Raw genomic sequence first — 115000 nt, 5'->3', positions numbered from 1 at the left:
GTAAGACAGAATTTTTTAATTTAGAGCTGATTTTTCCAACTTCTCGATAAGTTTTACCTAGCAGGTAGCATATTTTCGTCTCTTTTCAAATAAGTTCTAAAAAAAGAGACAAAGATATGCTACTTGTCAGGTAAAACTTACCAAGAGTTGGAACAACCGACCCTTAAAAAAACAATTACCAGCAACATCCATATATTTCTTAGCAGCTTCCACCAATAATCGATCAACTGTTAGAACTTCATCTGTTAAAAGCTTGCCATAATTAATTTTGTTTCCTTCAAGATATTTCATCAAGTCCACTTTGGGTTCCTCCTCATTTTGCTTGCATGGTCTAGCCTGGAACGAATATAATTAATAATACATAATAGAAAATATTCATGTAAAAATTTTTTTGTCTATTTGCAATTTTGATTTCTCTTTACAAAACCAATATGAATTTTTTTATAGTGCAAAAAATTAAAAATATTTTATTTAATTATATATAACAATATACAATTTATAAAACTTAAAAATAAATTCATAAAGATAATTCTATATAAAAGACAATGAATTAAAATGAAATAATCATCAAAGAATATTTAAATGTATTTATAAGATATACATATTATAAATAATTAAATATACAATAGTTATGTTTACAATACACTTATACAATATATACAAAAATTTTTTATATTAATATTTTGTAACTCAAAATAGGGTTATTGTCCATTTCCTTCAAAAATGTTCTTGACTATCACAGTTTTCAGTGGTTCAGTGTCTTCTGGTCTTAAGCTGCGGATCAGACTACATCTCACAATGCATCAAGTTGGGTGCATCTATTGATATACTTTCAAAAAGAAGAGATTTGCACATTCCTCTGGCAATGATGAGAGCAGCGGAGATACTTGTCAAGTGTGTAAGTTGTTTTATTCTCATCTTTCACGAGACAAAGAGCTCCCTTAATGGACTTGTGACCTTGAAGAGAAGCTAACTTGACGAGAAACACATCAGAAACAGCACGAGAACTTCAAACGTATCTTTGGCTCACATTTCTTCTTTTTCATTTTAGCCATTCTATTTTTTAGAAAAGTCTGAAAAAACCATATTTTTTTCTTTCACGTAATGGTTGGTATTCTACACAATTAATACACTTAAACTCTATTTCACCTTTTTTAATTTAATTATTATCCACATATATTTATAATAGCGCTAATACTTCATCCAACAATCTTCAGGTCCTTCTTCGGTTGTAGAATTGTGTAGAATCAACACTTATGCGTAACACACCATAGATAACGAGGTACAGAGACTCATCAAATGTATAATTTAATTTGGACTGTGTCAAAGAATGGCCACTTTATGTCGTAGGCAATTAATTATTTCGCAGGCGCCGAATGTTGCCGCTTGCCGTACTTTCACAGACTGTCACAAGGAGTATGAAATACAAGTGAATTAAATATATAATAAACTACACAAAGATCGTTAATAACTTATGTTTAAGTTAGAAAATTTTTTAGCCATCTTCACAATTAATGCAAATCTGTATATATGTTGTCAGTATTTATGTTCATGTAAATATATTGAGGATAAAATATATTTAAAATATATTTTATATATTTTATTTAATATATTAAATATATTTTAAATATATATAAGATATATATTACATATATTAAATATATTTTAAAATATATTTAATATATGTAATATATATCTTAGACCTATATTTATATGTATAAGATATATATTACATATATGTAATTATATATGTGTAATGTTATACATATATTTAAAATATATTTTAAATATATGTATAACATCACACATATATAATTGTTAAAAAATCTCATTTATACATTATACTCTACCTTTCTTGTAATCGGTGTTATGTTCTGCAATTTGTTGAGTAATTCTGAATCAGTCACTTCGATAGCTTCTTTCATGCAATCATCCGTCAAAGAAGTACTCGCAACTTTACGAAAAGATTTTCTTCGTTCCGACAATTTTTCATCGGTCTTATTGTCGCTTTTCTTTTCTTCTGGTTTATTCACACTCGGCTGATCATGATAAATAAGCGTGTTGCCAGCCAGCATATTTTTCAATTCAATAATCTTTTTGTTAATATTGGAGATGAGTTTATCACGAGCATAGTTGGCTGCAAACTGAAAAAAATAACAAAAATTAAATTATACTTTTTTAAAATATTTTGGTTTAAAAGAGTGACTTTAGAATTTTTATTTTTTTTTTTAGATACTGATAAAAACTATATTTCTAATTAAAAATTTTTTCATAATACAAAATTTGTTCCTAAGAATTATTATTTTAAAAAATCAATAAAAGTCGCTTATAAGAGAGAATATCCTCCTTCAATAAGCGTCGCTTATCTCCTTAGCACTCAGACAAGCATTAAAGGCTTTCGAGAAATTTAAAAGAAAAAACCTCAGGTAGTAAGCATATGTCATTTTGACGTCAAAATGACGTCAGTTTGTTATTTAGATAATATTACACTGATTGTATGTCAAAAATTGTTAACTTTCGAACCTTCATAACTCAAAAAGTACTTAATTAAAAAATACTTTATTATAGAGTTTTTGAAAGCTCTTAAGATATGCTACAAAATATGTAATGAAAAATAGGTGATTCCATATAAGAAATTGAAGGTGACTTTTACGTGACCTTCAAGCAAGGTCAAACTAACGGCACCATCTTATGTCTCCCTCGAAGCCAAAAAACTTTTGTTGAAAAATTTTCTTCTACAATCAAAAATAAAAAAGTTATTTGAGGTATGACATTAAAATGGGACACCTTCGAATCCTTAATGAATTTTTATTACATTCTTATATTTTATCCTCTTATTTATAAATATCTTATAATATTTCAAAAAATGCAATATTAAAATAATATTAAAAAATTATAAATCTAAGTGAAATTAATACCTCCCCACCATGGCCATCGAACACTGCAAACAAAGAAACTCCAGTATTATTTATGTCTTCATTCACCACAAAACGATCTTCCATCCGAGCTCTGTGTCCTTGCACAGCATATGCTGCAATATGATTTTGTTTTAATTCCCAACTAAGTTTTACCGCATTATCCACTGAATCATTAACTAAGAATTTCAGCTTGGACGCCTGCGTAAAGGGATATATAATATAGAAAAAGAAGAGAAAATATATACATATATATATATATATATACATAAGCAGTGAATAATATATTTATTTATTTATTGTAGTAAATAATATATTTTTATAATGCACATTTGGGGCATTATTTATAAAGTGATCCATTCAAATTTTCAAAGTTCTCCAATCACGCTAAAATTTATAGAAAGTGTAGTCCTATCAACAGTAAAATTATTTTTCAAGTTTATTTGGCCCACGTACTACGGGTTCTTTATTAACAGGAATTTGAATTTTTATCATTTGGGCCGTTACGTCCAACTTCAAACGTTGATAAATTTCAGAAAACTACTCCGATTTTAAAAAATAAAGTGTGATTTCGAAAAGTCTTTTTACATACTTTAATCCTGTAAAATTAGTTTTTTCTTTCAATAGCAATTTAGATAAGATTTTCAAAAAATAAAGTAAAAATCAATTTTTTTTCAAATTTAGACATCTTCGATTTTTTTCAAAAAAATCTTTAAAAAAGTATAAATCTTCCCCTTTAAAACGCTTCCAGGACCAAGATGGGCAGACTTTTAGTTTTCAAGATGTAATCCATTTTAGAACCAAGCGCGTCATTTACGATACAGTTCAGGCGCTGTTACTGCAGAAAGATATCTGGCCAGTTCTATTGCTTGTGGTCAGGCGTGGTGACTTCTCATATATTATATATATATATATATGTATGTATATATGTATATAAAAAAATTTTATATATGTATTTTATATTATATATATTTTATATATGTATATTAAAAAAATTTTTCATTAAACTGCAGTGTGTCAAACATATGCAATTTTAAAGAACAAATCATTATTTTTAGATGTAGCACCAAATGAGGAAGATAGAAAAATTTTTTATAATCACCGATAGCGCGTTAAAGTTAACATTTCGAGCTTTAAAATACTTTTTTAATCTTTTGTCTACGATGATTTTTCACCGAGTTACGACATAATCTCTAAAAAATATAGGATTTGCTTCAAAATCGTCTAAGTCAATCAAAAAAATCGTAGGAAACTTTTTAAAAAAGCGTCTTGTAGGAAAAATGTACTTTCTAAAACGTTAGTTGAATTTTTCGAAAGAAACTTTTTTTATCGAGTTTCAAGTTGTTAAAGATACATAATTTTAATAAACAAAACAGTATGTTCGTTTCTAAAGCATACAATAAGGAAGATTAACAAAATTTAAAAATACATCGACTGTGCGTTAAAGTTGAAACTTCGAGCTTTAAAACGGTTTTTTAATATTTGTCTTCCGATGATTTTTCGCCGAGTTTTAACAGTTTGAAAATGGCCTAATTTTTAAGGTTTAAAAAGTGTTCCCTATTTTTTTTACTAGTCTATATGTACATGTGTATATATATATATATATATATATATAGATATATATATATATATATATATATATATATATATATATATATATATGAGAAGTCATCACGCCTGGCCACAAGCAAAAGAACTGACCAGATATCTTTCTGTATTTGTAACAGCGCCCTACTATATCGTAAATGACGCGTTTGGTTCTACAATGGATTATATCTTAAAAGCTAAAAGCCTGCCCATCTTGGTCCTGGAAACGTTTTAAAGGGGAATATTTCTACTTCTTTAAAGATTTTTTTTTTTTTTAAGAAAATCAATGTCTAAATTTGAGAAAAAATTGATTTTTACTTTGTTTTTTGCAAATCTTATCTAAAATATTATTATTAAAAGAAAAAACTAATTTTACAGGATTAAAGTACGTAAAAAGACCTTTCGAAACCACACCTTACTTTTTAAAATCGAAGTAATTTTCTGAAATTTATCAACGTTTGAAATTGGACATAACGGCCCAAATGATGAAAATTCAAGTCCCTGTTAACAAAAAACCCGTAGGACATGGACCAAACAACTTGAGGAATAATTTTACTTTTGATAAGGCTACACTTTTTGCAAATTTCAGCGTGATTGGAAAACTTTGAAAATTTAGGTGAATCACTTCATAAATAATGCCCCATTTATATACCTTGGTGGTACGTCCCAGAGTGTATTGAATTTTTCCTAGAACTCCTTTAGCCCAGATATCCAAAGCTTGTATATAAAACAAAATTATTGCCAGAATTATACCACAAACAAGTACTTCTGGTTTCAAATAGATTCGCATATTTCTATAGAGGTAACTTAAAGGATTGCAAATTCCAGCATTTAATCCAGCGGGAATGCTCACAGCAAACTTGGACACAAGCTTCATATGTGATATATAAGTCTGTGAAAATGATAAACAACTTAGATTTTTTTAGTAGCTTAAATAAATAATTTAATATTGAAAAGAACCACACTTTTTCTTTTATAGAATAGATCTAAAAATTGATAATATAGATATATGTATTTGTTTATATAAATAAAATCTACTATATAATAAATAAATCTACTATATATATATATATATATATATATATATATATATATATATAGGATATTTCTTAAATAAACACAACTTTCTAAGATGTCTACAAACGTACTAGTAAAGATTTCAGTAAAATCGATCGTCGTTGTTTTTACATTAAATTAGAATATAAAAAGTGAAAGACGTATTTTTTTACGACGCGCACGTTCTTTTTTATTGCCCGATTTGTAGATGTTGCAACATGATGGCATGTTCAGGAAAATTTAAGTTATCTACCAGTGAGATTTTTTCAAATCGGTTCAGTAGGCTCTGAGATTACTCCAAACAATGGAACAAACTTTATCTTTTTATATGTATATATTAAAATATTAAATATTAAATATTATAGATAATAATCCTTAAAGTTCACCAGTAATAATTAATAAAAATCTTTCTTCAATGGTAAAAGTCGACCAAACTGGCAATCATTTATTATAAATAATTAGTTAAAATACAACGTTTCGGCTGTCATTGCAGCCCTTTTCAAGTAAATCTATAAAAAGTTACATAAAAATAATTATAATTTTAATACATTTCATCGCAACAAATAATTATAAATTCATATACAAAAATATGTTATATACCAAACGTAAATGCATAATAAATTAATACAGTAAATCAAATTCACTGCATACCACCGACAATATTCACCATTGTTTTAATAATAAACAATGTAGAATTGACAGAAGTAAGCAAGAAATAAATAGATGTTAACAGTTAGCAAGAACTTAGTCACTACGCGTTAAGAAAATTGAGACAAAACTAATGTGTCTTTCGCAATCTAAAACCTCATAACAAAGTCAAATAAAAATAAATAAGTAGGTAAAAATAAAGATAATTTAAATAGCGTCAAGAACACGATCATAAATCTCAATAAAATTCTCCGTATCTTTCTGTAAATTAATGCCTTTACTTTGTTTTTTTATATAAAACATTTCTGCAATTTCTCTTTTTCTTGTTTGTTTTTCTTGATGCAAGCTGCAAGATCATCGGAGAATCCCAACGGAACTCATGATCGTTGCAAGTCCGATGCAAACTAACGACTGAATGCAATGTAGTGTCTTTTTTTATATTATTTCTATGTTCTTTGATGCGCGTTTCTAAATGTCTCTTTGTCTATCCAATATACGTAGAATCACAATTCGCACATTCAATTTTATACACGACATCAGTTCTTTTTAAGTTGTCTATCCTATCTTTTCCTCTTTTTATCAGTGTCTAATTTTTTTGGAAGAGTTATTGTATATAATTGAAATTCGGCTAATTAAAATTAAGTACACTCGCGGAGCGAATATCAAATATCATATACGAGTATCATATGCGTGTATCAAATTTAAATAAAATATTTTTACACGTTTTCGAGACTTTCAAAATTTTCATTTTTTCACAATTTTGACACATTTTTTTTGAAAACGAAACAATTTAAGACATATAACATATGTTTATATGACCTCTTTTTCACAAAATAAGCCAAGGAATATCCCCTTCAATTTTTTGCACTTAGAAAACATCCTGTATATATATCATTTTATCAATTTTCATATTACTAATTTAAATCGAATAAAACTTTAATAATAATAATACATTTGATTTATTAAAGTATTATTTATATCAACATGTTTTTATTAAAAACATGTTGATACATCATCTCTTATTATTAGAGCCTATTTTAATTTAAAAAATAATTATTGACTTCTGTTATTCACATTTTGTTATTCACTGTCAATACTGGAAATCTATAGTTCACGTTAAATAATACAGTAAGAATCTGCGTATAAATAGAAAAAATATTAGAAATATGGAAATATATTAAATATTAAATATTCTACAAATATTAATAATATATGAGCATGAATATAAAAGAGAAAATGATTTCTTATATAAAATTATATTATTCATAAATAATTTAATTTTTATGAAATACACTAGTTTACAAAAAAACATTCTTAAAAGAGAACTTAAAAAATTAATTAATTAATTTTGAAGTTTAAAAGTATTTTCTATTTATCTTTGTAAAGACTACTGTAACCGAAAAAATGTTTTAAAACTTAAATACTTAAATAAATATCTTAACATTATTAATAAACGCTATTCTCAAATTAAAAATTTTCTTAAATTGTTTCTTAATTAAAAATAGAAAATTTTTTTCTAAAAGATTATTATTTCTGATTGATCATTTTGATATAACGAAAAGAAAGATCTGCATTTTAACTCTTGACCTCTCAAATAACAAACTGACATCATTAAACGATGTCGTCATTTTGACGTTTAATGACGTTTGCTACCTGGAATAAGTTGAAAATTATCTAAATTATCTCTTTGTAAATTCAGAAGGATTTCTGTGTCTATTTCTCTAAAATTTATATTTATTCTTTAATAAAAGTAAACTTACTAAACATTGAAAAATTAAATATGATAATAAAAATGTTCTAAAAATTAAATATGATCATAAAAATGGTGAGATTAGAGATTTTCTTAGCCTGTACTTGATTGGCAACGTCTAAATTCATATGTTTAAATTTGTAAGCTAAATATAACATATTTAACATAAATATTTTTAGTTACACGATTGCATAATATTTATATTTATATTTTATTTTTATTGTGAATTTAATAATCTTTTTAATTTTTAATTCTTAGTCTTAATATTTAATAAATATATATATTTCTAATTTTTTTTCTATTGTGTGCAACACCTAATTATAAATTTCCAATATTGACAATGAATAATGAAACGCAGCCTTGAAGCAACATAACCTTAAAAACAAATAATTTTAAACGCATAACTAAGATAATTAATAAAACAGAATTTAGAATAATTAAAATATAATTTTATTTTTTATAAAATTTTAGTTAAACTAAAAAAAACAACGTACTATGTAGCATAAAAATCGATAAAATTTTTAACTAAAAATATTTAAATTTTTTTTAAACTTATTTTTATGTAATATATTAGAGTTCTTCACCTGATATAAAATTAGATCTTCGAGCTCGTCGTCCATAATATTTTGATGAATTCTAAATGATTATTGTATTACTATGTTACCTCTATATCATGTATATCGAATACTTTGCACGATTTGCTTCCCCGTTTTGATATTGATATCAGAGCCGGATTAGTGATATAAAGGTCTATTCACATCGTCATAAGCAAGTCAGGGTTTGTGCACAATAAAGAGAAAATATTAGAAATAAAATTAAATTTTTAATATTAAGTATAAAAATGAGTTTTTATAAAAAATCAAATTATTTATTATTTAATAATTAATATTATATAATATTATTTAATAATTTTATTTTTTACAAAAACTTATTCCTAATAATATATATATAATTTTATATTAATATAAATATATATATAAATATATAAAATTATATAAATATATATTTTAGACAACTTTTTTTATTTCTAATTAAAAAAAATTTTTTTTAATCTTTCCAAATCATTCCAGATCATTTTTATTAATGATGCTATATATTTTCTTTTTAATTCATATTACAATAATCTTTATAAAAAAAACTAGAGAATACTTGTTAGACTTTCAAAATTAAATATTGTTTTTTTAATTTTCTCTTTTTTTTTTTTTTTTAATAAACTAGTTTTTGTAAATTATTTATTGAATAATATATATATTTCATAAGAAATATTTTTCTTCTTTTATATTTTCATGTTTATGTCGTTCTTCACTGTAATATATTAATATTTCTTATATGGACTTAATTTTCTTATATTTTAATTATATTTAAAATTATTAATCTTATATTTAACATATTCCTTTTATCTTTTCCACTTATTTGAGATTATAACCTTAAGCTATGGAAAAAACTGAATTCTACAAATTCCAGAATGAAGGATTTCTATGTCTTATATAAAAAGTTTTATTATAAACTCACATCCATTGCTTTAATTACAATCGATTAAAATATTTAATATTTTTTTGTAAATTAATTATTTATTACATACTTCTTTTGCTGATGCAAAAGAATCGAAGCTGATAATTCGAGATTTTCTCATCTTATTTTTGTTTTAATACATGCATACAGAATTTATAGAAATTTAGCTAGATAATTTTATCGATTATAGCATATATATTTTTATTGTTTGCAAAATTGTCCAAATTTAATCGATGTTAATGATTTAATGTATAAAGGCTTGAATATCAACCAATTATGCAAACATGTTACAAAATACTATTTTAGATATTTCATTAAAAAAGAAAGATATTTATATATACATGCAAATATGTACGTATAGCAAGAATTTTCATGTAATCACAAAGTTTCATAACAAAATAAACATACATTCGAAAGAAATAGATTCACTTAATATTCTATATGTGACATAATATATCAAGTAAAATATGTGCTTCCATCACAAACCAAAACTGCATAAATGAAAATTGTAACTTATTTCTTATATTTATACCTTATTTTTCTTGCCATAAAAACAATTCATATTTATCTACATGTTGCAATAAAACTTTATTTCTAATTGTCCTATGTCCCTTAAGTTTTAATCAATAGATGGTTTTGTCCGTCTACGATGATGATTTCGTGCTAGTGCATGAATAATCGTCACCAAGAAGTAACAAACCATTACTGTAACAAATTTATCGAACAGCCATGATATTGTAGTTGTTCCATCCTGCAAAAATATGTTTATTTATAGATTGGTCTCAACAACAAATATTGCTTATTAAGGTTCCTGGTTCCTTGTCTTTGATATCACAATCTAACATGAGGATCCAGAAACCATAATTTATTTAAAGCTGACTTACCATAGACGATTTAACATGTAGCTTTTGTTTCTGCTCAACAAAATATCTTTTTAATGGTTCTTGGAATTTTCTACCAACAAATGGTATGACCGCTAATAAGCTAATAAATTTATCTAAAAGTTCCTCATTGAACGTAATTATTACTGCTAATTGTTGTATATGCATTTTGATGACAGCTTTTCCTATCAATGTCGCACCAAAAAACGTCCAGAATGGAATGAGATAATGTCCACACGTCAAACCAGCCAAGTCAAACAGTGGATTAGGAATCTGTAAAAATTTTTCTTGTGACAAACGCAATATAAAAAAAATAAATCATATTACATGACTTTGGATTGGCAAATTGGACTGAATAAAGAATAAATCTTGTCAAAAATTAAACAAAAAATGGATACTCACCGATGCACAAGCTAATATGCCCCAGAACCCAGCCTTCTCGACAAAGTGCTTCATAGATAACTTGATACGCATTACAAGAGATACATTTTCCTCATTTTCAAACTCCTCCAAAGCTTCCAATTCTTTTAGATCTTGGTTTTTATTTTTACTGTTTTGTCCACTTATCCTTGCAGCTCTAGCCATAAAGTATGGCGGTAACTCGCCTAGTGCGGTACCAGCTCCCCATAACATGGCTTCCACACGTACTTTTTTCATAATATTTAAAATACCTACTGCCCACACTGGGTCAATTTTCGTTGGACACACTATTTGGTCAGGATATGGTGGTTCAGGAAAATTCAGAGCACCACATTCGTATGCTGCCATAGTGACAGCCGCTATATGTGGCCCTAAGTATAACACAAAGGTATGCAAACCCGTTCCAAGACCTACACTTGATAATACACCTAGCCCTACCCAATACAACCACCACAAAATCTTGGCCTCCCATAACTTGAAAATCTGGAAATAAAACAAAAAATTATTTTATAGCAAGATAAAATTTTTTACACATGCTTATACATTATACATATACATAATTTCATTTAAAATGTTACAAAATCTTTTCTTGGAAACTTAAAATGACAAAAAAATTCTCCTTTTGGTATTTCAGTTTTGACTAAAATCTACTAAATGATAAAGTATATTATATCTCAAAAATCACGATTTATATATATTTATATATATTTTATATATTTTATTATTTATTTTATAATTTTATATATTTTTTAACCTTAATTTAATTATAAATAAATTATAATTATGAGAAATAAAATTTCCATAGTTAACTACAACTTTTGTTTAGATACAAAAAAAAAACTGAAAAATTCAATTCTCTAAAAAAATTGGATTTTAATTTGTGAAGCTTAATTATGAAAGTATATTAAAAATATTAATAAAGGACACATATATTGAAGTTTGAGAAAAAAGGGAGATGATTAATAATGATCTCTCTTTTAATACTTCATTAAGTCTTCAAATGGATTAAAAAAAAATATACTTAAAAAAACATATCTAATAGTTCAACGTACCTCTTGTTGCGGGCCAGATAATCGGGCTGACAGAAGAAATAGTATTACAATGGAAATTATAGTAAATACAGTTCGTTTGTACAGCAATGTTTTCTTCACTAAAGTAAGTAGATTAATGAACACTTCGCTAAAGAAATAATGTAATGTAGTAATTGGATGTTGCCAGAGCGTTAAATGATCTGGATCCAGATTCTGGAGCAAAACATTATCTGGATGACTCGAACTGCGTTCCATCAGAGTGGATACGTCCTTTCTACCTTTCTGAGCACCATTGATAGGAGCTTGATCCTTTGGACGTTGAATGGCAGTAGAATTACCCAACATGATATTTCATAAACAATTATCTGTAAATAAAATTGAAAGTAAAAGATTAGAATATAATATAATATATTATAATACACATAAGTTACTGATTATTTTTCTTAAAATTATCAAATTTATATTACTTTTCAGCAAAGTAATCTAATGTAATCTAGTTAATAATCTAATTAATAGCAAATATATATATATATATATATATATATATATATAATATTTAAAATTACAAAATATATAAATTTTTTTAATATAAAACTAAGTGTAAATATTGCAATGCATTAAAAAATATTCAGATCTGTGTTTTATTAAAATCTAAACATATTGACTTATGATATTCACATAAAGCACATCATAAGGCTTTCTTTACAAATATTATAAACACTATCTTTTAATCTTATTCCACTACAAATACAAAAAATTATATATATAATAACCTGTAAGAAAGTTAATATTTAGTCTATTATTTCTTTCAATATAATTCATATAAATTCATTATTCTTTATCATAATTATTGCTGCTAGAATAAAATAAAAAGTTCATCAAATAACTAAAAATATAAAAAATAAAATTTTTTTATTAAATTTTGCTATAAATAATATTTTTTGATATCATGCATCAACCGTTAAGTGATATTGTTTACGACAAATATAAATGTATTAATAAAGTACTTACGACATCTTTTTATAATACTTAATTTAATACTTACTCCATAAGATAAAAATTACAAATAATATAAGCTTCTGCTAATGTATATACAAAATAAAAAATAAAACATTTGAATTAAAAAAATATCTAAATATTTCTCAATATAAATAAATCCTTATTTAGGTTATACGTTCTTTTCATAAATATGATAAATTATTCAAAATTAGTTTCTCTTTTTAAATGTATCAGTTAATATGCTAAAACAAAAGATTTATGTAAATTTCATCAATTAATATTCATATAACAAACAAATATTGCAAGACATTTAATACAAACAGCCTAAAATAGTTCAATACAAAATTTCATAACAATATATTAATGGAAAGAATATTTTAGCAGTAATTTTCTTCATTAAAATGTCTATGTATCCATGTATTTTTAATTTCCATTTTTATTTACCTACTACATATAAGTTATTTTGCTATGTTCATGCTAACCAAAAATCATAGATATAAAAAATCACACTTAGAAGTGCTCAAACTCAATATATATATATATATATATATATATTCTAATATTGTTAATTAACTATCTTTAATTAACTATAAAATAATTGTGCTAAATCGAAAAATATTTTTCAAAGAAATGTTTATAAGAAAAAAATTGGAGATGTAGGTGTCGAATTTTTTTAATTATGCTCCCAAAATTTCACCTGTTCTTTTTTTTGCAATTATTTTTTATCATGAAAGACGTATAACAAATATATTATTATATAAAAAGATATATTTTATATAAATGCATTACCTCTTCAATCTTAGTTCTATTTTAATTTTGATATATAGATATATCATGAAAGATGTAAAATTTTTTCCCTATATCATCGTGGCATAAACAATAATTTTTTTTACAAAATTCTGAAAAATTGTTATAACCTTTCCATACGCTGCTTGGTATCGTGGCACGATTAATTAAACTGTCAATTCACTCGTGACGTATCACTGCTTATCATGCACACATACACTTGTATATACATATTATATATATATGTATAATATGTATGTGTGTATGTATGTAAGTGTGTGTGTATGCGTGTGTGAAGATATATATATATAAAATACATATATGAGATATCTCTCTATATATATATGGAGATATCTCATATATATATATATATATATATATATATATATATATATATATAATAAATGTTTGTATATAGATATTTCGCGTGGAAATAATATTAAAATATATTATAAGAGAAATATATCCATTAGTCTTATTTTCAATACGAATTTCTGTTTATTTTTTTATTTTTTTATTTTTTTTTAAATAATATCACATTATCGTTAGTCTTCCTTTCTGTATTCATTTTTTCTTTTTTTTTTTTTTAAGCGGGGAGCACACACTCTTGCATAAGCGCATAGGCATATATGCATAAGAAATTCGATTGGTTGAATTTCTTATGCATACGTTTATAGACCAATCAAGATTCTCATGTTTACGCTTATGCGCCTATGCAAAAGTGTGTGCTTCCCGCTTTATTGCTAAAAACGCGGTCCGATATGCGCTACCAAATGCTCTGACCGCTACACTTCAAGTACCAAAACATACGGTCACGGTCCACAAACGCTATAGATGCTGCAGTTACTAAGCAATTGGACCACAGGGCACCAGGGAGTCGATTGTGTATCTCAAAACCTAGTGAAAATGACAAAAGTGAGCATTCACTTGATTGGCTAATTTTAACTATAGTGAAAACACGAAATATTTCACGTGAGATTATTCGACAAGAAATATTGTGTCAAATAATGTCAAAATGTGTCGAATATTCTACTGCATTATACGTTATGTAGAGTAGAGCGCGATTAAAATACGGTTAAAATTTAAACAATAAAAATTAAAATAGACATTATTGTTATATTGTTACGTTTTGTTATATTGTTACTTTTGTTTCTCTATGCCTAATTCCAAAAAAACACGGGTTTCTTGTTCTCCCCAAGTTTGATCTTTTTTTGATATTTTCACAAACTTTGGAATACGTAAAATTTCTAATTTTTAATACACCAGCGTTTACAGCACTACATGTGTATTTAATACACGTACTAATTTGATACGATACGCTTTCTTGAGGGTGCCGTTACATGAGGCGCAACTTGCGTTAAGCGTAACCTGCGGTAATTTACGCCGACCAATCACATCGTTTCATTTCAGTATCAACTTCTGTCTAGTTATTTTATGCTTTGTACGCTATTATCGTTACGCCGAATTCAATTTCTGGCGGAAGAAACGCTGATGCGTATTTGTAAAAAAAAACACAACTCCATTTGTGCGTTCTTCTGCCAAAGACTAAAGACAAAGAAGAAGTTAATTTTAATCCATCCATACCTATACATTAATAAGATGAACAAGAATAATCAAATAAGGATAAGTTAACAAAAATCTAATTTATTATATAAGCTTTAATAGCGTTCGATTAAAAACAGTCTACTGCTCACGACATGTGATACAAAATTTCAAGTTTAAATTGTATATTAGTAGGTCTTCGTACTTTTTGCATATGAAATCTGTTTTCTCTTTCTCTAATATTTAACATATATTGATTTCTTGTTTTACATGCATGAATTTTTGAGAATTTTTAGCAATATGAACATCATAATGCATTATTTTCTACATTGCATGTTTGAATCTTTTCAGCACAAATGCGGGTATTGTGGATGGCTGTTCCAATTTTCTACTAATTTTGTCGAGCATGAATGCTTCAAGCATTATGTGGAAGATAAGGATCGCATCGTTGTATATAAAAATTTTGTCGTGACAATATGTCATAACATATGTTTACTACATTTTTTACATATATTTTGTTGTATCATTTTATTGTATTATAGTAATTAAATATATTTATTTATTTAATAATCCAAGAGAATGCAAAGACTGCGGAAGGTTCTACAGATACTTTGGATGAACTCTTGATCGAAGCAGTGAGGGCTCTCGTCTTCTACATATTTCGTTTATCTTGTCACTTTGCCAGCCATTTTAAATATGCGCGTTTTACGGAACCCAAAACATCGGTTCCCCATGAAGTGTATTATTCGGGACGCGTAGGTTACGAAAACCAATCACAAGTCCTATTTAGCATTTCTGTTAAAGCATACAACGGAAACTCTAATCTACGATTGGTTGTATTAGTTACACGTTCCGCGCAATACGCCCTATGTGAATGCCGTCCTTCAGAATAGCGTAACCACTGCGTATCTTTTATTAAATTACTAGATTACATTAGAATACGCAGATTACGCTTAACGCAAGTTACGCCTCATGCTTGCTACTCCTGTTATAGATCTGGCCTTAGTTCTTTATATCCGCATTTATATTTTTAATTAGAATTTTTTTGATTTTATTATTTTAAAATAATTTAATTCTTATTTAATATTTATTTATATAATTTTTATATTTAATATTATAATTTATAATTTATAATTTATATTTAATATTTATTTATATAATTTATATTTATTTATATAATTTATATATTTAATATTTATTTATATAAATTATATTTTATATTTATTTATATAATTTATATTTAATATTTATTTATATAATTTATATTTAATATTTATTTATATAATGTAATTCTTATTTAATATATTCGTGTATTCGCTTGTCTATTGATTAAAACAAAATTTAGTATTATATATAAAAAGACTAACTAATCGAGCATTATTTAGATGATAGAAACTAAGTATTTATTTTATATAATACAGTACAAACGTTTCGACCGCACGCGGTCTTCTTCAGTATAAGAATTAAAAGTAGATGATCATAAGTGATTGTAAGTCGCAATTTTATTGCCAAATTAGTGCATGTCGTGTTAAGTCAAATTACAAAACGTCAGTATATTTCTTACGGATTGATCGCTTTATTGAGATGTTTGGCCGATCTCATAGATTTCAACGTTAGTATGCGAGAAATTATTGTTGTCATAACGCACTGTGAGTAGTGAGATATAATAAATTGATAATGTGTCAAAATATAAAAATTGGTCTTACGTGATCTGTGCGCTTACTTGTAATGTTTGTTGCCCTCCAACTAGACCGTACCAACGTAACATGCCCTCTTATTTCCAAATGTACTCATTTTGTAATTATGTGTGTTTATATAGTTTAAGTGTGTTTAGGATTTTAACGAACTATTTTTTTGTGTGTTTTTTTATTATTATATGTTTGCTAGTTTTTCCAATATATCAAAATAAGATTCGCTAAGCAACTCGGTATCTCTATTTAGGTTTAACCCTTTTTTTGTTCCTTAATGTGTAACATCTCGGAAATGAATCTTTTATGATAATTAGTTTCACTGTCTAAAATTTTAACGTTGTCCCAATCAAAAGAATGATGTTCATTTGATATGTGATCAGAGATCTCTAAAGAGAAATTGGTTATTATAAATTACGGTCTAGTGATTCTCTTTTGCCAAAAGCTTACGGATTACCTAAGATTCACAAAGAAAACACTTCTTTTAGAATCATTGTCTCATCAATTGATACTGCGTTATATGCGTTTGCCTCGTTTATGCATAAAATTTTTTTAACTAGCATCCCTAGAGTTAAGAGTTATATTAACAATAGCTTTGATTTGTACAGCTTGCTTTTTGGCAAAAGGATTAATAACAACGAGTTATTGTTCTCGTTAGATGTGGTCTCACTCTTTACTAACGTGCTTCTTAATCTCGCAATTAAGGGTCGACAGGCGACATGGTGGAGACGCCTATCGGCCGGCCGGGAATTACGGATTCGTTCATCCCATATATTAGCCAAAATACTTAATGAATCTTATTAAATTTACGATATTCTTAATCAGTAGGATTGTCCGCAGGGAGACAAAGATCGATTTTTTGGAAAAAAGATAAATATAAAATTCATAATATAACTTGGGGAGATGCGCAGCTAGCAGCGGGTAAGGTTGGGTTAGCCACGAGATCGTATTTAATTTATTATAAATTTTTAAGAGCAATAATGCAAAATTTGACTCTTTGTCTCCCTGCTTTATTATATAAAGAATATATTAAAAAATATTTCACGAAGCTACGTAACTTCTTTTTATGTAATATTTGGGATGAACAAATCTCACTAGATCTATACTCATGGGGAAATTTTCGTGGTAACATACTGACAGCTTGACAAGGAGAGAGTATCATTCTATCTTTGTCTCTCTTGCATTTGATATGTGTAAAATCAGTATAAATACAAAAACCAATATATTACGCACACGAATGAGAAATATTTTACATCTGCTCATTATATATAAAAATATAAAAGTAATGCAAATTAAATTTCACATTTATTTATAATAGTATTGTGAGGTAGTAACACATATGGAAATCTTATAAGATAAATGCTGTACATCGATTAGCGTAATATTATGATTACAAGTCGCAATAAATGATTTTGCTAATATATTATTTTGAATAAAAATTTTATAAAAACAAATAAAAATAAAATGAATAAATTTTATTCATTCTTTGTTTTTTTCTATTATTTTTTCTATTATTTGAATAAAAGGCGTATCGTATGTAATAGATAAATAATAATTTAATATATGTATATATTGAAATTAATATATATATATATATATATATATATATATAAATTTCAAAACGTATAATTATATATTTATATAAATTATCTATCTATTTAATCTATTACACATGATACATCTTTTATTCAAATAATAGAAAAAATAATTAATAGAAGAAGAAAACAAAGAATGAAGAAAATTTATTAATTTCATTCTTTTTGTTTTTATATTTTTTTAATTTTTATTCAAAATAATATATTAGCAAAATCATTTATTGACTTGTGATCATATTATGCTAATCGATGTACAGAATTCATCTTATATGATTTTCATGTATTAACTACCTCATAATACTAGTATAAATTAATGTAAAATTTAATTTCCATTACTTTTATATTTTTATATGGGATGAGCAAATGTAAAATATTTCTTATCCGTGTGCGTAATTTATATTAAAATATAATTATTATATAAATAATTAAATAAAAATATATATAATAAATAATTTATTATATTTATAAAAAAATTTATGTAATAAATTGTCTGTATAATATTTTACTTATTTATAAAATGTATTTTATAAATAAATAAAAAAATTAATGAATTAGATAAATATGATAAATTAGTGAATGTGGTAGGAAATGTCATATTTATTTTTTAGTCAATATATAAATTAAATGTTTATTAAATTTAATATTAATTTAAATTATATATTGATTAAAAAATAAATGAATTAGATAAATATGATAAATTAGTGAATAAGGTAGGGAAATAATTTTTTTTCTATAAATTAATTATAAAATTTGAATATAAATAAATTTTTATAAAAAAATTTTTAAAAATTTAAATAATTTTTAATGATTAATTAATATTTAAAATAATTATTTTAATAAAAATTATAATAGATAATTTTATTTATATTATTAATAAATTTAGGTGCCAGCAATTGCGGTTAAACTGATGATAAGAATAAATAATTTTAATAATTTAAAGAATATAAAAAGGAGATTTAAATATTTTTTTTTTAATTTTATTTATAGTGAAATGTAATAATTTTAGTTAATAAAAAAAATTTATTTTGGAAAATTTATTTCTAATTAAGTTTAAAAAGAAATTAGGATTAGATACCCTATTATTTAAATAAAAATAAAATTAATTAAATATTAAATGTAAAGCATTAAAAATAAAAAAATTTGGCGGTAATTTATTATATTAGAAAAACTTGTTGATTAATTTGATAATCCACAAATGGATTAACTTAATATAAATATTTTATATATTGTTGAAAATTAAATTAAGAGATTTTAATTATAAATTTATATTATAAATTAAATTCAAATCAAAATGTAGAATTATTAAGATTTAGATGAGTTATATTGAAAAATATTTTTTTTGTAAATTATATTTAAATTTATTATTTAAAAAGGATTTAAATGTAAATTTATAAAAATTTATAAGTTGAATTATATTTAAATTATGTACAAATTGCCCGCCGTTCTTATTAATTATGATTTGTAAGAAAAGTCGTAACAAAGTAAATATATTGGAAAATGTATTTAAAATAAAAAAAATTTTAGTTTATTTAAAAATATTTTATTTACATTGAAAAGATTAATGATTTAATATGATTTATTAAAATTAAAAAAAAATTAAATTTAAATATTTATGAAAAATTTAATATGATTTGTGTGTGTGATTATTTTAATTAAATAAAATTATAATAAAAAATTAAATAGAGTTAGTTTTTGAATTGTTGAAGTATTAAAAAAAAATTAAATAAATATTATAGATATAAGTAATGTAAATGAAAATTTAAAATAAATTAATTAATTAAATAAAATTAAGAAAATTTTGTACGAAAGGACTTTTTTTCAAATTATATTTTTTTTAATGAATAAATTTAATTGATTAAATATATGTAAATAAATAAAATTACTTTAGCAGAATTTAAGTGTATTAAATTTAGAATTTAAATGATGTATAATAGAAAAAAATTATACAAGTAATAATTTGTCAAAATTTAAGATTATATTTTTATAGTGCGTTAAATATATTAAGATTGTTAATTTTGTTATTAATTATATTAGTTGGGGTAGCTTTTTTAACTTTATTGGAACGAAAAATTTTAAGATATGTACAAATTCGTAAAGAACCTAATAAGGTGGGATTTATAAGATTATTTCAATCTTTTAGTGATGCTATTAAATTACTTAATAAAGAATTATTTTATGTATATAAATCTAATTATAATTTTTTTATGTCCTATAATTAGATTTGTTTTAATAATAATATGATTAGTATTTCCTTACATTACTAATATTTATTTTTTAAATTATTCTATTTTATTAATAATTGTTTTATAACTATTAGAGGGTATGTTATAATTTTTATGGGATGATCAGCTAATTCGATTTATTCAAAAATAGGGGCAATACGATCAGTTTCACAAATATTATCATTTAAAGTAAGATTTATTTTAATTGTTTTAGTTATTATATTAATAAGAGAGAGATATTCTTTTTTTGATTTTATTAATTATCAATTTTATTTATGATATATAGTAGTTTTATATCCTTTGTTTATTATATTTTTTATTAGGATTTTAGCTGAATTAAATCGAAGTCCTATAGATTTTATCGAAGGTGAGTCAGAATTAGTTTCAGGGTTTAATATTGAATATTTTAGGGGTGGGTTTACATTAATTTTTTTATCTGAATATCGAATAATTATTTTTTTTAGATTAATTAGAATTTATATATTTAGAAATTTATTAAAATATTCAATAATTTTAACTTTTATTTTAATTAATATTTTATGTAGAATAGTAATTTTTATACATGGAATACTTCTTCGAATACGATATGATGAATTAATATATTTATGTTGGAAAATTATTTTACCAATAATTTTAGTTTATATTTTATTAATTTTTGGATTTAAATTTATATTATAAATAATAATTTAGTAAAAAAAATTAAATGTTTAAAAGTTAATAAAAAATTAAAATTTCTTTAATATGTTTTCAAAACATAAACTTAAATTCAAGATCATTACCTTAATTTAATAGTAATTTATAAAAAATTTAAGTATTAAATATAATTATTTTTAATATTTTAAATTTATTTATAATGATAAATTTTTTAATATTTATTTAAAAATAATTAAATCTCAAATTTTTATTAGGAAAGGTAATAAGATAAAATAAAGAAAGTAACATAATGATAAAATTTGTCTAATAATGATAAAAGGTATTTCAATAGGTTGAGCTCCTGCTCATGTTAATAGAATAAAAATATTAATGAAAATTCAAAATAAATATTGATTTAAAGGATAAAATGATAATGAATTAAATTTTATAGAAATTAGAGGTAAAAAGTATAAGATAATAATTGATGATAATAATGCAATTACACCTCTTAATTTGTTAGGGATAGATCGGAGGATAGCATAAGCATATAGAAAATATCACTCAGGTTTAATATGAATTGAAAATGTATTTTATAAATAAATGAAATATTATATATATATATATAATATATAAGTTTATATATATATATATATATATATATATATATATATATATATATACACAGATATGACAACCGTTATCTTGATTTTTTCCGATTATTGATGTTACATTGCGTATAACTCTCATTTCTTTCTCTCTGCTACATAAGTACTTATGACGTGAAAAAACTTACGAGTAACGTATGATGGCTCAATGCAAGAATATTTAATCACGTAAAAAACTTGAGTTCAAATATATCAATATCAATTTTTTTATAATATATTGAAATATAGAAAATCATAGAAATATATTTTTTATATAGGCGATAAACTTAAAAATTTGATATTGAAAATATTTTAATTATTTTACAACTACACACACTATAAATATATAAATGCAAAATAATTTCGTAAATAAATTTCAAGTAATAAATCAATTGCACACATGCACACAGCTGGTATGTAGATTTTTATTAAATTTATTTTCTGAATTATTTTACACTTATATATAGTGTATGTAGTAAAAATATTTTCAATATATTAAAAAATTTTTAAATCGCCGAAATATATCTTTTATCAATTTTCTATATTCCAATATATATATTATATATATATATATATATATATATTATAAAAAAATTAATATTGATATATTTGAACTCTAATTTACTGGATGATATATACTGAACATTCTTGCATTGATTATACATTACTCAACGTTCTTTCACGTTATAAGTATTTGGAGCAAATTATACAATAGCATCAATAATCAAAAAGAAATCAAGAATAATCAACATATTCCTTATATAATATATATACATATATATGTATATATATATATATATATATATATATATATATATATATATACGCACATATGTGCATAAGCATATATAAAATTTACAAAAAGTAGGTACTTATTAGCCTTGCTACGCTACTGCCTTCTGCTACGGAAGGCCATTTTCAGGCGGCATCTCGCGTATACCGGCACGGTAGAGGAACAAGGAGAACACGTGATTATCGGTCCTTGTCTCTCTACGGTGCGTTCGCGTGAGCAATGCAATGGTGTATGTACGTGTACAGACATGCACCACTACATAAAACCTGAGAATTGGTTTCTCGGCGTTGGCAACACTGAAATCGGAGTTTCGCGTTGTCACCGCGCGAGGTCTCCAACATCAATTCGGAGTTTGGCTGACCGACCTGTCGACCCTTAATGGTATTAATGATAGATGGGAACACATCACAAAGATCACAAAAATACCTAAAAAAGAATCCATAGAAAGGATTAATTTTATTTTAACATCCACCTATTTTACCTTCAAAGATAAGATTTATAAACAAACTTATGGGACTCCCATGGGCTCTCTATTGTCTCCGATTATTGCTGACATGGTGATGCAGGATTTAGAAGACACAGTTTTGAATTCGTTAAACACGAAATGCATTATATTTCCGATACGTCGATGACATTTTGTTAACGATTTCTAATGAGAACATGACTCGGATTGTTGATAGTTTTAATAAATACCACGACAGATTAAAATTCACTGTAGAACAGGAGGTTGGCCGCTGCTTAAGCTTTTTAGATTTGTCTATTATAATAACAAACAACATGATACATATAGATTGGTATCAAAAAGATACTTTTTCAGGAAGAACCTTATTTTTCTTTTCACACCATGCACTTTGCCATATATAAGATCGGCATAATTTATAACTTAGTTAATAAATGTCTACTATTATCACATCCACAATTTTTTAATAAAAACTTGATATTAATTATTGACATATTAAAAAGCAATGGTTACCCCCTGGATCTCATTTTTAATAAAATCAACCATCAGATAGGGCATCTTATTTCCAAAAAAAGTATCTTAAATAGACACAGTAAAAGACAAATAGGCAACTCAAAAGAAGAATCAGTGCCAAAAAAATTCTTTGTTATCCCATATATCAATAAAATTTCAGAAATGATTGTCTCTTCGGTAAAAAATACGGAACTCATAACAGGATACAGATGTATCAATAAACTCGATAAAATTATTAAAACGCAAAAAGATAAAAATAAACACCCATGTACGTCAAATGTAGTCTATAAAATCAATTGTAAAGATTGCAACGCTTCTTATGTGAGCCAAACAAAGAGACAATTGCAGACTAGAATGAAAGAACACGTTAACAACATAAAGTTAGATTCGACAAGATATTCGGTAATCTCTGATCATATATTAAATGAACATATCATTCTTTTGATTGGGACAACGTTAAAATTTTAGACAGTGAAACTAATTATAAAAGACTCATTTCCGAGATGTTACACATTAAGGAACAAAAAAATGGGTTAAACCTAAATAGAGATACCGAGTTGCTTAGCGAATCTTATTTTGATATATTGGAAAAACTAGCAAACATATAATAATAAAAAAACACACAAAAAAAATAGTTCGTTAAAATCCTAAACACACTTAAACTATATAATAACACACATAATTACAAAATGAGTACATTTGGAAATAAGAGGGCATGTTACGTTGGTACGGTCTAGTTGGAGGGCAACAAACATTACAAGTAAGCGCACAGATCACGTAAGACCAATTTTTATATTTTGACACATTATCAATTTATTATATCTCACTACTCACAGTGCGTTATGACAACAATAATTTCTCGCATACTAACGATGAAATCTATGAGATCGGCCAAACATCTCAATAAAGCGATCAATCCGTAAGAAATATACTGACGTTTTGTAATTTGACTTAACACGACATGCACTAATTTGGCAATAAAATTGCGACTTACAATCACTTATGATCATCTACTTTTAATTCCTATACTGAAGAAGACCGCGTGCGGTTGAAACGTTTGTACTGTATTATCTTATATAGAATAAATACTTAGTTTCTATCATCTAATAATGCTCGATTAGTTAGCCTTTTTATATACTAAATCTTATTTAATAATTATTCCTAATAATTTCCCTATTGTGCACAAGGCTTAAGCTTTAAAAAATTAACCAATCACAGTCAAGCGAGAAAAATATTCAACGGAACTCCAGATGGCGTTTAAAACGCTATTTTAAAGCGAAATATAGAAGTTTACTATCTATTTTCTTTTATTATCTGTGCAATCCTGAAGCCATTTTTGTGTGTAAAAGTAAAATCACAAATAAGTTAGATTATGTAGAATTATGTGAATGAACAAAAGTGCGAAAAGTTCTTAAGAAGCTAATTGTAAGCAATTGATTACATCGTAATTTTCATATAAGAATTGATGAATGGAAAAAGTCACGTGTAACTTTATTATTCAAGTACCCCGGCTAATTGTGCAACACGCTACTTTTGCGCTTTGCTGCATAAACATTACAGAGTAACATTAAAAATTTACGTTAGACAAAATAATTTGTGTTACCGAGTTTTTGAAGTTTTAAGAATTAATCGGATATACCATAAAATTATTTTTTATTAATTTTATAATTTATTATTAAATTTATTATAAAATTAATTAATTTTACTAAAATTATATAAAAAAATTTTTTATCTGAAATAATACAATGGATTGTTGCGATCTGAAGAATCATCACGAACTATATTAATACCATTCACTATCATTATGCTACATTATTACTTTGTATTTCAGCTGAAAGACATTTGACATTATGTCAATCCCACCATATTTGCTGGGTCCAAACCCCTGGGCCACAATGATGGCCCAGCAACAGGCTCAGCTGGCAGCTGCTCAAGCACATGCTCAGGCTGCGGCTCATGCGCAAGCTGCGCATCATGCCCATATACAAGTTATGCAAGCTGGACCACCACTGCCTCAAATTCCTAAACAACCGGAAGTCCTGTCCGAGGATAAACTTCAAGAGAAAGGTAAAATTTTGCGTAATATTCTTGATTATAAACCCTTTTTTTTTATTGCATATTCTTGTAGCTTATCTCAAGAGCTTTCCAAAATACTATAATAAAGTATATTTTTATTAAGCACTTTTTGAGTTATAAAGTTTGAAGTATGAATAATGTTAATAATGTTAATAATGTTTGAATAATTTTTTAACATAAAATGTAAAATTTCTTGTAAAATATTTAACTTTTGGTATTTTTACCTTAATACTTTTATGCATGAAATAATAAGACTAATTAATTGATATAAAGAAAACACAGTTGCTTTTAAAAAATTTTTTTTTTAACTTTTTTTATCTGTAAATTCGAAAAGTACTTAATGAAAATATAACTTATAATATTTTAGAAAGCTCTTGAAATAAGCTACAAGAATATGTAATATGTAATAATATGTAATAAAAAATGGAGGTTAATAATAAAGAAATTGAAAGTGACTTTTAAACTTTGTGACCTTTTGACTATTCAAGGTCAAATTAATGGTACTATTATTTTATGTCTCCTTTCAAACCAAACAACTTTTGTTCGAAATGTTTTTCTTAATTGTTGAGCTTAATTGTTTCAGCGCAAAAGTGGCAGCAGTTGCAGTCAAAGCGATTCGCAGAGAAGAGGAAGTTCGGTTTTGTGGATGCTCAAAAGGAAGACATGCCGGCTGAACATATAAGGAAGATTATTAGAGATCATGGTGATATGAGCAGCAGAAAATACAGACATGATAAACGTGTTTATTTGGGGTAAATTGTAAAAACAAAAAAAGAACCATAATTGGGGATTTTTCTACAAATGTGTGTCTGTTCCAGGGCTTTAAAGTATATGCCGCATGCTGTGATGAAATTATTGGAAAATATGCCTATGCCGTGGGAACAAATAAGAGATGTAAAGGTCCTATATCATATTACTGGCGCCATTACATTCGTCAATGAAATTCCTTGGGTTATAGAGCCTGTGTATATAGCTCAATGGGGGTAATCTAGGCAAAATAATACTCTTTTATCTTCATATTGGTACAAATTATATTAAAAAAGTTCCATTTTTCCTCCAGCACAATGTGGATTATGATGAGACGAGAGAAAAGGGATCGCAGACATTTTAAAAGAATGAGATTTCCACCTTTTGATGATGAAGAGCCTCCTTTGGATTATGCGGATAACGTTTTGGATGTTGAACCTTTAGAAGCTATACAAATCGAACTTGACTCAGAAGAAGATGAATCTGTCGCGTCATGGTTCTATGAACACAAACCATTAGTTGGGACAAAGTAAGTTGATGTGTATACAGGATGTTCTATAGAAAATTGCTAAAACTAATCAGCTGTCATTTTTTTAATGTATGCAGTTATTGAGAAAACAAAAATTGTTGAAAAGAGGAAAGTCTACAGTTTTTAATGGATATAAATGAAATATTTATATACCAGTTTATTTTATTTTAAAAAAAGTAATAAAAAAAGAGCTAATAATTACATATAGTAAATTAATGATAACTATTTTTGAAGCGTGCACCATTCGAATTTGTACAAAATTCTGTTCTTTTATGAAAATTTGTAAAAACTTTTTCTAACATGTCATTTTTAATGTTATCGACGATCCTTTTAACAAACATTATTTATATCTATTAAAAACTGCAGACTTTCCTTCTTCCAACAAAATTTTTGTTTTCTCAATAATTGCTTGCATTAAAAAATAACAGCTGATTAGTTTCAGCAATTTCTTATGGGACACTATATATGCAAAATTAATCATACAAAGTTGAATTACTTACAAAAATAATAAAAAAATGATCATTTTAATATTTATTGTTATTAATACATAAAAAATCCATTTCTTAATGATGAAAAGCGTAGGGGTCCTGAAATCAACTAGACATGTGAGTTGACAGCTTGAATTGCTGGGTGTCAAAGTTGATACTAGTTATTCAGTTGGACAAACTGCTACTCTGAAAGAATTCTTCAAAATATTATTATTCACTGTATATACATGTAATAAAATATAAATGAGAAAATATATATTCCAGACACGTCAATGGATCCACATATCGGAGATGGAACTTAACATTGCCACAAATGGCCACTTTGTACCGTTTGGCTAATCAATTGTTGACTGACTTGGTCGATCAAAATTTTTTTTATCTATTTGATCCCAAGTCATTTTTTACTGCAAAAGCCTTAAACATGGCTATACCTGGAGGACCAAAATTCGAACCACTGGTGAAGGATTCAAATGCTGCTGATGAAGATTGGAATGAATTCAATGACATAAATAAGATCATCATCAGGCAACCAATTAGGACAGAATATAGGATTGCATTCCCTTATTTGTACAATAACATGCCACATTTTGTTCATCTTTCATGGTAAGTTGCGCGATTTTCTAATTAAATTTTTTTATTATTAAATTTATTTCCACACTAAGTTTTAAGATCTGCTTAGCATTATAAAATGATCTTCCTAGCAGTGTGGCAAAGCAAATTTAGTGTGATCGTTATTCGTATCTTTTATAAAGACTTAAAAAGAAACTGCTGATATCACATACAACAATTTTTTTATCTTTATATATATATATATATATATATATATATATATATATATGATGTATTTTATATAAAATGTATTTTAATTTATACATGTACGTTTTATAGGTATCATGCACCAAATGTTGTTTACATAAAGACCGAAGATCCAGATTTGCCTGCATTTTATTTTGATCCATTAATCAACCCAATTTCTCATAGAAATTCGTTAAAGGTAAATTTGTTTGAAATATTCAAATATATAACAAGGATATGTCTGTTTTAACATCGACTGGCGTCATTACATGTCATTATGACGTCATTTTGACATTTAATGACGTCATTTTTTTATTTAATGGCATTTTGACGTTTAATGGCGTCATAGATGTCAAAATGATGTCATTTTGACATTAAATAAAGCTATAGACGTCAAAATGGCATCACTTTGACATTTAATGAAGCTGTAGATGTCAAAATGGTGTTATTTTGATGTTTAATGAAGTCATAGATGTCAAAATAATGTTATTTTAGCATTTACTGACATTATGATGTTATTTTGACATTTAATGATGTCAGTTTGATACTTCAGATTGTATTAAATTTAAAGAAGTCAGTATGATTATACTAAATATTATTCACAATTATCATCAGACAATGGAGCCACAAATCGAGGACGACGAGGACTTTATTCTATCTGGCGATGTGCAACCGTTCCTTCAGGAGATACCTCTTTACACCGACAACACGGCGAATGGAATAGCCCTTTTGTGGGCGCCGAGGCCGTTTAACACGCGCTCCGGCAGAACGAGGAGAGCCATCGACATTCCATTAGTCAAGTCGTGGTACCGAGAGCACTGTCCACCTGGACAGCCTGTCAAAGTCCGAGTCAGTTATCAGAAATTGCTGAAGTACTTTGTCCTGAACGCTCTTAAGCACAGACCGCCTAAGCCGCAGAAGAAGCGCTACCTGTTTCGCTCCTTCAAGTCGACCAAGTTCTTCCAAACGACGACGATAGACTGGGTGGAGGCCGGCCTGCAGGTCTGTCGTCAGGGCTACAACATGCTGAATCTGCTGATCCACCGGAAGAACTTAAATTACCTTCACCTGGACTACAACTTCAACCTGAAACCCGTGAAGACGCTCACGACCAAAGAGAGGAAGAAGTCTCGGTTCGGCAACGCCTTTCATCTTTGCCGTGAGATCCTCCGTCTGACCAAACTCATCATCGACTCTCATGTTCAGTACAGACTGAACAACGTGGATGCGTTCCAACTGGCGGACGGGCTGCAATACATCTTCGCCCACGTCGGCCAGCTGACTGGCATGTACCGCTATAAGTACAAACTGATGCGGCAGATCAGGATGTGCAAAGACCTGAAGCATCTGATTTATTATCGCTTCAACACCGGTCCAGTCGGGAAGGGACCCGGTTGCGGGTTCTGGGCGCCCGGCTGGCGCGTCTGGTTGTTCTTCATGAGGGGCATCACCCCGCTACTGGAGAGGTGGCTGGGCAACCTACTGTCACGACAGTTCGAGGGCCGTCACTCAAAGGGGGTGGCGAAGACGGTGACGAAGCAGCGAGTGGAGTCTCACTTCGATCTCGAGTTACGTGCCTCGGTCATGCACGACATAGTTGACATGATGCCCGAGGGGATCAAGCAGAACAAGGCGCGGACGATTCTTCAGCATCTGAGCGAGGCCTGGCGCTGCTGGAAAGCGAACATCCCGTGGAAGGTGCCGGGGCTACCGATTCCCATCGAAAACATGATTCTGCGTTACGTGAAGATGAAGGCGGACTGGTGGACCAACACGGCGCATTACAACCGGGAGAGGATCCGACGCGGCGCCACGGTGGACAAGACCGTGTGCAAGAAGAACTTGGGCCGCCTGACGCGGCTCTATCTGAAGGCCGAGCAGGAGCGGCAGCACAATTACCTAAAGGACGGGCCGTACATCTCGCCGGAGGAGGCCGTAGCTATATTCACGACCTCGGTACACTGGCTGGAGTCGCGGAGGTTCGCGCCGATACCCTTCCCGCCGTTGTCCTACAAGCACGACACAAAATTGTTGATCTTAGCTCTGGAACGCTTGAAGGAGGCCTACAGTGTCAAGTCCAGGCTAAATCAAAGTCAACGGGAAGAATTGGGTCTCATAGAACAGGCTTACGACAATCCACACGAGGCTTTGTCCAGAATCAAGCGACATCTGCTAACGCAGAGGGCCTTTAAGGAGGTCGGCATCGAGTTCATGGATCTCTATAGTCACCTAATCCCGGTCTACGACGTGGAGCCGCTGGAGAAGATCACGGACGCCTATTTGGATCAGTATTTATGGTACGAGGCGGACAAGAGGCGGCTGTTTCCGCCCTGGGTAAAGCCAGCCGACACGGAGCCGCCGCCCCTTCTCGTCTACAAGTGGTGCCAGGGTATCAACAACCTCCAGGACGTGTGGGACGTGAGCGAGGGCGAATGCAACGTGCTGCTGGAGTCGAAGTTCGAGAAGCTGTACGAGAAGATCGATCTCACGTTGCTCAATAGGCTGTTGCGCCTGATAGTCGACCACAACATCGCCGATTACATGACGGCGAAGAACAACGTGGTGATCAACTACAAGGATATGAACCACACCAACAGCTACGGCATTATCCGGGGTCTGCAATTTGCCTCCTTCATTGCTCAATATTACGGACTGGTCCTGGATCTCCTGGTGCTGGGTCTTCAGCGCGCCAGTGAGATGGCCGGTCCGCCGCAGATGCCAAACGACTTCCTCACCTTCCAGGACGTCGCCTCAGAGACAGCTCATCCCATCCGGCTCTACTGCCGCTACGTCGATAGGATACACCTGTTCCTGCGCTTCTCCGCCGATGAGGCGAGAGACCTGATTCAACGCTACCTCACCGAACACCCGGATCCGAACAACGAGAACATTGTCGGATACAATAACAAGAAGTGCTGGCCGCGGGACGCCCGGATGAGGCTGATGAAGCACGACGTGAACCTGGGTCGCGCCGTGTTCTGGGATATCAAGAATCGCCTGCCGCGCTCAACCACCACCATCCAGTGGGAGAACAGCTTTGTAAGCGTCTACAGCAAGGACAATCCGAACCTGCTGTTCAACATGAGCGGCTTCGAGTGCAGGATCCTGCCCAAGTGCAGGACGACCCACGAAGAGTTCACCCACCGGGACGGGGTCTGGAATCTCCAAAATGAGATCACGAAGGAGAGGACCGCGCAGTGTTTCCTCAGGGTCGACGACGAGAGCCTGCAGCGCTTCCACAATCGGGTCCGGCAGATCCTGATGGCCTCGGGCTCGACCACGTTCACCAAGATCGTGAACAAGTGGAATACCGCCCTGATCGGCCTGATGACGTATTTCCGGGAGGCAGTGGTAAACACCCAGGAGCTACTGGATCTGCTGGTGAAGTGCGAGAACAAGATCCAAACGCGTATCAAGATCGGCTTGAACTCCAAGATGCCGTCGCGTTTTCCACCCGTGGTCTTTTACACGCCGAAGGAGCTGGGCGGTCTGGGGATGCTGTCGATGGGCCACGTGTTGATACCCCAATCGGATCTGAGATGGTCGAAGCAGACCGACGTCGGCATCACGCATTTTCGGTCCGGCATGAGTCACGATGAAGACCAACTGATCCCGAACTTGTACCGCTACATCCAACCCTGGGAGTCAGAATTCATCGACTCCCAACGCGTCTGGGCGGAGTACGCCCTGAAGCGGCAGGAGGCCAACGCGCAGAATCGCAGGTTAACCTTGGAGGACCTTGAAGATAGCTGGGATCGTGGTATCCCCAGGATAAACACGCTATTCCAGAAGGACCGGCACACTCTGGCCTACGACAAGGGCTGGCGCATCCGCACCGAGTTCAAGCAGTACCAGGTGCTGAAGCAGAACCCATTCTGGTGGACTCATCAGCGTCACGACGGCAAACTCTGGAATCTGAACAACTACCGTACCGACATGATCCAGGCGCTCGGCGGTGTTGAGGGTATTCTAGAGCACACCCTCTTCAAAGGCACCTACTTCCCGACCTGGGAGGGTCTCTTCTGGGAGAAGGCGTCCGGCTTCGAGGAGTCGATGAAGTACAAGAAGCTGACGAACGCGCAGCGCTCCGGTCTCAATCAGATTCCGAATCGTCGCTTCACCCTCTGGTGGTCACCTACGATCAACCGCGCGAACGTCTATGTCGGCTTCCAGGTGCAACTTGACCTGACCGGGATCTTCATGCACGGCAAGATCCCGACCCTGAAGATCTCGCTAATCCAGATCTTCCGCGCCCACTTGTGGCAGAAGGTCCACGAGTCCATCGTGATGGACCTTTGCCAAGTGTTCGACCAGGAGCTGGACGCCCTGGAGATCGAGACCGTGCAGAAGGAGACGATACATCCGCGGAAATCCTACAAGATGAACTCCTCGTGCGCGGACATTCTACTCTTCTCCGCGTACAAATGGACCGTCTCGCGACCGTCGCTCCTCGCCGACTCCAAGGACGTAATGGATAACACCACCACGCAGAAATACTGGATCGACGTTCAGCTTAGGTGGGGCGACTACGACTCCCATGACATCGAGCGATACGCTCGCGCCAAGTTTCTGGATTACACCACCGACAACATGTCGATCTACCCGTCGCCTACCGGCCTCCTGATCGCCATCGACCTGGCCTACAACCTGCACAGCGCCTACGGGAACTGGTTCCCCGGCTGCAAGCCGCTCATCCAGCAGGCCATGGCGAAGATCATGAAGGCAAATCCCGCTCTGTACGTTTTGCGCGAGCGCATTCGCAAGGCCTTGCAACTGTACTCGTCCGAGCCCACGGAGCCCTACCTGTCTTCGCAGAACTACGGCGAGCTCTTCTCCAACCAGATCATTTGGTTCGTGGACGACACGAACGTCTACCGCGTGACAATCCACAAGACCTTCGAGGGTAATCTGACCACGAAGCCCATTAACGGGGCGATCTTTATTTTCAACCCGCGAACGGGCCAGCTGTTCCTGAAGATTATCCATACCTCCGTCTGGGCGGGCCAGAAACGTCTAGGTCAGTTGGCCAAGTGGAAGACTGCTGAAGAAGTCGCCGCGTTGATTCGTTCCTTACCGGTGGAGGAGCAGCCGAAACAGATCATCGTCACTAGGAAAGGGATGTTAGATCCGCTGGAGGTGCATCTGCTGGACTTTCCCAATATAGTCATCAAGGGATCCGAGCTGCAGCTGCCGTTCCAGGCGTGTCTCAAGGTCGAGAAGTTCGGGGATCTGATCCTAAAGGCGACCGAACCGCAGATGGTACTCTTCAACCTCTACGACGACTGGCTGAAGACCATCTCGTCCTACACCGCGTTCTCGCGACTGATCCTGATCCTAAGGGCTCTTCACGTCAACACCGAGCGGACGAAGGTCGTGCTGAAGCCCGACAAGACCACGATCACTGAGCCCCATCACATCTGGCCTTCGCTGACCGATGACGAGTGGATCAAGGTCGAGGTGCAGCTGAAGGACCTCATCCTGGCGGATTACGGCAAGAAGAACAACGTGAACGTTGCGTCCCTCACACAGTCCGAGATCCGGGACATCATTCTGGGTATGGAGATCAGCGCGCCCTCGGCGCAGCGTCAGCAGATCGCCGAGATCGAGAAGCAGACCAAGGAGCAGAGCCAACTGACCGCCACCACTACGCGGACGGTGAACAAGCACGGCGACGAGATCATCACTGCGACCACGTCCAACTACGAGACCCAGACCTTCAGCTCCAAGACCGAGTGGCGCGTAAGAGCCATCTCCGCAACGAATCTTCATCTACGGACCAATCATATTTACGTTTCGTCGGATGATATCAAGGAGACCGGGTACACCTACATCCTGCCGAAGAACGTGCTGAAGAAGTTTGTCACGATTTCCGATCTACGAGCGCAGATCGCTGGCTACCTGTACGGTATCAGCCCTCCCGATAATCCTCAGGTGAATAATTATCAATATATCCAGATAGGAAACGTACGTCGATACAATTTTGAATAGTTTTGTTTATTGAAATTATTAATCCCTCAGATAGCAAGCATACGTCATTTTGATGTTTAATGACATCAGTTTGCTATTTGGATAGTTTTATTTTTGGGAATTACTACTCCCCCAGATAGCAAGCATATGTCATTTTTACGTCGAATGACGTCATTTTGATGTTTAATGACGTCAGTTTGCAACTTTGGTAGTTTTGTTTATTGGAATTATTTACCCCTCAGATGTCAGGCGTACGTCATTTTGACGTTGAATGACGTAATTAGACGTCAAAATAAGATTATTTTAACGTCTAATGAGAGAGGGGGGGAGGGGGAGGGAGAAAGAGAGGGGGGAGGAAGGGAGAAAGAGAGAGACTTTTTAATTCTATTGAAAGTATTCTTAATCAAAAAGTATTTTTTCACGAAATCGTCAAAGAAGGGACCCAAGTAGCAAACTGACATCATTAAATGTCAAAATGACAAGTAGCATACTGACGTAATTAGACGTCAAAATAAGATTATTTTAACGTCTAATAACGTCAGTATGCTACTTGTCATTTTGACATTTAATGATATCAGTTTGCTACTTGGGTCCCTTCTTTGACGATTTCGTGAAAAAATACTTTTTGATTAAGAATACTTTCAATAGAATTAAAAAGTCTCTCTTTCTCCCTTCCTCCCTCCTCTCTCTCTCCCCCTTCCCCCCTCTCTAATTACCTTAGAACTGCTACATTGGATCCGCCATATTGGATTTGTTATTTTAAGTTTTGAAATTTTGATAATTTTGAAGTTTTTAAAATTTTTAGATTAGTAGATTCAATTTTTCATCAAAAACAAAAATAAACCCGTTTTAATTGCTATAGTAGAAGTACTTTCTTTAATTTGCAGATAAAAACAATATATTTAATAATCAAATGGTTAAATGATTGCTCTTATTTTAAAAAATATATTTAATACTATTTCTTTTAAACTTTTTTATTCTATATCTCTCTCTGATAATAGATAATTTAATTATCTCTATTTTTAAAGAGCATATGTATATATTATGTTGACATCGAATGAAGTTTTTTAGATGAATTTTTTATTTGTTATCTTAGAACTGCTATATTAAATCCGCTATATTGGATTTGCTATTTTAAATTTCCAAATTTTGATTTCAGATTTTTAGATTTATATAGATTCAATTTTTCACCAAAAACAAAAATATACCCGTTTTAATTGCTACCGTAGAAATACTTTTTTTTAATGTGCAGATAATAAACAATATATTTAATATTGTTTCTTTTAAACTTTTATTTTATCTCTCTATGATAGATTATTTAATTAACTCTATTTTTAAGGGGCATATTTTTGTATGTAATTTATATATTATAGGTGAAAGAAATTAGGATGCATCGTGATGGCGCCGCAATGGGGCACTCATCAGACCGTTCATATGCCAAACACATTACCCAATCATCAGTACCTGAAGGAGATGGAACCGCTGGGTTGGATACACACACAGCCCAACGAACTGCCCCAACTGTCGCCTCAGGACATATCCACCCACGCCCGGATCATGGCGGAGAACTCCATCTGGGATGGCGAGAAAACCATCGTCATCACCTGCAGCTTCACACCCGGTTCCTGCTCCCTCACAGCGTACAAGTTGACCCCGAGCGGCTTCGAGTGGGGCAAACAGAACACCGATAAGGGAAATAACCCCAAGGGTTACCTACCCAGCCATTACGAGAAAGTACAGATGCTGCTGTCCGATCGGTTCCTCGGCTTCTTCATGGTGCCAAGCCAGGGCTCGTGGAACTACAACTTTATGGGTGTAAGGCACGACCCCAACATGAAATACGAGCTTCAGCTGGCGAATCCGAAGGAGTTCTATCACGAGGTGCACAGGCCGGCTCATTTCCTCAACTTTTCGAGCTTGGAAGACGGTGAAGGTGTCGGAGCCGATCGGGAGGACATGTTTGCATAAGTTGAATTCTTTCTGTAATAGGTTTTTATTTAACAGTGAAAGTACAGGATTTGTTGCTGAAAGAACTACAGGATATAAACATAGTGTGTAAAAGTCTTATACTTGTAATACTTATTTTATATTTTCTTGTCTAATGATGTATTTAAATACGTAGGCGATTATTAATTATTAATTACAATTATAAATATATGTAATGATAATAAATAGTGTGTAAAAGTTTGTTGAATAATATTAATAGATATGTACCATTATGGAGGCAAACGATAGTGAGGTCATATTCTACATCATTCCTATGATGTCAACTCATCTTAACATTCAAATATCCAAATATTTTTTAAATATTTTAGAAATTATTTTATAAATCTATATATTTAGCAGTTTTATAGTAAAATATTTTCGGTATAACTGTAATTATTTGGTGGATAAATATGTAATTTGCAACATCTAAACACTTTCAACCACCATTCCTCATTGATTTGTGCATAAAAATATTCAGGTGAATTAATCAAAAAATAAATGTGGTATTTTATGATTTATGTAAAATTATGTCACATTAAAGTCACATTAACATTAAAGTATTAAATATCTTGTAAACTATTTTTCAACCATCTTATATAGCCTTCTATGTTAAATATTGCGAGAAATCGATTTACATGTAAAAAATTAAAATAGTTTTGTTTTAAAAAAAACTAGATTGACCTTCAAATAACCCTAAATATTATTTTAAGTAAAATTATAGTTAATTACTTAATAAAATTAACTCAATTAAAATAACTAAAATTAAATCAAAAGTTAATTTTTAAAAACATTTATATTAAATTAGAATTTTATTTGTTAATTCTTTTAAAATTTATAATAAAAATAATAAATTTTGATTTTTATATAGAAATATATTTTTTGATCATTACAATTGACAAATGAACATAAAAAATAATAATACTTTAACGTAGACTACTTTTACGTAGACTAGCATTTATCCGTAAACTACAATAGTTTACGTCTACGCGTAAAGAATGTAAACTATGTATGCCATGTAATCTATGTCAATTTGAGTGCAGAGCCATCTACAATAGATGCAATAAGCATTAAGCCGCACGAAATATAATTTATCCAATCGAAAATATCGAAATAACATATTTGCTCTACACTTAAAGGAGGCTATATTTATGTTATTTTGTATTACACGTGCAGGCAATGTGGCACTTTCGGTGCATGTTTTCTGTGCCGAAAGCGGCCGATTTCCCCCGCTGCCATCTAGCGGCGACACGGTGAGTGAATAAGCCGGTTTCAAAGCCATTATCTACGGCTGAGCCGCGTTAAAAGTCATTGTATACGGCTCAAGCCGTAGGAAATGTATTGAAACCGGCTATTCTCCCACCTTGCCGCGGCAAGATGGCGGCGTGCGATCGGCCGCCTCGCGCACAGAAAACGCGCCGAAACAGCCACTTTGTCTGCACTTGCAATACAAAATAGTATGTGTATCAAGTGCGGATTGACAATTGTTCACTCGTGTGGGGTGGTCGCACTCGCCTTCGGCTCGTGCGTCCATCCCCCGCACTCGTGACCAATTGTCAACTTTCCGCACTTGATACACAATATACTATTGTGTGCAACAATGCCTCGAAAAATAAACAAAGGTTTTAATAATGAATTAGATTTTATACCAGTGAAAAAGGAAAATAAATATTATGCCTATTGTACATACTGTAAAAGTGAATTAAGCAATACTACCTTTTGCCGTTTACAAGCTCACAGGTAATTATAATATTTCTGAATTAATTTCCTTATTCTAGTCTGCATATGTCTTTTATATTATTATATAATTAAAATAATTATAAAAAGTATATTACACAATATATTTATAACCTAACTTAACACATTCATATAATTTAACCTAAGTTAACACTTTATTTTATTCTAAATATATCCTGCTGAAAAATTGTACTTTTATTTTTGTAGAACAATATGTAAAAAACACAAGAAAATCTATTTTCTGGCACTGCTACATGTAGTAATATCGACATTGAAAATACTGAAATTGTATTTGAGAAATTAATCTAATTTATAAAATTTGCATAGTTTACATTAGTATAAAACAGTCCATGTAAACATCACGTAAACAATACGTAAACAATGGATGTAGACGTAATTTTGAAATCTACGGCACAACCCTGCTTTAGACAGGCTTTTGGCGATCTGTCTATTAATCTGTGGTATGGTCGTCGGCCAATTCATGAACTACGACGTGCTGAACTTTGCTTGTCAACCTTTTTTATCAAAAAAAAAAAGGTTTCTTATGTGAACTTCGTCATTCCTAAGTATTATATATTATTTATTAATACTTACGACATCAAAATTTACATTCTGCCAAGATGCCAAGCCTTAGAACATATATTACTGGAAGGGGAATTGCTATTGTTCTCCATGTAAAAATCTGTGTCCAAGTTGGGTGCGAGAGAGAAAGGTTGCTTTTAATCTATGCTCGCAATGCGCAAACGTAGATGACGTCACGGTGACGTCACGCTCACCGCGCCATTTGAAACTGGAAATGTAATTGGTGCTTTTGCTAATTCGCGTTTGCGCATTGCGAACGGAGGTAACAATCTACCCTTCTCTTTCCTTAAAAACGTGGTTCTCTCTCGCACCCAACTTGGACACAGGCTCGATCCTTTATTCCCCTTCCAGTAATATATGTTCTAAGTGCCAAGCTTATGTTCTTGGTTATATTGCATGAAACTTCGAAGTCCAGCACGCCATAGTTCATGAATTGGCCGGCGATTTTACTGTAAACAGCGCCCATGAAATGAGACTATATTTTGACTGAAGCGGAGAGCACACACTTTTGCATAAGCGCATAAGCGTAAGCATAAGAATCTTAATTGGTTTATAAATGTATGCATAAAAAATTCAACCAATCAAATTTCTTATGCATATGCTTATGCGCTTATGCAAGAGTGTGTGCTCCCCGCTTTACCCCCACCACTGAAATTCTAAGGAGTTCGGTCTTCTGGTCTCTTGTCTTCTTATACACAAGGTCCGTAGATGAACGACGGGAGGGGAAGTAAGGTCGTCGCATCATTGTTTTAGCATTTTGTCTCAATATGGCGCCGCCAATCCAGCCACCGGACCGCTGTTCAACTATAGTTTTTTTTCACTAACACTTTGTATGTCGCACACACCGACATACAACACACGTAACTTTGTGGTCCCAAAATGGCGGCTCATGCGAAGACCTTCCTTCCCCTCCCGTCGTTCATCTACGGACCTTGTCTCTTACAATAATCATGCTTTTTATTAACATTTCAAATTTGTCGCCCAAGGTAGCAGCAGTAGCTCAGTATAAAATTCAACAAAAAATAGGGATACCTGTGAGGATCTAGAAATCCCTAGAGATTTCTAGACCCAACCAGTGTTCCAGATTAATGTTTCTCTCTGAATACGTTTACACGGCACCCTTAATCGATTTTAATAACATCTGTAGTTGTAAGACTGGCCAATCACAGCCGTTCCATTCTTCAGGGGAATAGCTGTGATTGGCCAGTTTTACAACTATGGATGTTCTTAAACCCGATTAAAGGTGCGTGTAAACGTACTCAATGACAGCAGGAGTACAGAGTACAAGGGTGCATTCGTTTATGCAGCGATTAGCGCATCCACTGCGTCTATTATCTGCGAGTCACGTGACATCATTTATCGAACGATCACCTGCGTGAATTGACTGCTCAGATTGTAATTGGAGTGCGTAAGTAAAGAAATTTTAAATAAATATGAATTATTATTTGAATAAATATAATAAAATTTTTAAATAGGTTGAAGGTTCTGACATATGACGTGTGCACATAACATTTTCAGACAGTGATGACGGTAGGATTGAAATGTTGCTGAATGTAGACTTCTCAGATTTTTCCAAACTAACTGGGGACGAAGTAGCTTGATAGCTAGGAATGACTGTAACAGAATTGCATCTTTATACAAAGCACATTTTTTTTAAACAGATTACTTTAAATTTATATTCTTGATAAAAATGCATTTTTAAGTTAATTGGATCGTAAATATAAATTAACAGACTTCATAATTTTATTGTATTACTTACCTTGCATTACTTTTAGTTTTGTAGGACCTATTTGGAGGAGTTATTCTCCACCTTCTTTGTTCTGAACTTTCATAACATAACTCATAATTGAAATAATTTTCAGGCAACGTTTCCAAGTTCAATTGGCTTAACAATGGAGAAGACTACATTCGTTTACGCAGTAGTCCGCAGTACTGCGAGCAAAGCATCCTGAGCAGGACCTCCGAGATGGCTGCGCAGATAGGCAGCAGCTCTGCTTAAACGAACAACAAACTGCGCTGCAGTCGGTTGCGCAGGTGGAGTAAACGAACGACATCTGCGGCATTCTGCGGCAGTCACTGCATAAACGAATGCACCCCAAGAGTAAGGCCGGCGTCCTATGGAGCGGATTACGCGGAAGCGGAACCAGCGGATCGCCAATCACGGAATCGTTCCAATGGAGCTCATCGATAAGTTCTATCGGAACGATTCCGTGATTGGCGATCCGCTGGTTCCGCTTCCGCATAATCCGCTCCATGGGACGCCGGCCTAAGCAGTAAGCAGTACGAAATAGGATTCCGTTACTCCCGACGAAATGAGCGAATTGCATTTCGTACTGCTTACTGCTTACTCTTGCACTCTGTACTTCTGCTGCCATTGTAGACTCCGCTTACAGAATAGGCCTGCAGAAATATCCCTGTAATCTTTAGTAACGTCTAGGAACTTTCACTCAGCAATCATCGCAGCGCTACACGTATGTACTAGATAGAACTACAGTTACAAATTTTTACACAAAAGTGACGTCATGTGACACTGGCATGTACAACGAATTCGACCGAATCAATTGCAAAGAATTATTTTCGGTTATCAATACTATCAGAGAGAAAGATGAGAGCGGCAGGCCGGCGTTTTGGCTGTTACCGTTTTTACGGGACTGCTTGAAGCGCCCCTCGCACCCGTTTTTAATATCGGAACTAACTGCACACCCATTTTCTGGCAGGGTCGATAAAGTTTGTATTTGGTGCGAGTCCGTGCTACGCCCATAATTTTCGTGTTAACACAGTATCACGTATTCATTCTGTATATGTGCGATCTTTTCTCTTTATTTATATATATATATATATATATATATATATGTATTTATATAATTTGTATAAAAACTAAAATATAATTATTAAAATATATATATATATGTATATGTGTAATGAAATATATAAATCTTATTTTAATTAAAATAAAAAGAACGATTAATTGTTCGACCACCTGGATTTTGGAATGTAATTTTTAATATATATTATATTATATTTAATATTTATCGCCGCTTCTATTAATATGAAGTGCAATGTCAACGTGCAATAATGTACAATTATTTAAAGTTTCCATGCCTAATGTATCATGCCGGTATAAAAGAACGTCAAGTAGCATGCGTAGCCGAGCAACTAAGATGACGAGCTGAAATCGTGGACATTTCAAGTTCAAACCCCTACCTTTTTCAGATTTTTTTTTCACTTTTTTCAAATAAGTTATTATGTGTATAAATGTGTAATAATCAATATATCATTATTTGATAATTTTTTTTGTAATGGAACAAAATAAATTATTTTTTAATTCTGCAAGGAATTTAATTATTAATGCAAACGCCCACACACATAATTTAGATATTCAATTTTTTTTAGTTCAAATGTTTCTTGCAATCTGTATACGACAATCAGTCCACTCGCTGTGCCACAGATTGCATCGCATAATACGCTCAGAGTTATAATACGATAGAGATCGCTTTACGCTGTTTTTCCTTGAAATAAATAAATTTTACGTGTTGTGTACGCGTGTTTAGTATATTTGTTTCTTTCATATTAATTTTAACTATAATTAGTTTTTTAATTAAGATTATTTTAGTGTTAGTTGTTTATTTGTTAGTGTCCTGTTTTCTTTAATTTCGCATTTTTTAATTTTCTTTTTTTTTTTTTGGTGTTGGTGCTAATTATTATTTTTATTTTACAATGTCGAGTAAACACCGGTTTTACGATAAATGTGTGTATTTAAATTGCACAAATATTAGGACAAAAGATGGAAAACGTTTATTTCGATTTCCATTACAAACGGGTGCGAGACATGATTTATGGTTACGCAATAGTGGTGAGTTTATAAAATTGATTTACTTATTTATATCAATATATAATATATATTGATATGATATATGAAACAAATATATATATATATTCTTTGTTTTTTTTAATAAAATATGGCGACGATGCCGGTGACGACCGTCGTCGAGATCGTTTTCATAACGGTTATTAATATAACGTTTTCTAGACAAAAAAAATAATATAAAATCGTTCTAATGTGTTATACAAAAATATGTTTTTATAAACTTACAGCAGTTCGGGACCTCTTCTCTCGTCAAGCGTTGAAGACGAACTGAAACTGATCATCACAATCGCACGCACACACACACGCGCATCGTTTTTTATTCGCACAGGATTCGCGAACCGTTCGGCGAGATCAGAAAAACGCGGCAAAGAAACACTTCAACGTAATCCATACGTAAACATACATAATATCTGACATATTTTATTAAAAAAAACAAAGAATATATATATATATTTGTTTCATATATCATATCAATATATATTATATATTGATATAAATAAGTAAATCAATTTTATAAACTCACCACTATTGCGTAACCATAAATCATGTCTCGCACCCGTTTGTAATGGAAATCGAAATAAACGTTTTCCATCTTTTGTCCTAATATTTGTGCAATTTAAATACACACATTTATCGTAAAACCGGTGTTTACTCGACATTGTAAAATAAAAATAATAATTAGCACCAACACCAAAAAAAAAAGAAAATTAAAAAATGCGAAATTAAAGAAAACAGGACACTAACAAATAAACAACTAACACTAAAATAATCTTAATTAAAAAACTAATTATAGTTAAAATTAATATGAAAGAAACAAATATACTAAACACGCGTACACAACACGTAAAATTTATTTATTTCAAGGAAAAACAGCGTAAAGCGATCTCTATCGTATTATAACTCTGAGCGTATTATGCGATGCAATCTGTGGCACAGCGAGTGGACTGATTGTCGTATACAGATTGCAAGAAACATTTGAACTAAAAAAAATTGAATATCTAAATTATGTGTGTGGGCGTTTGCATTAATAATTAAATTCCTTGCAGAATTAAAAAATAATTTATTTTGTTCCATTACAAAAAAAATTATCAAATAATGATATATTGATTATTACACATTTATACACATAATAACTTATTTGAAAAAAGTGAAAAAAAAATCTGAAAAAGGTAGGGGTTTGAACTTGAAATGTCCACGATTTCAGCTCGTCATCTTAGTTGCTCGGCTACGCATGCTACTTGACGTTCTTTTATACCGGCATGATACATTAGGCATGGAAACTTTAAATAATGGTACATTATTGCACGTTGACATTGCACTTCATATTAATAGAAGCGGCGATAAATATTAAATATAATATAATATATATTAAAAATTACATTCCAAAATCCAGGTGGTCGAACAATTAATCGTTCTTTTTATTTTAATTAAAATAAGATTTATATATTTCATTACACATATACATATATATATATATATTTTAATAATTATATTTTAGTTTTTATACAAATTATATAAATACATATATATATATATATATATATATAAAAATAAAGAGAAAAGATCGCACATATACAGAATGAATACGTGATACCACAGATTAATAGACAGATCGCCAAAGGTCTGGATGAAGGAGAGACCAGCATTTCTCACTGATTTCAGCGCCATATCGTAGTAGTAGTCAATGCAGTAACTATTAATACGTTCCCAAGATAAGAGCGTCTCATGCTCATGAACTCGTCCGGCGGCATGTACGAAATTTATCTTTTCGTAGCGTTCGCGTATTTCGGAAAGGACAGAATTTTATGATGTTATAAATAAATAAAATATTAACCTGACCTATTATAATTATTTTTTAATAAATGTTTCATTATTATTATCATCTAAGTCTAAGTCGTTTAATTAATTTTTAGTTTTTTAATAATTAATTTAATTTATTCTAATCATTTTAATATGTGAAAAATACTAATACGTATACGTTTTATAATGAATTAATATATTTCGAGAGTCGAATTATATATTTTTAATAATATAAAAGTGTTCAAAAATTATATTTGACTTTTAATTTTAATTATTTTAGCAAAGAGTTCCGAAATCTCTTACACACATAATAGGGATTTTGTTCATCCATATAATTCGCAATTAAGTATATATGTTAATTATTAATTTTAATAAAATACAAAATTAAAATTAAAGGTCAAATATAATTTTTGAACATAAATATATTTAATTCGTTATAAAACGTATACCCGTGATAGTATTTTTCTCGTACAAAAATAACTAGAATAAATTAAATTACTCATAAAAAAATAAAAAAATAATTAAATAATTTATATTATATATGATAATAATAAAACATTTTATAAAAAAAACAGATTCAATAAATATAAGTATATATATAACATGTACTTATATTTATTGAATCTATTTTTTAATAAAATGTTTTATAAGCTTAGAAAACTTGACTTTGACGTAACTAGCAAATTTTATTTAATTATTTCACGACGGTTTGACGTAATAAAATGTTTTATTATTATTATATAAAATATAAGTTTAAATTCTTTAATTAATTTTTAATCTTTTATGATCGATTTAATACTCTAATATGTTGTAAGACTGGCAACAATCATTCTTCAGGGTATGACGTTTTAAATATATTTTAAACCGATTAGGTGGTGTAAACTACTCAATGACCAGTAATACATTTCTTTAATTGATCATTTATTATTAGTCAGTAATATTACACATCATCGTGAATTGCGCAATTGTATGGATGCGAAAAAAACATTTAATTAAGAATTGAAATTTTGCATAAAAAATAATTTTAAATAGTTGAAGTCACATATGAGTGTGCACTTTTAATTTTCAGAATATATAATTGGTTCTGAATATAATTCTCATTTTTAAAACTATACGTGAATTAGTTATAGTAGAATGACTTAAAAATTGAACTTTATAAAAGACAATTTTATTTAAACAGATTAAACTTAATATATAATAATGATAAAACATTTTTAAGTAAAGGATCGTAAAATATGTCAGCTTCATAATTTTTGTATACTTACTTGATATTTATAGACCTATGAGCATTATCTCACATTCTGTTCGCTTCATACTACTCTTTGAAATAATTTCAGGCAAGTCCAAGTTAATGCTATAACATGAGGTCTACATTCGACCTATCGAGTAATGCGACAAACAACTGATGTCAGACCTCAATGGCTGTCGCGTACTAACAGCTCTGCATTAGAACACAAATGGCTGCTGTTGGCAGGTGGGTAACGGATTTTCTCCTCACGCAAAATGTACCCCAAGAAAGCGCGTCATGAGCGATTTTACCAAGCCCACGGTCCATATGTATCTTATACATAGCTAAATCGATAAGTTCATATCGTAAACGATCCTGACACCGTTCTCCGATAATGTCCATGGAGTTAACTTTAAGCTCGAAAAGGTTCGTTTTCACAAAGACGAATTTTTCGTACGCTTACTCGTACTTTGACTCTGAACTTTGCTCAATGTAAAATCGTCTACAAATAGGCCTGCAGAATATCCCTGTAATCATTGGTCCGTGTAGGACCACCAGCAATATCAGCGCTAAGATTCTAATACTACAGTCAAATTTTTCACAAAATCGTCATACATTTTGGCAACAACGAATTGACAGAATCAATGAAGTTATTTGGTTATCAAATGAGGGAAAATGAGAGCGGCAGGCGGGTTTTGCTTGTAGCCGATTTAATTACGGACTGGTGAAGTCCCCCTCCACCTTTTTAAATGGAACAACTACAATTTTTCTGCATCGATAATTTTTGTATGTTCGAGTCCTTCCCACGACCAATAATTTTTGTTAACAAGTATCAGTATTATGCTGTAATTGCGATTTTGCATTAAATACAAATATTATTTGAAATATTATTTTTGTATCAAACCCTTAAACTTTTATAAAAATAAATAGTAATTGTAAGAAAAAAACATATTTACTTAAAAAAAAGAGAAATTGCGAATCACCGGTTGAGATAATTTTTTATTTTAAGACAATATCGGTTTTATTATCAATTCAACCAATTGTATTTTAGTTTCCATGCTATTCTGCGATAAAAAGAATAAAGGGTAGATGGATAGCGAAAAAAAATGAATTTCCCAAATACTTTTGTTTTTTATTTTTTCAAAAAGTTATTGGTATAAATGTGTACTATATATACTTTAGATAATTTTTTGTATGAAAAAATAATTATTTGTAATTTGCAAGATTCGAAGTCAGCACCCACACACAAATTTAGTTCAATTTTTTAGTCAATGTTTGCAATGTTGCAATCGTTGGCCAATGCACATATACGACTCAGAGTTAATACAAAATTCGCACCTTGTTCCAGAAATGACATAAATTTTACGTGTGGTACGGTTTAGATATTGTATCTTTCATATAATTTATAAAATTGTTTTTAATTAAGATTATAGTTATTTTCATTAATGATTTAGTGTCATTTTTCTTTAATTGCAACTTATTTTTGGTTGGCTAATTATATTTTATTGTACAACTCATAACAGTTTGCAATATGTGTGTAATTTATTGCCAATTTAGAAAAGCGGAAATGTTATTGATGCCATTACAAAGCAGGTGCAGCATATTTTGGTGACGCAATATGGTGATTGCTATGAAAATTGTTTAGTTTTTATATCATATTATCTATATGGATACGATGTTTTTTAATTTAAGAAATTGAAGTTGCCCTTTACCTAACCTTCAAATGGCTATTCAAGGTCCAATCAATGACACCATCTCATGTCCCCCTTGAAACCATACAACTTTTATCTGAAACATTTTTGTCTTAAATTTTTGGATTTTGAGAAATTTTAGTGGAAAGATTAAAATGGCCTACCCTGTATTATATAAAAGTGTATAGCACGTCAGAAGCTTGTGAGCTTACAGCGATAAGTAAAAACAATTGCGTATCTATTTCATTGCGTTTAAACGCGCGCTTTAATTTTTCCAACGTTTTTGCCTGTTTATATTTTAAAGGTCCTCTCTTCTAAAAATCTTGTTTTAAAGATCCTCTCCACGAGCAAAATTCGAAAACATAAATTATTTAATATTTTTACTTTATTATTTGTAAATCCTCGGTAATTTCAAAATTTTTCTATTTGAAGATTATTAATTTTCTATTGCCAATTAATTTTATCACAGACTTTACTCTTACTCCCATTGCACTTTCGTTTGCGGTTTTCAGTATACGATTTTTTATCGTAGTTACTGAAAATTATTATTGTGAATTATACTTGTGCAATGATATGAAGAATTTACAATTTCGTTGAAATTGTTGATTTTTCAAAAAATCAACAATTTCAACGAAATTGTTGATTTTTCAAAAAAATTACGAGATTCGCGGAAATTGCGTGCTTTCTTGGCATTTTCCGTTCGCGGCAGGCGGTTTATTTTTGATTGTTGCAAGTGTTTTTTTTTTTTTTTTATTAAAATAGATAATAATAATGTGAAATAAATCACGATATTTGACAGATGTGCATATATATAGAAATTGTAATAATAATAATATTATATCATAAAATTGTAAATTGTTTCAATTTTTTATAGACTGCGATAAAAGATTTTACATTTGGATAAGAAACTGCGGTAAGTAAAAATATAAAATTCTTGAAAACGTACCAAAAATATTTGATAACGTAAAAAGGTGAACTTTGAAAAATAAGGAACTTAAAAATTGCACTAATAAATGGGCTATATGTGAGCCGTGCGCGGATGTAAGGTGTGTTATATCGAAATTTAATTAATAGAATTGAGAATTAATCCCAATTTTAAGTCTTACAAATGTCCAAGCTAATTTTTTGTACCTCGTGTACATTTTTGAAAGTTATATCGAAAAATTAAATTTTAATATGCGTCTTACATCTCACATTTCGCATACGGCTCACATATAGCCTATTTATCTCTTATACTTTATTTCAACCCTTATAGAAATTTATTACTAGTAACGCCAATTTATCACTTATTTCGAGTAATTAATCACTTTTATTTCGAATACTTAAATTACTGTATATTATAGTATTTTAAATACTCGAAATAAGTGATTAATTGGCGTAGTGATAAATTTCTACAAGAGAATAAGGAGCCTTTAAATTCTTAATGTAAAAAATTTCAAGTAATTTTCTTTAATAAAATTTAATTAAAAAATTTAATTAAAAAATTTTTGAACACTGTGTTAAATCACATTTAAAATCGTGATTATTTCAATAAAAAAACATTTTATGTGTAAAAAATATATTTTTTATATTTAATAAATTTTATATATATATATATGCATATGTAAAATATTCTCTCTCTCTCTCTCTCTCTCTCTCTCTCTCTCTCACACACACACACACACACAACGGGGGCCAAATCTTTCAAATTGGTCTCATGATCAATTAGCCTGGATTCGCACCAGGGGCAAAGTCTGTTGGTAATGTCAAACAAATTTAGCCTAGACTTGCACCAGGGGCAAAGTCTTTTGGTCGAGTCTACGAAATTTAGCACGGACTCGAACCAGGGGCAAAGTCTTTTGGTTCAAGTCTACGAAATTTAGCACGGACTCGAACCAGAGGCAAAGTGTGTCGGTAAGGGGCAAAGTCTATCGCACGAAGATGGCGGTCTCTTCTTTAGGCAGGCCTTTGGCGATCTGTCTATTAATCTGTGGTGATACTGTGTTAACACGAAAATTATGGGCGTAGCACGGACTCGCACCAAATACAAACTTTATCGACCCTGCCAGAAAATGGGTGTGCAGTTAGTTCCGATATTAAAAACGGGTGCGAGGGGCGCTTCAAGCAGTCCCGTAAAAACGGTAACAGCCAAAACGCCGGCCTGGCCGCTCTCATCTTTCTCTCTGATACTATTATGTAACAGAAAATATATGTTAACGATAAAAATTATGTTAACATATAAAAAAGTAAGCGCAAAATTATAATTATTAGTTAAATATTCGTATGAACGCAAGTCCTTGCACATATATTTAAGAGTTGTGCTAAAGCTATAGGTTATGATAAGTTTGTATGTAGATTATAAGGTTATTTTTTACTTGTTAATTATTTTATTTTTCAATTAGTTAAAATGAAAATAAGTAATTAATAAGCTTTTAGTTTTAGGTTTATCATGTTATTTGTTCTTCGTCCAATAAAAATATGTCGGTACATATCCTGCAACTTTATACCAAAATGTTCCATTACCACGGTTTGTAGCATTAAATTGATTTAAAAATTATATTATACCACTCTATATTTTTTAAGGAAATTTTAATTTTAGTGTTCCGGCTTCCAAAGACTAAAGTCGATAAAAGCATTACCTATAGAGGATCCAGTGCAAACAATAGAATATGATCAAATGCAAATTGGTGCGGTGACTTCAAGAATTTCTCATCCTATTGAAAAAAATATTGCATGTGAAGTGAAGAAGGATGTATATAAAGTAGAAAAGCCAGAATGGAGGTCTATAGCAATCGATTATGCTATGCTTCAGAAGCACTACCTCAAATTATCAAAGATCAAGTTGACATGTATGTATAACAAACTTAAATTGTATTTTTTAAAATATTAAATTATATAATTGTAAAGAAAAAACTTCAATTAAAACAGTATGTGATATAAATGAATTATATAATTACAATAATTATGTATTATTTATCTATATTTTATATATATAATTTTATTATATTTAATATATATATTATATATAAAATTTTATTAAAATATATATATATATATATATATATATATATATATATTATATTTATATATTATAATTACTTTACTTGCAGCTCTTGTTGTCCTAACAACTATGGCAGGATATGCATTAGCCCCTGCGCCATTTGATCTTTACACATTTACAATGTGTTCCCTTGGCACAGGTTTAGTCTCCTCTGCAGCAAATGCGATTAATCAATTTTTTGAGGTTCCATTTGATGCGCAAATGTCGCGGACGAAAAATCGAGTATTAGTATGTGGTCATTTGACGTGAGTTGTGTTTAGATACGATTTTTCAAGACTTAAAAAATCTATACTAAATTGTATAACACAATTCATTAATATTGTTAGGCCTGCTCATGCAGTAGCATTTGCAGCGGTGTCTGGTATTGTTGGATTATCGATACTCCACTTTGAAGTGAACAGTGTGACGTCAATGCTAGGTGCTGCTAATATTGTTTTATATACATGTTTCTACACTCCTATGAAACGCATCAGTATTGTCAACACATGGATTGGTTCCGTTGGTGAGTATGCTTTCTACATATACAGGAAAAAAAGGATAAAATATTTTAAAGAGATTTAGTATATCCAAAAACAAGTTGAAGAATCTTAATGAATATTGAGTCTACAAATAAACCAGTTTTGAGACATTTTTATTTTTTTATAAAATATATATTTTTATATATATTTTATGTATATTTTATATATTTTTATATAGTTTATTTTTACAATTTTTTATTTATTTTATCTTTTATTATTTTATTTATTGTGAATATAGGTAAGTTGAATCAAATTATAAGTAAGTTACATGAAATATTGCAAATATCTCAAAAATGAGCCCATGTTTATTAAAACTTTTTAATTTATTTTGAGACATACTAAATACTCTTCAATTTTTTTTTACCTTCAACATTTTTTCATTGTTGAAACAGTTGTAACTTACTTTTTTTTGCAGTAGGAGCAATACCTCCTCTCATGGGCTGGGCAGGTTGTGCTAGTGATATACTCGTACCAGGTGCTTGGATTTTACCTGGTATTCTGTACATGTGGCAATTTCCACACTTTAATGCTCTTTCATGGAACTTGAGACCGGATTACTCACGAGCTGGCTATCGAATGATGGCTGTTACAGACCCAAATTTATGTCGTAGAACGACTGTAAGATATACAATAGCACTAATGACTCTGTGTTACTTAGTTCCTATATTGGATTTAACTCATTGGTGGTTCGCATTGGCTTCAACACCAGTCAACGCAGCTTTTCTTTATCTAGGTAACATTATGCTTTGGATAAATTTTTTATAAAAAAAAATTCTTACTTTATTACAATTATATAAACAATTTTAATAATATTTAATTATTTATACATAGTATATATAATTAAAAATATAAATATACTTAATTATATATAATTTAAAATATAAATATGAAATATTTAAATATATATTTAAAATATAAATAAAAATTTAAATATAAATAAATAATTATTTATATATAGTATATATAAATAATCAAAAAGTTTATGAATTCAATCTTTTTACAAAAAGCTCTAGTTTTTTCTTTTATAAAACACCAACAAAAAATTAAAAAATTTTATAATTGAGCTTATTTTATAAAATATGTATCTAAGTATATGTATATGTATATACACTCATGTATGTATACTCGAGATATTTTTAATGCTTAAATAATACTTTTAACTTTTAGCTTGGAAGTTCAATAATCACTCGGACAGTGCTAGTTCTAGAAGATTATTTCGATTTTCGTTACTTCATCTACCTTTATTGATGCTGCTGATACTCTTAAGCAAGAAATATTCGGCCAGCATCGAAAAAGAAAGAGAAAAATGTATCTCTTTATGATGAGACAAAGAAAAGTGACTTATTGATTATTTTTATTATCTATTGCTTCAGCAACGTCGTCTGTCTAATGGTTATTTTACATTAACAGACTTGTCAGCAATAGTACAAATTATCATATTGTAAATCATGTGATTTTTACAATATTTCTCATCTCTTTCTCTCAATAGTTCTGGAAAATACGATTGTACAAAACAGATAGATATAGATAGATATCTAATCAAAAAACCAGATTACTTTAAGTTTAATATTAATTTATTGTTAGAGTTAATAAATGCGTGCGAAAAAATCCCAATAAATAAATTTACGAAAAATTGTCTTCGTATAATTTTAGGAAGATGACATTTTCACAGAGAGAGGAATAAAAATTAAAATTATAACAGCCCATTAGTCAATTAGATATAAAATATAGTTTTTTATTTAAAATATTTTAACATAGCGTCATCATATTTTCAATGCCCTTACGTTTCGCTTCAAATTCCTTCGCCATTTGCCTCCTCGTCTTAGTTAGATTTCTGTGACCAGCACAGTCTAAATTTTCTATATAACATTTGTTTCTACAGCACTGTCGACATAATTTATACTCGCATTTAAAACCCTACAATTTAAATTACGCATTAGAAATTTTTTCTCGAAAATTAATTTAATTAAAATAAAAAATAAATTTATAAAAAATTAAATTATTATTTAATACTATATAATTATTAATATTAATTGTTATTAATTATTATTATTAAACATTAATTAATTTTTTTCAAAAATGTATATTCAAAATGAAGAAAAGTTATGACAGTTTTAACAAACCAGAGGATTTGGACAAGCATGGCACCGATCTGAGCTTCTCTTAGGGAGAGATGTTGCTCTATTCGGTCTGCGCGCTATTCGTTTCAGCTTTTTTGAACGTTTTCGCGATATTTCGTTTCCATCCTCGTCTTTATACTCCCGTTTTCGAAGTGCATCTTCCTGAAAACTCTTATTGTTATTTTCGAGAAATATTGAGTTGTTTTTTTTGTTGCACTAATGCAGCAAAAGTGAATTAGTGCAGACTGTTGCAGTAAATTAGAGTAAAACAGTGGCGTAGCCAGGGGGGAGGGCTGCAGCCCCCCCCCCCAAAATCTTAATAGTTTCAATAATTTCGTAGTTTAATTTTAATATTTAAAAAAATATAATTTTTTTAAACGTTTAAATTATTGCCAAAAACAGATGTGCCATGTGCGTAATTAATAGTTACTAATTATAACAAATTTAAAGCTACAGCTCCCCCCGAAACTTTTTCCTGGCTACGCCACTGGAGTAAAACAAAATATATTTGTCTTACACTAACTTATTGTACTAGTTCATCAGTGCAGCAATAACGAACAAACCCATTGAATCACAAGAGACGCAATTTCAAAAAATACACTGTATAAAAATATACAAGGTGTCCCATAAGCAATTACTGAAACTAATCAGCCGTCATTTTTTAATGCATGCAGTTATTAAAAAAACAGAAATTATGTTGGAAAGTCTGCAATTTTTAGTGAATATAAATAAAATGTTTGTATACCAGTTTATTTGATTGAAAAAAAGCAATGAAAAAAGTGCTAATAATCATATAGCTAAACTAATGATAATATTTTCGAAGTGCGCACAATTTGAATTTATACAAAATTCTGTTCTTTTAAAAAACTCGTAAAAACTTTTTCTAACATGTCATTTTTAATGTTATTGATCTTTTTGATAGCTGCTATTAAAGCTGGCACTGTTAAAAATATTTATTATTAGTTTATGTGATTATTAACATTTTTTTCATTACTTTTTTTCAATAAAATAAAATGCCATACAAACATTTTATTTATATCTATTGAAAACTGTAGACTTTTCTCTTTTCAACATAATTTTTGTTTTCTCAATAACTCCATGCATTAAAACATGACAGCTGATTAGTTTCAGCAATTTCTTATGAAACACCCTGTACATTTGTTTTACCTGTGACTTTTGTGTATGTTCTCGTGGAGGCTCACGTACATAAGGTTGACACAACCATGGTGGTAACTCCAAATTGTAATCTGAAAACATTAGAAGGGACACATAAGTGTGTAAATATGAATAAAATATAAAGAATATTTTTTTTCTTTAAATTATTATAATTATTTCTTTAAGTTATTAAATCAAATTATTACTTTAATGCTCCTGACCAACCATGTTCGAATTGTGACATCAGAGGCAAGAAAATAATTTGAAATATCCTTTCATTTAAAAATGGCATCTAAGAATTTTCAGTCTGTACTTTCTCGCCTCTGACGTCACAATCTAACATGACCACGGTGAGGATGCATTTATTTTGGCTCAAAATAAACTTTTTTAATCTAAATAAGAACTATTATAATTTACACTTTTGCCAACAAGAAACAAGTTTGTTTATTCAAATAAAAAAATCTGGAGTTCTAGAATTAATGACTTCTTCAAAGACGCTTTCAGCTACTGCTTGTTAAAGATTTTCCCCTACAAGAAGCTATCAAGATGTTTAAATAAGTGTTAGTTTTAATTTTAGTTTTAATGTTTAAATAAGTATTAATTAATACAAAAGAATTACTCCAATTTTTCCGTTTTCCCATTTCTGTTTCACTAGTTTAAACTGGTCACAATTTGGCATTAATAATATAACCAATGTTATAAATAAATAGAGCAAAGTTTGTGTATAAAAAAAACATGGTGTCTCAAGTAGCAAACTGACATCATTAAACGTCAAAATAACGTCATAAATGTAAAAATGACATCATTAAACGTCAAAATGACGTCATGTTGACGTCTAATGATATTATTGACGTCAAAATGGCGTATGCTTGCTACCTGCCCAAAAAACACACTAAAGTCAAGAAAAAGTCAAAATAATTTTATTTTGATTCGAAATAGTCATGATTTTTCATGTGACGAAAATTTGATTTTTTTTTATCATGATATCATTACATATGCTGCTCAGTGACAAAAAAATGATCGATTTTACGCTGGCCCTGCAATTTCATGTTTTATTAGATAATAAATAATGTAAAAACAGTTAATCTCGGCTCGAATTATTGTGTTACAATAAAAATAAAATCTCAACGGCAATCGGAGCCTGTGCGGACGACATGCACAAAATTAATAAATTAAAATGAGATCTCAAATCAAACTCATTTATTAAATTCTAAACGTTTCGACCCACTTCGGGTCTTCTTCAGTAGCTGCAAAATACAAAGAAACAAAAATAAAAGATAATCGGTACAAACAGAAAATTATAAAACTCATATACATACAATCCGCAAATAAATTAAATATCATTCTCCTCCCTATTCAAACCGTCCGGCCGTCGGAGCGTCTCCCTAACGGTGACCATCGTCAGGAAGGAAGCAGAGCAGTGACTCCCTTACCAACACTAATCAACATAGTATAGATTAAACGTAGAAAAATCCACAAAAATTAAAAATTAAAAACCGGGAAGTACACTCACCCCGACAGTAAAAACAGAGAGAAGACGATGCTACACGTGACACATCACTCTAACGACTGTGCGGTATTCTACCTCGACACAGTCGATACATATATACGCAAAAAACAAATATAAAAATATAAAATAAAATATGAAAATAAAAATAAAAACAACTAAAACTTATCGGCACTCATGTCAAAGGTCTAATAAAAAAACCCGGCTATGTATAATCACAAAGCTAGATTTTGGTAAATTTTTCTATTAACAGATCAAAATTCTCGTTTAATTTATTAGTGTCGCTATGTAAATTTAAACTATTCCTCTGCCGTTTTTTGTGGATCATTTCGGATATCAAACGTTTACCTAAAAAAGGCTCCTCGTCTAAGACTTTTACATCCTCCCAATTAAATTCATGGTTCAATAATCTATGTTCCGATATGACTGATAATTGTGACGCGTTTCTTTTTATGTTGTTGCGATGTTCTTTCATCTTAGTTTTCAACAATCTACCCGTCTGCCCTACGTACGACGCATCACAATCCATACAATCAATTTTATAAACTACATTGTTATGGAGTTCCCTTGGTAACTTATCCTTGTGTACTTTAATGAATTTACGGAGACTGTTAATTGCTGTATAGGATGGAATGACATCCAAATCACGTGTAATGTCCTCAATTCTCTTCGATACATTATTAATATACGGAATATTAAAGTACGAAACTTTTTTCTGCGTAAGGATCTTGTCATTGCATATATTTGCTCTATTGTTATGCAACTTATTATTGTAGCGGAAGAACAATTTTTTTAACCGCGCTTGTAATGTTTGAAATATCAAATTGAGAGGATAATTATTAGACAAAAGAACTCCAATCATAGACTCAAAGTTACCTTTATGGAATTTCGGATGAGATAGCCAAAAAACTCTATCAATGAGGCTGATAATGGTGCCTTTTTTATGACAGAGAGTTTTTCTGATTTCTGATAGTTTCCAATTAGTGAACAAATTAAATGGTTTATGTGTGGATAGTGATGTGAAGCTAGTTTCACTAGATGTTGCATCATTGTTCACCAATGTACCATTGGATATGGCTATTGATAGTTTAATTAACAGATGGGGGTATATTGAAAAAGAGTGTATTATTCCACGAGATGAATTTTTATTGGCAATTCGTTTTATTATGAATTCGACTTATTTTATGTTTAATAATGTATGTTATCAACAGACTTTTGGCACGCCTATGGGTTCCCCCCTCTCACCGATCATTGCGGATATCACGTTGCAAGATTTGGAGAGTAGAGCGATTGCTGCGATTCCAATGTCATTTCCATTTTATTTTAGATTTATTGACGATATCGCGTTGGCGGCCCCACCCTCCATGCTTAAAATTGTTTTAAACACTTTCAATTCTTTCCATCCTAGATTGCAGTTCACCATGGAGGAGGGGGTTGACAACCGATTGAATTTTTTAGACGTCACCATTATTATAAATAATGGGAGCATTGAGTTTGATTTGTTTCATAAGCCGACGTATTCAGGCAGATATTTAAATTTTGAATCGCAGCATCCTCTCTGTCATAAAAAAGGCACCATTATCAGCCTCATTGATAGAGTTTTTTGGCTATCTCATCCGAAATTCCATAAAGGTAACTTTGAGTCTATGATTGGAGTTCTTTTGTCTAATAATTATCCTCTCAATTTGATATTTCAAACATTACAAGCGCGGTTAAAAAAGTTGTTCTTCCGCTACAATAATAAGTTGCATAACAATAGAGCAAATATATGCAATGACAAGATCCTTACGCAGAAAAAAGTTTCGTACTTTAATATTCCGTATATTAATAATGTATCGAAGAGAATTGAGGACATTACACGTGATTTGGATGTCATTCCATCCTATACAGCAATTAACAGTCTCCGTAAATTCATTAAAGTACACAAGGATAAGTTACCAAGGGAACTCCATAACAATGTAGTTTATAAAATTGATTGTATGGATTGTGATGCGTCGTACGTAGGGCAGACGGGTAGATTGTTGAAAACTAGGATGAAAGAACATCGCAACAACATAAAAAGAAACGCGTCACAATTATCAGTCATATCGGAACATAGATTATTGAACCATGAATTTAATTGGGAGGATGTAAAAGTCTTAGACGAGGAGCCTTTTTTAGGTAAACGTTTGATATCCGAAATGATCCACATAAAACGGCAGAGGAATAGTTTAAATTTACATAGCGACACTGATAAATTAAACGAGAATTTTGATCTGTTAATAGAAAAATTTACCAAAATCTAGCTTTGTGATTATACATAGCCGGGTTTTTTTATTAGACCTTTGACATGAGTGCCGATAAGTTTTAGTTGTTTTTATTTTTATTTTCATATTTTATTTTATATTTTATATTTGTTTTTTGCGTATATATGTATCGACTGTGTCGAGGTAGAATACCGCACAGTCGTTAGAGTGATGTGTCACGTGTAGCATCGTCTTCTCTCTGTTTTTACTGTCGGGGTGAGTGTACTTCCCGGTTTTTAATTTTTAATTTTTGTGGATTTTTCTACGTTTAATCTATACTATGTTGATTAGTGTTGGTAAGGGAGTCACTGCTCTGCTTCCTTCCTGACGATGGTCACCGTTAGGGAGACGCTCCGACGGCCGGACGGTTTGAATAGGGAGGAGAATGATATTTAATTTATTTGCGGATTGTATGTATATGAGTTTTATAATTTTCTGTTTGTACCGATTATCTTTTATTTTTGTTTCTTTGTATTTTGCAGCTACTGAAGAAGACCCGAAGTGGGTCGAAACGTTTAGAATTTAATAAATGAGTTTGATTTGAGATCTCATTTTAATTTATTAATTTTGTGCATGTCGTCCGCACAGGCTCCGATTGCCGTTGAGATTTTAATAAATAATGTGTTATATTTTCATCAATCTTCTTATATATTATAAAAAAGAAAACTCGTATAGGACCGCGAAGCACAGACAATTACATAATATAAATAATCATCAATCAGAATCCTTCATTTTCTAAATTTTCAGGATTTTCATCCTAAAGATAGAAATAAAGGACTCTAATAGTTGATTCTCTTATGCATTATGCAAAGTCTGTGCTCCGGCTCTTAGACCGCTTTGGTTCCTATATTACTACAATAAAATGCCTTTTTGATGTTTTCTTAACGTCAACAAATCATCAAATTTTGAAACCAAAAATCATCATATTGACTTTCTATCGTGATATAATTATGACGTCAAAGTGATGTCATTTTGACTGCGTTGTGTTCCTTGGGTGGGATAATATAAACATAGTTGAATGAAATTTTGACGAACTAAAGTGCTAAAATTAAAAATGAGAAAAAACGACATTATTTTTGCACCAACCTAATAATATTAATACATCCCAAGTAGAACAGAAAATCAAAATAATATCATTTTGACGTCATTGTTCAAATTTGGAGTTCAAATTTGGTCAAGATGACGTCAAAATAATGTCAATTTGACGTCATTGATCAGGTTAAAAGAGGAACAAAAGGAATTTTGAGATCTCAACCATAAGATACGAATTCTTAAGTTTCTTAATTTTCGCAATAACATCGCGTTTGGCTCTATTGGTCGAGATGGAGGTGTATATTATCCCAAGTAGAACAGAAAATCAAAATGATATTATTTTGATTTTCTGTTCTACTTGGGATAATATACACCTCCATCTCGACCAATAGAGCCAAACGCGATGTTATTGCGAAAATTAAGAAACTTAAGAATTCGTATCTTATGGTTGAGATCTCAAAATTCCTTTTGTTCCTCTTTTAACCTCCCTGTAAAGAAATATGCTAATAATATTAATTACCTGTCTTTTCTGTCTGCCATATCAACTGTCCTTCGTGATACGGTAAGTAACGATCCCTCAAGGAATATACAACACTCTTGAAGGCTTCCATGCTAGAGTTGGTAGCCAAATTATCCCTTTCCCTTTCATTTTCTGTTAAGCAAAATCTACTCTCTAATTAAAAGCAGTGCTGTTCACACGCTTTTACGTGAATTACGTGAAAATTTATGATCTTCCATGATTATAGGATCGATACGTACACATGATGGAACAGTTTAAATAAGTGACCGCGAATGTACGAGGCCGGTGCTGGATGTTGCTCTACAAGCTCCAAGTACTCCAGAGCAGGCTCCCAACAGGCGGGATAACGAGACTCGAATATGTACGGATTGTACAGATTCCCTTCGGCTGACATCACGCCATGCACTTGAATCTCTTCGATGCACCTCTGCAAGTCCTGCATGCACTGTATATTGCCGTTGGCGATCACGGGAATTTCCACGGTCTCTCTATTAAACATAAAATAATTAAAGATAAAATATAAAATAATACAATATTTAAAATAATTCATTAAATATACAGGGTTTGTCAAAAGTGTGGAAATCCCTAAATAATTTTTGTAAAAATGAAAATATTAAAAACCGGTAAAACATGTATTTTGATTTTTTAAAAAAAGCTACCCTATGACATGGATACCGATCCTCCAACCCCTGGTACGCGGGGGTAAAAGGGGGGTTAAAAATTTTTAATTAGACTAAGGGCCAAGTGAAGGCTCAGTCGTGGCGACTTAAAATTTTAAAATTGTTATGAAGATTTTTCAAATGAGGTGGGGGATGATCGGTATCCATGTTATAGGGTAGCTTTTTTGAAAAGTCAAAATAAGTGTTTTACTGTTTTTTGATATTTTCATTTTTACAAAAATTATTTAGGGGTTTCTACACTTTTGACAAACCCTGTATAAAATAATTCACGGCTTTTAAAATGCAGCCATATGTCAGATTATGATGTTAGATTATGACGTCAGAGGTGGCAATTTTCACGGCGTCTCTTTTAAATATAAAATAATTAAAGGTAAAATATAAAATAATACAATATTTAAAATAATTCATTAAATATATAATAATTCATTAACAGCTTTTAATATGCAGCAGCTATGGCAGATTATGACGTCAAAGGCGAGAAAGCACAGACTGAAGATTCTTGGATGTCATTTTAAAATGAAAAGATATTTCGATGAAACACTACTTCAGATGGCTTTAGCACATTTTTCCAGGTAACAAACGTACGTCATTTGAACGTTGAATGACGTCATAAATATTAAAATGACATCATAAATGTCAAAATGACGTTATTTTGACATTTAATGAAGTCAGAGATGTTAAAATGATCTCAAAATACTTTGAAAATTATCCTTAATAGGCAAATATTTAGAAATTACAAGATTTAAAAAAAATGTATAACTACCTTACAGCTTTGATGTGTTCCCAAGATGCTAATCCAGTTAACGGTCCCTTTTGCTCTCTCGTACGTCCATGTACAGTGAGTAAGCTAGCACCTGCATTCTCCAGCATGCGAGCATATTCTACCGTACGACTGATTTCCGGGAATACTCGTAATTTACAGGTGACAGGTATGCGCAATCCGCTCTTCAAAGTTGACACTGCATGCAGACAAGAAATATATATAGATGTGTGTGTGTGTTTGTGTGCGTGTGTGTGTGTGTGTGTAATTTGCAGTATATTTTTTTAAAAACAACAATGTGTTTTCTTTATACCAATTGATTGGTCTCGTTATTCAGCACATAAAAGTATTAAGGTATAATTACTTTAATAAGGTATAAAAAACTTAATTTTACATTTTATGTTATTACGAAAAATTGTTAACTTCAAATCTTTACAATTCAAAAAGTACTTAACTTAAAATATTTTGTATTACACGTGCAGGCAATGTGGCACTTTCGGTGCATGTTTTCTGTGCCGAAAGCGGCCGATTTCCCCCGCCGCCATCTAGCGGCGACACGGTGAGTGAATAAGCCGGTTTCAAAGCCATTATCTACGGCTGAGCCGCGTTAAAAGTCATTGTATACGGCTCAAGCCGTAGGAAATGTATTGAAACCGGCTATTCCCCCACCTTGCCGCGGCAAGATGGCGGCGTGCGATCAGCCGCCTCGCGCACAGAAAACGCGCCGAAACAGCCACTTTGTCTGCACTTGCAATACAAAATAGTATGTGTATCAAGTGCGGAAGTTGACAATTGGTCACGAGTGCGGGGGATGGACGCACGAGCCGAAGGCGAGTGCGACCACCCCACACGAGTGAACAATTGTCAACTTTCCGCACTTGATACACAATATACTATTATTATAGTGTTTGGAAAGCTCTCAAAAAATGTTTTATCTGATGACCTTGACTTTGACCTAGAGAACTTTGAAGGTCATTTGAAGGTCAACTTTATTTTTTTAAATGGAACACCCTACTTTTTATTACATATTCTTGTAGTTGATGAACTACAGTTCATCAACTACAAGAATATGTAATAAAAAATAGGGTAAAAAAAGTTGACCAAATGACCTTCAAATTTGACCTCCAGATCAAAGTTAAGGTCATCATCAGACGAAACATTTTTTCGTATCTTTTAGACTTTTCGAGATGTTTCGATGCCAAAGGGACCTATTTATTATTGTAAAAATATTAAAGCTCTTTTAAAGTCAAGTAAAGGATATACCGTACCGATTCTACTTAACAAAGTCCAGTCATCCTGCAAAAATGCCCCATAATGACCACGTTTTGCAATGGCTTGTGGACAACCGATATTGATGTCCACTGCATCGCAGTATGGTTCAGCCAAACATGCAGCTTCTAATAATATATCTGGATCATTTCCACAAAGCTGAAGGAAAAAGTGTAAAATAAAAATTAAAAATATATACAAAAATTCAAAATAAAAAAAACATTTTCTTTTTTCCTCTACTCTCTCTTCAATATTTAACTAACATCCTCTATTTGCTCTAAACATTTCTGTATATAAATATATATTTAAAAAATATAGTTACGTTATTATTCATTCATTGATAAACTATAAATATATTTATTCACAGAATCGGTAAAATATAATTTCATATTTATGCTTTAAATTTCAATAAATGTAGTGAAACGTAGTGTACTTCATATCTAATAAAGACGAATAATATTAATAAGAGCCAGTATGGTCGAACTCTAATCATTAATTTCCTTATTATTTTTTAAATTCTCTCTGGCGAAGAATACAAATCTATTATTTAATAAATGTATTGAAGTAAATTAAAGTAAATCAAAAAATGTATCTATATATATAAGCACCGTCCGTCTGTCTGTCTGTCTGTCTGTCTGTACCCGAACTACTTCCGCATTTGTGGACCGATTGTCTCGAAATTGGTACCAAAATGTTGCAAATTTTTCGGGGGTGGCTGCTGTGGGTTTTTTTTTTTAATTTTTTAATTTTTATTTTTTTTCCTCAGAGGAGGGTATGTTTTTGCAAAAAAAATTTTTTTTGCAATATTTCTGAACACATGGTATCAAAATGTTGCAAAATTTTTGGAGATAGCGACGATACGGTTTTTTTAAGTGTTACACTTCCACCCACTCACCCACCCACGCATTTACCCACATGCATGCGCATTTATGGACCAATTTTCACGAAATTAGTACCAAAATGTTGCAAATTTTTCTGAGGAAACTGCTGTGTGGGTTTTTTAAGTTTACGCCTCCACCCACGCACCCACCCGCGCAATCGCATACTTATGAACCGATTTTTTTTAAATCGGTACCAAATTGTTGCAAATTTTTTGGAGATGGCGACGATGCGGTTTTTTCAAGTGTTACACCTCCACCCACGCACCCACCCACGCGTATGCGCATTTATGGACCAATTTTCACGAAATTGGTACAAAAATGTTGTAAATTTTTCTGAGAAAGCTGCTGTGTGGGTTTTTTAAGTTTACGCCCCCACCCACGCATCCACCCACGCAATCGCATATTTATGAACGGATTTTTGTAAAAATTGGTACCAAAATGTTGCAAATTTTTTGGAGATGGCGACGATGTGGTTTTTTCAAGTGTTACACCTCCACCCACGCATTCACCCACCGCATGCGCATTTATGGACCAATTTTCACGAAATTGGTACAAAAATGTTGCAAATTTTTCTGAGAAAGCTGCTGTGTGGTTCTTTTAAGTTTTATCCCACCCATGCATCCACCCACGCATTCAAACATTTATTCACAGACTTTTTCGAAATTTGTATTCAAATTTTGTCCGGGATGGCTACTATATGATTTTAACAAATTTTTATCACTTTATTTATCCACCCACGCACCCACCCACGTATCCACGCACCCATGTGCATACGCATTTATTGACTTGATCACAGATTTTATGATTGAGGACTTTGTAAATAATAATGTTGTAAATCCCGAAAATATGGCGTTAAACCATATACAACAAATTCTGATAAATAATGGAAGTAGTTGTGAGAAATTTCAATTACCAAATCCAACTGAAATAAATATTTACGAAACAGAGTATAATGTAGATGAAGAAAAAATACGTGGTGATTATTTATTATCTACACTAAATGATGAACAAAAATACGTGTATGATATAGTAATGCGAGCAATTAAAAATGAAAATGAACTTAAGCGTTTGTTTTTTATTGACGGGTTTGCAGGAAGTGGTAAAACCTATTTATTTAACACATTTCTAAGTGTTATTCGAGGAAGAAATGAAATAGTTCTTCCATGTGCTTCAACTGGAATTGCAGCCACACTTCTGAAAGGAGGAAGAACTTATCATTCTCTGTTTAAGCTTACAATTCCAATTGATGATGCAGCTAAATCAAATATTAGAGGAAATTCTCAAGCTGCACGAGAATTGATCAATGCAAAATTAATCATATGGGATGAAGTGAGCATGACTGTTGGACATGCCTTAACAGCAGTTGATAAACTTTTAAAGGATTTAATGAAGAATGATCAACCATTTGGAGGAAAAGTAATTTTATTTGCAGGAGATTTCAGACAAAATCTTCCAGTAGTACCTCATTTACACAAAACAGCGATAATTGAATCGACTGTAAAATACAACCCTATATGGAGGAATGTAATTAAGGTTAAATTACAGCAAAATATGAGAACTGCGGAAGAAAAAGAATTTGCAAATTGGTTAATGCAACTCGGAGATGGTAAATTATCAAATACAGATGGACTAAATCTAGACACGATTGAAATTCCACATGATTTTATATCAAAAGAATCTCTTATTAATGAGATTTTTGGTGATAGAATTACCATGAAAAGGATTAGAGAAAATCAAGATCGAACGATTCTTTGTCCTAAAAATGAGGATACTTTCAAAATTAATGATGAAATTCTTTGTCTAATGGAAGGAGAAGAAAAGGAGTATCTCTCTATTGACTGTATTGTAAGTGATGATCCACAGGAGCAATTAAATTTTCCAACTGAGTTTCTAAATTCACTGACACCTTCTGGAATGCCAGTTCATCGGCTTAAAATAAAAGTTGGTGCTACAGTAATCTTATTAAGAAATTTAAATACTAAAAAAGGACTTTGTAATGGTACAAGATTTATTATAACTAATTTGAAAAATAATATAATTTATGTAGAAGTTATAACAGGTCCTGCTCGAGGACAAATTGTTATGATTCTGAGGATAGATTTAATTACAAATGATTTGGAACTGCCATTTAAGTTTAAACGAAGACAGTTTCCTATTCGAGTGTCATTTGCTATGACAATAAATAAATCACAAGGACAAAGTTTAGAAAAAATTGGAATTTATTTGCCACATCCTGTATTTGCTCATGGTCAACTTTATGTGGCATTTTCTAGAGCAACAAAAAGAGAAAGTGTAAAAATTAAAATTGATGAATGTAGCAATCAAGGACATTTAATTGAAAAAAGTGAAAAATGTTTTACAAAAAATGTAATATACAGGGAAATTTTGTAAATTGAAGAATTATGACATTGTATGAGAGCTAATAATAGCGGGTTAGCGGTGGGTACATTAGAAATAAAAAAAATTGAGTAAAATGTAAAAAAGGATATAATAATTAAGTAATGAAAAAAATATTTAAAGTATATATTAACTAAAATAATGTTTTATATTTAAAAAATATGAAATTGTGTGGAAATTAAAATAAACAAGAAAATAAAAATAAAAATATATAATAAATATTTAAATTATGCAAAACGCGGTGTAAAATAAAATATCTGGGAGAAAGAAATAGATAACATAGTAATCATCCAAAAAAAATTTATTTATTTTGATATAAATTTCGTGAAAGTCGGACAACAAATGTGGAAATAGTTCGCGGTAATACAAAAAAAGAATTAATTTTTTGTGTTAAAATGGATTTAATATAGGCTATATGAGGACCGCGCGAAACGCGGTCCGAATAGAAAGGCTTTGAGGACCGCGCGAAGCGCGGTCCGAAAAGCTAGTATATATATATATATATATATATATATATATATATATATATAAATATATATATATGTATATATATATATATATATATATATATATATATATATATACATTTTTTGATTTACTTTAATTTACTTCAATACATTTATTAAATAATAGATTTGTATTCTTCGCCAGAGAGAATTTAAAAAATAATAAGGAAATTAATGATTAGAGTTCGACCATACTGGCTCTTATTAATATTATATATATATATATATATATATATATATATATATATATATAATATATATGTATGTATGTACACGCGCACGCACGCACGCACGCACACACACAAGAAGTTTTTAGATTCTCAGGATGTCCATCCAAAAGAATTTATTCATTTTAGACAAAAATAATCGCAATATTTCTGAGTACATATTTGATTAAACAATTTTTATAAATTATATAGTACTAAAAGATATTTATAAAAAATTCTCCTTCTGTATGTTTAGAAAAAAAATGCTAAGTGATCACGATGACACCTATAAAAAAAATTACAAAATAATTCGAAGTCCCGGAAGAAAATATAAAGAAGCAAAGAGAGAGAATAATGTAGAAAAAGGAGTATTGCAATAAATATAATAATAATAATTTTAATGGGAGATGCTCCTATCAGAAAAAAGCGCCTTGTAAACCCTTAAGGGATACACAATACACTTTTAATTTAATATAACTATAATTTTATAATCAGAGTTGGATAATAATTAGTTAATTAGTTGAAAGTTAAAAAAAGTTAATAACTTTTAACTTAGCTTATTGTTAATTAATTTAAAATGTATTCATTTTTAACAGAACCGGAACTAAGATATGTGATGAACAAAGCACTTGCCTCATGTAAAAAATTTGAAGGGGTGCAAAATTGCAAAAATTAATATTATTTTTTATTATATTTTACATGCCGTAAAAGAAATATTTTTTGTTATTATAAGGGGCGCATTTTTCTTTTGCCTCGGGCGCAGAAATGTCTAGTTCCGGCTTTGAATTTTAACTTCAACTAGTTATCTTTTCCTAAGTTAAATTTTTTATTTCCTGAATACCATTATTGTATTTTAAAAGTTATAAATATATTATTTTTAAGAAGAATAAATTAGTAGTCTAAAAATTACAATTTTATAAGATATAAACATGTATAAAATCACTATGCTCGTATAAATATAAATTAAATTAAAAAAGGTTAATAAATAAAACCAAAGTCAACCTCATAAAAGAAGATGAAAATAATAAATTTATCGTGATTCCATATATTGAAGGAATATCGGAATTAATTGCATCTTCAATTTAAAAAATCTAACATAAAAATAAGATACAGATGCATAAAAAGGTTGAACAGTTTCATTAAACTTCAAAAAGATAAAAATGAACAATTTAATAACTCTAATGTAATATATAAAATTAATTTTAGAGATTGTAAAGCTACATACATTGGACAAACGAAAAGGAAACTTTGCACTCGTCTTAAAAAAGCGTAGGAATAAAATTGTCAGACACAGCAAAACTATCAGTGATCTCGGAACATATGTTAAACTTTTCACATTCTTTCAATTGGGAAAATTCAAAAATTTTAGATTATGAAAGTAATTATCAAAAAAGATTAATATCAGAAATGTTACATATCAAGGAACATATAAATAGTATTAATTTAAAAAAAGATATTGAGTCATTGGAAAGTTGTTATTTTGATGTCCTAGAAAAATTATCGGTGACATGATAGGGTTTATCTTTTGTGCTAATTTATTATTATATTAGTATCATTTGAGGTGATCAAAACAACACATCAAGAACATATGTATAAAAAGAATAATAGTATTTCGCTGCAAGACAAATTATATTCCGAAAGCTAAAATAAGTACGTAAGTTTTTGTTTTTATGATATATTTTATGATAGTTACTTATGGCTAATTATTTAATAACGAGTAACTATTATTGACTTCTAATCACATAAAAAAATTCAAAAGAAAATGATGGACAACGTAATAATAATATGTGACCACGCCAGCTCTTTAATATTATTGTAAAACTTAAACTGATTATTATAAAATTTCAATAGAGATGTTAATATTGTAAGCGAGAGTTCAAATGATTAGCAATCTGCGTTAATTGGTTTTAGCCATTGATAGAAAATATAACGTTTTAACCGAATCCGAGACTAAATGTAAAAATTTTATTTTGTTATCTAACAACAATTTATCATATTGAGAAGGACTGCCATGCAGTCGAAACATTTATGTATATTACGATTAATATTAATTTGATTTAAGTTTTTAGTCTCAATAAATGTTTTAACATTTTAACAATTTGACACTGTAATTGTTATTGCTCGTTTTAGTTGGCCTTGGTTTTATTTATTAACCTTTTTTAATTTAATATTATTTTTAAATTGAAGTATTATTAATTGTTATGTTTATTTGTCATCAATTGTAATGAGCAAAAAATATATTTCTATATAAAAATCAATTTCTTTGTTATTATAAATATTTTAAAAGAATTAATAAATAAAATTCTAATTTAATATAATGTTTTTAAAAATTAACTTTTGATTTAACTTCAATTAATTTAATCTTAACTTTAACGTGTCTGTGAAGTTAGCATGACGTTATACGAATTTAAAAAAGAATACTAAAAGTTCTAGTAGCACTTTTCATAGTTCTATAGTTCCTGATAAAAATTAACAAGAGTTCCGCATTTCTTATATTAAAAAATCAAAATTGAACAAATGTGCTAACTACGCGAATCTAGCACGACATTTTCCCTCTAAAGTACTAAAACACGTTGATAATATTATTTTTGACAAGAGTTCCCGATAATTCTCTTCAAATTCAGCTTATATATGCAATTTCACATCAATATTCATTAATTAACTATTTATAATCCATTTTAAATAATTACGTCCAGCACGACATTTAGTGAAAACTAACTTTAACTTAACTCAGTTGAAAAAATCATCAATTTACCCAACTCTGTTTATAATTAACACCAATGTTATGATTTTAAAATTAGCTATATAAAGATGAGATAAAAATATGTAAGTGCATCTTAGATAAGAGAGAGATGAAGATGATTTTGATTTAAATATATCTAGATAAAAGATAAAATTATATAGCGATTTATTTACATAATTTTCTAGATAATTTTTAAGAGTGCTTATGCAAACATAGTTATAAAAAAATGTAAATTATAAAAGGGATATAAAAATATATATGTATTTATATTTTTATTTATAAGTTTTTATCGCTTACTACTTAAATTCTACTGTGTAAGTATTTTTATATGCTACTATTTTAAACCAAAATTATCTGAAAATTATTTTAGAAAATTTAGTAAAAATAATACTTTTTTCATCTAATTGTAAGATGCAGATTGCAGATATAGATAATACATATTTTTATTATCTATATAAAAATAAGGCAATGGCAAAATTTAATTTAGATAATCATCTATATAATTTTATTTGGATAACAGCAAACACTGATTAACACAAACCTGTACGATCAGCGGCCGGTCCTCGCTGGTGCTGGTAAGGGCCTCCCGTCTATATTTAGGATCTCGGCAAAACACATTGGAGTGCAGCATCGGCGTGTAACAAAGCTGGGCACCGTGTCTCCTGCTAAGCAATCTCCATGCTAATTCACTTGCATCCACCATCGGCGCTAATATGCAACGCGGCGAACCCAGATCTTCCCAAATGTTAGTCTTCTTCGAGAAGGTATCCCCGTTTTCAGGCGATTCCGTGATCTCAGACATTTTATCTTATCAGAAATTTTAAAAATTAAGCGATTAAATAGCGAATAAAAATAAAATAAAATAAAAAATCCAATATTATTCATTGTTCAATGAACATTTCGATATTTTATTTCTTTTATTTAATATGTCATATTTTGTCATATTTAGGAAATTGAAGAAAATAATACTGAAATATTTAATTGTATATATATTATTAACGCTCAGTTACCTCTCTGGGTCACGTTAACCAATATCAAAAATGATTTTTTCGAAATTTTAGAAGATCACTTTTCATTTTTTCTCAAATATCTCGAGTCGTAGAAATCTGATGACATTTGTACCGATATATTCTTTTTTCTTACTGTCTGGCGTATCGATTGAAAAAAAATACTTCAAAATAGTTTTATTAGATCCAGAAATATAAACAAAAGAAGACTCTGGATTACTTTAACCCATGAGTGGTAAAATAGGATAGCCAAAAATGAGTGGTAACTGAGGGTTAACATTTATTTAATTTTATATATTTAATCATAAAAATAATATTATTAATATAGTATCTCACACATGTATTCCAAATAAAAATTATTATATACAATATATACATTAATAACAATTTTTATACGTTTATAAATTTTATATAAAATACAATATATATAAATATAAAATATAAAAAAGTAGAAAAATTCTTTTTAAAAGTGACATATGTAAAAATGTATTATAGGAAAGAAAATAAAAGAAAGAGGAGAGAGAGAAAAAATTAAAGATAATTATTATTATTATCATTATTATTTATAATTATAACCATACATTAAATTTTCATAATAATAATATTATAGGTTTATCCTTTTATATATAAATCTTTATAATACAAATGATATAATTTATTCTTTTTGGACATATATGTATAGTTGCAGACTTAATTTAAATAAAAAAGATCTTAAATTACAAAAATTAGTGAGATCTTTTATTGCATATTTCTTTACATTATTTAGATATTAATCTCTTAACGCACGTGCAAGCTCAATAAATGAATTCGAGCAGCGTTTTATTTTATATTATCATGAAGAAAATGATTTTTTTCCATTTTATTGCAAAAAAACTGTGTATTAAAAGATTAATATCCGTATATTAATATAAATACGAAAGCAATTATTAACATTTTAGTACATTTCCATAAATTGTAAAAAATATAAAATATATAAATTATTTAATATATTTTATATGTGAATTTATATTATATACATATATAATTTTGAATAAATTTCTTGAGAGAAAATGACAAACTTGTAATAATTTGTAATAATAATGCAAATTTACTGCATTTTAATAAACAAATTATTTCTAGAATACAACAATGCACAGATAAATGTGTATTTGATGAAATAATAAAGGAAAAGGCCAACGGATGTGCAATATAATAAATATTTCATTTATCAAGATATCTACTCAAATCTTATTAAAGAAACCTGAGAAAACTACTACTGCTGCGAAAAAATGTAACTGCTAGTTGTAAGTTACATATTTTTTCTTAAAAACAACTGTTTTTTTTTACATTAATCGATTCATCTCATTTTTCTGTGTATAAAAATATTGAAGTAAGATTATCGGAAAATGAATATTTTACGAGATTTTTTTTTAATATATATATAATATATAATATATATATATACATATATATATATATATATATATATATATATATATATATATATATACACAGGGTAGGCCATTTTAATCTTTCCACTAAAATTTCTCAAAATCCAAAAATTTAAGACAAAAATGTTTCAGATAAAAGTTGTATGGTTTCAAGGGGGACATGAGATGGTGTCATTGATTTGACCTTGAATAGCCATTTGAAGGTTACGTAAAGGTCAACTTCAATTTCTTAAATGGAACACTATATTTTTTCTTGCATACTTTTGTAGCTGACTTCGAGATCTTTCCAAAACACTACAATAAAATATTTTTTCATGAAGTATTTTTCGAGTTATTAAGGCTGCAAATTTGCAGTATTTTGAAATAAAATACAAAATATCTTGGGAAATATTCATTTTTCGATTATCATACCTTAATACTTTTATGCACAGAATAATGAGACGAATCAATTGGTGTAAAGAAAACACATAGTTGTCTTAAAGAAAAATTATCTAACTGCTTATTGCAATTTTCATATTTTTTTTTAAAGGTAACTATGTGTTTTCTTTACATCAACTGATTTATCTCATTATTCTGTGCATAAAAGTATTAAGGTATGATAATCGAAAAATGAATATTTCCCAAGATATTTTGTATTTTATGTCAAAATACTGCAAATTTGCAGCCTTAATAACTCGAAAAATACTTCATGAAAAAATATTTTATTGTAGTGTTTTGGAAAGATCTCGAAGTCAGCTACAAAAGTATGCAAGAAAAAATATAGTGTTCCATTTAAGAAATTGAAGTTGACCTTCACGTAACCTTCAAATGGCTATTCAAGGTCAAATCAATGACACCATCTCATGTCCCCCTTGAAACCATACAACTTTTATCTGAAACATTTTTGTCTTAAATTTTTGGATTTTGAGAAATTTTAGTGGAAAGATTAAAATGGCCTACCCTGTATATATATATATACCAATATATATATAATATTTCATATTTATAGTTTATGTAAAGTTGTCAAACTAAAGTATGAAATATCTTGTAAACTATTCACTTTTTAATCATTCTACCATTATAGTTTTGTGACAAAATATTGTGAGGAATCAATTTATGTAAAAAAAATGGTAGTTTTATTTAAGAAATTAAAGAACCTTTACATGACTTCTAAACAACTAGCCGTCAAGGTCAAATCATTGTAAAAATAAAATAGAACATCCTGTATATGTTTACTAACTTTTAATCAATCAACGATTATCAAGATTAAAATTTTAAGAAAAAAATTCTTCAAGTTTCAACAAAATTCCATGAGAATTCCCAGACTTTTCAGGATAAAAAAAATCCCTGACAATCTCGGAGTTTTTCGAGAGAGTAGACACCTTGTTTTTGAATGAATAAATCATACGTGAACACAATTTTTGAATTCTTTAAAATTTAAAACAATGAAAAATATACTAAAAAGATACAGGATGGTTCAAAAGTCCGGCAACGGCCAATTATCTCCGAAAATAGTGATCTCATGAAAAACTGTTAAATACAAAATTTATACAAAAGGTGTATATAATTTGCAACATTTTAAAAGCATTTTATATCAAAAAATTGTTAACTTTAAACCTTTATAATTCAAAAAGTACTTAATGAAAACAGGTTTTATTATAGCGTTTTGGAAAGATCTCGAGATAAGCTATAAGAATATGCAATAAAAAATAGGGATTCCGCTTAAAAAATTAAGTTGACCTTGAAATGACCTCTAAATTTGACCCTTTGGTCAAATTCAAGGTCACCATCAAGTGCTTTATTTTGAGCCCTATACTTTTGTATTTAACATGTTTAAGACGACTATTTTTGGAAATAGTTGGCCGTTGCCGGAGTTTTAAACCGCCTTGGTATATCTTAATAGCCTCTCTTTCGAATTGTATACTTCTTTAAAAAAAGGCAAAACACTTCCACAAAAGACACCTCGGGTAAACTAGAACCGCAAACAACAAAGTTATTCGCGCAATGGCGGGAAGGCGAAAGCAGAACCAGACCGCAATGGCGACCTGGGTGTAGCCGGTTTCGAGAATTCCGACTCCGGGATCGGTGACAATTGGGCTGTCTGTGTGACGTAAGAACCGAGCTTGAAGCGCGGCCTCTTCCTCGAAAAGTTCGCGCCACGCCGGCTACCTAGGTAGGCCTGGTTCCGTTTAGGCATCACGGAGGGCGGTATCGGTTCCAAGACGGAGATGTCCCCGGTGCTCGAAAGCACCTTCCTAATCTTGTGGACGGTACGCGGAAGATCCAGAGCCGGTAATCTCGCCGGTGGATGTGGATGATCCAAAGATGACAGCGGCAACGGTGGTGGCGATGGCGACGGCGACGACGGTGTCGTCAGCTCCGCCACCAGAGTCTCGATGATCCGATTCTGATGCTCGGTGATCGCGGGCGGGATACCCGGAGGGCTACCGGGGATTATCTTGTTGCTGCAAGACCGGGTAAAGGTCGAGGTCGTTGCCTTCGACCTGGAGCCCTTCTTCAACCGAGCTTGCAGAAACGTCTGGATCCTCCTCATCATCCCGCAGGTACGTTTTGTGGACTCCAGACGGTGTCCGCTCGCGCGACGGTGCTTCTGGGTCTTCCCAGTTCCGTGCTTGCCCTCGGAATAGTTCACGATGGAGAAGCAGCAGGACACCGGCGAGGGTGTGGAGGACGACTTGATGTCCGGAGAGTCCCCATGATTCTCCAACTCTATCGTGTTGGACCGCGAAGCGGAGACCTTGATGGAGGTTTCGATGGTACGGGAGTCGTACGAGAAACAGAGATGGAAATTCCGGCCCTTCGTCGAGGACGCGACTGTTCTCGACGCACCCTCGTCGCTCGCCTCTACGTCGCCTCTGCGCGTTTCCTCGTGCGTCGAGGACATGTACACGTCCGTCGTGGCCGTCATCATCGTCGTACCGTCCTTGAACAGGGAACCGTTCTTGCAGAAGCGAGAATAGAGACTCCGCGTGCCAACCTGGTCGATATTCTCTCTGTCCCCGGTGTCGCAGCAAGACTCCCCGCACGGATTACCGGGGGAACTCATCCTGGAACCAGCTGTGACCCCGGCGGAGCTCTTTTCCCGTTTCCTACGTACGTATTCGTAGGTTGTGAGCCCCAGACAGGCGATGTAGCCATGGAAAAAGCAGAGATGTATGAGCAAAATGGCTGCCACCGCCGAGAGAGCGCCGATGAGAGTGATGAGAACGAAGGAGCCGGTGCCGGGCACCGGCACCGACGGACTCGTGGCGTTGTTCATGCTCGTGTCGTTGCTGCTACTACTATCCCAATATCCATCGTCATTCGAATTGGCGTTCGAATACGCGTTGAGTACCAGCTCGCCCAGGGCGAGCGCGGTGACCGCGAGAGCGATGATGAGAGTCGAGGTCAGACAAGCGAGGAAGGCCGGGTAATTACGGCCACCGATGCAGTTGTTCAGCCACTTGCAGTGGTGATCGAAACGGGGCACGCATTTGTTACAGATAGAGCAGTGCTTAGTGCACAGGCCGCGAATCGTGATGTTACACAGGTGGCACCGGCCGTTCTCGATCACATGCTGGTGCTTGCTGCGGTCGAATTCCGGGACCACCTGATTGGCCGGCCGCGCGCGTACCTCAGGATCGGCCGGGTCTAGCAGCAGCACCGTCAGGTGGGTCAGCGCGTGGACTAGGAATAGGGCAGTGAATAGCAACGAGAGGCCGAAGCGTAGGTCGGATAACAGCAACGGCGCCGTCAGCAACACGGTGAAGGTGCCGACAAACACGACGATCAGCAACAGCCAGCCGATCACCTGCTGAGGATGCAGCGGCAGCTGCAGACCGTGAACACGACGGAATCGTCTGTGTTCAGGCGGTAGATGCAATGCGTGCTCCTGCGAGGAATAGCAGCGGACAATCGCGCGCTTTGCACAGATCTTGTTTAGCATTCCCGTTCTCTTTTTCTGGGATTTTTATTTATTCCGGACGCATTTACGTTCAATATACGTAGCAATGGTATAATCATAATGAGTAGTTTTACTATTAGTTTCTGATGGCATCTGGATCACGATGATCCATTCTTCTTTTCGCTCTTGCAGTTGGCTAGATGTTTGGATTCAACTTAGAGCCTAGCACCATGCTTATTAGGTCCAGAATTCAATATATGTAGATGTGGTACGAGATTATATAATACCCTTGTCGTCGTTTTCGTTCTTATCCCTGCACATAACTCGATTCTTCACCAAAATCGAAAGTCATTGCAATAAAAACCTGTTATATTTGTGTAATACTGTTATATTTGATTTGATATTTTTGTCAATATTATCGTTTAATTATAATTTTGAAACTTTTCTGATTAAATATTATATTTAATTAATATCTAATGTTGTCAAAAAAAGATGATTTTATTGCCTATGGATTTAAAACTTGAATTTCCAGCGTAATAGACTGAACATTTTTTGCACTAACAATAAATCATTATATATATATTACTCAAAAAACGATAGTATTTAAAAAAAAAAAAATATATATATATATGCTATATTTAAGATTAACATGCTAAAATTTTATTTAAAATATACAGAATACACATTAAAAAGTACTCTCTCTACAAATCATACTGCACTTCTATGGATTTCTTCATTCATTACTCTAAGAAAGTGTTACATTTCTTCATTATTAATCATAATTTCAGTTTGGCTCTTCATGTTGGCTCCTATTCCATTTTTTCATCTTTTTCCATCCTTTGGTCTTCGGTAAACATTAACAATTCTTAGTCTAAACTTTCGAGTTCTAATCCCAGACATAAATCACTATATAATATAGGCTTATTTGTTTCAGGATAGCACCATTAATAATAGCGAGTTTCTGCATCCATGGTGTTTCTCGTCTCTAGCACCATAAGTTTCTTCTAGATATTTTCCCGTTTTCTTGTATATTATTTTCATCAGCACAACAAAATCATGGGCTATTTTGAATAAATTGCGCATACGCTAGACTTTTGATTCTGCTACAAGAAGGAAAAATATCGGGGTCCTCTACCGGAATTCGATCCCAGGACCTTCCTCTGACTCCAATCAGCACTCTGCCACTGACATTGAACCACTAAGCATCCCCATATCATCGCACTTTTTCTCCACACGCTTATAAACTGTGCATTCCCTCGCAAACCAAGCACTTTCGTCGTCCGTAAGGCTAACTGACGATAGACGACATTCTAGACGAATCGATAAGTTGTGGTTGCCGCGGAGACCGGTCCAGAGAGCCGCAACTTCGTCAATGATGACCCATGCACGCATGCGACGAAGCAATGTAAACACGCGCGCGCGCATAGACATCCTTGTTACAATATATTCGAAGTGATGGGTGTAAGATACATTTAAAATATATCTCGATACAGATCCCCAAGTAGCAAACTGACATACAATGTCAAAATGACGTCATTTTGTATCTGAAATAATTTTGAAGTATTCGAGTATCTGTAGCTACGTTACATTTTAATTTGTTTTTATACCAAAATACAGTTTTTCACATGTATATATATCCCAAGTATTAAAATAACATCATTAAATGTCAAAATGACGTAATTAAATGTTAAAATGACGCCATTAATGTTAAAATGACGTATGATTGCTACCTGATATATAGATACATGGGAAAAATGTATCTAGAACACAGATACAAATGCATAAATTAAAATGTAATATAAAAACATACTTAGATACTTTAAAAATGGAATAGGCTCAAAGTTAAATAAGAAACAACAAACAGTTACTGATTTGCAACCATTTTCAAACATGAAAAGCTCGAGCTTTAACGGTATAAAAAATCTTTAAGAAATCTTAGAGCTATTTTTATTATTACGTTTAATTTTTCAATCAATGATAAATTGCATTTATATTAAAGAGAATAAACTTGGAAACAAATATTGGTGGGTTTGTCCTATCAAATTACGAAAAGAGATAGTTTACATGATTTTCCGACTTTTGTGAAAGAGCTTAAAAATGATGTAAATTTCTCTTTTCTTTATACCCCAGAATACCATTAGAAACATATAACAATTTTTTAGACAAATTTTTTTTATTTCTAAACAGTTAAAAACAGTTTAAGAAAACCTTTAATTATAGAACAATATTTAATAACAATACTAAGGTATTTATTTAAATTTTTCAAAAAACTTTTTTACAATCTCTACAAAAAAAAATAAAAAATATTTTTTAGACTTTCAAAATTAAGTAACTTTTTTAATTTTCTGCCAAGAATGTTCTTTTTTTGTAAACTAATATATATTGTGTGAAAATCAAATTATTTATAAACATAATTAAATAATTTCCTTCATGTGCTTGTTCCTTATTATTATATTAATATTCTTATATTAACTTATTATATTAATATTCATAGTGTTTATGTTATTAGATATCATAAGTGAGCGCTTCACACACACAACAACATATCTTTTTTAGAAATATCTTTTTTCATAATATTTAATGTTAAATTTCTATCATTTTTATAAATTTTTAATGCATTGTGCATTAGATTATTTTGTTTCTTTGTTTTGAAATAAAATAATTCCTAATAATTTCTATATTTAATATATTTATTTCTGTTGCCAATATTTTCTCTATTGTGCACAGGATCTAAATTAGTAATATACAAATTAATAAAGAAAACATATAATAAATAAAATAAAAAATGTTCAATTTTTTTCTCTTGATAGTTATGGTATAAAATTTTATAATATAGAATATAATAAAAGTAAAAATAAATTATATAAGAAAACAGAAATCACATGTATGATGAATAATAAGTAAAAACAAAAGAAAAGCGGAGGTGTAGAAAAAACAAATAATAGGTTGCCACCATAAAAAAATTGTCACATGGTGCTAAATAATTTTCTATTAAATATAATTAAAAAAATATTGTACTCTGCAAAATCTTTCCATCTTACAATAAATTGCGATTTGATAATATAATTATGACAATATAACAATATAATTTTAATCAAACAAATTGAAATTAACAGATGCAAATGATGAAAGACACTAACCTCACTTTGTGTAATCCTATTTTTTCAGACGACAAATAGGATGAATCGCATAAATCCATTAATATCGCACTCGAATTTTAATAAGTTTTAGAGATAACTGATAAATAAAACGAATCACTTAATATATATATATATATATATATTTTTTTTTGTATCATTCACAATTTTCTCTCCTCACATACTCATTGAACTTTAGCCTAAAACTGGAAGGAGAACAAAGCAACGGCGGCCATGCTTGAAATAGTGATTTACTCTCTATTAGGTCTGTTCTTTTCAGCTGAACTGGCTAGTTCAGAATTCATCTTTTTCCTTCCAATGTGGAGTACATATTAAATAAAGAAAAAAATTAAATAAAAAAAAAATTTTTTTAAATAAATTTGGCTATGTTCAAGGTTTATTGTTATATAAATAAAATTATATAGATGATCATCCAGATGAAATTTTGAAGTCATGCTACTATATCTTTATATATATATATATAGATAATAAAATATATGCAGGGTACCCAAGTAGAACAGAAAATCAAAATATCATTTTGATTTTCTATTCTACTTGGGTAATAACTAGTTAATTAGTTAAAAGTTGAAAAAAGTTAAAAGTTAATAACTTTTAACTTAATTATTTAAAATATATTAATGTTTAACTTCAACTAGTTATTTTTGACCTCAAATTTATTAACTTTTTTCCTAAATTAAACTTTTTTTATCTCTGAATACCATTATTATTGTTTTTTATAACTTATTAACATATTATTTTTAAATTAAAGTATTATCTATTTTTAATGTTCATTTGTCATCAATTGTAATGACAAAAAAAATATATATTTCTATATAAAAATCAAAATTTTGTTACAAATTTTAGAATTAACAAATAAAATTCTAATTTAATGTAAATATGTTTTTAAACATTAATTTTTTATTTAACTTAAATTAATTTAATCTTAATTTTAACTGAGTTAATTTTTTGTTCATGCAATTTTTATTGTTAACTAAATTAATTTTATAAACAACTAACTTTAACTCCACAGACTTCTATATAAAATCTAGACTGCTGGATTGCTATAGTTTAGTACAGGTTTCATTAAAGTAAATAATATATATAGAAGTCTGTGTTTAATTCTTAACTTAGTTTTAAAAAATAATTAACTTACCCAACCCTGAATATAGAAAATATCTATATTTATTATCTATATAAAATAATAAAAAGATAATAAAAATAATATATAGATAATATAGATAATCTATATAGATAATATAAATATCTTCAGATAAAATAAAAATATATATCACACATCTATATTTGCACCTTATCATTAGATAAAAAGTGTTATCTTTAGTAAATTAACCAGAATAATGTTCAGATAATTTGCTTCAGTCATATTATAGACATAAAAATACTTAAGTAGTAGAACTTAAGCAGTAAGCGATAAGAACTTACAAATAAAAGTATGAATATATTTTGATATCCCTTTTACATTTTCTTATAACTGTGTTTACATAAGCGATTTTAGATTTGAAAATTATCTAGATGAATTACTATATAATTTTATCTTTTATCTAGATACATTTAAATTCAAAATCGCCTTTATCTTATCTAGCAGATAAATCATAAAAATCATCCCCAAACGATTAATCCTAATAATCTGTTATTAAAGTGATCTGCTGATTTTGGGACACCCTGTATTAAATCTTTGCATACTTTTACAATTATGCTAGTGATAACTTTGTCTTGTCCAGTATTATCAAAAAAAGGAAAAAAAAAATTATTATAACTATATAATAAAATCCTAAATTTATGATAGTTAAATAAATTTATAGAAAGTTTTTTAGTAAAAAAACATCACACAGCTCATAAATAAGAATTCTTTAAATCTTGAAAATTTTTCTATTAGTCAATCACGACATTGTGTCTATTTTGTGTTTATTTTGTGCTAGAAAATTTGACGTTTTGAAGAATAATATTCTATAGTAATATATTATATTAAACTTTGGCAATCTTTTTATGGAATATCTTATGCATAATTTCTAGCTATATTTAAGAATCGATTTATTTTTATACATTATTCTATAATAGTAAAAAATATTTAAACAAAAACATTGATACGATATTTTTATATCTTTATTATTATTATATTAAATAACTTAACATATACATATATTTATATATCTCTAATGATATATAAGTAAAATCTTCCTTGATATTTAATTGAGTCTATATTTGTACATTACATTATTATATGTTTTACTTACATTATTTGTTACTACATTACAACACAGCTGTTAACGATACAAGTGATCGGCATGAATATTACTAGCAATTTCAGATTCCCATTTATCTCCATTATTTAATAGTTTTTCCTTGTTATACAACATTTCTTCATGAGTTTCAGATGAAAATTCAAAATTTGGACCCTGTAAAACAATTTTTCGATAAAATTCTCACCTTTGTTATTATTTTTTCCTTTCTCCTTATCTTTAATTAGCAAACGATTTGTATACCTCGACAATAGCATCTACCGGACAAGCTTCCTGACAAAATCCACAATAAATACACTTGGACATATCAATGTCATATCTTGTAGTACGTCGAGACCCATCTGCTCTTTCTTCCGCTTCAATTGTAATAGCTTGTGCAGGACATATTGCTTCACATAATTTACAAGCAATACATCTTTCTTCTCCAGAGGGATATCTAAATAAAATTTAAAAAAACATGAAAAAGGGAATAACTAGAATGGTTTGAATAATTCTATTGCAAAAATGTTATCGCATTAATTTCACACATATTTTTAATTTTATATTAAAAAGAAATTTTAAAAGCCATTTAAATATGTTTTTATAGTATTATAGTAAAACAAGGTTTTAGGAAGCATAAATATATTTATTATATATATTATATATGTATACAATTTATTATATAATATTCATTATACGTATATATATTGTGTACATATATATATATATATATATATATATATATATATATATATATAATATATATATTAATTTTAATAGATATATTATTTTTTCTCTTCAACATTTAAAAAAATGATATCTAATTATTTATTATTTTCTTTTCAACATAATCACTCAATGATAACATGAAAATAAAAAACAAGTATTAAACTTAATGCCAAGCACCAATAATAAATTATATAACTATATCCATCACATCAAATTATTTAAAAAATGAATATATAAAAATAAGTATTACATAATAAACCTCTTAAAATCATATATTTAATACTTTTTTATACAACACATAATTACAAATTACTCAAAGTGCGCAAGTTAGATGTTTTGTGTACAATAAAAAAATATAAAGCTATATATATTTATAAGATACATAAAATGTTATAAAAATATAACTGTATGTATCAAAAATTATATGTATTAAAAAATATGTAAATATAATATAAAAAATATATATACCTTCTTAGTGCATGCTCGCCTCTGAATCTAGGACTCAAGGGTCCCTTTTCAAATGGATAATTTATTGTTGCTGGTTCTCTAAATAACTGAGATAAAGTAAGACCAAATCCTCGGTATATTTCCAAGAGAAACATATGTGTAGTTGCAGTATCCATAATATCTGTCCAAGTTTTCTCTTTTTCTTCATTTACATAGTAAAATTTGTTTCGACTCAAATATGTATTTACACCATTTGCAGTCAATCTACTAAATCTTGAAACTGAAATATTTATATTTGAGATTATTTGCATATTACATAAAATATGGGCAGAATTTTATAATTAAAGTATTCACATAAAATCTGTCAAATATATAATTTTTTATGTAATAAACAAAGAACAAAATTAATAAAATATACATATTTATCAAAAATAAATCATTTTTATATGCATAACCTTTTATATATACTACTACAGTTTTTTTATATAAATACAATCAGCTTTAATAAGATTTTTTATTCACAAACAAATGTATAAGTTAGAACGTCATAAAACGCAAAAATTTCAAAAATTTATTAAAAATTAAAAGAATTTAAAAAATTATCTTTTGTAGTATAATAAATTACATTTTTTTTCCTTTATCATAACTTAAAATAATCAAATATATATATCATACCAATTTTACTTGTTCGTCCAATGATTTGCAAAGGACCCATCATGACTATTTCTTATTTATTCTTCCAAAATAAACAGGACTGACGAATTACAAAAAAAAGATTTTATATTTTAATATATTTTAATCTATTTTTTATACGAAAAATACAACACATACGATATAACCATACTGAAATCTTAAGGGTCGGCAGGCGACATGGTGGAGACGCCTATCGGCCGGCCGGGAATTAGAGATTCTTATATTCCAGATATTAGCAAAACTACTGAATGAATCTTATTAAATTTATGATATTCTTAATCAGTAAGCTCAAATGCAGTCCGCCAAAGAGTTATTTATTGAAAAAAAGATGAAAATAAAATTTATAATATAACTTGAAGGAATGCGCAGCTAGTAACGGGTAAGGTTGGGTTAGCCAGGAGTCCGTATTTTATTTATTATAAATTTTTCAGAGCAAAAATGCAAAATCCGACTCTTTGGCGGACTACTTTATTATATCAAGAATATATTAAAAAAAAAAAAACCAAAGTTATGTCACTTATTTTATGAAATATCTGGACGATAAGATTCTCACTAGATTCATAAGGAGCAGGAGAAATTTCCGTGGTAACATACTGACAGCTAACAGCTTAACAAAGAGAGACTAACTATCATTCTGTCCTTGTCTCTCTTACATCGCATATGTAGTAACATCCATGTAGACACAAACACTAATGCGTTGAACGAATTTTTGCATCTTTAGATCAAGATATCTAAAAAACGTGACGTGATACGCAATTTTTGCGGCCGAATTTGTAATCGGCATGAAAAAAATCTACAAAAATACGCTTTGGAAATCTTCGAACCTGAAAAAAGTCATTTTTTGTCGACCAGTGTTATTGATTGAAGCATAGCACAAACTGAACATTTTATATTGTATACATTGTCTGCATAATATTTTACTTATTTATAAAATATATAATATATAAGTTTATATATATGCACACACATAGATATGACAATAGCGTTATCGTGATTTTTTTCGATTATTGAAGTTATATTGTATAATCTCTCTCTTATCTCTTTCTCTCTGCTACATAAACACTATTATAACGTAAAAGAACTTACGAGTAACGTATGATGGCTCAATGCAATAATATTCAATCACGTAAAAAACTTGAGTTCAAATATATCAATATCAATTTTTTTACAATATATTAGAATATAGAAAAATTATAGAAATATAAGGCGATAAACTTGAAAATTTTTAAATATTGAAAATATTTTAATCATTTTTACAATTACATACACTATATATATATATATATATATATATATATATATATATATATATATAAATGCAAAATAAGTCCGTAAATAAATTTATCAAGTAATAAATCCGTTGCATGCTTGCAGCTACATATGCACACACAAATAGCTGGTATGTTGATTTTTATTAAAAATTTATTTTCTGTATTATTTTGCATTTATATAGTGTGTATGTGTGTGTGTGTGTGTGTGTGTGTGTGTGTGTGTGTGTGTGTGCACGCGCGCGTGTAGTAAAAATATTTTCAATATATTTATAAAATTTTTATTGCCGAAATATATTTTTTTATCATTTCTCTGTATTCCAATATATTATTAAAAAATTGATATTGATATATTTGAACTCTAATAATTTACTGGGTGATACATACTGAACATCCTTATTACTCGACATAAGTTCTTTTATGTTATAAGTATTTATAGAGCAAATTATACGATAATATCAATAATAGAAAAGAAATCAAGAATAACCAACGCATATTCGTCAATCTATGATTGCTATACAAGCTAATAATAATTTATATATTCGTTCTCTTATTCTTGTCTCTCGAAAAAGTATAAGCAATAAATTATCAAATCTAACAAGTACCCGTGTCTAACATTGTAGACTAATTTACTTTCAATTATGCTACTGTTATTATTTATCATTAGACAATTATAAAACATATATATAGCACTACAAATTATATATGTATATGTTTTATAATTTATTTTATATATTTTATTATTTGACAAGTTAAATCTCTCCGAATCATAATTTGCGCTTACATCTTAAAGACGAAATGCTGTAACTCTCTGATATTCCAATCTGTATTTTTGAAAAGGACCACATCCCGTATGGTCGAAACGTTAAAATAAATATATATACAACTTTAATTTGAGGCCAGTGTAGTCAGACCAAATCTATAACCTCTGTTTTATAATTGTCTAATGATAAATAATAACAGTAGCATATATAATTGAGAGTAAATTAGTATATTTTATATATATATATATTTATATATAAATAATATATCCACATATGTGCATAAGCATATATAAAATTTACAAAAATGGGTGCTTATTAGTCTTGCTACGTTACTGCTTTCTGCTACGGAAGGCCAGAAAGCATTTTTAGGCGGCATCTCGCGTATACCGGCACGGTAGAGGAACAAGGAGAACACGTGATTATCGGTCCTTGTCTCTCTTACGTGCGTCCGCGTGAGCGATGCAGTGGTGTATGTACGTGTACAGACATACACCACTACATAAAACCCGAGAATTGGTTTCTCGGCGTTGGCAACACTGAAACCGGAGTTTCGCGTTGTCACCGCACGAGGTCTCCAATATCAATTCGGAGTTTGCCTGGGTGTACTGCCGACCCTTAATCGTATTTAGGCAGGTTAGGTAACCCCTAATCAAATATGAAGAGAATACTCGAATGCGAGTGGCCGATTTTTCAAGCCTCAAAGAATTGACCAATCATAGTCAAGTATGAGGAGAATACTCGACTGTGATTAGCCGATTTCTTAAGCCTCACGAAATTGACTAATCACAGTCAAGTATGAGGAGAATACTCGACTGTGATTAGTCAATTTCTTAAGGTTTAAATCATCTATTGTGGACCAGGCCTCAAGTTAAGGTTTAAATTACTTATATATAAGAAACACAGAATACTGTATATATGTGTCACATAAAATATAAAAAGTGTTCGAGTTTGTTTCGTTGCTAAAAAATATCTGAAATATCTGAACATCTTTAAAATTTTATAAAATTAATTTGAGGTAATCTGGATTGTAAATTGTACACAAAATTTATATATAACATATGATTTATATATACATATATGAAGAATGAGACATTTTTAATAATTTAATTCAATTTTTGTGAATAAAAGCACTGACGAGCAGTACCTCGTCAGTGATATAAGTAAAATTGCAATTTTACAAATAATATAATACATTAAAATTAATAAAATATTAAGACTTATATGATGTTACAAAACTACAATATTAAAGAGAAAGTGTATTCTTTGCTCACATGACTAAAAAATTTACCTTGAGTTGTGGATTTAATAACAAACAATTTAATTTTAATCTCACCTGCGAATTATTATCTAGAAATTGGATGAAAATTTGTTGCTGAACACCATGAAGATCAATGAGAAGAACATGGTGGCGTTTGCTACATCAGCAACACCCATAGACCGTGAAGGCTGGTTGAACAAACGCGGTGAAGTCAATCGTGGGTATCAAAGACGCTGGTTTGTCCTGAAAGGAAATATATTGTTCTACTTTGATCGACGTGGGGACAAGGAACCAATGGGTATGATTGTGTTGGAAGGCTGTACAATTGAATTAGCAGAGGATGAGGAGCAGTTTGGCTTCAAGATAGTCTTTCATGGCTTGAACAACAGAAACTATGTCCTAGCAGCAGAATCTCAGGTGAATACATATTGATATACTGTAATTTTTAACCAGGAATCTTTAATAAGAATTACGATGTCTTCTAGGAATCTATGGAGCAGTGGATGAAGGCATTGGCCTGTGCCAGTTACGATTACATGAAGTTGATGGTGACGGAGCTGCAACGTCAGTTGGATGCTGTAGAAGAAGAAACTGCATCTGTACCACAGACTCAACAAAATTCTCCTAAAGCTCCACCAAGGCAACGGCACAATCCATTTAATAGGTCAGATCATCATCATCGGTCTCAGAGCGTCAGGTCAGCGCCTGGGAGGACAGAGAATATACCTAGGACCAAGATCACTTTTCGTGAACTTCACACAGCATATGGCAGACGAATTCTGGCCGATTTGAACGCGTGGAGATACGCGAGGAAAACTACAGAAGCGCCTCTAATTACTCTGTAACTCTAAGCACATGTTTTGTAAATTGTTTGAACGAATGTATGAATCTGGAACAACGAACCACGTGAGAAGTATTAGCTTAGCATAGGTAGACAAAGGACTTTTAGTGTTTATGTATGCAAGTAACACACACACATATATATATATATATATATATATATATATAGAGAGAGAGAGAGAGAGAGAGAGAGAGAGAGAGAGAATAAATTTGATTTTAGATTATAGCTAATCTTTCTGAACCTATTAATTAAATATATATATATATATATATATATATATATATAGTTTAAAATAGAAGTTATAAACTATATTTTTGCATATTTGTTAATGTTCTAAAAGATATTTTGTGGTTTCAAAAAAGATATAATTATTTATGATTTTATAATTATTGAAATTTATACACATGGTATAAAAGTGAAATTAATTTATTTAAATAAAAATTTTACAACAAATATATATGTTATATGTACACAGGACAGTAAAAAACTACGCTATAAATTTGTGGGATGAAAGAAGTACACATGAATTTTAAATATAAGAACCATGGGTTGGCCAAGTTTCATTACAATGTGATATGAAATATTTTATATTTTTTGTCAAATGTGTAAGAATGAAGCATCTCGTAAATCATTTATTTTTCGACTATTCCACTCCAACAATTTTTTATGCCAAATATGAGGAATGAATTTATACAAGAAAATTATATACAATGATTCCGGCGACTTTTGTATGAAACATTTTTCGATGAAAACCTTAATTTTTAAAAAATAGCAATGCATTATTTAAAATGGGACACTGATCATTTTTTACCTCACGATAATATATATTAGAAATATAAAAATAATTTTTTTATTTAATATTTTGAATTTATTTACAAGAGAAACAAAAATATATATAAGCTCACAACATTTATCACAATGCTATTAAATAAATAAATTATTATAATACAACAAGCTAATATATATTATAATACAAATAGCTGACACATGTAACTAGTACATGTACAAGCTATATATAAATTATTTAAACTTAAATACACCCTTCTTCCTTGCATCTCCAGGAAGATGCCTGGTACCTAACAAAAGACGAGCCTTATCCTCTTCCTGTGGTACGGACTCTTCGGGCGGTCCTCCTCTCGGTTTTATCTGCAATTTTTGCTTGATGGCTTGGCTCAAAATTACACGCCTGGAATCGCTCTTCATAGCCAGAAGCAAATCTAGCCATGTCCATGTCACATTGTGATACTCTAAAGTTGGTATAACTAAAGCAAAATCACGTACATCCTCGAGATTCTTTTCCTTGTTTCCCTGTAAAAATGAAATCGAATGAGTTTAATTATAATAATTAATTCACAAATAAGAATAAGAAGCAAAAGAAATATTTTTCTCTTTTTTTATTTATAATTATTTTATTTCTATTTTATATATTTATATTTTATTACAATTATTGTATTTAAAAAGTTTTTTTTATTGATAAAACAAAAACAAAAGTCCTGTTTTAAAAAATTGCTCAACTATACTAAAAACGTCGTGTTTCAGAATAAAATGTTTTGAATAGAAGTTGTTTGGTTTTGAGGGGAAAAGAAGTTGGCACTACTAACTTTTAACTAAAAACAATTTTCAAGATCATTTAAAGATCATTTATATATATATTTTTAAATGGAACCACATTAATTCAGTTCATCGAAAAATGAATATTTTACGACATATTTCATAATTTATGCAAAATTGTCAAATTCAAGTATAAAATATCTCATAAATTATTCATTTTTTTATCATCTTTCATAACTTTTTATAGTAAATCATGCAAGAAATCTATTTATATAAAAAAATTAAGATGGTTCCATTTTTAAAAAATATAAATAATCTTAAAAATCGTTCTTTAGAAAAAAATCAGTAGTGTTAACTTTCTTCCATCAAAACCAAACATTTTTTTATAAAACATCACATTTTTGATATATTTAAACATATTTTTAAAAATAGGACTGTATATAAATAGAAATTCAGGAAGGAAACCGGACTAATTAAGAGCTAGGCGCAGAAATTAAGCGCAATAAACTTGTTTTTGAACTTTCCGTTAAATGTTTTGATTCCTTCCTTTGAATCATCAGCATCTCCCTTTTTTATGCATTTTTTATTTTCAGGTGGCAAGCACACGTCATTTTGATGTCATTAGATGGCGAATGACGTCATTAGACGTCAAAGTGACGTCATTAAACGTCGATGACGTCATTAGACATCAAAGTGACATCATTTTGATATTTAATGACGTTAGTTTGCTATACTTGGATTTAGATTGTTACCTTATATGATACGCGAACAGGTACTTCCGGTATTTTTATGTATATAAACAATTTGTTTTTATCCGCTCTCTCTTTCATTTTCTCCACGTCGTCTCTTCTCTCGATGGGCACATAAAAGGACGAGTCGCGTTGTGGCACTGGCGCTTCTTCTATGCCTTCCGGATCTCTTTCGGGAAAGCAAAACTTCAACATAGTATTGAAAAATTTTTTTGTCAGACCTAAAAAACAATAATAAATTAAATTTAAATAATTCAAGAATTAAAAGAGGACAGGTCCAAACTTGAAGATGTAAGGAGGAAAAATCAGAACTTGATTCTAGAACCTCTTTTCTCAGGTAATCGACAAATTTTTTAGTCCTATTTACCTATCGTAAGAGGCACCACATTAATTTCAAAGTGTTCCTTCACAGAAATCCCGGCTACCGGCGCCTTTTCTCTACAAAAGACCCGAAGAGCTCTCTGTCGGTCCACAGGCATATTGCTCTGCAGCTCCGTGGGCACAAGGACCTCCGTGTAAGTCTGATTCGGCAGGAGATTCGTCATCCGGACGTATCCGAGCTCCAGCAAGTGCTCCACCGAGTCGTCGGTCTTGCTGGTTTTAGTATAAAGAAAATTGGTCAATATGAGATCGGCGATACCCAGCTGACCGTCGGCGTCCGTCAGCCTCCACTGCGCATGCTTGAAGCAGATCTCGGCCACCCTGGCCACCGCGGCCGGTTTGTCCTTCAGCGTGGTCGAGGCGGCCGCAGGCGCGGTGGTCTCCTTGTAACAGTTCAACATGACGTCCAACTCTTCCGCCTTCGCCCCAAGCTGCTCCTTGCACTCGAAGACGTTCGCCTCCAGACGTTCCATCTCCGTCAATAACTCTGGGCTGGATTCATCAGCTAGCGCCTTCTGCACCAAATACGTCTCCCGTTCCAGACGCCTCAGCTTCGCTACTAAACCGCGGACCGTGTTCTGCAGCTGCTGTATCGGTCTCTTCTGGTCCTCGACGGAGTGCAGCTGCAACTGGAACCTCATCCGCTGCAGCCTCTCCGAAGCCTCCTTCCGTCTAGGTTCTACATACAGCAACAGGTTGTTGACTATGTCCAGGATCATCGCGTACTGCAAAGAGTTGGTGCACACGTCCAAGTCGTGATGCATCAACGTGAACGCGTCGGCCGCGGTCAGATCCTTCCTCTCCCAGAGACTGACCTCTTCTCTGGGCGGTGCTGGGACCTGGTCCATGGAGCCGACGTCCAACGTTTGGCCGTAACCGACGTAGAAGAACTCGCACTTGCATCGGGACACTATGCGCTGCAGTTGATGCTGAGGACCGCCACCGCCTCCCACCGTTTGGCTCACCACGCCGCCGACGCTCTGGCCGGATCCCACCAGAGCTGGGACATCCGGCAGGCCTACTATGATGGTAGAATCCTTTTCCTAAAGTACAATGTGATACAATGCTAATATTTTGTTACATATGTATATATTATTTATATGTAGGACAAGTATCCCAAGTAGCAAACCTGGGTATATAAGACATTCCACATCATTCGACGTCAAAATGATGTGGAATGTCTTATATACCCAGGTAACAAACCGACGTCATTAAACGTCAAAATGACGTCACTTTGACATCCATAACGTCATTAAACGTGAAAATTATTTTTATATTTATGACGTCAAAATGACGTCATTTTGATATCTAATAACGTCAGATTGCTACTTAGTGGATATATTTTGCTAGATATATACCTGTATATTATCCAAGGTCAGCCACATAATATTATCATCGATATTGTCGTCAATGTTCGCGCTGACGGTGGCGTAATACTGCATGCACTCCAACGAGCCGACCCAGGTTGTCTTTGGAACGAGAGATCGCTCCTTCCAAACCGGATGATGGACTCTCTGTAATATCTCCGCTTTAGCCGCCGACAGAATAACATATCCACGAGTCTCGATGCCCTTCAATAACACCTGACTGTTCACCAAAGCGACTGGAAAAAAATCGTATTTGTCACATAAGCTATCGCATTCTTTAGATCATCATTTTTCAAGATCACAACGAGGCAAGGCGCGCATACACATACTTAGCCAGTTTTTGTGCAAGACGTCATCTTGATGACAAGCGGCCAATCCACGCAGCTGTTGTCCCCTGGTTTGCACGGACAGATCATCACTGAAGGCCACAGGTTTGTTCACCGCCTCCGCTATCAATCTCTGCAGCATCCCCGCCACCTCGCCCTGCTGCGGCTTGCTTACGGCGGAAGACGGCGTCACCTGGGTGGTCGCGCTCTGCTGATCGACCACAGCAGACCTGACGCTGGCGGCGCGGTTTTTGTGTGGCGTTGAACTGTTGTCCCGGTGAAAGCCCTTAAGTGCCGCAGTGGACAGATTCTTCTTCAGCTGCTGGGTCTTGATAAAGGAGTCGAAGAGCGCAAATGCGACGTCCCGGTTGGTCTTGGTCCAGGCGCCCCGCAAGTCGTGCACGACCAGCCGATGAATCGGTGTGTCGCCGCTCACTCCGGTGACCATCGCCTCCCGGCCGTAGCTGACGCGGGCCACGCTCAAGCAGTAGCACTTCTCCACTGGCTGGCGTAGCGAGGCGCTCTCCACTTCATCTTCCTGCAGCGCGCTCTTCAACCAGATCTCAGCGTCGCTCAGCTCGCAGTTCATGTAGACGACAGACCACTCGGCTCGCGGCCGATGGATCAACCCATCGTCGATCGGGTGGAGCGCCAGGTTGTGCTCCGAGCTGCAGGCCACTCTACCGCCAGTCACCTCAAAGCCGCGCTGCATGGCGAAGGACATCCAGTAGTTGACGTGGAAACGATGGAAAGCCAAGGTCAACCGGATCTTCCTGTAGTGCCTGCTAAGCTGCTTCTTCCTAGGCCTAATGTTCCTGAACAGAGGACCTTTCCTCGTAGGTCTCGTCGCACCCGAGAGTATCAACTTCAAGTTCTCGAACCATCTCAGGGTGCTACCGTAGAGCAACGCCGTCGGCGCGCTGGCCAGGGTAGGTGATCCAGTCGGTTTGGTTTCAAGGGAGAGGCTGACGTTGAGATTCTGGGAGCGAAACGCTCTGAACGAGTCGTGTTCCTGGTTGCTCGAGTACTCGGGCAAGCGATCCGGGGCGCAGGGTACGGCGGCGTGATGGTCACGCGGGTCTCCGAGACACACCCAGGCCAATTTGATGCCCAATCTGACGTTGGGCAGGTGTAGCAATCGGCAGTCGTCATACTTACTAGCTGTACGCACATAGACGTCGAGGTCGCCCTTAATGATGATCTTCCCCTGGGTCCAGTCGAGCTCCAGTCCGGTCCACGTGAGTTCCATCTCCTCAGTGGTATTGTACGGATCCAGCGAACCGTGCAGCAACACCGTCAGCTGTTTCACGCAGAGGGTCAGCCTGCCGTGAAGGGCCAGGCGCATCTTGTCCCAGAATGGCAACGGCGGACTCGGGTCCCTCGAGGGATGCAGAATTTTTTCGAAGCTGAGGTTACACTGGGCTATCACCGGCTCCCAGCACGGCCCGAAAGCGTACCTGAACTTGTCGATATCCCAATTCAAGTCGTGATAATACTTGAGAGACGTCATTCCCCGCTCCACGACTATATCCTCCCAGGGCGCGCCGATCTCGATTCTGACGGTTCTTTTGGCCCGCAACGGCGCGAGGGCCTCCGCCCCGGCCAGTCTGCCCCAGACGTTCAGACCCTCCACCAGGAGCAACGGCTGCGGGAAGTCGCGAAGCTGGAGCTTCCACTCCGCGCACTTCAGGCTAATCCCGCGAATCCACAGCGCGCTGAACTCCAGGCCATCCTCGGGCCAGGGCGTCTCCGGATCCATCTCCTTCAGGGCCCTCACCTGTTTTTCCCCGTCGTCGTTTATAGAGGGGTCGGCCAAGGTCAGGATCTCCAGGTCCAGCATGGTCCAGGCAAACAATCGAGTGCGTGCAGGACCAGCGCGCTGCATCTGCTTCCACCTCTGCACGTAGATCTCGGCATTCTTCTTGTTCAGGCTGGCGTAGAGCTCTTCGACCTTGCCCTGAGGAAGCAACAGGTGCGCGCGACAGAGCTCCTGCACCTTCGCGTCCAGCATCGCCTGACGCTTCAGGCTCTCCTTATACTCGTCCTCCAGTAATTCGTAATTGTCGCGCAAACGCACCTCGAACGGGTCGTCGCTGAGCTCGAATGTCCACTCCTTGATCTTGATGATCAGGTCATAAGGCAAGGATGTCTGTTTAGGCGCGTTCGGCGAGAAATGGATCTCCTTCAGCCACTTCCTGATGCTAAACAGCTCGTTCTGTATCGCATTCGTGAACTCGTGCTCGTAGGGGAAGCAGATCTTGATGGAGTCAATGTTCAGTGCCCAGCACTCGTTCCAATCCAGGACAAAGCCCTCGTTGCTCTGCCTCTCCGCTCGCACCTCCTCGTTTTCGAGCACCCTGACAAATTCGAAGCCTTCGATCATGATCACGTCAGCGATGTTCAAGGTAACTCGGATATACGTGAGCCTCCACTCGCCTTGCGACCAGCGTAATTGGTCGGATCTCAGGATCAGGAAGTGTTTGGTGGAGATGTCGATAGAAACCGTGATTCCATTAGTGGCTAATAAGTCCAGAATGCGTTTCTTCCTATGCACCTCTGAAAATGAAATAAAAAAATTATATTGCAATAATGTGGCTTTATATATCTGAAGAATATTGAGAATGTAATTAATTAATCAGGTTGACTTTCAAATAATCTTGAGATGATCTTAGTTAAAATTCAAGATTATCAACTTCTTTCCTAAAAACTAAACTTTTGTTCAAAACGTTTTGTTTTCTAACGTGATGTTTTTATATGTTTAAGGCTCCTAGCTCTTCACTAATTATGTTGAAATTGTAACGTTAAAGACGAGAAAGTACACGCTGAAAATTCTTAGATTTTTAAATGAAAAGATATTTCAATGAAACATTACTTCAGATTTCAACGTTCAAATACGTCTTAGAAATCAAAATGACGTCATAGATATTAAAATGATGTCATAAATATCTAAATAACGTCATATATGTCAAAATTACGTCATATTGATGTTTAATGACGTCTGTTTGCTACTTGGGATATTATTTTGACATTTTATGACATTATAGATATTTTGACGTTTAATGACATCACAGATGTCAAAATGACGTTTAATAACGCCATAGACGTCAAAATGACGTTATTTTGACATTTAATAACATCGTACATGTCAAAATGTCATTCTTTTGACGTTTAATGACGTCATAGATGTTAAAATAATCTCTCGTAGCAAAATTACAACATTTTCACTTTTAATGGCGTCTGTTTGCTACTTGGGATGTTATTTTGACGTTTCATGACATCACATGTCAAAATGACGTTATTTTGATGTTTAATGACATCATAGATGTCAAAATGATGTTATTTTGACATTTAATGATGTCGATTTGACGTTTAATGACGTCTGTTTGCTACTTGGGTTTAAAATATCTCGAAAATTACTTTTTTCCCGTGACAGTGAATCAACAATCATAAAATTATGATATTAGACTTTGGGTGCGTTCCGTTATGCACTGCAAGTACTGGCAGTACTACCAATAGCGTTCCGATATAGATAGCAGTGCACTGCGAAAGTACTATCATGAGTATATGACGTCATTAATTTTGACGTTATTTCCTGTTGCGATTACTGCAACCGGCGAGGTAAAGCACTCGCAGTAATCAAGATGGCTACCTCCATGTGTACGGTGGAACTAACTTTTAAATTCCATATCTGAATATAATGATACAATATTTTTAACGTAATTTTTACATTTTATTCTAGGTATTTTAATTTATCGTCTCATTTCATTTATTAATTCCATTTCCAAATCGCTTTCACTTGATGACTCACTCGAATCATATATATTCTCGATTAAATTATATGTAATTAATGCAATAATGGTATTATCCATTTCACCAATTTTTCACTCGATGATTATTAGCGAAAAAGGTTAGTTAAAAGTCTGCTGAAAGCGTACTGTAGTGCGTTCCGTTTTACTATTTTGCAGTAGCTTCAAAGTGCACAAAATTAAAAAGGAACGCTGTCAACAGTACACTTGCATGACGTCATAGTGCCAGTACTTGCAGTGCATAACGGAACGCACCCTTTGTCATGCGGAATGACTGCGCATGACGTCATTCTGACACAATGGGTGCGTTCCGTTATGCACTGCAAGTACTGACAGTACTACCAATAGCGTTCCGATATAGATAGCAGTGCACTGCGAAAGTACTATCATGAGTATATGACGTCATTAATTTTGACGTTATTTCCTGTTGCGATTACTGCAACCGGCGAGGTAAAGCACTCGCAGTAATCAAGATGGCTACCTCCATGTGTACGGTGGAACTAACTTTTAAATTCCATATCTGAATACAATGATACAATATTTTTAACGTAATTTTTACATTTTATTCTAGGTATTTTAATTTGTCGTCTCATTTCATTTATTAATTCCATTTCCAAATCGCTTTCACTTGATGACTCACTCGAATCATATATTCTCGATTAAATTATATGTAATTAATGCAATAATGGTATTATCCATTTCACCAATTTTTCACTCGATGATTATTAGCGAAAAAGGTTAGTTAAAGTCTGCTGAAAGCGTACTGTAGTGCGTTCCGTTTTACTATTTTGCAGTAGCTTCAAAGTGCACAAAATTAAAAAGGAACGCTGTCAACAGTACACTTGCATGACGTCATAGTGCCAGTACTTGCAGTGCATAACGGAACGCACCCAATCTAACATGACCGTGACGAGGAACTGTAGCTGTAAATTACATTTTCACTTTTCACAGTAAAACAGACAACTTTAGGATTACCTTAATGCAATAAAATAAATTTATCATTACCTTCGATACGAGTCGCGCTAATTTCGTTCATGACGATAGACCTGAAATCTTTAGACTCCCTCCAGACTTGCAATAAACGAAGATGTAAATTAGGGCTCCATGCTAGATTAGTTCCTTCGAGACTGATGTTTACCGCATCGAATGTAATTGCGGCTTTGCACTTTCGTATCGCTAAAAACGGATGGGTCACAGCCTGCGCGTGTTGACACATAATCGGCTCGTCCTTGTTAAGGGTTATCGCGCTTATCCCTTCAGCCACACCCACGAATCGCTTTGTGCTTTGTTCCAAGGTAGCTATGTCTAAACGCGTCATTATGGACACTGAAATAGATGTAAGAAAAATTTTTACATGTTTTATTTTAATTTATGCAGTCGAATATTGCTAGTCTTTTTTTTTTTCCAAGGTCAAATTTGAAGATCAGAAAGGCCAGGTTTGAAAGTTATTTGAAGATCAACTTTTTTTTATGATAAAATCGCTCTATTTTTTTATATAAATCCTCACATTATTTGGTATAAGAAGCTATAATTTGCAACTAACAGTTACCTATTTTTTTCTTAAAAATAACTATACGTTTTCTTTATATTAATTGATTCCTCTCATTATTTTATGTGCGAAAGTATTGAGGTAAGATTTCATTAGAAAATGAATGTTATAGTTTATATAAAATTATGTATCACATTAAAGTACAAAATATATAATCTCATAAGCTATTCACTTTTAATTTTAGCAATATTCGACTGTATTAAAATAAAACACCTTCTAAACTTACGCTTGTTTTCTGCAATAAAAAATAAATTGCAATTTGTTACTTTCAGATTCAACTGGATAGGATTATAAGATACTGTAACTTGCTTCTTCGCCACTGGTTGCTCATACTTTTTGTAGCACCTATAATCATTTTATTTTTATTTTTATGTTTTCTTTTTATATGATTAATATTGTATAAAATATAGTTTTATTATTACTTGTAGGCTTGTTCGAGAAATTTTGCAAGTTCCAAACTCCATTCTGTCACAAGAGCGTCGACTGCAATTCCTATAGCATTATTATGGGTTGTTGCTAACAATACTCCTATAGACAATGGACTGCCCCATTGATGAGACGTTTCTGAGATATTACCATTGGCACCATTTAAAGTACAATATAAAGACTCCAAGACTAATTCTGTGTTTAAATTTTCCGTTTTCTCTGTGACATAAAAGACATAATAAAATACATAATATTGATCTATATATACACACACACATATACAGGATTTGTCAAAAGTGTGAAAAACCCTAAATAATTTCTGTAAAAATGAAAATATCAAAAAACAGTAAAACACGTATTTTGATTTTTTAAAAAAGCTACCCTATGACATGGATATTGATCATCCCCCCCCCCTGGTACGCGGGGATAAAAGGGGAATTGAAAATTTTTAATTGGACTAAGGGTCGAATAGGGGGCTCATTTGAAAGGTCTTTTCGTAACAAACACACCCTTAATTTTTTAAGTTGCTATGACTGAGCCCCCACTCGACCCTTAGTCCAATTTAAAATTTTCAACTCCCCTTTTACCCCCGCGTACCAGTGGGTGGGGGATCATATATATATATATATATATATATATATATATATATATATATATAATTTTTATTAAAAAGAAATATATATGTATACATATATTTTAATTCAATAAAAAAATTTAATTAAAGAAATAATTTAGGCACCTGTAGATAAATTCAATGAAAATTTCATGTGCGTGACGCTGCAAGCTGCCTCTTGTACATCCGGCAATTTTATATTCAATGAAGAATCATACAGTTCGGTATTTAACGTTACTTCAAAATTCGGTAACCTGTTCTTGAACGATATATTGCTGACAGGTTTCGAAATATTATTTTCATTAATATATAGCAACGATTCCCAGTCCTTATGATCGTACATTATCGAAAGAGTGTTCAGTTGTATAGAGATAAATGAGATATTCTCCTCCAGCTGAATACAAAAATTAAACAAGTGTAATTTAATTGCATTCTTAATATATTTTCGTTAATATACTTCTTTAACTTTTACCTTTGTATCAATTGACATTGAATGTAGGGTCAAAATGGGAAGTTTTCCACGTATGCACAGACCGTCGAGGTTTACAGTAAAGTTTAATCGTGTTCTATCAGCTTGAAATTTTGCATGAACTTGAAGACTCCTCAAAGTACCTTCCAAACCTATCATATTGCTGTCTTCCCTACCAGCTATTATTAACGAATTGCCGATTTTCAATGTAAAATCCTAAAAAGTATTATTGATGTCTCTCTAATTCACATTTATTAATTTATCTATAGTAAAAAGTGCTTACTTTGGGTAAAATAGGAGCTATCCTGGTCATCAAGTTATTAGAAGGATCATTATCTGCATCACTAGATGTATAAGTCGTAGTATTTAACGTTCTTCTATCTTTCAAAAACTGAACGAGACCCGCACCACCGGATCCTTCGGTCTGAATTATTCCGATGCATAATGTCTGTAAATCAGATAGATTTGTTTATTAAAAATACTATTGTGAAATGATAAAACAGAATTTGTATATAAGATGCCCTATTTTTTAACTTAGACATTAATTTAACCTTGAATAATCATTTGTAGGTCACTTTCCACTTCTTTATCATGAACCTCCACTTTTTATTGTATATTCTTATAGCTTATCTCAAGAGATTTCCAAAACACTATATTAAAGTATATTTTTATAAAGTACTTTTCGAGTTTATTTAACAATTTTTTAACATAATAAAATGTAAAATATCTTGTAAAATATTCAATTTCTGGTCATTTTACCTTAATACTTTTATGCACGGAATAATTAGAGCAATCAATTGGTATAAAGAAAACAGATAATTGTTAAAAAAAAAAGTGATTTGCAACATGCAGTTGCATACTTTTTTTAAAAACAACTATGTGTTTTTTCTTTACATCACTTTAGAGATATTTGAGTGTCTAAGTTAAAATAGAATACTCTGTATATTATATTAGCAAAATATTTATTTTCAAAAGATTTTTCCTGCATTTAGATTCAAGTATTAAAAAACGAAAACTTTTGTTGTACCTCAACTGAGAGTTCTCCTTGAGCTTTGAAGGTAGCTTCAACTGTCCCAGCAAATGTTACCTGGGAAAGACACGCATCGGAAGCATGTTGCAGTAATTTCATAGTTCCACCAACAATAGTGGCGGATGCTAAAAGTGTGCACGCACCATGTACGATGCTGGCATCCAGGCTCAAGCTTTCTGCATTTCCATTAGCCAACCAGCCATTTCCAAGAATTAGTACGCTTATATTTTCTACATGTACAGCCATAAACTATAATAAATATATAAGAATTAATAAAAAATCACCCCATATTCCATACAACATAATTCTATGATAAAAAATAAAACTATAATATTATCTATATCAAATCTATATATTCCAGGAAGCAAGTATGTCATTAAACGTCAAACTGATATCATTGGACGTCAAAATGACATCAGTTTAACATTTAATGATGTTAGTTTGCTACTTGGGATTATGAGACATAAAAATGTCATGATATATCAAAATGATGTCATTAAACATAAAATGATGTCATGAGATATCAAAATGACATTATTTTGATGTTTAATGATGTTAGTTTGTTACTTGGGATTTTATTACCTGTACAGATTTGATTATTATTGGAGGTATCTTCTTATTTCGAAAATCTAACAGTTCATCGGACTGTTTTATCTTACAAGCTGGGTGAACATCCCTATTTATTCTAACATCCTTCATAACAACGGCTAGTAATTTTGCTACATCACTGCTGAAGAAACTACTGCGTATGCGTATTTCTTCAACTTGCTGAAATTAAATATTATAATTAAATATTGTATTTTAGTTTTTTTTGCATAATGACTTGAATGACTCACCAGTGTAAAACCATTTTTAGTTATATTGACGTCACGAAGTCTAAAATAAGGCAAAGAAATGTGGCCTACTTGCAAATGAATTTTATAACAACGTTTTACTATCCATGCTAATAATCTTGGTACTATCCTATTAAACAGAATAATTATATGATATATTTTATGTTGGTTTTTTTTTAAATATAAATTTCAATACTTACCGGGTGAAAAAACAATAAAAGATTAAGAAGATTATGCAAATTGCAAATAATCCAGTCATATTCTTGACGTGCTATTAAAAATGATATCGTTATTTTAACTAAAAATCTATATCAAAGTCTTCGAATAACATCGTTTAATTAATACTTCAATACTTTTATATCACATCGCTGTTTTCTTCAGGTTATAATTTAAGGTTACGTTTATCTTAGTTAGAACATAGAACATAGAAATTATATAGACTAGAAACTTTTGTTTTTCGTTAATAAAAATTTCTTTCATGAATAGCATCTATATTTAAATTTTTATACACATTTATTTAATTAATATATATATAACAATTAAAGAATAATAATATTATAATAAAACCAATAAAATATCTCAGTAAGCAAGAAATATTTAATCAACATTTTATAATGTTGATTTTGTATAAATTTTCCAAATGTTATGATAATGTTGTATAAATATGTTTAAAATATTATTAATAAACATTCTAAAAAATGTTTTAACTGAAATTTTATAAATGTTTTAAAAATATTATTTAATAACATAATGCTCTCAAAATATTAATAAAATATTTTAAAAACATTAATTTCAACATTACTGAAACCTCTAGATAGTCTATCCCAGGGAGAAACAAGAAATCGGATCGACGTCGATTAGACGTAAATAACGTCTATAACTTTTTCAGTTCAAATTAGACGTCGACTAGACGTCGATATTATTTGCTAAAACAATCAGGCCAGACATCAATAAACATTTCATTTTAATCCATAATAAAATACTTTTCATGTAAAAAAACATATATTAAAATTTATATATAAAATATATATGTGATCCATATATATATATATATATTTTTTTTTTTATTTGTGTTGTATAATTTCTCTTTGTGTGTGTAATATATTAATTAATTATAAAAATAAAGTAAATTAATTATTATATATATATTATATATATATATTTACTAATTATGTATGAGGAAACTTTATATGAAAATATAACTTTAATTATTTAAATGATTGGTTCGATAACGCTTATTTTGATTTAACTGTCGTATAAAAGATAAGTTGCGAGTTGCGACACCGCCTTGCGACTAAATATAGTACCAACTTAACGCAACGAGTTAACGAACTCATTCTGTTATTGTTCCGTGATCGATGATCATTCGTTGAAGTTCGTTGAATGTTGAACTGTGCTTGTGATAATATTTGTTCTTCTGGAGGCCTATTCTGTAACTTTTAACAAATGCGTTATAACTGTAACGCATGCGTTAGTCGTCGTATCGTCGACGAATTCATGGTTAACAAATGAATTATAGTTATAACGCATGCGTTAAAAGTTACAGAATAAATCTGCTGGATCGATTGCTATTCTAATAAAGAAGTCATCACCAACAAAAATGAGTGAAAGTCCACCGGTAAGTGCTTCATAATTTATAATTTCTTAATAATCTACTTTTTACTTTTGTGCCTCAAGTCGTCTGTAGGTTATAATTGTTTCATAAATAAATTACAATTTTCATATAAATAGTTCATAATTTATATATATATTAATAAATTATTTTGATTTATTTAATTAAAAATATTGTATGCTCTTATATATACACTTTTCTTTAACTCACTCTTTAACTAACCTCAACATATACGGAATTATTAATAATAATATTGTCACTATTGCTTCTTTTTTGCTATTATTTATTTAAAGTTTATTATCAAAATTTATTACATAACATTATTGTGAATGCAGTATAAGCAATATATTTTAGTACTGATGTTGTTCTTGTATTATTTTTACATCTATCATAGGAAAGTAGGAATCGTCGTAGAAATACGAACAAGCAAATAATTAATGAATTAGTTAGGCAATGTAGGAATCAAAGAAAATTGGACGATTTAAGAAATCGAATTACTACTGTCTACAAGACAGAGGCTTCATCCGATGAAGAGGTTTCATCCGATGAAGAGGTTTCATCCAATGAAAAGGTTTCATCCGATGAAGAGAATAATGAAATGCTGCCCATTCCAGGGATTGAAGATATTTCTTTATTAGAAACAAATTCTGAAGTATCAACAGAATCTGATGCATCTATCGATCAACTTGAAAATGAAAATATGGATGATAACAATAATTATAATAATGACAATGACAGTGAATTACATTTTGAAGATGAGAATAATGACAGCGAAAGAAGTGTTGAAATTAATGATGCTAACAGATATAGTAACGATGAAGAAAATGATGATTTAATGATTGAATTTGAAAATGACGAACAGAGAGGACGCTATGTTTTAAAAACATTGAGGGAGTGGGCCCTTGAAGGAGGTGTGTTATCTATGAAGAAGTTAAATGATTTACTTCGTAGATTGAGAGTATTGTTTCCCATCTTACCTAAAAGCTACAAAACCGTTAGGTGATAATGAAAAAATTGTAGCATCAAGACTTATGACCAAATTGATGACTAATTCCTTAGCGAAACAATTCAACTTTGATGGTCATAATCCTCAAAAGGCTAAAGTTAATAAAAGGCCATTTAAGAAACTGAAACTATGGGAATTATTTCAAGGTATTTTATCTTCTTTTCAATATTTTGTTTCATCTTAAGTTTATTGTAGAAAAAATTCATAAATATTTCTTTTTTTTCTAGGAGTTATGCTATTAAAATTTCCTACCAGTGATTTGGAAGATGCCTTAAATGCAGTCAGAAATTGGCTACGAAACGCTGCTGGGCGTAAGCAATAAAATGTGCAATTTCATTTTTTTTATTTTTAACAGAATCTAATGTATAAGAAAAGCAGAGGTAAAAAGTGCTCGCATACGAGAATATTGCGTTGTGATATCTTATTATTCTTAGACGACTCTTTACAAGGTCTTTTTCTCGATACAAATTAGCACGGGGGAGGTTTCCCATTAAAAGGGAAGAGGTCATTTAATATTCGTCATAAAATGCAATTAATTATTTTTTTTTCTTGAATGTGAAATATGATCTCTATTCATGTGCAATTTGCGAAGTCTTATGTCATTTTTATTTTGTTATTGTATTTTTGATATTGCTGCTTTATTTTGAATATTATTTGTCTTATTTTTTATTTATGTAACTGATAAGACATTGTCAGGTTTAAATTTGATTTGAATTATTACATATAAAAGTTTTTAGTTGAAGTATGTATATGTAGAATATATATGTACACTAATAAAGAATGTATATATATATACATATATAAAATATATATATTTATAATATATATATATCAAGACACGATAAGATGGCATATACTGGAGTTTTCAGTATGTCAACAAAGATTATCCTGTATTGAAATTGTCCAATACATATTAATAAAAAATAGATATAAGGTTAATAATACATATAAAATTATTTTCTAAAGTGTCTTTTCCATCCTTTCAGTTTCAATTATATAAATATATGTATAACAATCTAAATACCAAGATCCAAATAATTTTAGTGTTGGTTCTATTTTTTTCATTCGTAAATTAAAAAGGTAATGTAAATTTTCTAAAGAAAATATATTTGCATGCATCCAATATTACAATTCAATGAATATTTACTGAGCAATTTGTTTTGATTAGAATATTACATTATTCTATATTTTACAATAAAAATATACTTAGAATTAAAATAAAATGTTCACTGAATGGTGTACGTAATACTGCACTTATTGCCTGCGTTCGCAGCAGAGAAAGTAGAAGTGTCTGTTGTAAAATTATTGAATTTGAGTATTGTATGAGCTTAGGTTTAGTCAAAACTAAAAGCATACGCCAATTATACGCCATTATTAGATTCATCAATTTTACAACATTTGCAACGCTACTTTTTCTGCTGAATACAGCCGTTACATCAATTATTTAGATGTCTATTAGACATTTTATAGACGTTTATATTAACGTCTAGATGGTGTCGAAATTCAAAGATTTGTCCGTCTATATAGACGTCAAATTAGATCTTACTTAGACGCATATAAAAGACATCGATTCGACGTCTTTTCAACATGCCATTTCTCCCTGGGATAGATCAATGTCAAAGTTTGTTCATAATGATGTTGCATACAATGTTAACAACTACATACTTGACAGCAATAATAACGTTGTAGTAATGATTTTTTGCTTACTGGGATAAATAAACAATAAATATTAAAATAAAATTATAATAAATTATAATAATAAAATTATATAATAATTATATATAGTAAAAAATTATATAAATATAACAATATAAATATTATAATAAAACCACCCATACAGCACAAAACACTAAAAAAATTTTTTTAAATAATTTTCAATAATATTTTTAAAATGTTTCTATGTTCATATGCTTTAAAATATTTTCAGAAATATTTTTGACTATATATATATATATGTATATATATATATATATAAATTTAAACTTAATATTTCAAAAATACATATCAAATATTTAAGAAAATATTATCTGCAATGAGTGATAAAAAAGAACATTTTAAAAAATATTTTTAAAAGTATTTTAAAATATTCTAAAAAATATTACCACAAAAAATTTTTAAATTATTTTAAAATATTCCTAACACTATTTTAAAATGTTTTTATGCAATTTATAGAAATATTTAGAAATATTTTTTTGAAAATATTTATAATATTTTGTGCTATATGGGCAATACATAAAAATGAAATATATATATATATATATATATATATATATCATTTCTTTGCTGTAATAATCTATTTAAATAATGTATAATTAAAAACAAATAATAAATAAAAAAAATAAAACTAGTTATAGATAAAAAGGCCAACTTATCGAGCAATTATTAGAGTTGTTCTGTCAAATAAAATTTATTCCATGTATAAACTAAACATAAAACATTATGTGAAAGCTACAAACATTCTATACTCAAACTTAAGCGAAAATTACAATCATTATAAAATAAACGTTTCAACCGCACGCGGTCTTCCTCAGTAATTATATTACAGTAATTATTAAAAAATACAAAACCATACAAAAATTCTACATAATATCGAAAATTAATGTTATTAGTTCTTCAATAAAAGTCGAGAATTTATAAGCAATTAAATAAAAAATTGACGATTAACGTATGTCAAAAATTAAAATATATATCCTTAACAATTAGCAATATGCTTACTTGATATCGTCCTTCTTGACAATAATTTTAACTACGTTTTTTTGAAAAAGTTATTGAAGATGACACAAGACAAGACCAACAATATAAAAAGACACCTCACTTCAAACTCTACTTAATCGAAGAATGTGCGTGTTTATATAAGATCTAATACCTATGTTTAAACCGTTAATGTCTTATTTGTCTTATTATTATTTATTGTTTGCTAATTTATCCAAAATATCAAAATAAGACTCGAGTAATTCAGTATCTTTGTTTAAATTTAGCCCATTTGTTTGTTCTTTAATAATATGTAGCATCTCAGAGATGAATCTTTTATAATAATTATTTTCGTTGTCCAGAATCTTTACGTTATCCCAATTAAATGTATGGTGTTCATTTCTTATGTGTTCAGAAATTACTGAATATTTCGTTAAGTCTAACCTGATATTATTTTTATGTTCTTTTAGTCTCGTCTGTAATTGCCTCCTCGTTTGGCCTACATAAGATGTAGACCATAATAAAAGAACATAAAAATAATATCAGGTTGGACTTAACGAAATATTCAGTAATTTCTGAACACATAAGAAATGAACACCATACATTTAATTGGGATAACGTAAAGATTCTGGACAACGAAAATAATTATTATAAAAGATTCATCTCTGAGATGCTACATATTATTAAAGAACAAACAAATGGGCTAAATTTAAACAAAGATACTGAATTACTCGAGTCTTATTTTGATATTTTGGATAAATTAGCAAACAATAAATAATAATAAGACAAATAAGACATTAACGGTTTAAACATAGGTATTAGATCATATATAAACACGCACATTCTTCGATTAAGTAGAGTTTGAAGTGAGGTGTCTTTTTATATTGTTGGTCTTGTCTTGTGTCATCTTCAATAACTTTTTCAAAAAAACGTAGTTAAAATTATTGTCAAGAAGGACGATATCAAGTAAGCATATTGCTAATTGTTAAGGATATATATTTTAATTTTTGACATACGTTAATCGTCAATTTTTTATTTAATTGCTTATAAATTCTCGACTTTTATTGAAGAACTAATAACATTAATTTTCGATATTATGTAGAATTTTTGTATGGTTTTGTATTTTTTAATAATTACTGTAATATAATACTGAGGAAGACCGCGTGCGGTTGAAACGTTTATTTTATAATGATTGTAATTTTCGCTTAAGTTTAAGTATAGAATGTTTGTAGCTTTCACATAATGTTTTATGTTTAGTTTATACATGGAATAAATTTTATTTGACAGAACAACTCTAATAATTGCTCGATAAGTTGGCCTTTTTATCTATCACTAGTTGTATTTACAATATACGAACGAAACTTTGTATTGATTTTTAAAAAAATAAATATAAATAATAAATAGTAAAATCGATAAAAAGATGAAAATAAGATATATGAAGAAATAAATCAGAAATTATTAAATAAACTATGTGTGATATTTAATTTTCTTTATGATGCAACATCTAAATTTTTATATAATTATATATAATTATATTTAAAAAAATAATAATTAAAAAACAATTAGTATTATAATGATACCAATAAATAAATAAAAATAAATAATATTAAAAGGAGATATTTACCAAAAGTTATATAGCTTGCGTAAAGACAAAATGAATCTTACTATAACAAAAATGAAATAGAACTAGACAATAAATTAAAAACAATACATCGCATGTATCGCGTGTTAACAATAAAGAATCATGCTGACATCGAGATATGATGATAAAGCAATCTGTAAAAATTATAAATTTGCTTGCTTATTATAAATGTTACTTATTAAGAATAGTCTGATACTTTGTATGATCAAAAACAGAGAGAGAGGATGTCTATTTTTAAATATTATAATAAAATTTCCTAATCTTTTGCCAGACATTTGTTTTCAAAATTCCAAATAAAATTAAAAATTTTTAGATACAAATTTTTATATTAAATGTCCGCTTTTTTTTAAGATTTTCCAACTCATACAATTACAAAAAAAATACAATTGCTTTAAATTTCAAATATTAAATTTGAAAAAGTATTTTAAGAAATTATATAAAATCAAATTGAATACTTAAAACGTCGCTAGTGGTATTTAAAATAAGAACGATATATTTAATTCGACCCAAACTAGCCAAGAAATTTTTATTTTATTTCCACAACGTTTCGACCATCTGTTTTTGGTCCTTTTCAAGTGAAAAACTAGAATGGTACAATTAATTAAAATTAATAAACATTTTTGATGTTAAACGCAAGAATTAAAAATTTTTTACATATTTCATTGATAAAGGCGCAGTTAGTTGACACTGTTGTCACGATTATTAAACAATATGATTATCGGAATTTTTTTTTTTTTAAACATTTGAAATAACTTTTGAAAAAACTTTTGAAAGAAAGTAACCGATTCTTATCGTTATGATGGATCGTCAAAAAACTGAGTATATAAAATTTTTTTTTTTTAAATTTTTAATTCTTGCGTTTAACATCAAAAATGTTTATTAATTTTAATTAATTGTACCATTCTAGTTTTTCACTTAAAAAGGACCAAAAACAGATGGTCGAAACGTTGTGGAAATAAAATAAAAATTTCTTGGCTAGTTTGGGTCGAATTAAATATATCGTTCTTTAATTATATATAATTATAAAAAATTATATAAAATTAAAAAAAAAATATATATAACATATTTTAAAGTATTATATATTTCATTTAAAGTATAATTTATAATCTTTATAAATATATTTATAAAGATAAATATTTATCTATTAAATAAAGTATAGAAAATATGTCTGATTGTGAGACATTTAACAATATCGATTTATTAGTTGCAAAGTCGATTTGAAGAATATATATACAACAGTGATGTAATTATAGATAGATATGTAAGAAAATAAATTGAATAACCAAATATGAAAATTATATACAAATATAAAGTCAAGATGGAATTGTAACTACAAAATAATCTTTCATATAAAAATTTATATATATGCATATATAAATTATAAAATGTTTATATTACATAAATATTGTAATCACATTTATTGTACTAAAAAACGCGATCTTGGTATCCACTATCGGCCATGCTGGAACTCGACTTGGTTGGTCCCCCAGGTACTTGATGGTGCGGATGACGCATGTGGCCAGGTCGTCTCGGTGGTGCCAGATATTCGAACATGCTTTGAGTATGCTGCGCCAACATTTTACTGAGATCGCATGGCATCGGATCAGTCCAGAAGAAATCGTGATTGAGCGCCGAATCGGAATCGCATCTCTTGGTAGGGTCAAGAATTAAGAGTTTGTCTAGTAAATCGCAGGCGTAAGGGTCCTTCAAATACGGCTTTAATCTTTCCTTCACCTGTACATATATAAAATCATATAATTGCAGAAACTAATTGTTTGATTGAAATTATACAGGTTTCATTTTAATTTTCCCAGGCGAATATCTTTGAAATTAAGGAAATACAAAAAAATAAAATAAATTAAATACAAAAAATAGTTTCAGCAAAGATTTTTTAAAAAAGTATCTTTTTGTAAAAGGTGAATTTTCAAGATTATTTAAAGGTCAATTATATTTTATTAAATGGAACTATTTCAATTGTTATTCTAAATATATGGCTCAAATAATCAATATAATGTAAAGGAAACAGGAGGGCCAATTAAGAGCCACACGTGGTAATTAGTATACTAGTACGCTAGTATAATTTTGAATAATTCTATTTTATATATTTTTTAACAAATATTTGTTAAAAAATATATAAAATAGAATATTTTAACAAATATATAAAATAGAATTATTCAAAATTATACTAGCGTACTAATTACCACGCTTGGCTCTTAATTGGCTCTCCTGTTTTCTTCGCTTCAATTGTTTTTATATATAAATTGATTCCTCGTAATATTTACTATAAAAAGTTATAAGGATAAGATGGCCAACAAATATATAGTTTACAAAATATTTGAATTTTACATATTTTATAAACTATGAAATATATATGTATATATATATATCTTATAAAACATACATTTTTCATCAATCTTACCTCACACAACAATACTTTTATACACAAAATAACAAGAGAAATCAATTATAAAAAAAATACTTAATTGTTTTTTAAAAAAAGTTAGTAACTGCTAGTTGCAAATTACATACTTTTTGCAGAGTTGCAACCGTTACTCTATAAAAGTAACGCGTTACCGTTACTCGTTACTGATTTTAAAAAATCATGCGTTACCGTTGCTCAATAAGTAACGATTCGTTACTTTTTCGTTACATTTTCGGTTTTTGTAATGCTAGAGCCTATTATTATTAAAATGTATAATTATATATAAGAAGCATTTTTTAATATTAAATATTTATTTGCATTTATTGCATGTAATCTTTATTATTTATTATATTAATTTGATATTAACTCAGAAAGAACTAAAAAGTAACGATAAAAGTAACGGCTCATTCGTTACCGTTACTGTAAAAATGTAACGACGTTACCGTTACCGTTACAGATAGAAAAAAGTAACGATCGTTACTGAAAAAAAGTAACGGTAACAACGTTACAAGTAACGCGTTACTTCTCAACTCTGCTTTTTTGTCTTTTTACATCAATTGATTCCTTTCCTTTTTTTTATTATTTTGTGTTTAAATGTATTAAGCTAAGATTATTGAAAATTGAATATTTTGACGAGATATTTTATAGTTTATGTAAAAAATTGTTAAACAAGTTATAAAATATCTCTTAAACATTTTTTGGCCATTTAAAAAAGTCAGTAGCATCATCTCCTGTCCCCATTTAAATTAATCAACTTTTGTTTGAAACATTTTGTTGTAGGAAAAATAAAAGTTCAAAATTGGACACCCTGTATGTATTTTACCTTTCTTTTTTGTCCTTTAGGAAGCTCCATTTTGTTAAATAAATCTAAGTTCTCAACTCCAGGCCACACCTCAGTCGTTATCGAGCCACACAATTGTGAGATCAATATAAGCTGTTGCTGCTCAGTGTTACCCTGCATTATAGGAGACCTGTAGAGATGAATAGTATATTTATACAATTATACAGTTACGTACAGGAATCATGCCAGACGGAAAGGCGAAAATACATACCTTGTCCACATTTCCGCCATGATACAACCAGCTCCCCATAAATCCACAGGAGGTCCGTAACATCTATCACCAAGTAGAAGCTCTGGTGGTCGGTACCAAAGAGTAACCACTCTGTTTGTGTAACGATTCGAACCTTTTGTACTAAATGCTCGTGCCAAGCCAAAGTCAGCTAATTTTAGTACACCGTTTTTTGTTATTAGAACATTAGCAGCTTTCATATCTCTATGCAAAATCTGAAATATATGAAATAATGCATTATTATCGTTATTAGTTATTACGACAATAATATATAGTATTATGATATATATATATATATATATAAATATTTATAATAATATATAATAACAATCATGATTGGTATCATCAACATCATTGTTATCGTTATAATAAATTAATCCATTAAAAAATAATCATATTAAATATATTATTGAATTTAGTTAGATTATTGAATGTATAATAAGTGTAAAATTTTATCATTTGGTAATAAAATAATAAAATAATCTTATTAAATAAATAAAGCATTCCTATTAATTAGACTTATAAAAAAATAGAACATGTGTATAATAATTTCTTACCTTATTACTATGTATATAATAAAGACCATTTAACAACTGTTGCATGACTTTTTTTATTTCCCCTAAGCTAAATTTCACATTTACATTTGACAACAAACCAGCCAAGTCATGTTCGCAGAAATCGAATATTAGATAAAAAGTAGAACGGTATCGATTGTACTGGGTTGCTGAAAATATATAAAAGTTATAAAAATTAATTATATTTAGAGAGAGAAATTTGAAATTATATATTAATATTTATACGTATATCAATTTAATATCAACATTAGGTATTTAATAATTATTTTTACGAAACAAAAATTTTAAGAATAAAAATTTATAAAATTGTGAGAATAATAGTATCTTGATAAATGATATTATTTATATTTTATTTTCACAAACAATAGAAGAAAGTTACAAAATTGATTTTTTTTCAAATTAATTTTTTTTCTTATTATAAATTCAAATATATATATGTTATAGAAAAGTTTATGAAAAATATACTATAATATATACATATTTATAATTTATTAATGATTGTAAAATGTATTATTTACCTCGTGTCCTACAAATCTCTATAAGATTGACAACATTTTCATGTTTCAGTAATTGTAATATTTTTATCTCTCGTAATGCTGTAATAGGGAACTGCAACAAAATTTTATATCATTTTTAAAAGAAATTACAACAAAAAATGTAATTGCAATAAGTTAAGAAACACAACATTAAGAAACATTACACAACATTAAGAAATATTGAATCGAAAGGATCTGAATAGCTCAGTTGGAAGAGCAGTCACCCGGCAAGCGAAAGGTCTCGGGTTCGATTCCCGATTCAGCGACTTTCGGATCTATATTTTTCTCTCGCATTTATTCCTTAGGGGGGAAGAGGGGATATATGGAATTAAATCTCTTGTAGAGATTATTCCAATTTTAAATCTTGGCCGTGACCAAGTAAAATTTGGTATCTTGTGCACAGGTATTTAATTCTAACGAAAAAATTTTAGTTTCGTTGGGATAACGCACTGTCATCCGCGATTTGGCTCTTATTGCCTGTCTTACACTTTAAATTTATATTTATATTACAGAGCCTTGTTAAATTCTTAATTAATATTGAATAAAGTTTTATTAATATTTTCTTCAATATTTTTATGCATAAAATAATGAGAATTGATATAAAAAAGTTGTTTAAAAAAATGTTACTGCTAATTGCAAATTACATAGGAATTTTCAGAAAAAATGCTATAAATAATTAAAATAGTTATAAAATAATTTTTCTTAAAATAACTTTTCTAACTTAGCAATGTATTTAATTTTAATTGCAATAAAATTTGATAAAAAACATAAAAATAACCCTTTTTTATAATTTGAACACAAATTTCTCAAAATTGTGACATGATGGGACAATGTAGAAACTAGAATCATATTCAGAGTCAAGAAAATTGTAATATAAATGGAATATTTCAGTCTTGTCATTGTATTAAAAAAAAAGTTTTATAAAAATAGTATAAACTTACTCCTTCTTTTTCATTGTCCATTAGTACTTTTTTCATCGCAACAAACTTCTTATTCGTTTTCTTGTCTCTGGCCTTAAACACTTCTCTGTAGAACAATTAAATATTAGAAATTAAAATTAGATATATAAAGAGTTAGATGCGTTTAGTTAATAATTAAGGTTCAAATTGTATTAATACTAAGCAACTGTGTTTTTCATTTTAATATGTATAGTCGATATTTACACATATATATAGAATATTACTGAACTATAGCCATAACGAGAAAATATTTTATACAAAAATTAAAGAGGAAAAAAATGATAATATTGAATTTTAACTAAGATCATTTGAAAATCAACTTAATAAAACCAAATTTTTTTTATATAAATCCTTGCAATATTTGACATAAAAATTACAACTAAAAGAGGAATAGTTTATGAGATATTATTGTGTGACATAATTTTACATAAACTATAAAATATCTTGTAAAATATTTATTTTTGTATAAAATAATGAGTAAAATAATGAGAAGAATTAATTGGTGGAAAAAAAACATAGTTGTTTTTTAAAAAAAAGTTGTATAATTTGTGATTAATAGTTACAACCTTTAACTCATAAAATATTTTTTCTTTATTTTTATTACCCTAGTTTCAGCAAAATATGCGATGTTATTTAAAATAAAACATTCTATATATAGTCTAAATATAATAATATTTTGACTCATGATATGGCTAAGCTCAGTTACAGTTAAAAATCCAAGAATGCGATATAACAAACTGTTTAAAAGTATGGATAATCATGTATAAATAAAGCATAGAATATACATAAATAATACAAATAATAGTATAAACTTCTAAATGTACACAACCGCCACAAAAAAATAAATGATACAAACTAATGTATTCAGTTCTGGTTAATAATTATTAAATAACTATATATATATATAATCTATATCTCTTAGATAAAAAAAAGTATTATTTTTCTAATTAATAAATTTTATAACTCTTATATTCCAAAATTTATTCCTAAAGTAGAGTAGCATTATCTAAAGAAAATTATATAGATAATTATTTAGATGAAATTTTGGTGTTATCTTATATTTATAGATGGTAAAATTATCTATTATCTATAACTGTATCTTAGATAAAAAAAAGTATTATTTTTACTAAATTGTCTAGAATAATGTTCAGATAATTTAGTTGAGTCGTAGCACATAAAAATACTTAAGCAGTAGAATTAAGTAGTGAGTGATAAAACTTATAAATAAAAGTAGGAATATATTTTTATATCTCTTTTATAATTTACATTTTTTTATAACAGTGTTTACATAAGTGGTCTTAAAAATAATATTATCTGGAAATTATCTAAATAAATTACTGTATAATTTTATTTTTTATCTAGATAATTTAAAACAAAATCTTTATCTATAAGATAAATCTACATCTATAAGATAAATTTACATATTTTCATTAAGAAACCATATTGTCAAATTATGTATACATAAACAAATAAATATCTATATAATAAAGCTCAGACTAAATTCCTTTTTAGTAGCGAGCAAAGAATTCGCTGATCTTGATATATGTAAAATTTTTAAATATAAAAATAAATTAAAAATATAAAAAAATAAAATTAAAAAAATAAAATATAAAATAAAATAAAATATAAATTTATAAAGTTTAATCGGTACATGTATAGATTATTATTTCTTATGTATAGGTAGATTTGTGAAGAAATGTTATTTCCATAGGAAGAATCTTTAGTAAAAGCCTAAATAAAATTTTAAAAATATGCAAACTTACATATTAAATATAAATATATTATATATAAATATATATTACATATAAATATATTTATACATATAGTTTAATTTTAATTTAAAAAAATTAAAATAGTTTAATAAAGAATTTAATTATGTCAACAAATAGATCAACACTAATAAAACATTGAAAAATCCACATGTAAAAGCCTTCGCACAGAGAATTTCATAAAGACGTAAAACGTAAACGTAAGGAAATTGAATACTTGATTGAAATTGGTCAATTTCCTTACGTTTACGTTTTACGTCCTTATGGAATTCTCTGTGTGAAGGCCTTAAGATTTTATACACAGACTTGATATGAATTTTCAATCGAATTACACAAATATAACGATATACGAGCATAAAAACTTAGCGTATTTACATAACCTGAAATACAAAATTTTATCGTGCTTACCCAAAGGTGCCCTGGCCAATTTTTGCGACTTTTTCATACTTCGAAGATTCATCACAATATGGAAAATCAAATTCTTCGATATACTTCTCCTTTTCCTTCGTATTCATTATCGCTACGTTGAATACACCTCAGTAAACAACGTTTTAATATCAGAACGTAGCGTGCATGGCTGCGATTTTGTCGCTTCTTCCTCTTTCTATGATGGACACTCACTGAATACTGAATCTCGTCACTGTTCTCTGTTCTTTATTATTCTACTGGTTAGTCTTTTTTGTATTGTGGCACTAAAGGCCATCGCACACAAAATGCATAGACTGCATACGCATAGCATAAGATCGCCTGGACCAATGAGCATCGAGTCACAGTATATGTATAACCAGTAGCACAGTATATGTATAACCAGTAGCGGCACTTCGTGTCGGTTCTTTTGATGTCAGTGTCCGAAATCATGTGACATGTCGCCATGTTCTTGATAGTAATAGCGCGCTTATATTTAAATTGTGAGAAAGAAAGGCAACTATATATAAACAATTATTTTTATAATTGTGCAGACAATTATTGTATAAATAACCATAATGTATATTTTCTTGAAATACATATTACATATGTAACATTAAAGTAACGCAAATAATCATATAAACATAAAAAAAGAAGAAATTTAACAAGTAATAATATTAAAATATACCTATGTGTTATTTAATAACCACAATGTATATTTTCTTGAAATACAT

General features: G+C 30.6%; 11 protein-coding genes and 3 long non-coding RNA genes across 21 annotated transcripts in view; 5 read left to right on the top strand and 9 right to left on the bottom strand.

Annotated features, from left to right (window-relative positions):
- Positions 1–8710, bottom strand: part of LOC114945506 (protein phosphatase 1L) — a 19273-nt gene extending 10563 nt beyond the window's left edge. The window contains exons 1-5 of the mRNA XM_085483165.1: positions 8541–8710; positions 5155–5394; positions 2919–3116; positions 1851–2144; positions 180–336 (exon numbers count right to left, since the gene is read on the bottom strand). Coding sequence (XP_085339291.1) covers positions 180–336; positions 1851–2144; positions 2919–3116; positions 5155–5394; positions 8541–8576 — 925 coding nt within the window. The 5' untranslated portion in view covers positions 8577–8710. The remainder of the gene's footprint in view (positions 1–179; positions 337–1850; positions 2145–2918; positions 3117–5154; positions 5395–8540) is intronic.
- Positions 8711–9429: 719 nt separating this feature from the next.
- Positions 9430–13815, bottom strand: LOC114945488 (vacuole membrane protein 1). 2 transcript variants are annotated; one of them, XM_029321741.2, is made up of 5 exons: positions 13589–13815; positions 11822–12165; positions 10752–11252; positions 10353–10622; positions 9430–10219 (listed from the first exon to the last, which is right to left on the bottom strand). In XM_029321741.2, the coding sequence occupies exons 2-5, from the start codon at positions 12143–12145 to the stop codon at positions 10088–10090; spliced, it is 1227 nt and encodes a 408-aa protein (XP_029177574.1). In that variant the 5' UTR covers positions 12146–12165; positions 13589–13815; the 3' UTR covers positions 9430–10087. The 2 variants fall into 2 exon arrangements, with proteins under 2 accessions (XP_029177574.1, XP_029177578.1); XM_029321745.2 differs by having other exon boundaries at positions 13717–13815.
- Positions 13816–24998: 11183 nt separating this feature from the next.
- On the top strand, positions 24999–36464 carry Prp8 (pre-mRNA processing factor 8). The gene is made up of 9 exons (XM_085483166.1): positions 24999–25100; positions 25507–25742; positions 26335–26503; positions 26570–26734; positions 26812–27027; positions 27780–28118; positions 28404–28509; positions 28926–34241; positions 35655–36464. Exons 2-9 carry the CDS (start codon positions 25526–25528, stop codon positions 36243–36245), a joined length of 7119 nt encoding a protein of 2372 aa, XP_085339292.1. The 5' UTR covers positions 24999–25100; positions 25507–25525; the 3' UTR covers positions 36246–36464.
- A 3536-nt stretch (positions 36465–40000) lies between these two features.
- On the bottom strand, positions 40001–40668 carry LOC114945500 (uncharacterized). The gene is made up of 2 exons (XR_003822415.2): positions 40339–40668; positions 40001–40193 (listed from the first exon to the last, which is right to left on the bottom strand). It is a non-coding gene; the product is annotated as an uncharacterized LOC114945500 (long non-coding RNA).
- An 8735-nt stretch (positions 40669–49403) lies between these two features.
- Cox10 (Cytochrome c oxidase assembly factor 10) lies at positions 49404–52471 on the top strand. Its single transcript, XM_085483171.1, is given in 9 exon segments — positions 49404–49492; positions 49582–49672; positions 49745–49994; positions 50256–50451; positions 50533–50708; positions 51140–51457; positions 51892–52033; positions 52035–52079; positions 52081–52471. Coding segments are annotated over 9 exon segments (1263 nt in total). The 5' UTR covers positions 49404–49481; the 3' UTR covers positions 52115–52471.
- On the bottom strand, positions 52439–78310 carry Dus1 (Dihydrouridine synthase 1). Its single transcript, XM_029318876.2, has 9 exons — positions 78246–78310; positions 69327–69592; positions 62052–62211; positions 60787–60982; positions 59583–59831; positions 59344–59489; positions 54012–54091; positions 52848–53006; positions 52439–52641 (listed from the first exon to the last, which is right to left on the bottom strand). Exons 2-9 carry the CDS (start codon positions 69585–69587, stop codon positions 52474–52476), a joined length of 1419 nt encoding a protein of 472 aa, XP_029174709.1. The 5' UTR covers positions 69588–69592; positions 78246–78310; the 3' UTR covers positions 52439–52473.
- On the bottom strand, positions 54099–55579 carry LOC146723103 (uncharacterized). The gene is made up of 3 exons (XR_014924769.1): positions 55513–55579; positions 55319–55437; positions 54099–55246 (listed from the first exon to the last, which is right to left on the bottom strand). It is a non-coding gene; the product is annotated as an uncharacterized LOC146723103 (long non-coding RNA).
- LOC146723102 (uncharacterized) lies at positions 57910–58335 on the top strand. Its single transcript, XR_014924770.1, has 2 exons — positions 57910–58007; positions 58083–58335. It is a non-coding gene; the product is annotated as an uncharacterized LOC146723102 (long non-coding RNA).
- On the bottom strand, positions 71892–78305 carry LOC114943289 (uncharacterized). The gene is made up of 2 exons (XM_085483170.1): positions 78246–78305; positions 71892–76649 (listed from the first exon to the last, which is right to left on the bottom strand). The coding sequence occupies exon 2, from the start codon at positions 75145–75147 to the stop codon at positions 73195–73197; it is 1953 nt and encodes a 650-aa protein (XP_085339296.1). The 5' UTR covers positions 75148–76649; positions 78246–78305; the 3' UTR covers positions 71892–73194.
- A 2035-nt stretch (positions 78311–80345) lies between the features above and the next one.
- Positions 80346–82923, bottom strand: ND-23 (NADH dehydrogenase (ubiquinone) 23 kDa subunit). 4 transcript variants are annotated; one of them, XM_085483168.1, is made up of 6 exons: positions 82902–82920; positions 82487–82538; positions 82331–82409; positions 81677–81935; positions 80744–80936; positions 80346–80656 (listed from the first exon to the last, which is right to left on the bottom strand). In XM_085483168.1, exons 3-6 carry the CDS (start codon positions 82371–82373, stop codon positions 80525–80527), a joined length of 627 nt encoding a protein of 208 aa, XP_085339294.1. In that variant the 5' UTR covers positions 82374–82409; positions 82487–82538; positions 82902–82920; the 3' UTR covers positions 80346–80524. The 4 variants fall into 4 exon arrangements, with proteins under 4 accessions (XP_085339294.1, XP_029174717.1, XP_029174718.1 ...); XM_029318884.2 differs by having other exon boundaries at positions 82331–82538; positions 82902–82923; XM_029318885.2 differs by lacking the exon at positions 82902–82920 and having other exon boundaries at positions 82487–82851.
- A 2339-nt stretch (positions 82924–85262) lies between these two features.
- On the top strand, positions 85263–88609 carry LOC114943293 (sesquipedalian-1). Its single transcript, XM_029318882.2, has 3 exons — positions 85263–85395; positions 85732–86055; positions 86124–88609. The coding sequence occupies exons 2-3, from the start codon at positions 85762–85764 to the stop codon at positions 86481–86483; spliced, it is 654 nt and encodes a 217-aa protein (XP_029174715.1). The 5' UTR covers positions 85263–85395; positions 85732–85761; the 3' UTR covers positions 86484–88609.
- hob (bridge-like lipid transfer protein family member hobbit) lies at positions 86890–105008 on the bottom strand. 4 transcript variants are annotated; one of them, XM_085483163.1, is made up of 16 exons: positions 104913–105008; positions 99780–99850; positions 99583–99709; positions 99329–99514; positions 98744–98995; positions 98000–98164; positions 97720–97932; positions 97374–97641; positions 96631–96853; positions 96435–96553; positions 95665–95985; positions 90857–93409; positions 90519–90763; positions 89147–90203; positions 88783–89000; positions 86890–87787 (listed from the first exon to the last, which is right to left on the bottom strand). In XM_085483163.1, the coding sequence occupies exons 2-16, from the start codon at positions 99836–99838 to the stop codon at positions 87500–87502; spliced, it is 6294 nt and encodes a 2097-aa protein (XP_085339289.1). In that variant the 5' UTR covers positions 99839–99850; positions 104913–105008; the 3' UTR covers positions 86890–87499. The 4 variants fall into 4 exon arrangements, with proteins under 4 accessions (XP_085339289.1, XP_029174713.1, XP_029174712.1 ...); XM_029318880.2 differs by lacking the exon at positions 104913–105008 and adding an exon at positions 99933–99979; XM_029318879.2 differs by lacking the exon at positions 104913–105008 and having other exon boundaries at positions 99780–99990.
- Positions 100812–102252, top strand: LOC114938653 (uncharacterized). Its single transcript, XM_029312659.2, has 2 exons — positions 100812–101197; positions 101586–102252. Exons 1-2 carry the CDS (start codon positions 101180–101182, stop codon positions 102192–102194), a joined length of 627 nt encoding a protein of 208 aa, XP_029168492.1. The 5' UTR covers positions 100812–101179; the 3' UTR covers positions 102195–102252.
- Positions 105009–107693: 2685 nt separating the features above from the next.
- Cdk9 (Cyclin-dependent kinase 9) lies at positions 107694–114585 on the bottom strand. Its single transcript, XM_029318883.2, has 7 exons — positions 114270–114585; positions 112075–112159; positions 111116–111206; positions 110580–110746; positions 110005–110237; positions 109776–109923; positions 107694–108264 (listed from the first exon to the last, which is right to left on the bottom strand). The coding sequence occupies exons 1-7, from the start codon at positions 114374–114376 to the stop codon at positions 107956–107958; spliced, it is 1140 nt and encodes a 379-aa protein (XP_029174716.1). The 5' UTR covers positions 114377–114585; the 3' UTR covers positions 107694–107955.
- Positions 114586–115000: the final 415 nt, after the last annotated feature.

Source organism: Nylanderia fulva, unplaced genomic scaffold (genome assembly GCF_048542155.1).
Source record: "Nylanderia fulva isolate GAGA-0341 unplaced genomic scaffold, ASM4854215v1 Scaffold231, whole genome shotgun sequence".
NCBI classification, from domain to species: Eukaryota; Metazoa; Arthropoda; class Insecta; order Hymenoptera; family Formicidae; genus Nylanderia; species Nylanderia fulva.
Note: the sequence above shows the minus strand (reverse complement) of the source record. Positions and strands in the feature narration are given on the sequence as shown.

What these genes read in the sequence shown, in the direction of transcription:
- LOC114945488 (XM_029321741.2), bottom strand. Translation starts at nt 12,145, where the DNA reads ATGTTGGGTAATTCTACTGCCATTCAACGTCCAAAGGATCAAGCTCCT. An exon ending in TATCTGGCCCGCAACAAGAG is followed by an intron (nt 11,253 to 11,821) that starts GTACGTTGAACT and finishes TTTTATTTCCAG; the next exon opens with ATTTTCAAGTTATGGGAGGC. An exon ending in TACATGTTAAATCGTCTATG is followed by an intron (nt 10,220 to 10,352) that starts GTAAGTCAGCTT and finishes ATATTTTTGCAG; the next exon opens with GATGGAACAACTACAATATC.
- LOC114943289 (XM_085483170.1), bottom strand. Translation starts at nt 75,147, where the DNA reads ATGCTAAACAAGATCTGTGCAAAGCGCGCGATTGTCCGCTGCTATTCC.
- Dus1 (XM_029318876.2), bottom strand. Translation starts at nt 69,587, where the DNA reads ATGTCTGAGATCACGGAATCGCCTGAAAACGGGGATACCTTCTCGAAG. An exon ending in GACTTTGTTAAGTAGAATCG is followed by an intron (nt 60,983 to 62,051) that starts GTACGGTATATC and finishes GTCTGCATGCAG; the next exon opens with TGTCAACTTTGAAGAGCGGA. An exon ending in GAACACATCAAAGCTGTAAG is followed by an intron (nt 59,832 to 60,786) that starts GTAGTTATACAT and finishes TATGTTTAATAG; the next exon opens with AGAGACCGTGGAAATTCCCG.
- hob (XM_085483163.1), bottom strand. Translation starts at nt 99,838, where the DNA reads ATGACTGGATTATTTGCAATTTGCATAATCTTCTTAATCTTTTATTGT. An exon ending in TAATAATCAAATCTGTACAG is followed by an intron (nt 98,996 to 99,328) that starts GTAATAAAATCC and finishes TATTTATTATAG; the next exon opens with TTTATGGCTGTACATGTAGA. An exon ending in CTGTTCGCGTATCATATAAG is followed by an intron (nt 87,788 to 88,782) that starts GTAACAATCTAA and finishes TCATTTTTACAG; the next exon opens with GGAAACAAGGAAAAGAATCT.
- LOC114943293 (XM_029318882.2), top strand. Translation starts at nt 85,762, where the DNA reads ATGAAGATCAATGAGAAGAACATGGTGGCGTTTGCTACATCAGCAACA. An exon ending in TCCTAGCAGCAGAATCTCAG is followed by an intron (nt 86,056 to 86,123) that starts GTGAATACATAT and finishes GATGTCTTCTAG; the next exon opens with GAATCTATGGAGCAGTGGAT.
- Prp8 (XM_085483166.1), top strand. Translation starts at nt 25,526, where the DNA reads ATGTCAATCCCACCATATTTGCTGGGTCCAAACCCCTGGGCCACAATG. An exon ending in GATAAACGTGTTTATTTGGG is followed by an intron (nt 26,504 to 26,569) that starts GTAAATTGTAAA and finishes TGTCTGTTCCAG; the next exon opens with GGCTTTAAAGTATATGCCGC. An exon ending in CTCATAGAAATTCGTTAAAG is followed by an intron (nt 28,510 to 28,925) that starts GTAAATTTGTTT and finishes AATTATCATCAG; the next exon opens with ACAATGGAGCCACAAATCGA.
- ND-23 (XM_029318884.2), bottom strand. Translation starts at nt 82,373, where the DNA reads ATGATGGGTCCTTTGCAAATCATTGGACGAACAAGTAAAATTG. An exon ending in TGGACGAACAAGTAAAATTG is followed by an intron (nt 81,936 to 82,330) that starts GTATGATATATA and finishes TAAATATTTCAG; the next exon opens with TTTCAAGATTTAGTAGATTG. An exon ending in CGGTAGATGCTATTGTCGAG is followed by an intron (nt 80,657 to 80,743) that starts GTATACAAATCG and finishes ATTGTTTTACAG; the next exon opens with GGTCCAAATTTTGAATTTTC.
- Cdk9 (XM_029318883.2), bottom strand. Translation starts at nt 114,376, where the DNA reads ATGAATACGAAGGAAAAGGAGAAGTATATCGAAGAATTTGATTTTCCA. An exon ending in TGGACAATGAAAAAGAAGGA is followed by an intron (nt 111,207 to 112,074) that starts GTAAGTTTATAC and finishes ATTTTGTTGCAG; the next exon opens with TTCCCTATTACAGCATTACG. An exon ending in AGAGATTTGTAGGACACGAG is followed by an intron (nt 110,747 to 111,115) that starts GTAAATAATACA and finishes ATATATTTTCAG; the next exon opens with CAACCCAGTACAATCGATAC.